Raw genomic sequence first — 125162 nt, 5'->3', positions numbered from 1 at the left:
CTATAAATAAGGATTTACGTTTGAGGTAAATACAGATTCAACTCATACTATAATACGTCCTATTTACATTCTATTAGGACTTCAATATTTAACTGTAACAAACAGTTTATAAAATCGCTCCTAACTTGAGCGTCGGAGTGCTTTTTGCAAGTACCTCCCTGATGAGTCAATATTTTCTACACTTCACTTAGTTTATTGTGCAAGAATTAATCGTGGAATTGTGCTTAATTGTCCAATATTTTCCCATTTTTCTTAATTGTGCTTAATTCGATCATAAATTCTTATTTTAATTAATTTGAATTATCTTAGTTAATTATTTGCATTATAAATTGTAGGGAAAATGTTGGAACATATTTTGGGATTGAAACATTTTAAATCAAAATAAGAAACAAAATGAAACAAATTATTTCCAATTTTGCATACGGAATGGCTCATGCACGGTCCACCCATGCCACATCACATAGAGAAAATTTTTAATTCATCTTAATTGAAAGCAAAGGTCCACGTGATTCTTTCATTTTGTAGAGTGCACATAATGTTGAAAGGGCTTCACGGTTACTAGAAGACATTACCATATTTTGTTGGCTTTAAAATATGTAGTCATGGAAGGAAATGCTTGGAGGGCCCCCCTTGCTCACTTTTGCACGTAGAAAACAAAATTGATTGAAGAAAGTGGAAAAAAAGTTTGCTACAATATTCAAACATATTTTGTTGGACAACATATTGGCCCACCACTCACGTTAGTTAATGGTTTGGCAAAGTTCACATGCTTGGATACAACTAACACGTAGAGATGCAGCAGGAGACCCAAAATGATCAGTAAGTGATGCTTGATTTTGGAAAGAAGTGATACCACAGCCCACATATGAGAGGAAACAACAAAATGCTCCATGAGGAAGGGCCACACGGTTTTTCTTTTACAACGGGTTGGCATAATATTAAATGGAATTGAAGATGCAAGTGCAACTACACACAGCCCCATTACAATTCATCGCACATCAACACATGCCACGGCTATCCAGCGGAGTTGAAGTGAAATGATGGAGGGGCCACGTGAATGAAGCTAACTCACGGCAGCAACACGTCAAGGAGAATGCCATGACAGCAGCTTCAACGTCCAGCACCTTCATCTAGCAGCTTGGAAGAGCACCATTCCAGCAACTTGGTTCCAGTCCATCTTGGAGCTGCTCACGACCACCATGAGTTGAAGAAGAATTACAGCAGCAAAATGAAGAGAAGCAAGCTGGGAGAAGATGACAAATGAAGGTAGGCAGCATCCAGCTGGGAGGCGTCACATTCAGGCTACACACAACGTCCCATTTGGAGCAGCGACCAAGGGGAAGAGAGGAGAGAAAACCCACGTCCAGCAGCTGCAAAGTGTGAAGAAAAGGGCTGGATTGAAGGAGAAGGGTGTGCACAACAAAGAGAAGATGTCTTCCCTTTTCTCCATTAGTTCACGCTTGGAAGAATGAAGGAGAGACTGTTGGATGTGTGAAACCGTGAAGGTTGAATGGAGAAAAGTGGTCCAACAGCTCACTTCCAGGAAGAAACACACTACATGGAAAGCATGTGGCAAGCATGGGAAATAATTGAGAAGCACGGGCAATGGAATTGAAGAAAAGCATTGAGGTGCACCGAGAGAAGTTTGAGAAGATGCACCGAGAATGGAGGGGTCTACCTAAATTATTTTTAGATTAAAGAATATATTAGTGGGAACACTCACGGGCTGGAAGGCCACAAGGATGTCTCTCATTTCCAGAAATGAAAAGGTGATGCCCGTGTATAAAAGGAGGTGTAGGAGTTCCAGAGAGGAGAGTCTCAGTAGGCAGTAGTGAGAGTAGGAGAGTCTCAGTAGGCAGTAGTGAGAGTAGGAGACGGTTTGGAAGAGGCTCTGGCCTCTTTCCATATTTTTTCTAATAGCTCTCGGTTCTCATTGGCATTTTAATTTGTCTCTCTTCCAGTAGCTCTCGGTCCTTATTCCTCATCAGTAAAAAAATTGTAGAATTTCATTTCTGTAATAATTGTTTGTTAATTTTATCCAGGATTTTTATTTGAAGTAGAAGTCTTTAATTAATTTTATTTTCAGTGAAATGTTTTTATCTGTTAAATTTACCATTTATGATTTTCTCCACCATTAAATTATGTCAATGTGATTTTATTGTCTTCTACTGTTCAGTTTTTACCGTGATTAAAATTTATTTCAATGTGTTTTAAATTCAGTTGTCTTATTTAAATTCCAATTTTAATTTTTCGCACAAACACAAAAATCACAAACTCCCCCCCACTTCCTGTGTAAAATCTGAGACTAAACCGATAAAAATTGGTCCTTGAGAGACGACCTAGGAGTCATATCCTAGTCTATACTGCATAATTTTGTGCAATCAAATTTGTATGCGGTGCGACCCGCGTAACACTCCCCTCTTTTAAAAAGAGGGTGACTGAGCGGTCAAGACTGAAGTTCACCTAGCGGCCAATATTAAAGGTGACCGATTGGTCCAAACTGGAAGCAGACAAGCGGAGCGCACCAGTTGAAGGTTAGTGTCTCGGTCTCACAATCCCTACTGAAACATTTTGGCGCCTACCGTGGGGCCGAGAGCAAGCTGAAGAAACTCAATGGTGACCACGAGAAACATGGAGAAGCAGCAAAGGCAGAGCTATAGCCGCAGTCCAAGTCATCATCATGAACAATCGCTCCGTGGAGTTATCAACTGAAGAAAAGAATCCAAAATTCTACTACTGTCATGTTTAAATTCAGTTTTATTTGATTCATGCTTTTGTTATTAACTTACGCTCTTATTATAGAGTAAATAAAGTCCAATTTAAGCCCAACCAATTGCTCCCAAAGTTGCCAAACAAAATCATATTCAACGAAAAAGTCTCTCAGAGAGCTAGAAGATTAAGATCGAGCGGTAAATTCCGCTCGGTCAAGAGGTAAATCCCTCTATAAAGATTTGAAGACCGAGCGGTAAATCCCACTCGGCCAAGAGGTAAATCCCTCTATAAAGATTTGAAGACCGAGCGGTAACCCACTCGTCCAAGAGGTAAATCCCTCTATAAAGATTTGAAGACCGAGCGGTAAATCCCACTCGGCGAAGAGGTAAACTCCTCTATAAGGATTTGAAGACCGAGCGGTAAAACCCACTCATTCAAGAGGTAAATCCCTATATAAAGATTAAAGACCAAGAGGTAAATCCCTCTATAAAGATTTGAAGACCAAGCGGTAAATCCCACTCGGCGAAGAGGTAAATTCCTCTATAAAGATTTAAGACCGAACGATCTTATTTGATTGGCCGACCGGTCTTATAACAACCTATTCTGACATTAATGCATTGGTTTGTTTGGCTACTCTCTTTCTCACCATATCAAATTTCGAGTTGTTATATTTCTTCAGTACAGGTAACAGGATCCTGCAAATCACAACCGAGAGGTAAATCCCTCTCGTCAAAGTTGAAAACAAAGACCGAGCGGTAAATCCCACTTGGCCGAGAGGTAAAACCCTCGTCAAGGTTGAAGCCAAAGACCGAGCAGTAAATCCCACTCGGCCAAGAGGTAAAACCCTCTCGTCAAAGTTGAAGCCAAAGACCGAGAAGAAAATCCCTCTCAACCGAACGGTTCTCACTCTCATCAATCAGGAAACTCTGATAACAAGGACTGTGTCAAGCATGTGGCCAGATTCAATACATGGAACTGTTAAGCACAAATAGGATATAACGACTTGAAGCACACGGAGAGCAAACTCCTTAATACAACGAGAACAACCTCCCTCAAACTCATAAGTCCTATAGTTAACCGTTTGGCTAAAGCCGAACGATTAACTCAGACTTGGGGGGCTTATGTTACTATGGGCTCATAGGCTACCGATCGGTCTCGACCAGCTTCTCATCCGTTCGGTCTCGACAACTATTGAGCAGAGTTAACACATAATGAATGTGAGAACGACTACCGTTAAACAATTAAGGTTTGCATTAATGACCATTAAGAGGTAAATTAATTTGTCAGATTCCTTTAAACTCTATAAATAAGGGTTTAGGTTTGAGGTTAAGACAGATTCAACTCATACTACAATACGCCCTATTTACGTCCTATTAGGACTTCAATATTTAACTGTAACAAATAGTTCATAAAACCGCTCCTAACTTGAGTGTTGGAGTGCCTTTTGCAGGTACCTCCCCTCTTTTACAAAGAGGGTGACTGAGCGGTCAAGACTGAAGTTCACCGAGCGACCAATATTGAAGGTGACCGATTGATCCAAACTAGAAGCAGACAAGCGGAGCGCACCAGTCGAAGATTAGTGTCTCGGTCTCACAATCCCTACCAAAACAAAAACCAAGGAGAAGGTACCTAAGATCAGATATTAAAATATACTTATTATTTGAAATACACTCAACAATTATAAGAAATTAAAATATATAGTATATTTAAAAACTTTTTTTATTCTCATTTTCATTGACTTTGTAAGACTTTGTTTTTTTTTAAATATATAATATAATTTTTATTTTTTTAAATTATGTTTAATTTTATTTTTTTAATCACACCTTCTAACGAAGAATGATCTGGATATGCTACCTATTAGTTTATTATTTTTAATTTTTAATTTATATATATGTATATAAATATTATTTTAATTTTAAAAAAATTGTATATTTGTCAAGTCAACATTTTTTGTGTTATGTATAATGTCAATGTCACGTGTAAGTAGAGATAACAATAGGTCAGCAAAATGAAAACTTTACCCATAGTTACTCGCAACCAAGGCATTTATCCGTTTAAAAAAATTCGTAGATATTTTAAACCATAGAAGTGTGCATAGCCTTTCCCAAGGTTCTTTGTAGCTGCTCCATGCTCCAATTGCGCTTCCCCTTCGCATCTCCATCTCCAATTCGTGATCCATCTTCTTCCTCAACCCAAAAGGGGCAAAATCACTATTGATGAAGCTTGAAGACCCAAGGAGGAAGATGGATTGTTCCCACAACTCCCAGCTCACCTCCAAGTGCTCCAAATGAAAGAAAACACGTCTAGGTACAGAAATATCCAAAGCCCTTCGAGTTTCAGCCCTAAATAGACCAAATTTGCCACATCAGCATCGCCACCGCTCAGCTGCACCCCAGCGACAGCATTCCAGTAACAAACCGCTCAGCTGCACCCTAGCGGCAGCAGTCCAGAGAGTAGGCGCTCAGCTGCACCCCAACTGCACCCCAGCGGCAGCAGTCCAGAGAGCAAGCGCTCAACTGCACTCCAGCTGCACCCCAGCGGCAACAAGTCGAGATGAATGGGGCTCAGCTGCACGCCAGCTGCACCCCAACCACAGAACTTATGTTCATTGTTCTTCTTTTCACACTTCTTCTTGCTTCTGTGGTTCTTTGATTCTTTGGATTGGCGCGTGGGTATTTGCTTCAAATTGATCTTTCATTGTCCAAAAACATGTTCCTTTGATTTATTGCTTGTTTTCCTCCACTAGAATTGCTTCCTATTCATTTATTTCACACACTCAAACAAAGAGATTAGAGGTAAAAACAAACATATACTAAATAAAACACAAGAAAACTAGAAAACACACTAAACTTGAGGATAAAATACGGTAAAAGCTATGAAGGAGTTGATTTATTCACAAAATATATACACAAAAACTCGTAAAATCAACTGTTATCAAGGTGCAGATGTTTTTGTCATCCCTAGTGTAAGTTATTAGTGTCACCTAGCAAATTAGTATTGGTGACATGTGACACTAAAACTATGAAGAAAATAAGATAGAAGTAGACAATGAATTTATGGAATGATGAAGTTAGAACTCATAATAGTATGAGGACTTGCTTGAAAACGGTCTAGGACAAGATTTTGATTATGAAAGTTTTAGTTTTGATAACTCTAATATTAATAGTACTTTTTTTTAACAGATTTAATTTTTATATATACTTTGTATTGATAAATTTTATGTGTTATACTAAAATATTTGTTGCTTTTCAAGTTTGGGTAATTATTGCAAATGTAAACAAAACTTTAAACAAAGACAACCAAAATGATATTGCTAAAACTCCACAACAATATTCATAACAAGAACTATCCACAAACAACATCAACAAGAAATACCAACATTATTCAACCAAGAGTCATCATTTGAAACACTCCAAAGTTAATAACAATCATTTTAACAAAATCAACAAGAGTTATTAGTATCACAAACTGTCAAATATCTTTTCATACTAAATAAACAAATCATAAAAAAATAATGTCAGATTCTCTTACCTTATAAACTTATCAAGCTTTAGAACTGCACACTCGTTGCTTCCGACTTAAGAAACTCTAAAAATACCTACGAAACATCGAAAAGAGATCAGAGAGAGTCCTTAGGACCTTTGATTAACAAGAAATCAAGAGATGTAATTAACACTTGCATGCAACAGAAATTTCTATGCTTGATCTCAACTAAAGAGTGAAAAGCAAAAATAAGTCTAAACTTATTTACCCTATTGCAGAAATGATAGGTAGATGTTAGAGATTACTCAATCGTGATCTCCTAGTGTCAAATAGATGATCGATGAGTAAGATATCTTAGAGAGAAGATAGAGAGAACTTAAGGAAAAATTCTAAAGAGAAGATTTATGTTTTGAATAATGAAACGAATTTAAGAAATCATATTTATATCATTGAATTATTTTAATTTTAAAACACTTAGCCTCATTATTTTAAAATAACTATAAGCTATAATACTCTATTTTCTATGTTGTTACAAATTTTCTACTTAACTATTATATTTTAATTATATTCATGATTTACATTTTATTTCCTTATAAAAATAAATATTAATAAAAGAAAGTAAAATGATAAAAAATATAAAATTATATTAAAATTTTAATTGAAAATTTTGAGAAGTGTGTTTAGAAAGTTTAAAGAGTGAGAAGACTAAACTGTGAAGACTAAGAGAGAAGGAAAAATGAAGTGTGTTTGAGAAGTGTTAGGTTTTTTTTAGCAAAGTTTCTTTCCTTTTCATTTTTTTAATTTTTTCTTCAAAATTTTCTAATTATAACATGTGGCAAAAGTTAGATTATATATATATATATATATATATATATATATATATATATATATTATAAATATATGTATTAATTGAAAGTTAAATAAATAGTAGTATAAATTAAAAATAAAAGATTAATGAATTGGTAGATAAAGAAATTGAATGATTCAACTTTGGAAAAATTATTTTTTTATCTTTTAATATATTCTAAAAAACCCGTGCACATATTGTGAAAACGGTTCTTGTAATGTAGGACTTCTTCTATCATCATGTGTTTGAAAATTTTGTCAAATAGTTAATGTTGACCTCACATTCTAATTTTAGAATAATATCTAACAGAACATTTTATCTTTAAAGTAAATAGTCACAACCTTATATTATTAATTTTAATTTAATGAAATTGTGGATTTAACTCTCCTAATAACAAAATACTAAAACTAACATTTATTGATAAAAAAATATTTATAATCTTATATTATTAATTTAATAAAAAATAATAATCATATTTTGTTTATCTTATATATATTTATATTGGTATATATAAATATAATAATAAATAAGTTTAATAACATATCTGGTAGTTATTTGTTTATTTATATATTAAACTATATGATTATATATTAATAAGGAAATTTATAATTTAATCACCATTAGATTTTACGATATTTTTAATACGTAATAATTAGAAAGTTCACTTTTTTTAAAGTAATCTTTATTTTTAACTTTTATAATTTCGTAATTTTTAGTTGATATAATAGTTTGAAGTAAAACCAGGGAAGTGATGGTAGGTTCTATTAAAATATAAAAAAAGTGCACCGTTTATTAAAACATGGAAAAGTATGAATGTAAATTAAAAACTAAAGGAAATATAATTATTATTTTATTAAAAGTTTGAATCCAGTTTTTATAAGATCAATGGAAGTAAACGTAGTTTTGCCTTATTTTTATCCTACAAAAAATATATATAATTTTATAGTTACTTCAACCTAACACAATATGACATCGCAGGCACATGTCACTTTTCATTTAGATATTAAATAGATTCAATTACATCTTAACATAAATTTTTTATAATATTTTAATATAGTATATATATATTATTTTTTATTAAATTTAGAGTAAGTGAATATAACAATAAATAAATAACAAAATCAGTGAAGAATGGATAGGTGTTCTGTTTTAAAATATTGTCAAAAAAATTATATCAAAATATTTTTTCCATTAAATTAAGGTGTGACTGCACTTCTTCAAATTGTGTATAATTTTGTTTTGTATTATCCATTTTTTTTTTGCGTGAGAGAAGTGGTGACACGTAAATATATGATTCTCTTTTCCTTTTTGAATACGTTAAAATACATTTAAATAATATTTTATTAATATTATAAAGAAAAGAAGTGTATAAATAAAAAATAACTTATAAATGGTTTAATTTTATTCAACTAAAAAAAAGTAACTTCATTATATTTCCCATACAATTATACAGATTTATGCAAAATTTGTACACACATCATGAAATTTCGTAGGCTTTAACGTAAAAAAATAGTCTTATATGAGTTTGAACATTAGAAAGTTCATGGTCAACGTCAACCTCTCGTTCTCTGTGTGCAAATACGCGGTAACAAACATAGTTGCATTTCGTAAGTTGTTTCTTCACTTGTTCATATGCAAAACCTCTTACTTATAGCCCCTTCCACTCTTCCAATCCTTTCATCCCAAACACTACCTACTCAAAACTTTCTTACTAGTTTTCTAACACTAAATAAATTGCTTAGTTGTGTGCAAACCTTGTTAGGTACTGTAAAAGTGTCATAGATATGGAAGCTAGACAGCAAAAACTGACCTTGGAGATAACAGTTATGTCGGGAGAAAACATAAGTGTGGATCGAAATTCAGCTGCGGAGATGTATGTTGTTGTTCGTGCAGAGTCATTGAAATGTTGCACGACCAAAATGAAGAATGGAGATGATGGAGTGCATGCATGGAATGAGAAATTGTTGTTGGAGGTTCCTTCGTATGCAAGGTCTGTGACGTTTGAGGTCCAATGCAAGAAATACAAAGGATTTCGTCCTGTTGGGGTAGCAAGGATTGCTCTTTCGGGTTTAGTTGTTGCAAAAAATGACAATGTTTTATCCGAAAGTGTGTCTCAGATGTTTTGTTATGGTTTGAGAAGCTGGGACGGTGGACGTAACGGGGTTCTTCATTTCTCAGTAAAGGTAGTTGATAATTTATCTGCAGAAACAAAGGCAGAGAAAGACGTAAAGATGGTGAATTGCAGAGGAATTGAGAATGACGTTAAGAAATCAAGTGATGCTGCCATTCCAGTTAATTGGTGCACTAACCAAATTGTTCTTTGAATGTTGTTTTCTTATGTGAAGAAAAATGTGTACCATTTTAACATTTAATACTCAAAAAATGATATTATCTTTATTCTTATAAAATAATAAATAATTAATATTTTATGTTTATTCATTGATTGAGTAGAGATGAGACAAAAATATCATACTTGAGAATAAAATGAATTTTTACTTTGATAGTGAAATCTCATTTCTTATTTTCAAATGTATAGTTTCTTTCAACATAATTCTTCAATAAAAATATATAAAAATAAAAATAATCTCATTCTTTTACTTTATAAGATTAATTTTCTCCAACCTTATATACTATCTAAAACGAAGACATTTAAACACGAGACTAATTTTCGTTTCTCAATTTCTTTCCTTCTCCACGAGCTATTATCAAATGTAGAAAGGTTTTATAAGATGATGGTCATAACTTTTCTTATACTTTTCCAGGGTGAAGTCTTCATAGGATTACGCTGAATTTGACCTAGTAAACATTTCAAAATATGTAAGGCAAGATTAAATAACTCCGGTTTTCGATAAATGAAAACTATTCCTAATATTATAGTTAAAGAGTAGATAAGTAAGTATAAATTTATAATGCTTATGTTAGATAATATAAAAGAGCAATATTAATATAATAAGTTTAGTTCTTTTAATAGTCTCACTAGATTAAATGAAGTCATGTTGAAGAAATTATAACATTATAATGCAGTTGTGGATTAAAATTATTAACCACTAAGAATAACTTATTTTAAAACATTAAATATTTCATAATATCCGAGTCTGTATATTTTAATATAAATTCATTTGGCTAGAATTAAAATGTAAAATTAGAATGTAAAAAAATAATAATATTTAGTTGTAATTTTGAAAAACAGGTTGCAAAAATCAATGCTTCATCTCCACTCTCATAATATACAAAAACAATATTACGTTATTGTTGAGAGGAACTTTTAGAAATGAGTTTATAGAAGAGATAACACGAATAAAATTTGAGTCCATTTTATATAAAAAAAATGACATTATTTTTAACAAAAAGGGTTTTCGACAATAATAATTTAATAATATTTTTTATAAAGTGTTTAATTTTTCTATTTTTATTACATGTAAAACTTAGAATTATCAACATGTTAATATATATATATATATATATATATATATAACTCAGATTCCTTGTAAAAATACATCCTATAATTGTAATTTTCTCAAACTCGAACTCCAAATAAATTTTTGGGCAGAGAAAATTGATGAGACAAACAATCTCATGAAAACTTCCTGTGTGAGAATTTATTTAAAAAAAGAATCATCTTCTTCTTTCTTTTCTGTGTGCTAATCCAAAATGGGTAAGCGTGAGAGTTAAACTTCAGATTTTTAATAACTCAGCTGTCGTGATTTGTAGGTAATCAAATTATTTCAACCTAATAGTTTCTGGGAAAATTATGAGTAATTGTCCTATAATAATTAATTTCAGTTTGATATATATATAGCACCAACTACATAGTTGACTACTTATGAACATAATTTTTTTCTCTCCAAAAACTTAAGTTAAGGAGTCTCGTACACGACAGAACAAAATAAACTGTCACCTTTATTATGTTCATTTAAGTTAATGTTTTATTAATTAGGGTCCTCGATCTTGTCACCTTAATGTTTTGTCGTTGTTGCTGAGCTCTTCAATTTCTGTATAAATCTGTCAAAACGTTACTTGCAAGGAATTGAATGTGGCAGGTAATGGAAATATCTTAATAAATTTGTTTTGTTTAATCTTCGTTCTTTCATAATGACTTTTAAGTACGTGTTGAGCAAGTTGAAGCTCGTTGGATTTTCTAACATCATAATATATAGCATTAATAGTTCAATCTAATTTGTTAAGATGAGTTCTCACCTTTGTACTTTTGAAATATAGAAAATTGTAAATTTCAATTTGCATCACTTAACCTACTTTCTTTTAACCTAGTTTTAAAATATGAGTAATTTCATGTACGTTCCTTCATCAATTAACTTCATGGTTTACTATACATTTGAACTAACGTTTGTTTTGCAATATATATTTTTTTATGGTTTAATAGTATTTTTATTCTTGCATGTATTCGTAGCATCGATTTAATATTTTTTTTAACTCAATATGATCTGTAAATTTTTTAATATGACTTAATGTTATGGTTTTCATTAAATCAGTGTTAATATCATTTTTTTCATTTTGTTTATTAATGTCTAAAAAGAATGGGTGATTGTATTAATAAATATCCACTTATTATCTTTTAAACGATATTAACACTGATCTAAAAAAACCATGTGGGATAGTAGAGAGGTGGTTCAGATTTTTCGGATGAAGTGGACGAGGTTAAAATTTTTGTTAATGATGAACCGGAAGAAAGAGAGAAATTGTGATAATTCAAATTTTTGATAAAAAATTGTAAAATAAATAATGGTTAAAAAATTATAAAATATAAAATTTAAAATTTAAAAATAATTCTAAGTAGTAACAATTAGGCAAAGTGACAAATATAACAGCACTCACATTGACTAGTTGACAAGAAAAAAATCAAACAGACAATAACTTAGTTAAAAAGTGTATATTTTGTTTAGTATTTGAAAATTTTATTAGAAACTCAACTGAGCATGTCCAAATTTATTATAGACAACAATTTAGTAAAAAAATTTCGAAACATATTTTAAAACCACTTAGAATCGATTTTAGTGTGAAGAAGATATAGTTTAATTGCTTTGAAATAACTATTTGTTTTGTCGTATTGTTATAAAAGTGGATTTACATATAATTCTAATTAGAATATACAAGTAGATGATAAATGAATTAGTCTCTAATTATTTATTTTTTACTACAAAAATATATTTGTCAGTAAATTTGTATTATCGACGAATTTTGTTGATAAATTTATTATTAAAAAATTTTTCTATCGTATATTACTGATAGATTTATTAACAGATTTTTTTAACAAATCAAAAATATATCGATAAAATTTATCGATAATATTTTTACCAATGGATTATTTGATAATTTTATTCAATATTTATAGAATTATAATTTTTACTTTATATTATATTTGATATCGAAGGAAAAAAGATATTTATCATTTTGACTATAAATATATAATAATATTATATTTCATTTGTGATTTTTATTTTTTAAAAGAATATTTAACTAATATTTGGTATATTAAAAGAGTGGTAGAGACGGGAATAGAAGTATGCTCATAACAAAAACATTTAATGTGATGGTATTCAAAAAAGATCTAGAGGGTTCAATTTTTATGATCTTATAAGTCAATTTTTGTAAGAAAAACGTATAGTTTGTTGATTTGTAAAAGGAAGTGTAGTTAATGAATTTATATTTAAAGAGTACTATTTTAATACTTCCACAAGAATTTTTACAATGTTCAGATCTTTTATCCAATTTTAATTTATTTAAACTTTAATTTTTTTATGATTTAAGCAGCATCTAAAAGAATTAAGTACCTTAACATTATATTCCATAAAAAATTCATATCACACATCTATATCTTGAGATATTATTTATTTGTATTAATACACATAAGAATTCATGAATTTACTTATGATAAATATATTTGACCTTATATTGATATGATTATTAGATTTAATTGATCAAAATGGGATTTAGTAAATTATATAATTATAAGTTTATATATTTGTGATAGAAAAAACAGATTCATTATTGTTTTAAGTTATGAGTTAGAGTGAAAACGAGGAAACGTGTTCCCGCAGCTTCGTGCATTGTCCGCGCAAATCACCGTTCAATTTCAAAAACCATAATTCCGCATCGTAACAGCGTATTATGTGGCGTCATCATCGCAGTAAAATTTTGCGGTGGCGGAAAGTCAAAGTCCGTAGTCAAAAAGTCAACACACGTTTAAAAAAAAAAAGAAAAAACACCTAAAGAACTTAATAATTTTTCCTATGGCTTCCTCATACTATCAGATGTAACAAGTTCCATTGCTATACAACAAACTTCACCCCGACAACAAATCATAACATAATCATAATTATTAGTTATATAACACTTGTATTAACTCACTATTTTCCTACTAAGGGTTAAGCTCGGATACATGTTAGCGATTACAGTTATATGTTACGAAAAACTTCGTGTTACAGAAGACCCTACATAGTATTTTGTATGGAAAGTCTCACATCGATTAAAAATAAGATTAACTCATAGTTTATAATGGGTGTAAACTTTATTCTATAAGTCAGTTTTGTGTGGTTGAGTTAGACTTAAAGTCCACTTCTAACATGTTATTAGAGTCATGTTTAAAATTTATCATACAAATTTCACCTTACAAGTTGTTGATTTCGTGGGATTGAGTTATACTTAAAATCCACTTATCACTGTTAAAGTGTTTCACTACCAATATGGCCAAAGACAGTGGCGGCATCGAAAGGAGTCTGTTTTCGTGGAACTAGAAATTAATGGTGGACATGCCTCTGCATGCACGCTCCATCACGTTCGAAAGCAACAGATTCAAGGCTCTTCGACCTGTTGGGGTGGCCAGAATCGCACTTTCCGATTTTCTTACGCCGGAAAATTCTGTGCACGTCTTTAGTTACCGGTTGAGGGACTGGGAAGGGAAGAGAAACGGGGTGATCTATTTCGCGGTTAGAGTGGCGGTTCCGGAACCGCTGAAGGGATGGTGGTGAGTAAGAATTCCGGCGATGAGTTCGTGGAAATTGAACATTCTGATGAAGTTGTTGTTGGTGTTTATCAAGAATTGAATGATGAACTCTTACAAAGATTAAGGTCTACATATTACATGCATACAGCTAAACTCATAAAGCTCTATCGGCTGAATATGGTAGTCCTTTTTCTTTATAACCACGTAAATAGAATGGATAATGATATCTTAATAGAGATTTTTTTATAATATTTTAATATAATGTATCTGTTATTTTTATTGAGATTAAAAAATATCAACAAAATAATAAATAAATAATAAACTAATAAAAAAAATAATTGTGTTGTCTCAAATATTTTAAAATGTTTTTGTTAAAATATATTTTTCTTAATAAAATCCATCTAAGGGTCCACGGATTTGAGATTAAACTGAGGAAAACAGGTGGAAATGGATTCATCTTTTCTTTATACTTTCCTTTCTTGTACAAAGAAAAGCAGCGAAACCTGTCACATGAAAATATTAGTTTTACATAATTTGATATATATAATATAATAATAATATTAAATATTACAATTAATATTAATATAATTAAATTTATATTTTAATAATATTAATAATATAAATAATAATGTTATAAACTTTATTTTTATTTCTCTTCATTTTTTATTCTCTTCCTCTTAATTCAAACAATCTCATATAATAACTTCTTTTCTTCTCCAAATTCATTCATCTTCACACCTTTAAAGTGATCCTCCAATATAAACACAGACATGATTTTATGAACTTCAAATAACATGATTTTGACTTAGCTCAGTAGGAAATGTATAACAATGTGTTTGAATACTTTAATATTGGTTTTTCTATTAAATGAAAGTAATAAATTTTTAAAAATTTGTACAAATATATAAACTTTTAGAATATTATACAAATGGATGATTTGAAAACATGACTTATTTTTAATATATGAGTTCTATGTTCAAAAAGAAATCAGATACACTATTTTTACTTTTTATTTTCCTTTTTTAATTAAGTTGTATAAATTTCAGTTTCTTCACTTTTTTTACCTTAAAACTTTATATTTATTTTATTTCAGGATAAAAAAATTTATTTTAATTTTTTTCAATTATTTGATTAATAAATTAAAATTTGAATATGAAAATATTAACATTTTGCTTCAAAATATTGATATATATATATATATATATATATATATATATATATATATATATAATTACATGTAAAATTTAATAAAAAACAGTATTTACAAAAAAAAATTAAAAAAAAAGCAAAGAGTTTAAAACAAATTAAAACAGTATACTAAATAAACATAATTCTTTTTAAATATTAAGATAAAAAATTATAATTTTAAAACATAATGTCTTTATTTCTAAATCGTTTTTTTTTATCAATTTCATTAAAAAAATGCACTAGTTTTATTTTTAAAAATTTGTTTTATTTTGTAACCACATGTTCTCGTATTACTTTTATGTATTTCTTTTACTCGCTTTTGAACAAATTTATTTTCTTCTATAAATAGCCTACAACTTTAGAGTTTGTAAGGTTAAATTCATCGATTACGTAAAAGTACAAGATCATTTCCTATGTTTTCTCTATTTGAAATATAATCATATTTAAAAGTTGATGAGGTCAAAGCTTCTCGTTAACTAAAACTAAATTAGTTTTTTTTTTATTAAGTTTGTATAGCTTGAAGAAGCACTAGTTAAGAAAAAAATAGTTATGAAAAAAATATTCAATACTTATTTTTTAAAATAATTAAATAAATTTAAAATATATGCATTTCTTTGATGTTTATAATTTATAAAATTTACAAAGACAAAGACAATGTCCACTGTTTACCAATTTCTATACCATTTTTAATTATTAAATTGAGACTTAAATTGAAAAATTGTGTTAATAGATTGGTGTTGAAAGCTTTGGATTATCATATGATAGTCTTTTATTAAAGAAATAGATTATACACGGGATAGTATAAATTTTACACTATTATTAAATTCCAAATAATCATGGATTACTTGTATGTTAACTTTTTCAATTAGACCTAGTGGTTCCAGTATTATCCTATCAATTTTCATTACCGATTTTCAAGGTATTTAGTTTAAAAAAATTATTATATAGTAATAATAATAATTTGTGATTGAATAGCAGTATAAAATAATTATCTTAAAAAATAATATTAACCTTTATCTTAAAAGTTATGCAAACTGTATTTTTTTTATTGACTAGACTGAATAGATATTTAAGGTTTTTTTTCCTTCTATTAATTTGTCACAACAAATTGTTATACAAGTTCTTCCATAATTTCTTAGTAAGGAAGCTTTAAAGTATGTTCGTATGATTAAAATAATAGTAAATAGACAAATTGATAAGTATAACAACTCCACTAAATTATTATTATTATTTATTGCTGAAGAAAAGGACAAACATATATAATGCTAAAATCACCATCATCATGATTATATACGGAGTCAGAAATTGGAATAAAACTTGTAATATAGTTTCATTAATATTAATTTTTTTTATCCGTATTGAATTCCAAAAAAAAAAAAATTGCTTCATATATTTTATCTATACTATTATATGAAGGGGATTTTCTTTTGATGTATATATTTTATTTTCAATTTTACCTTTTAAATATTTGTTTAAATTAAAATAATTATTTTACTAATTTTACGCTTAAAGTTACCATTTTTTTAAATGTAAATCAAATATACACACATAATTTCAGGTGAAGGCATGGTCTCTAAATTTCTTTATTGTACAATCTTCAAATTGTTTAACTTCTTTTACATATTATATAACTTAGTCGTTGAAGTTATCTCTCTGGACAAATTTTATTTTCTTAATCCATTTCACATTGGAAACCAAATATAGGTGAAAAGAAAAAACTAACAAAAGAGTTATTTTACTTTATAATATAAACTCAAAGTTTCAATTGCATATATTCCACTACATTACTTACACAAATTATTGAAATTAACTTATTTTAACTTGAGAAAACTTATATAACAAGCAGATATTCCACAAGGACATTTATAAACATTGAAATTTACGTGTGGAAAAGGTCTTCTATAGTACAAAACTCTTCGTGGAAATTAATGACTGGGCAAAGCACGTTTTCACGTAAATTACCACAACAAAATTCAAGGTCTAAGTCAAGGTCAACATCTCTTCTTTATTAAATTGTACACGATTTCAAATAGTTAAGTTTTCACCCATTGTTATATAGGAAAAACTGTGTTCTTTCATTCTTTCTTTCCACATCTTTTCCTATAAAACTCTTCTATTTAAGGTCCTCACGGTTTTCCTACTCTTTCATCTCAAACAATCTTTCCTTAACATACAAACACATACGTACTTACGTAGTCTAAATTTCTCCTAGATATGGAGGCAAACCAGAAAAAACGCACCTTGGAGATCACCCTTGTGTCCGGAGAAAACATAAGACTGGATCGAAATTCAGTTTCCGAGGTCTGTGTTGTTGTTCGTGCTGAGTCTTTGAACTGTTGCACGACCAAAATGGTGAATGGAAATGATGGAGTGCATGCATGGAATGAGAAATTGCTGTTGGAGGTTCCTTCATATGCAAGGTCTGTTACGTTTGAAGTGCAATGCAAGAAATACAAAGAAGTTCGTCCTGTCGGAGTAGCAAGGATTGCTCTTTCGGATTTAGTTACTGTAAAAAATCAGAGTGTTTTGTCTGAAAATGTTCCTCAAAGTTTTTGCTATGGTTTGAGGGGCTGGGATGGTCGACGGAACGGAGTTATTCATTTCTCAGTGAAGATGGTGGATAATTTGTGTTTAGAAACGGAGCAAGAGAAAGACGTAAAGATGGTGAATTGTACAGGAATTGACAGGGAAGTTATAGGGTTTCGTATGAACCCTAACAAATCAAATCGTGTTGTCGTTGGCATTCCAGTTAATTGGTTTGCTAAACTTTTGAAGGTTGAGGGTTGATTTTCTTTAAATAGATTATCTTGAAACATGGATTTTAAGTTTACTTAGTTTATAAAACGAAATTTACTTTCATTTATATATTATAAATTCATCTTGTTATTACTGGATTTTGTGAAGATCTCATCGAGATTTTGTTAAGATAGTACATAGTTTGTTTAAAGTAAGTGAGAGCTACGTCCTTGGTTGCTTGGTGTGCATGAGGTTATCTGAGTTGATACTAAAGCTGCCACAAACCATGCTAATTTTTATGTTTCTAAATTTCCCAAACTCCTTTCCATACTTTATTTTGCTTTTCATTTATTTGTATAAGATGAAAATGTTGGAAATTATTATTATTATTATTATTTTGTTAGATTTAAAATGATCCAGTAAGCAAATGATACAAATGTGTAATCTCCAATAAGTTTATGTTTAATTTTTTTATCTTGGTTTCCATCTAAAAGAAACTGGTTGGTTCATACAATAGTATATGTTGGAAAAAGTGATTTTATGATTAAATATTTTGTTATTATATATTTTCTCTTACCAAACACCATTTACACTCCTAAATATGTTAAATAAATTCTGAGGGCTTGTCCTAAAGTTCTTAGGAAGCTCGAGTGATATAAATGGAGTTGCTATAAACATTTAATGAAAATTAGTCATGTTTCTAATTTGATGTTTAGATATTTGTCATGAACAAGATCTAAAAACTTTTTTTTTGTTTTTCAGCCCTTGAACAAAGGAAAAGGATTAAACTCTACAAAATTCATTAACGAAACTAAAACTGAAAGGTAAAATATTTGCGAAGTTTGAAGAGTCATGTAACTTTAATAAATAAGATATTCAATAGCCTGGGTTATTTTGAAAATAAATTATATTTAATTAAAAACATGTTTATTAGAATTATAAAAATAAATACAAGTTTTTTCATTATTATTTTTAATAAAATTTCTTAGTTTGTTAGAAAAAAGTTTCTGAATGAATTGTAAGATGCTGGTTTAATTATTCATTTGTTCATAATTATATTATAGCCGAAGGAATTATATAATTTTACTGCTCCATAAGTTATGTAAATCCCATCTCATGAAAAATTCTATAGTTTAAATAATACTAAATTTGATGACTGTAATTACGAAAATACTTTGTAATCTACACAAAAAGTAAGCTTGAATAAATATGTTTCTACATTAATATAGAAGTTGGTAGTGGTTGTGTTAGATCGAATTGAATGAGTGGGGTTACAAAGTCTAAGTTCCAAATATGCATAGTAGTGTTTGGAAAATGAACAGAAAGTAGTAAATCATGTCACCATTTTGTTTACTTGAAGATATGGATTGGTTGATCCTGTATATTTGTTTATTAAACAAACAAGTTAGGGTCAACTGATTCCCATTTATGAGTTAATAAGTTTCATTCATCCAATGTAATTATAAATTTGTTGGCCGATTTGTATAAATTTAAGAAATTAAAAAAAATCAATAAATTTTTTGTTTATAGTTTTTTAATTTCAAAGTTAACTATTTTATCTCATAACAATTATAAAAATTTGAAGGTTAATTATTTACTAATTATTACAATTAAATAAGCCAGCATTAATTTAGATTATAAAATAAAATCTATTGTATATATAAATATACCTAATATTAATGAAAATCTATTGTATATATAAATTGACCTGTCTCTTCTTCCTTCTTTCCCTTTTCAAATCTCAAATTGTAAGCAACAATACCTCCTCTCCCATATTTTCCATCTTTTTAATTTTTTTTGTAAGAGAACTTATATTCATGAGTGCAAACAAATATTTCTTGTCTACTTTTTAATTTTTCTTATTCGTTTCAAGGCTTTTTAAATAATAATTTAGTTCAATTTAATTTGTTAGAACAAAAGGTAATTTAGTTTAGTTTAAACGAACTATTTTTGGTTCAGTATAAATTTTAAAGGTTCAATATAATTCAATTAATTTTGTCCACCTTATATATGTGTTTAATTATTTATAATTGTTTCTTAATTTTTTTATTAAGAACTTAATTACATTTAGTGAATGAAGCAATTATAAAAACATTTAAAATAACTAAATTTCAAATTATATAACTTGATTAGGATAAAAATTCAATGAGAGTGAACTCAACCTAATACATTTTTTAATCAATGTTTTTTCTAATATTATTCCTATATTTAGAACAAGTAGTCCTAAATAACAGTTTTAAATGTAAAAGAAAATAAAAAAAAATTATTTTCTTAATTTTTATTAAAAAAGCTTCTTGCAAGAAGATAGATTGTTATGAACCTATGTTTTTAGTAGAGACAAACATTTTCTCTTTATTTAGTTTTATGTTTTTTTATGAGAATCTATATTATGAATAATGAAGGTAAATATTATTTTTTAATTTTTTAATTAAAAGATATTGCAGTTCGGTTTAAAATTAACATAGTACGATTGAAAAATAGTATAGTCCAATTCAAAATTAGTGTTGACAATAATATATATATATATATATATATATATTCACTCAAGAACCAATATTCTATGTAAAGCAAGATAAACATGTCGTGTGATTAATAAATGAGTAGTTCATATGTTCTACCGTTTTCGTCTAATTTTTGTTTTTCAAATTATGAGTAATTATCCTATGATTTTTCATTTTAGTTCACTCTGAATATAACTATTTTCCTCCCAGTTTAAACAAAAAATAAATAAAATAGTCACATGCACTGTTCAAAAAAATTTCAAAAGTCTTTCACGTGTAAAAGTGCTTTTAGTATCTTAAAATAAATTCTCTATTTCATATGGATAATTTCTAATGAGATTAAGTTGTTGACCCGTCATTTTATTCTTGATTAAATATGAAAAGTGTTAGTTACGTATGTAACTAATATCAGTAAACTAATTTTTGTATTCATATATGTAATTAACATATAATAAAGGACGTCCTATTTTAAAGGATCTTTGATTAAAAGTTAAGACTTTATTTATCATAATCAAAGTTTATCTAATCTCTACCAAATTCTCACGTAATTACTTAGCTTTTTAATTTGTACATATAGGGCGAAGTGGTATGGTTTCGTGACGTGCATGCATGCACTGTCAACCTTTCTATATCCTAAATTTCTGATACATTTTTCTGCAATTTCCTTTGAAGTGCATCGTTCAAACTCTATGTATAACAATTACCTTCGTTTATTTATTTTCTTTTAGACTATTAAAATTTCTAGAATATTCAAAGGTCAAATAACAATAGACAGTTAGATAATGGCTGCCTATTATGCAAAAGACAAAATCAATTCGAGTACTTACTCTGTCGCATAGGTATGAGAAATAAGATAATAATATTTTGATAACATTTTAACACGTGTCATTCTGTGATTGGTCCATATTGGTGTTTATGATTATTATTATTGATTCTGGAGTAATTTTGGACCAATAACAAAATGACACATAGATGATGTTAAAATATTGTCAAAATATCATTTTCTAGAAAAATATAATTTACAAGACTACTTTTTCATGAAATGTCATTACATCACTTATTAAAACTTTATAGTTTTCAGCACTGATTAATATTCATGTGTTATATGATATTATGGTTAAATTTTTTCAAATCCAAAAATACAATTATTTATGTTGCAAATCTCCTTTCAACTAAAAATAAGACATATTTACTATACATGAAAATCTTGGATAACAAGTTGATTTTATATAATTAAATTAGATTTAAAATTATTTTTTAAATAATATTAAAATTATATAAAACTTATTCTAATAAAAGTTGTTATTTGTTAGACATATTATGTTATTATTATTGAATTATTTATTAATACATCATATCAATTAAAAATAAGACACATTTATAATATATAAATATTAAAAATTTAAATATAAATCTAAGTTTTATATTAAGTGAAAATAATAAAGTTAAATATCATATAAAGATAAAAATTCATAAATTTATGATCTTAAAATTTGAAGTTAGAAATGATATCAATCTCTTATATATGAGTTAAATTCATATTTGATTAATATTGTGTCTTCTCAATAATTCTTCTTTGAAATACCTGTCAATAAGTAGGTTTTATAAAACTAAACTAAACTTAAAAGTGCCAAAATTTATGAGAAACAATTATGTACATTAATATATATGTTGGATAATATAAGTAAAAGGTGCATTTTGTTTTAGCTTTTGAGTTGAGCATGACTGATTGAGTTTATCAGAATTAAAATGTGATTTTGATTCTTCAAATGTGAACTTCAAAGTGGTCAAAGATATGAAAATCGCAACTAGGTTTGTAAAGGAATGATGATTTGCCATATTTAAAAACTTCACTTATTCTACTTTGTTAGGTAGCATTGAATCTTCTCACATTGTTCAAAATTGTGTTCATAACTGTATCAGTCAAAGTTTTCTATAATCAATTCTGAATAAGAATGTTCAGAGACATCAATCTTCGTATGAAAGAGTCCTTTTTAACTACAAAAATTTATATTTTTTATTTTGGAAATTAATCTTTAAACCAATTGTAAAATTCATCCAGATTCACCAAAATTAAATACCTCCTCATATATAGACACTAAAAATAATGTCACCGACAAAAATATACATATACATATTATTCATATGATATAATAAATTCATGATTAGTATAATATATTAATATTTTTATGTTTCCTCTAAACTTAAATATAACTAAAATCTAAAAAACTTTTATACTAATCATAAATTTGATAATATCATTTATTTATCGTATTTAAAAAATAATTTTTTTCTTTGAACATCTTACTCCAATTCAAAACAAATAAGTCGCATAATATACAATCTTAATTAAATAAATAAGATTGTCTTTCATGATATAAATAAATTAAAATTAAAAAAACTAAAAATAATATTTTTAACTAAATTATTAAAATCTAAATTTAATAAATAACATTTTATAAAAATGAAAACACAAATGAAAGTTTCAATAATTAATCAACATAAGTTACGTAAAATTAAGATAAAAATATCAAAATTATAATGTCAAAAAAATGGTTTTCAAAGTTTATCTTTTTAATATAGTACTTTATCATGTACTCATCATAAAAAATTTAAATATATTACGAAAAGAAATTAAAGTCACATTTATACATAAAGAAATTGTAAACATCAATCTGACAGCATGTGGACACATCAAATTGATTTCCACCGAATAAAAAAAGGAAAAAAATCAAACATAGCAATTGCTAGTTGTCAAGTTGTTCCACCAAAGGGGTAATGCGACACAAAGATGAATCATTCACAGTTGTGTGAAACTATCATTTTCTTTCCAGTTGTTAATCCACATGCATGGTTTTCTTTCCAACTATACCACTTGAATATGCATGTTGCTTGCCTTCTTTTTTTAATGAGTTTTTTTTTTAATTAAAAAATTGAAGAGATTCAATACCAAAAATTATAGGTTATTTTTATATTCATATGTATCATTTTCAATTCAACTCTGTTTTTGAGTTTTTTTCTTTCTTCATTCTAGATAGAGATGATAAAAATGGTCAAATTTGATGATTAGTCCATCAATTCTAAGAAAAAAAAGGTGGATCATAAAATTTGAACTTGATGATCCAAATTAACTCGGCTTGCTAAATGTGACAGCTTGGTAAGCCAACTTCGCAGATTAGTTGAATCAACCTTTCAATTCAACTTTATTAAAAAAATTGGTATCTAACCGTGGAGTCGGCTGTAGTACAATTTGGTCAATGTCTAATATAGTTTAGTCGATATTTGATATGACTTGGTCAAAATCTGAAACAACTTGGACGATCGCCCTTTCAGTTCAAAATTAGTTTGATAGTCGATGATCATCATTTTCATGTAAAAAATGAACAATTTCATTCTATTTCTATGTGATATTAAACTTTCGATGACAAAAAAAAACAGATATATCAGCTGGATAGCATGCCAAACTGAATTGTAAAATTCAATTCATTTTCAATTAATAAGTGAATCCGATCCAACTCATTTTTGACAGAGCACTTAAACTCATCGAATTTGTTTGTTTTATCATCTAATTTTTTAAGTCTTACATTAATTAAATATAAAATAAAAACTCCATTACGATTTTGGTTTTAAAAATCGTTTCGAAAAAAATATTTAAATAATTTTAAATCTTAATTTTTAAACTATGTAATACAAATATTATATTATTTCAAAATCTCTCATTACATATTTATAAAAAAACTACTATACACAACTAAGGAAGGATCATTGTGTAAAAATCTTTGACATCATAAAGATCACATAGAATATAAAAAATATATATCATACAAATACATTTCTTTTATCAAATAATCATCAATAATAATACAATCTTATCATAGTCTCAGTGCATCCTAACTCATAACATCTTGTATAAACCAACACACTCACACCTCACCACTAAAAACACATTGCTTAAATTTGACCGAAAAACTTATTCACTAGAACAATTTGTATAAACAATATCTACTTCAAAAAAGAGAATTGATAAAAATCTGAGAAAAGAAAAAATATGATTATATTTATCCCTCATTGAATCTTAACCTATTATTTAAACATCATCTTAGCCCCTTAAACGATATTACTTATTATAGAATTCAACCAATTCAAAAACATCAATCACACCATATTACATGTTATCGAATCTCAAAACCTTGAACTAACATATTCACACCAAGAAGAGAAAATAGTATCAAATTCTCTCTCTCTCAAGTATCAAGCATAAATAAACTTACATGTTATACTTTGTTGTTGATGTCAGTACTTAATAAAATTATCGTTGGATTAGATTTAAATGTCACATATATCACAAGAATAAATTTTTATATTTTTGAAAAATAAGAAAGAGTAATTTTAAAAAATAAAACTTAGAAAAGTAATAATAACACACATTTATATTCATTGATACATTACAATTTTTTTTAAAAAAAACTTTTATATTTAAAAAAAATGTAAAAAGAATAATATCAAGTGAAAAAAAAATTGTGTAGATGAAATAATCATTTTTAACTTAAAACTAGAAAGTCAGAACACAAGGAGTTAAAAATACATTAAAGGAAAACCTAGAAAGCTCCGACATATTCAAAGTCAAATAAACAGAAACAAAACGACCAACTTGTTTGTTGTCCATCAACTCAAAACCTAAAAGATACCAAACATTTCAACGAATCAAATATTGCTCCTGTTACTTGTCTCTGACTCCTCCAACCAAACGGGAATGCCGGTAACAACTCCACCCAACGACGACTCACAACCATTCTGGTCCGCGGCGGCGTGCGGCTGTGGCGGCGCCACCACTCTGACGGAGAAATTAACGGTCCCGTTTTCTCTCCCATCCCAGTCCCTCAACCTGTAGCACAACTGCAATCTATTGCCGGGCACTGACCTTCCAAGAAAATCCGAAAGCGCGATTCTTGCCACGCCGACGTCTCTCTCTCCCGCTCCCGTCCTGCACTTCACTTCAATCGTCAGGCACCTCGCGTAAGGCCCCACCTTCAACGAAAACGTCTCCTCCCAGGACAGCGACCCGTTGCTCTCCGTGGCCGTCGCCGTCGTGTGGCTGGCAATGGAGTCAGCGCGAACCACCGCGAAGACGTTGGTGTTGGCCGGTTTTCCCCTGACGTGAAGACCTTCCGCTGAGAGAAGGGTGAGCTGGATAGTAGTTGATTGGGTGGCCATGAGAAGTGGTTTTGTTTGTTCGGATAATGTGAGAAAGGGAATAAGAAAAGGATCTTCTTTTTTGAAGCCAAGGTGTTTTACTTCTAATTTCAAACTGCCGACCGTTGCGCCGCATTTTCTCCTTGTTTAAAGCCTATATATATAGGTTTTTTTTTTTTTGTAAGAATGGAGATAGCTAAATTTGCCGGCAAATTAAAAGAAATTGGGTAATTCTTCTGTAAATTATAAAAATGAGATAGTTAATTTAAAATTACACATTAGGAGTACGTCACATTTTTTTAACTGAAGGTGCTAATTATGTTTTTTTTTTATAAAATTATGAAAATGTGAAGTTACTGTAGAATTTCTTTATAAATGTATTAAATAAAAGTTATTATAAATTTGAATTATTTTAGTTTCAATCGAAAGTTGTCACGATATCTTATAAAATAAAAATTCTCATTATTGTTAATGACTTTCATTTATATATTTATAAAATAATTATTATGAGTTGTAATAACTTCATATTTTATAATTGGTTTAATTGCTTGCATTGTCCACAGTTTGGCTGCAACGTGTCAAGTTAGTCCATCTTTTTAAAAAAGTTTCAATTACGTCCAAACTTGGTTTAAAAGTGTCAATTTTGTCCAAACGTATGTAAAATTTGCTTCAATCAAGTCTCTTCCGTTAAATCCACATAAACGGACGTTAATTTTTTTTTCTCTCTCCTCTGCTTCTCTGCTGCTATGCTCTGCTGCTCCTTTAGTAAAATGTTTTTCACTTATATTTAATATTTACATTTTATGATCATGATGTAACTAAATGATTTTATCTAAATTATTATTCCACTTTTTTTTTACCAATATGCTACATATGATTTATTAATAGAGAATTGTGCCTGTTAATTGAAAGAAAAAATTAAAGTTATACGGTATCTATTAATTAAAATATGTGTGTATTTTAAAGTAAAATAATTTTATTAATCTCAAATATAAATATCTATCTTATATTTTATTATCTTAAAACTATTTTAGTAAATAAATTAATTAATAAATTATTTTAAATATATATGATTTATCCTATTATCTTATATATATTTTTAATATACTTTTAATGACGATAAATTATATATATATATAATTAACACAAAACGTATAATTCTTTTTTAAAGAAAATGAAAATATGTAAAAACAGTTCAACCAATATTATACCAAAATAAATAATTTTGTAAATACCTTTTTAGTTAAAGAACAGAAAAATGAATTATTTGATTTTTAGATAATATTTTACTACGAATTATAATATTTTAATTATATTTATTGTTATTATTTTAATATAATATTTTACTACGAAAAGCAATTATCGAATGAAGCAGAAAATGGGTGTGAAAAGAATACTTTTTGTTTAGATTTAGTTTTCATGTTTTTGTAAGATAAACTAAAACCAAGTATAAATATATGAGAAATGAGAGTTTCATCCACAATCATTACTCTGTGCAGAAGTTCTGTATAACTTAGTCCACGTATACTGTTTTTTTCATTTAATATATATGCATAATATTTTCAAATTTTCTAATAATTGCTTAATGTATTATTTTATATTTTATATTATCATTATATTATTTTATAATGTCCAGAGGAGCAGAGCAGAGAAGCAGAGGAGCAGAGGAGAGAGAACTAAAAAATTAACGTCCGTTTTGGTGAATTTAACGGAAGAGACTTGATTGAAGCAAATTTTACATACGTTTGGACGAAATTGACACTTTTAAACCAAGTTTGTACGTAATTGAAATTTTTTTAAAAAGATGGACTACTTTGACACGTTGCAGCCAAACTAGGGACAATGCAAGCAATTAAACCTTTATAATTTTATGAAAAATTTGTCAGATAACTTTAATCGATAAATCGTCAGAATTCATGATAACTTTCATAAATTTTAAGTTAGTTATCTCATTTTCGTAATTTACACATAAATTTTATGAAAATTTTCCTAAAAGATGCCTGAATCTCTTCCAATTCTTTAAAAGTGTATTTATTTATTATCTTTCATTATATCTTTTACAATTTTACATGTCATTTCATTTAATTATTATTTGTTATATATAAGTATCTAATTGTAATTTGATAGCATTAATGTTATACTAACTCGGTCTAAAAAATAAATATCATATTATTAACATAGGGAACAAAATAAGAAAAAAAAAAAAATGTCGGCACAATATTTGTTTTGAATTTTTTAACATTATCTGAACTTTTAACATTTTCTCAGCTTTTGAGTAGGAGATGACTCATTCAGCTAAGTATGAATGAAAAAGAAAAAAGCTTTTACGTCTTCTCTTTAAATTGCTTTCTACATTCCCATTGTGTTTACCATGAATCACAACTAAAATAAGGTTTTGCATCTTCAGTCACTAACAAATATCCAATTTATATACCAAAAGTGTGATAAACATTGTTTCAAACATATTTTCAAATAACTTACATGTTGAATACACTAATGTTATTTTATTATGTGATTAGGGTCAAAGTTTGACTCCTAATAACAATTATTTATTTCCTTTGAAAATAATACTTCCTTGTAAATCAATATAAATCTTTGGGTAAGTAATGATTTTAATATTTATGCATTTACATATGGATTTCTAGATATGTATGCTTAGATATGTATTTCTAAAAATACCCTCTTCTTAAAAAAAGAAAGCAAAACTCTCTTTTATGATGTGTTTATCTCAAAACTAAAAAACAAAAACCACGAATACTATTAAAATATTGACTATAGAAATTAATAAAAGTATTTATTAAAATTAAAATATATTATAAGATAAATTGCTTTGTAAATATAATTATTACTTTCATAACTTTTTAGTATTTAATTATTTACGTACGAATTTTACTGAAGATGAAAACTTTAATATTGGGAGGATGTGATTGTGGTGTTTGGTACTTTATAAAAAAAACATTTAGTTTCCTTAAAATTTGAAAATAAGAATATTTGCTCTTTTATGTTTTTTAATTTAACGTTTAGAAAATGTTCTTAAGAAATATTTATTAATCTTGTTTCCGAATTTTAAAAAAAATTGTATTTAAATTAAAAAAATACCATTTTCTTTTATAAAATCATTTAATGTGATATATATATATATATATATATATATATATATATATATTGTAGTAAAATCACCTTTTTTTTTGTAATAAGAAACTTATGTGAACATTTAAAAATAATTTATGACTAACAAATAAAACTTTTATTATTTTTAATTCATTTTCTAAAAAAGCATATTCTTGAAAACCAAACACTTCTTTTCCAGACGGTCGTATGGCCCTATTTTTATACAACCTTTTTTTTTGTTCTTCATTCACCTACATAACAAGCACTTTTCAAATTACTTTAGGAACTAAACCAAAAAATGTACATCTTTTATTTTCATAAAATAAAAAAATAACAAAGTTAGACTGTTAAAAATGAGAAAAAAAGAACTTGTTAGCATATAAATAGGAGATTGTTCAATTTCTTGCCTTTTTAGTAAATTATAAGGGAAACCAGATTAACCATATGGGAGTGTTCCATATCTTGGTTCGGGATAAGAGAATGAATGAAAATGTGTCATATGTAAATGTTTATAAGAATGATGAGTAAAGAGACAAGAGTCACTATAATTATACTATAAATGTTTTAAGGGGTATGAGCATCCAAAACAAGTGATTAATTGCTTTCAAATGCTACAATATTTCTTGTATAATGATTTATTATGTAATTCTATCTTTTAGATCCTATTAACAAAATTGTGTTCTTTTGTTTGAGAATGAGATTATTGTAAATTTTGTTAATAAAAGTTTTGGTATTTAGTTTGGGATTTGTGTATGTAAGATGTGATTAAATATGGAACCCCAATGGATGATTTAGGATTTACTGATTTATTTTGTAACTAAAATATACCAAAATTTAATATTTAAATTACCATAATAATAATAACTCAATTAAAAATATATAATTTATGACGATCTTGAAACTAAATTACATCTAAAAGAGAATATATATATATATATATATATATATATATATATATATATTCCTTCTTTTCGAAAGAGTTATTATGACACATTTGTTTGTTGGCATGTGCATCCAAATTAAAAGGGAACTTACTAAAGTCAGTACCATTGTGTCATCACAAAAAGTCTTCTTGCAATTGATGCATGATAGAACTTTCCTGGAAAAAATGAAGCAACAACTCAACATCTCAAAGTAAAGCACCCAGCTTTTGGTTCACACAATGCTCTACACAATAAAGTGTTGATTTCAAAAGTCATCGTGAACGTTTCATTGTTCAAAATTGCCAAATATGTTGTGTATTTACGAAACAGCTTTGGAGTTCACGAACAAACGTCAACGAAGCTTAATTAATATAGTTTATTTAAAAAAGCTATGCAAATTTGGGTAACTAAGTTCAAAAATTTGTAGTTAAGCGTGTTATAAATTTCACTAAAGAATATCTACCACCACCAATTGTTGGTTCTCAATAGAGCATCTGTATTTAGCAATGAACATTATTGGAACACCAGGAATCTGTAATACAGAAATCCAAATATCAAAACAAAACAGACATGAAAAGTAAAAAATGACTTTACCTTCCGAATTCTACTCTTAAAGTCCCGATCACATGTTGCAACAATTAGCACTTGTGCCTGTTTCCTAGAAAATAGTTTGCATAAATAAAAGGGGGAACACAATAAATAAGCAGCAAATGTGTTTTAATTAACAAAATGGTTCACTTAAATGATTATTGAATATACATTGCAAAACCAAAGGATTTGGGGGAGTTCCATTACCATAAAGAATGAAGAGAGTAATCCTCACTGATACGTATGTCTTGGTTATGAATTCAATATTGTGATAAAAAAATTGCTACATTTTTCATAGTTCCAAATCACAACACTGGAGAGCAGATATAAAGATATGTTATTACTACCAATTATTCAATTTACATCTCAGTGTAGAAATAATCATTTGTTTACTGATGTAGATGACCATATACTGTTGAGATCTAAAAAGATATCATAATCCCAAATGGTAGGAAATTTACAAGGTTCAGAAAAGTTTACCATCATCTTATTATGAAGGCTCTTGCCTTCACTGTTGAACAAAAAATAAATGAAAATTTGTTTTACCATTCCTCAGGATCCTAATTCAAGTAAAAAGAACAGTAAATAGACTATTTCTCATCCAGCCTGAAGAGCCATTTATCAGTAATCAAATTGCTACCAGGTGCTTCTGGAATTTAGCTCAAAAAAAAAAAAAAGACACCTGAGTAAAACTCTAAACAAGGCCGTTGTCAGCATAGGTACATTTATTAGTATTCTCTCAAATTGAGGATACTTGGCAATTATGTTATGCATAAAAGGGACATATAAAACCATAGTAATATAACTTCTTTCCTCTACTAGATTAAGAGACAACCTTCGTAAATTTGTTTAAAAAGATGTTATTCCCTAGGTGATAGGTTCTTTATTCAAGAACCTATTGGAAACCCAGTTTACGCTCACAGAAAACTCACAATTCTGACTGTATAACCTCTTTGTATTACCAACCAATCAAGAATACGGGATACAAATGAGTAAAAGAGAGCTTAACCTCCCCCTACAGGACCAAAACGTTCCTGTTGACTAAAAGACTCCAAAAAACTCCCCTATACAACTCCTACCCTCCTTTTATACAAACTACTAACAGAACTAACAGAAACCCAACCCCCTGCTTCCTAACTGCCTTGGCAGTTAGGCTATGTGGCTTTTCCCCTCCTCTTATATACAATTAGTTCCCTAACACTAGGTGATTTATTCAAATTTGTACCTGAGCCCCTACTGATCTGATGAGAATTTGATAAAAGGTTGTGTGAGAAACAGACATACACTACAAAAGTCTGCCATACATAACTGAAATGCTTTAGTATTTTTATCCCGTAATAGTGTTAGTGTTAGATCATGAACGTGATATGCATTAGCGCAAGCTATCTACATACAATTGTAAACATATCACAGACTGCAAATTTGAACTGTGTATTCCATGGAAAATTGCGTATGTATAACCAGAATGATCATTTGTTTAATTGAAAGAGAGAAACAAAAGGAATATATTAAGGCAAAACAAAGCACACTCACTCTAATCTGGATTTAGAAATTGGTATCCAGCAAAATCCGGTACGCAAGTTGCCGCAGAATGACTAGGACTAAATAATACAAATTCAAACCAACGGAGAAAGAGAGAAAGCAATAAATTCAGAACCAATTAAAAGGGAAGGCAAGGAGTGAGAATCGAACCTTATTTGTCTCTGGGTAACTTTTCCTTCATAAGATTTTTCTTGAGTTCAAAACCTCTTCTTTGTAGCTGAATTAGATAGGATTTCAAGAATTGATAATAGAACAAAACCAAGAACAATGAAGGAATCAGCATTCGGCGAGAGAAAGAAAAACCTAACCTATAGATTTTCCTGGAAGTGACAACCTTTTTCACAATAGCAAACTTTGGTTCCTTTTTAGCTTTTTACCCATTATCAGCACAGAGAAGGGGATATATTATGCAAGACCCAGGCCAGAACCATATATCAATATCAGATATTGCGTTTAAATTCACAAATGAACCACCTCCCAAATTACCTATTTCATTAAACACCATAAAAATTTAATTGAAATATCAGAATACGAATAAAAACACAGCAGATTCAGTTTCTTAGCATAGCATCGAAATTGAATGTGCCCACTTCATGAAACGGTGTTCATGATCAGGTTTCAATGAATTCACGTGCGTTATTGAAATTGAAAGAATATAATTAAAAGCAACAATAAAGTTCGGAATTTGGTAAGATGGCGCTGCTTCTAGTGCATGGGTAGAGCATCCAACAGAACAGAAAAAAGAAAAAAAAAAAAACAAACAAAATAACATCAACGAAAAAAATTCAGTAGGCAGAAGCTTTACTTGAGAGCTGAAGGAATAGAACCTACATGGGTGAGAGCATTGGCACGTGAGAAAGTGAGAGCGACTGCAGGTTTGCCATCAGGGGTAGAATAGATTGGCAGTCCAACGGTCCATGGAAGAAGGAAAATTGACGGGGAAAATAATACGAAGGACCAATACTAAACCGATTCAATCACTTGTTACAAAACAAGAGAACGTGATAAAATATTGAAGAAAAATATAACAACATAATACAAATACAAAAATGGAGAGATCCAGTTCTTACCTTAGTTGTAATCTAAGCTCATAGTCGCAAAATGAAGCAAATGGAAGAGCCAAGAGAAACAACAATGGTAATGCAGATGAGTGTAGATTTTAGTAGATACGAGTAGGTCATGTTATGAGCATGGCTAGGCATTGTCATTGTGCAAGCCCTCTGACTGTGTCTAACGATAGACTAACATATATTACAATAGATAAAGGACTAAAATAAAACCATTAGTAGGGAGGTGTTAACAAAATAAAGTCGGTTTAGATAGTAATTTTTCTAGGTATTTTGAATAAATGGTGTTAACATGGCAATCTTGAACTCCAAAAACCAACATACTTGCAAATAATTATTTTGGATGATTACATAAAGTTACTAAAAAATCAAATTTATATATCTATTAAATGTTAAGTATAAAAAATACTAAATAATTTTTTATGGTGCCAATTTCAAAACAAATTAATTTTGAAGGTACCCAAAACTAATAAAATCCTATTTTTAATCTCACAAATTTAGACTAGTTTTAGTTTCTGTTCCCTAATTTAAAATTTGCCGATTTTAGTATTTCAAATTCACGAAATACTGTCTTTAGTCATCCCAAATGAGTTTGAAAGACTAAAAAGAACCAAAAATAACATTTTTCCAATAGAGGGTCTAAAAACTACAAAATTTAAATTGAGGGACTGAAATAAAAATTGTCCCAAATTTAAGGTACTAAATATAGTTAAGCAAAAACTTTAAGTCGCTTCTTCCTTTGTTTCTTAATAACCACTCTGAAATAATATTTTTCACTTCTTTTATATTCTTCTTTAACCCAATCAAACTATGGAACTAATTTTACTTAGGCTTAAACGTAAACGAAGTTAAAGGGTTAATTCAAAGCCAATCCTTTCCTCCCATGCTTCAAGCTATAACAAAATTGAAAGTAATGTATGCTTGTGTTCTGGAATTTGGTAGGCACCATTGTGTCATTATGACAACAATTATATGCCCTACCAAGTAAAGAAATAATGGCCTGCTAGAAAATATGTTTAATCATGGAAAATCTCAAGCAACATCCAGACAAAATAAAAGATGGTCTTATGACAGATTTCTGCAATGTTAAAATAGTGTTTGGTAAGGAGAAGTTGCACTCCAGAAACATGGATTATCTTTTGACTGTGACCTGAGATATTGTCAGAGTTGTGTGCGTGAAAAAAAGACAACTCAAGAAAAAAAAAAAAAGAGAGCTCAGAAACATTATCTTCATAGACCTGAGTGCGATGACCAACAATTGACCCACAAATTGGACAGAATTTTTCATCAAAGCTCTTTTGAATGTGCACCAGACAGGAAACGAATCTGAGTCTAAACCGTGTCAGGGTTCTATTCTACCACTGGTACTCTTCTTGATTACATATTCTCGTCTAATATTTAATTATCTCTATAAAATTGCAATGAACACAATGGTCTAGCTATCCTTTGTTGCCAAAGGACTAAATACACGAAATAGATTAATTTGGTAATTGGTAATATTAGGGTCCAAATTACAGGCAATTTTAACTTGAATAGCAAATTGATTAAGAATTGTCAATTGTCAAATTGGATCTTGTGTAATATTACGAAGCAAATTCATTTTGGTGTTTAACTTAGAGACTAGAGTGATTTTAGTGCAAAACAAAATGGGGAGAAATGGAATTTATGCTTTTGAAATGAAATATTTCTAAGAAATATACAACCCCCTTTACTAAAATTTATCAGAGGAGCTTGGTAAAAAATACATATCTGATATCTCCTTACACTTGACAAGCAGCATTGGCTAATCACTTTACCCCAGTCAGAGTAGTTTCGGCGTATCCCTCATCTAGATGATTTTTTAGGATGTTCCTAAGGTACTCTACTTGTTCAAACGCCCCTTGAGTTTCCTCCCACTGCAAGAAAGAACACTATCATCAATAAATTCTTTTGGGACAAATCAATATCCTATGAATAAAAAACACTTAAATTGTCTGGCTGAGGAACAACTCCTACTCTAGAAATGAGCGTTAAAGAGGTAATGTGTTTTTGATACACAAAATGACAATTTAGGGTGCATCTGGGATGAACTTGATTGGTTATTCCTCAACAAAATTTAGAATAATGAAAGGTGTATATAGATGCAAGAGGGTTATGATAAAATGTTTCTGCTGGGTGCAATTTGAAAGATAATCCCTCCAACAGTATGCCAAAAGGCATTTACATTGCCAGGAATAATTTTTTTTCAAACAATACCTTGTTTCGTATCCCGCATGTGTGCTAACTAATAAAGATGTGAGTTAAACTATGACAGCTTCACAGATATATGTGTTTTTTTTCTTAATTTTGTATGAGAAAAATACCAGGGAATTTAAGTAGATGAGATATGTTTGATCTATGAAATAAGAGATCTTACCTCCAGATGGGATACAGAAGCGACTTTCCAACCACAAGCAGTGATGTATCGACGTTTTAACATGGTATGTCCTAATGGAACACCTAATAGGCAGAGATATAAAATAACAAACCCATTAGCTAAGATTCAACTAGATCTTATAGAACAAAAGGTTACAAATTTGACATACACAAACCAAATACACACCAGTATTTCTCGAGAAATGAGTTGGACCATCAATCTCCAAAGCAAGCTTCTTATCAACAAGCACAGCATCCAAAGTGTAACCATCCACAACATATTCTTTGACCCATTCAAGGCCAGTGCTTATGAGTAGGCGTCCAACCTCTTTTTGAAACGATGAAGTTATTTTCTGATTAAACCTTTTAGTTTTTCCAGCAAGGGCAACTTTCTCCTCAAACTCACCACATAAGGACAACTGAAGATGTGGGAATTCAAGCTTCAAGCACTGGTTTACAAGATGAACTTGAGAAGCAAACATGATATCCTCCCTGTAAAACTCGGAAACCCTTTGCTCCTCATAATTGCGGAGAGTTTTCCAGACATGAGAGAAGAAACTCCTGTCCATTTGTCCAAAGACAGCATAGGACCAAGCTATTGTCCCAAGCTGGTCCCTCGTTAAAGTGAGTACAGGAGAGCTCAGAGATCCATTTAGGGCACCAGTTCTGTCAACACTGATTTGTTCATCATTACTTGATGTCTTTTCACTTGTGCAACCTCTCAATTGGCAACTATCTTTGAAGACTATGTCTAAAGAATCAAATACAAGGTCAGCTGGCTCATATAGCGAAGCAAAAGCCCATAAAAGTTGAGCTAGCTCTTGTTCTTGAAAAGTGTGAATTATGATTGAAGCCCTTTTCGACAACTCAGAGAAAAGATCAGGGGCAGAATGCTGCATTGCAGCAAATGCACCTGCTATATTAGCAATGTTTTGGGAGTTGAAATCCCCAACCTTGGTCAGTGCAACCTCTGCAATTCTATCCATTTCTGAAAGATAAAGCAGTTCACCTCCAATTTTGGACAGTGCCCAAGATATGTTCGAGATTCCTTGTGCAGAGCACTCAGGTAAGGCTGTCATCGCAACACTAACAAGCATAGACATCTCCTTTTGTCGAGCAAAAGCCAATCTTCGAGTTCTCGTCATAGTAACCTTCTCCATATTCTTAGCAATGCGATGAAGAGCGGTGGCAATGTTCAAGGGGGACAGAGGAGAAGGGCTTAGGCCTTTTGCAACTGCAACAATTGTTTCATAAGTTATCTCTAAAACATCATCTGCAGTCTGTGCTTCAGTGATTGCTTTGTTCAAATTGACTTCTTTTCTATGATCAGATGGCCCAGAGAATTGAGAAAGCCTATTGACAAATTCTTCCTTTGTTTTTTCCTTCTTTTCTATAAACACTCCATTGGAAAACATACTCACTCTCCTTTTCAGATCGTCAACATCATTCAGAGGATTGATAGGCTGTGGGAACTCGTCCTCTAAGCTAAAGTCAAGATCTTCTATATTCTCAATTTTCTTTACTATTATTTTCTTCTTGCTTTCCAACTTCTTCTTGTCCTTCTTTTTCTTCTTAACAGTAACCAAATCTTCAATCAGATGACTCATGCCCCTTGCTTCAATTGATTTCAGGGCCTTCTTTCTCGCCCTCACACACCAATCCATTTCATCAGTTTCTTCAAGCAACTTTGACCTCTGCACTTTTTCCCTTTTTTTAGAGGGAGCCCGGTAACCCAACGGATCAACTTCCCCAAGAAACTCAGATTCCCACTCCACATTAGATTCCTCTCCATCACCACCATTATCCAGTGCATCAACTCCAACCCTCTGGGAACTAGTGCCAGTGTCTCTACCCAATTGTGTGCAGTTACTTCTCAGGGTGCAGGATTCAGGTTTTCGATTTAAACTCCCAGTTCTAGTTGTAACCACTGGGAAAGTATAACCAAGTCTTGGAGTGAAACCAAAGGGTTTTAAGCAACTTTGGTTAAGCAAGGAATTCCATAACCCTTCCATACCTCACCTGAAGAAAACAAATTCAACTAATTAGGTTTGACCATGCAACTAAACAAAACAAAAAGAACAACACTAAAATTTAAATATCATCCACTACTTTTCAAAGGACAATAACACCAAGTGAAACAGGAAAAACAACAAAAAACAGCCTTCGGTTAGAAATTATTTCCATGAGCAGATTTTGAGATGAAGGGAAGAAAAAAGAAAAGCAAAAAGAGAGGGATAACCCATTCCCTACCTTCGAAGAGAAGGAAAAATTTCAAGTTGGTCTCGCTCTCACTCGCACACACACACACACTCTTTCTCCTTTTGCAACTGACGGGTGGAGTGCAAGACAGTGGCTCCTTCTTTGTTGTTGAAGTTATCCTAAGTGGTTGTTTCTCACGGGTATGGTTTCATTAACCTTAATTAGCAACTCTAATTAGATCGTAATCTAGGTTTTAAATATATTATATTGTTATTGTAAAAAATTTAATTATGGTTCTTAATTCATGTCTTATATTTCAAGATTATGATAACTAAATATAGTTTAGAAGTTTCATATAAAATAGTATACTGTCTTTCCAAATAGCCTCTCAATAGTTCGAAATTGTTTCTCCGAAGAAAGCAGGGTTTCTCCTACTGTGATTAGACCACTAAGGTATGATTTCATAGACTCAAACTAACGTATGGAATCAATATGTAATTACTGTTTTCAGCAATGCATTCAATCTCTCCATTAAAACAAAGGCCTAAAATCACAATCTGGTACATGAAAACATAAAACTCAAATTACCTTGAAGTTTCTTGCAGAAGTTCCAGTGTGCGACAGGTAAGGGTGAACGAAACGAGGTCTTGACGAGGCGAATAGATAACTAGGATTCAGAAGAGCTCTAGGTTTGGCTTCAAAAGAAAAATTCACGAAATGTGTTAAACAAGGGTTACATGACATTCATGGAGAACGCAAGGGGATAAGAAATTTGGGGTAAAATCATGAGATAGTGTGAAGAATTCCAGATAAGTCTTTCTGTTGTGGAAGTCACCAATTTTTAGAGTAAGAGTCAGTGCTGAATGAGCTATAGTTCAGGGCTAAGTGTTCATCCTTAAAAACTTTGAAAATATTCAAAACTTTGTCCTTATAACAAACTAACTAAAATACTTATATAATATAATATGTAATCATTTATTAATTAAACTGAGAAAATTCATATGAAAATATAGAAATTAATTATTTAAAACTAAAATCGCTATTAGAGTAGTATTAATGAAATCAAAATTTATAATAACTACATTAAAGTTTAAATTTTAAGTGTTTGATTGTATTGAATCAAATTATCGATAGTTACTCAAATTATTGATATTTTAAGAGACAAAATCATATAAAATACAAAATAAATAAAAGGTTCAAGGTTTTTTGCTTTTCATAAAACATAATTACGTTTGGTTTGGTTTAAATTAAATATAAAATCTGAAAGAAAAAAATCAATGGTTTGTATTTTGGTTTAAATCAACTTTTTCATCATTATAAAATTTTTAAACATCTTTTATAAAAAAAAAACTTGTAAAATATTAAATTTTGATCATGAAAATACATATACTGGATTGTTTATAATTTCTACATTTTCTTTTATTTGAAAACAAATTAGATGATATCATAACTATATATATAAAATAAAGTTTCCATCAAGTAACAAGCAGCACCAGTGGTCTAGTGGTAGAATAGTACCCTGCCACGGTACAGACCCGGGTTCGATTCCCGGCTGGTGCATTGTTGTGAGAGCTGTGATGAAAAAAGCATATGATCGATGGGTCGATCACTGTTTCATCTAAAAAACATAGATGAAACATATGCACACCTGAGCTCTCTTTTTCTTTTTTTTGAATCCCCCGTTTAGGAAAAATTAGAAATTAAAAAAAACTAATTTAGAGAAAATTAATTACAATTTAAGAAAATCAGATTTGGAGTTTAATTAAAGTATACAACCCTAATCTTACTTAATTCCTAATTATAATTAGGAGAAAATTATATTTCGTAATATAATTCTAGTTATAATTGGATGAAAACCCTACCGCTATTGTTATATTCTCTTCCAATTTTCTTTTTTCAAATTTCCTCTTCCCTTGGGACATCCATGTATACCTTCCTTGTGCCACTTAAACCATACTCTTTTGCCATGTTTTAATTGTCTTCCGTCACATAATCCATCAAACAATTGATAAGTGTGAAAAATACTTGTTTCATACTTATAAATGAGTTCACAGTTGTAATTATTCATGAAATAATGTGTTTTCCACGTTGAAAAGTTATAATAGGAAGTAGGAAAGTTGTTTAGGCAATTGTACATGAACTTATACATTAGTGAAGTGCTATCAGATGTTTCTCGCTAAGCCATCATTAAATCGTTCAGCTAAAAAGATTATTATTCGCTCAGCGTACCAAAACAATTCACTGAGCAAATTATGGATAGTTAAAGGATATGCAGTTGATCATTCGCTCAGCGCATGATAACTGTGCATTGAGCGAATTAATTAAATCAGAATTGGCTTTTATAGAAAGAGGGCTGACAGAAGTTCCAAATAGAGAAAAGAAACGAAAACATCTCAGGATTGTCAGGAGACTATTTCAAGGCATCAAGACATCATTGTTGCAAGGGATTGCTTCAAATGTCTACGTTATAGATGACTAGGAGTAGTTAAATTTCTCTTTCGTTGGAATTGGATGTAAACTCACTATGATGTAATTTTCTTGTTCAATATATCGTTGTTAGTTCATATGCTCTTTCTTGAATTTACTATTATTGTATGGAAATATAATGTTATTTGAATGTCTTTGTTTATTGGGAAGTAACTTTGAACATGGACATAGATAGAGCACCTAAGTGGTTTGGGATCTAGCGATAGACTCAATAACTTGGTCATTCTTAGCATAGACTTAATGCAAATTATATGTTAAATTGACTAAGAGATTAGCATTTTGATATATTATTTTAGAACTAGTTGCTAAGATATTAGGACTAGTATGCCTTGTTGTGAATGTTTGAATGAAATAATGAAATATTGAACAGAATTTTATATTCATATGATTCATGAAACCCAATTACAATGAAGTTTCTTTTAAATATAAATTTCTTGCACACCAACTGTTTGATAAAATACCAAAAATAGTTTCTTGTGTTGTTTTGCGCATTTTGATGTCTAATTGAGTTATAAAATGAAGAATTGTCATGTGTTACACAAGTCCCTTGGGAGAACAATACTATGAACTTACTCTTTATTACTTGGAACGATTTGGTATACTTGCCAATGAACTAACAACACTTAATCCCGTTAGTTTGTATTTAACGAAAGGGACTTGATTGAGACAAATTTTACCACGTTTGGACGAAATTGAAACTTTTAAACCAGATTTTGGACAAAATAAAAACTTTTTTAAAAGGGTGGACGAACTTGACACACTGCAGTCAAACTATGGACAAAGAAAACAATTAAACCTTAATCTTTCTAGTTCTAAATAAGAATTTTGAAAGTTTGGCATTAAACCTTTCTCTTTGTAAGACTTGTAGTACTAGTTTCAAGTGATGCAAGTGAGCATTCGAAAAATTACTCAAAACTAAAATGTCATAAAAAAACACCAAAACAAATTTCCTCAAGAAAGGTTGGAACACATCACTCATTAGGCTTTGAAATGTAGTTGGAGAATTTGTTAAACCAAAGGGCATGACCAACCATTCATAGTGCCCTTGGTGAGTTCTAAGACTTGTCTTATGCCTATCCTCTAGTCTTACAAGGATTTGGTGGTAGCCCGATCGTAAATCCACAGTCATTGCATTTAGTGCTCTATAATGAGTGCAAAATCTCTAAGTGTCATCTTTCTTTATAACTAATAATATTGGGGAAGAGAAAGGACTCTTACTTGGTTGAATTATGTCGTTAACCAATATGTGTTGTATCATGGACTTAATTTGTTCTTTTTGGATGTGTGAATATCTATAAGGTTTTATCTTAATTGGTTGAGCTCCTTCCATCAGAGGAATTGAGTAATCTTGTTCCCTTTGATGGGGCAAACTTGAGGGCTGGTCAAACACACTTGCATATGTGTGTAATAATAGGAGCAATTCAAGTTCCAAGTTTGGAGGCAGCTTCCGTTGTGGTGGTTCATTACATTCAACAACAACACCGGTATTAAAAAACCTTTTAATATGGTTGAATTGAGCTTGTTGGGGGACTAGCTCCCTCATTTCCTCTGATAGTGATAAATTTGACTTCATGTAGAAACCTGATCAACAAAGCATCATAATCTGCAATGTGTGCTTTAAGGGTTTTCAACCAAGTAGCTCCTATAACTAGGTTCCCTCATGCCACATGCAAAACATAAACATATGGGACTTGAATTGAATGTCCTTGCATTGATACCTTTAGAGAAGGTAGACGACCCTCAACCTGTATAACATCAAAATTTCCTATCATGACCCTAAATCCAGGGGTTGGATGCACATGTAGTTTCAGGAACTTAGCAATTCTAGGTTGAATAAAGTTGCTGAGCTACCACCATCAATCAACACCTGTACCTACATACCATGCACAAGAGCTTTTAATCTGATAGTGCCTGATCCTAGTGTTCACTTTATTGCATTTAAAGAGAGATGATGTTCTAACGGTGTTCCAGGTACTGCATATTATTATCCTTTGCTCCTTAATCATATTTTGTTCCTGATTTAGATATGTCCCTTCGTTGCCTTCTTCTAGTTGGTATAGCATGAAATGCTTGTTATGACACTTGTACTGGGGAGTAAATTTCTCATAGCACAAAAAGCAAAGTCCCTTATCCCTCCTAACATGTTGCTTTGGTGTGAGTCTCTTTATTGTCGTTGGGATTAATTTGGATTTTGAGAGGTGGGATAGGAAGGAGTTTAAATATCCAGTTGAGGGCATCCAAATCGTCAAATCTGGGAAGATCAAAGTTTGTCTTTCTTGTTGGAAACGACTTATGATTTGGAATGTGAACGTCATTATGGGAGTTCACACTATGGTTGTGCTCATGGTGGGATGAAGAATCTTGATTTAGAACAATAATGGTTGATTGAGGAATAATATAAAGATATAACTTCGTTTAACCTATCAATCATTTATTCATATTATTGTATGGTCAAATGATTATTTTAATTGTTAAAGTATTATTTACTAACATAAACAAATATAGAAGAATTGTATAACTTATTCGGAAAAATATTTTGGAAGATAAGAATTTTAGAAAACTATTCTTTGTTATTTTCATTATTTTTTTCTTACACCAATCACTGTTCGTATTAGAAAACATGAAATTTTAGGCTCGAAGAATATTGTACTATATGGTGTGGAAGACCGACCGGAAGTGGTCAGCATGCTCAATAGGAAGGAACCGATCGACAGACATTTAGTGGCATTAATGGGTAATAAAGGTGAGTAATTATTACATCACGCGTATTGCATTTGTGCCTCATCATGTTTATGTTGAAATGGGGTCCAAGGTCTCCGCTCCACGCGCTTCCTTTCTACCAAAGTGCGCAACGAATGACTCAACTCTTCTTCTCCGATCGGCTCAGCAAGGTGACCTGCAAGAAAACACTCTTACGCTCAAGTCAGTGAGGTGTCCTCCAAGGTTTTTTATCTATCTCAGAAATCAGACTTTACCTGGTCATTAGTTATGTATTTATAGGTTTTGTAATTGTACAGCCCATTGACCCATTGACTGTCATTGAATGCCATTTAATGTAATATATTTTGTGCCTCATCATTTGCTAATTTCCTTATATCCAGCATAATCTGCCTAATATCACTTGCTGATTAGCCACAAATGCAATATGTGTGATGTAATAATTACTCACCTTTATTATCCATTACTGCCACTGAATGTCTGCCGATCGATTCCTTCCTATTGAACGTGTTGACCACTTGCGGTCGGTCTTCCACACCATATAGTACAAATATCGTCTCTCATCTATTATTATTGATTCATTACTTCAACTATATATCTCTAAACTTGCGATCTACAGTATGTCTGCAGAAATTATGCAGTTGAGATGCAGCATGGCTCATCAATGATCCACCAAACTGTATACTAATTTACAAATTTTCCCATTTATTAAGAAATTTGTTCGAGCTTCATAAGCTTGAACTGGTTCCACCTTCCTCATCTCATATTCCAACTGTGTCATTTGATAGATAAGTAACAAAAAGAAAGGAAAAAAGAGAAAGCTCAGATGTGCATATATTATATATTCTACCACTCGACCACTGGTGCTTCTTGCCAGTTGATAGAAACTGTGCTTTATAACTATAAGATCATCTTATTTGTTTATATAAATAAGAGATAATGTAAAAATTATAAATAAACTAGTATATGTATTTTCTTCCGACAACTTTTCATTATTAAATATTTAATATTTTACAACTTTTTTTTATATAAAAGATGTTTAACAATTATACAATGATTTTAAACCAAAATATTTAATATCAGATTTTATATTTAATTTAAACGAAACCAAACTTAATTACATTTTATACTTTTATCTTTAATTATATTTTATGAAGAAAAAAACTTGAACCTCTTTGTATTTTATATGATTTTGTCTCTTATACGACGGGGCAGGCAGCGCAAGGAGCGAGATTTTAGCGTAGAGAAAAATGGGAGAGGTGCTAGGTTTTCCTGGCTTGAAAGAGGCATTTGGGGAAAAGTTTCCCAAGGTCCAAGCCCAAGAAGGCTTATATGCCTCAGTCAAAACGAGGTCGAAGTACCTTTTGACACCGGGTTTAAGAGGGACCGATGCCGTAAAAGCGTGTTCAATGCGTGTTCAGGGAGTTGCAGGTGTCACAGAGGCTTTATGCCTCGATTCTGCATGCCATCGAGGTAGTATCACCTTTTCAAAAACCTGTCAGCCCAAAAGCCTGGCTGGTAGGTGGGTTTTAGGCACCGGTTCTTCCTGCAACCGAGGTTGTAGCGTTGTTCTACTTCGGTCCTGCATAAAACCGAGGCCTATAAGGTTCCCTTAATTTCACTTCTGCCACCGCGTTTTGTTAGACAACGGTTTAGTGTAAAATGAGGTATATTGTGCAAGTTTAAAAGCAAATATTGTACTAGTGTTACAAGCTCAGCAGGAGAAACGTGAACACAAGCTTAACAAGAAACAATCTCAATAAACACAACAAGAGACAAGCCTGATAGGACAATGTGGAGACAAGTTCGACCCATATATAACAACATAAAGTCGACCCACCAGAAATTCTACTTTTTTTTGGCAAATAGGTTTGTTTAGGGTTTATTTATTCCCAATTTGTTTAAGGTTTTTTTACAACATTTGTGTATGTTAATGGTCATACAAAAAGTTTTTGCATTTTTTTTTGCGAAAGATCTTTAATTCAACCTTCTTGATCAATGCATATTTAAAAGGTTTGCATCTAACATTTAATAAAGTAGTTTTAAAAAAATCCTTTTTGAAGAAACTATTCTGATTGAGACTATTCTGTTTTGTGTGCATTGTTTTGTAGGTGTAGTTAATCATTTATAGTGATATATAAAGGTTCAAAAGGGTTTTTATGCATCGTTTGCATGCTTGCTTTGGTTTTTTTTTTTTGGCAAATTGTTGACCACAATACAGGAATCGTTTAGGAATTCATAAACCAATTCAAATTGAAAATCAAACCACTACTGGTTGTTTGGCGCCTATTATCTATTCTCTTACTCTATATATACATTTGTGGAAATCATTTGCATTGCAAAATTAACGATTTGCATTCACTATTTATTATGTCTATTGTGCAAAAACAATGTCACACCATAGCCAAATTGAATCCTGAAAGGAAAAATTGAAATATCATTGCTCAAGTGATGATTTTCATTAAAGATTATACTAAAATCAAACCTCCCTTTTTAGTGGAGATTGTACTCCAAGACAAAGAGGTATATTGTAATACAAACTCTCAACTTACAAATTTGATCTGAAAATGTGATTGTAGGATGATACATACTATATACAAATTCCAATTTGAAATTAATGAGAAAAATGGTTACTCCATCCAATTAGGATAATGATACTTTGACAACATTTTAACACCATCTACGTGTTATTCTGTGATTGGTCCATGTTGGTGTTTATGATTATTATTATTATTGTGGCGTAATTTTAGACAAATCACATAATAACACGTAGATTATGTTAAAATGTTGTCAAAAAAATGTTGTCAAAGTATATTTTCCATCTAATTATTAGTGTTTTCGATAATAGTGATTCTTATAGAATTATCATACACAACTATAAAATAAACTTTCAATATGGAATGAAAGTTGTTTTAGCCAGCTATAACTTAGTTTCCAAAAATGAAACCTCAATATATATTTTTTTTCTATCATCATTGGTCCTCGATTTGATATTGATTATTTAGTTCGTAAGTATAAATATTATTTTTTAACATTTAGTTTAAGATAAATGATATATAATAATATTATGGATGACAAAAAAATGAGATCTCGCAGACTAGTCCGCCAGCCCGACCAAAAAATTTAGGCTGGAACATCTACAATTTGGAAACCCGTACCTATCAGGCACACCATGCCTGGTTGCCTGGCAAGCTAGCTCGCAAGTCAAGTTTGGCCAGCTTGGCAGCCTGGTTTCTCCATCATTATAATTGTTTAATGTTTGATCCACCAAACTGTATACCAATTTACAATTTAGCTGCAGATTCTGAACCAACACCAAGAAAACACAAAAAAAGAAAAAAAGAGAGCTCAGAACTGCATGTATTTCATCTACGTTTATGAGATGAATTAGAGATTGACCCATCAATCATATGCTTTTATCATCACAGCTCTCACAACAATGCACCAGCCGGGAATCGAACCCAGGTCTGTACCGTGGCAGGGTACTATTCTACCACTAGACCACTGGTGCTTTCGAATGCAATTACCAATAAAACTTTATTTATATTATAAAACAATGTTAATAAAATTTATTTTATTTTAGTCGTATCTAATAAAATTTTATTTGACTAAAAAGATAATTAAATGTCTATTTTTTATGATGATGGAGACATTTTAAATCCCAGATTAAATACGTCACAAAAAAAGAAAAAAAATATTTCAATATTACTTACATTTATCACAAACAAGTTCTTCAACTAAAATGTCTATAGTAATTTTCATAAGGACATATATGATGACTAATGGCGATAATTTGAATAAGGAAAATGATACTTGAACAACCTCTTTTGACAACATTTAAACACGGGACATGTGTCTAAATGTGAGTGGTCCGCGTGGAAAATGAAAAACCAAATGAAATCTAACGTGGAAAGGGTTTTCAAATTGGCGTTTCAAATTTCAAATTCATTTGGAAGATTGTAGATAGAGAAGCGCGAACGTTGAGAGGGAGACTGTGACCAAGAGAGAGTTGGAGAAAGGGAGTTCGAGAGAGAGAGGTCCAACGGAGTGCTTGCCGGAGTGCCGCCGGACAACATTGAAGGCCGTGTCGGAGCTAGTCAACCCCTCCAGCCGGTTCCGATTCACGGCCGCCGCAGCTCCGACGTTGGCCAACGAAGCGAAGACGGCATCGTCTTCCGTCCGGTCTGGCCCAGCGAACTAGGGGCACGTTCAAGGTCTCGCTTCGTCCCACCTCCTTTCGTCCCTGTGCCGGAGTGCCGCCGGAGCATCGCCGGAGAATCGCCGGAGTGTGGACTGTTCGATGGACGAAAAAGAGGGGTTTTCCGGGTTGTTAGTTCCACCCACACATTTTTCTTCGTGTGTGTTCCAACCGGCACACGTTGTGTTCACTCAAGGTTCGTTTTTTTATTTGAGTGGAATGAATGTAGAATATATGTATGATGTTGTTTGTGGATGATTTTGGTTATGTATGAGCTGTTACTGGATACGTAAAAGATAGGAAGGCAGTGATGTGTGATATCTTGTGGCAGGATATCGAGAATTTTGTCGATGACGGGATTCAAATTGAGCCTTTCAACCTAGATAAAGAAAGGGAAGAAGGTTATTTTCATGCAGCAGCCAATTTTGTTGAATATGTAAGGTGAGGGATTTATGTTGTTTTCTTTCTTTATTTATGTTGTTTTCTTTCTTTATTTGTGATATTTCATTTGAATTCTGTTAATAAATTAGGGATCCTTGCAGGATGCATGGCTTGATAATATTGAATTTGATCCAAAATATTCTGCATTAAAATCTGTACCAACTAATGATGTGGATGAGGGCATGCCTGACCTTTCTTCTAAAGATATTGCCGTCATGAAGAGGCGGATTGCAAATGTTCTTGAACCTGGGGAAACGGTATGTATGTATGTATTTTATCATTCTTAATTTTCTGATTTTTTATTTCTTTGTTCTACTAAAGTATCATTGTAAAATACAATATTTATTTTCCAATTCACTCCAGAGTAGTTGTAGATCATCCATTTGTTTAGGCAATCATTGGTTTTTTATGTGGCCAAGGAGTTGTGGAATTTCTTGCTAAGGGTAGTTCATATCCTTAAAAAATATTATCCAGTTAAAAATATTTTACTCTCAAATCTGAACGTGTAAGGAATGTGTAATTTTGACATTGTGCTTTTCAAGTTGGAACAAATAAATACAGAAAATAAGAGAACTCGAATCTGCTGTTGACTCCATAGTTGTGTATGCAAATTTACTTTTAACTTGAGTTGAGTATGGCAACCCTAAACCGTTATCAGAGAAAGCCTGTTAATTGCCATTTTTTTCAAAATAAAGGATTAATGGTGTTCATAAAGATAAAAATATAAGAAACAATATTTAAAGTTATATTTGGCTTGTATCTAACTGCAATTATTAATTTTATATCATATTCATTTACATGTTCTCTTTATATCTTGTAAATCTTTATACTTGACTAGGCTGGAATTATATATCATATATCTACTTCGTTAAGAGTTTTTTGAGGTTCATTAGTTGGGCAGTATTAACCGATATCCTTCCAATAGGTTTTGCAAGCCTTGAGAAGGCTAAAAGGTAACAGTGACAGAAAGGCAAAAATGTCTGCTGAGACTAAGGTTGTATTTGACAAGCTAACTGAGGATACTATGAAGCTGATGGAGAATGGTGAATACAGTTGAGTTAATCCCTCCGGGCTTTGTAGATATTATGCATTGTGTAAACATGTAATCATTTAGATAGGCTGATGAGACTCTATGTCATGCGACTTGTTTTGATTCACTGTTTCTTTAGTTGTTATGCCTACATTATGCTTAACTTTGGCTCCTTGACCTTTTTCGCAGATGTTTATCATGAAAAGCGAGAGGTTTTTGATCGTGAAGCGGGTTAGTGTTATACACTATGCTTTATTCTACTTATATTATGTTTTGTTGTTTCATTATGTTTACATTGTTAACAACATGATGTAATATGCTGTTTGATTTTATAATTTATTTGATTTAACTACTTGGTTTTACTATTATAATACTGTTCAACTTATGTTGTTATTATGGTCATGATGCAAGATAGAACTTATTGTTCTATTATCAATATCATACATGGTGTTTGTTTATTCTTAGTGTTTGGAGAAACTATCTTTGGGCCTCCATATTAGTTAAGTGTTGGATTTTGGGGCAGGTTATTAATTGTCAATTTTTCCTTGGCTCTTCTTTCTTCTTTCTATGATGTTGTCGATATTTAGGTTTATGAGAAGGAGTGAAGGGTGCATGTTTCGTGGTATTAACTGCTTAATGCTTATGCCTTCTACATTCTCCCCTTTTCAGAAGGATATGAGAAGTTAGCCCGGGCAAAAGAAGGCCCATTAAATCAACATTTGGCTAGTGGAGAAGCCTCTAGCACTGGTGAAGGTGATTATGATATGTTTGCTGACGAGGATAATAACAGTTAGCCATCTACAGATGAAAATAATACAGTTAGTCAATCTTCATCGGACGCCATATTGTGTGGAGGAATTAAGTGTTGCAACATTTAGGGTTGTTACAAAATGGATAGTACGAATGTCATTTATGGATTTCTTATCACTATTTGAAATTGTGATGATTAGGTTTGAATGTACATATTTTTTGTTACAAATCATCAAAGAAATGTTCAATAAATGACATAATCAATGGTTGAAGATCATTTGCATGTCCAATAAGTGTTAAAAAAAATTCATTAAAAAATCAATGTCATTTTGAAAGTTGAACTATCTCTGCAAAAACTTTGCTTGAACTCCCCACTTATTTGGTCTTTGCTACCAATGTTGTTTCTGTACAACGATTTTTACAAAGAATGGTTCCTTGGGCATGGAGTTTGATATAAAGGTGATAATCAATGTCTGAACATCACTTGTATGTCCAATAAGTCTTTAAAAAAAATTGGTTCACTTAAAATCATTGCTATTTTCACAGTTGACCCCTATGTGCAAAACCTTTGTCTGAACTCTCTACTTATTTGGCCTTTGCTCCCAATGTTGTTTCTGCACAATGAGTTTTACAGAGAATGGTTCATTGGGCATGAAGTTTGATATATATGTGATAATAAATGCTTGAATATCACTTGTATGTCCAATAAGTCTTAAAAAAATTGGTTCACTTAAAAATCAATGTCATTTTCACAATTGACCCTTGTGTGCAAAACCTTTGCCTGAACTCTCCACTTATTTGGCCTTTGCTCCCGGTGTTGTTTCTGCACAATGAGTTTTACAAAGAATGGTTCCTTGGGCATGGAGTTCGATATAAATGTGATAATCAATGCCTGAATATCACTTGTATGTCTAATAAGTCTTAAAAATTGGTTCACTTAAAAATCAATGTCATTTTCACAATTGACCCGTGTGTGCAAAACCTTTGCTTGAACTCCCCACTTATTTGGCCTTTGCTCCCGGTGCTGTTTCTGCAATGAGTTTTACAAAGAATGGTTTCTTAGGCATGAAGTTCGATATAAATGTGATAATAAATGCCTAAATATCACTTGTATGTCGAATAAGTCTTAAAAAAAATTGGTTCACTTAAAAATCAATGTCATTTTCATAGTTGACCCCTGGGTGCATAACCTTTGTCTGAACTCCCCACTTATTTGCCCTTTGCTCCCGATGCTCTTTATGCACAATGAGTTTTACAAAGAATGATTCCTTAGGCATGGAGTTCAATATAAATGTGATATTAAATGCCTGAACATCACTTATATGTCCAATAAGTCTTATAAAAAATTGGTTCACTTAAAAATCAATGTCATTTTCACAGTTGACCTGTGTGTGCAAAATCTTTGTCTGAACTCCCCACGTATTTGGCCTTTGCTCCCAATGTTGTTTCTTCATAATGAGTTTTACAAAGAGTAGTTCCTTGGACATAGATTTCAATATAAATGTCATAATCATTGCCTAAACATCACTTGTATGTCCAATAACGATTAAAAAAAAATTTGCACTTAAAAATTAACGGCATTTTCTTTGTTGACCTGACTGTGCAAAACCTTTGCCTTAAGTCCCCAGTTATTTAGCCATTGGTACCAATGCAATTTTGCATGAAGAGTTATGCAAAAAATGGTTCCTTGGGTGAACTTCGATATAAATATCATAATCTTTGCCTAATATTTCACATTATCATGCTTATATTTGTGATTCCATTCATCAACTTTGTTTGGGTCATGTGCCCAATGGAGTCTGTTTTACCCAATATTCAACTGTTTGGAAGTTATAATATTATGTTTTCAGTCGATCATCCAAACACCCCTTATAAAGTTTGTGACAATTTTTTCTCTAATATTAATTTTATATTTTCAGGTATAGAAAGTTGAAGGTATAGAAATAATTCAAATCATCAATAACTCATTAAATGGATTTAGAATCTTAAACAAAAGATGAACATTGGGGCACCTATTCCTGCACCAAATTCAATAAACTGGCCGTAAAAGATTATCATATGACACTACAAAGGCGTACATTAACATAATTACAATTTGCTTCTTAGGGGACCACGAAAGTCACTATTGACTCGGTGTTCAAGAATCCATATAACAATTCCAATCACAAATGAGACAGTCGTAGCACACCACATATCTGCTGTAAATGGTTGATAGGACGAGCGTCCTCTGCGCGCTGGACGAGCGTCCCCTCTGGGCGACAAGCGTCTGGACGAGCGTCCTCTGCCAGCTGGGCGAGCGTTCTCCGCTAGCTGGGCAAGCGATCTCTGCTCTCTGGACGAGCGTCCACTTGCTGGACGAGCGTCCTCTGCGCGCTGGACGAGCCTCCTCTGCGCCCTGGACGAGCGTCCTCTGCGCTGCGCGCTGGACGTCCTGGCTTGCTGTTCGATGGGCGTTCGTTCTTCTGTCAACGAGCGTCCGCTCGCTGGGCGATGGGCGTCCACTCGCTGGGCTACGAGCGTCCGCGCAGGTTTATTTCATCCTTCTAAGTCGCGCCCGGCGCCCCTTCTCTCGCGCCCGGGCGCGAGACTCTCTGTAAAATCGCGCCCGGCGCATTCTCTTTCGCGCCTGGGCGTGAAACTCTCGGAAGAACAGCGTCCTCTTCTCGATGCTGACAGCCAAATGATGCGCTCCAAGTCTTTGATAGTATCCAATCCTTATTTTACTTCGAAATAAACAAACAAAAGCATCAAAAAACATTTAAACAGTCAAAATTATACTTATATCAACAATTATATACTTTTCATGAGAATTAACACTAAAACTTACTCAAAAGCACAACAATTTAAGCAACAAAAACAAGTAAAATTTACACCTATCACTCCTCTCTGCCAAAGGTGTTAATTATACAACTAATCACCCTGCATGTTTTTATGCCACCAAAGATCTATAAATTGACGTACACATATCACATCTCTTGATATAGTTTCCAACAAAAAATATCACAAATCAAGATTAAATTTTAACAAACAACTAAAGACACATCCAAATCCACATCTATGTTTGGCACCACTTACTGTAAACAAAGGCTAAAAGATGTCAGCATAAAAATTGACAAACCACACGAAAAGATGATAAAGGAATGTGCTGTACCATTTGTCCTGATGCTGCAGAGCAATAAAGCCCGGTATTTGGATCATAATAATAGCCCAAACTGCTGCTATAATAGTACCTGGACCATCAAATATTGATGTCAGAACAAGCTTATAACAGCTCTTTTTGGTAACAGAATTCATTAGAAGAAGAAGTGGGTACAAACCCTCAACTTTTGCCACCTCCTTAATACCATAATGATTTTTTTTTGGTTTTGAAATTTACAACAAAGATAAATAATGTCATGTATATCAGACTATTTCCCAAAATTTACATGGAAGAGAAGAGCCATACCCAGAAGATTCATCATACACAATCATTTTGCAATGCTCCACCTGAAAGAAAAGTAGAACAATGTTAAGTAAATACTAATCAAATAAAAATCAGTAACAAAGACTTTGAAGGCCAATTTACCTACCCTGAGTGCCAGAATTTATGGCGTCCGATGAAGATTGACTTACTGTATTATTTTCATCTGTAGATGGCTTACTGTTATCATCCTCGTCAGCAAACATATCATAATCACCTTCACCAGTGCTAGAGGCTTCTCCACTAGCCAAATGTTGATTTGATGGACCTTCTTTTGCCCGGGCTAACTTCTCATATCCTTCTGAAAAGGGGAGAATGTAGAAGGCATAAGCATTAAGCAGTTAATACCACGAAACAGGCACCCTTCACTCCTTCTCATAAACCTAAATATCGACAACATCATAGAAAGAAGAAAGAAGAGCCAAGGAAAAATTGACAATTAATAACCTGCCCCAAAATCCAACACTTAACTAATATGGAGGCCCAAAATCCGGATCAAACTTAATACTCAAAGGAAGTTTATAAGAGATTTTGAATCTCATTTTTTCAAGTTCATCACTCAATGCATATTCTCCATTTCTTCCGTAATCAAGCTCAAAAATATGGTTTCTATTTAAATACATAAAAATCCTAAATTTATGAAAATATAATATAACTCAACATACCTTTTTCTTGTCTTAATAAACTTCATCCTCGTGATCAACTTCCTCCATTGCAACAATACCTACACTACCAAATAAGATCCAAAAATATTAGAATAACAATGTATCATACATAACCAAAATCATCCACAAACAACATCATACATATATTATACATTCATTCCACTCAAATAAAAAAACGAACATTGAGTGAACACAACATGTGCCGGTTGGAACACACACGAAGAAAAATGTATGGGTGGGACTAACAACCCGGAAAACCCCTCTTTTTCGTCCACCGAACAGTCCACACTCCGGCGATTCTCCGGCGATGCTCCGGCGGCACTCTGGCACAGGGACGAAAGGAGGTGGGACGATGCGAGACCTTGAACGTGCCCCTAGTTCGCTGGGCCGGACCGGACGGAAGACGATGCCGTCTTCGCTTCGTTGGCCAACATCGGAGCTGCGGCGGCCGTGAATTGGAACCGGCTGGAGGGGTTGACTAGCTCCGTCACGACCTTCAACGTTGTCCGGCGACACTCCGGCAAGCACTCCGTCGGACCTCTCTCTCTCGAACTCCCTTTCTCCAACTCTCTCTAGGTCACAGTCTCCCTCCCAACGTTCGCGCTTCTCTCTCTACAATCTTCCAAATGAATTTGAAATTTGAAACGCCAACTTGAAAACCCTGCCCGCCCCCTTTCCACGTCAGATTTCATTTGGTTTTTCATTTTCCACGCGGACCACTCACATTTAGACACATGTCCCGTGTCTAAATGTTGTCAAAAGAGATTGTTCAAGTATCATTTTCCTTTGAATAATACGTAGATATCGTGCAATTTAATTCCTTTCACAGTTAATAAGAACATTAATCCAAGAGAAAAATTAAAAAAAAAAACTCAAATTATTTTCAAATTAGATGTGTTTCAAATTATTTTCAAAAAATTTGTTTCACTTTTAGACTAAATTATATATTTATTTTGTTTATGTATTTCATGAAAATTATATACAATACTTTCAAGCAAACGGTATGAGATGTTTTTTTATTTGATAAACGAAATTACACAATAAACTATAATATAAACTTTACATATTATTTATTAAACAAATGTTTTATATAAATTTCACAAAATATAAAAACTAAAAAAATACAATTTAACTTAAAATTAACATACAACTTTTTAAAAATAATTTAAGACAAAAATATATATTTAAGTCACAAAATATTATATTTAGAATTTACTATAATGATTACATAAAATCAAGATCAACTTAGTTCACAACCGAATTCAATTCCAAAATAAGTATTCTTCTGTTATAACTTATAAGTTTACTCTTGAAAATTTTCATTCATTTTGATGTCTAAAAGTATCAAAATAAAAAGTCTTGTAATATATATATATATATATATATATATATATATATATATATATATATATATATATATATATATATATATATAATTGTTTTTTTTTCTTCAATGCTCTTAATGATATTACATATAACTTAAAAAACAGTAACAAGCGCAGCCCTCCACTCTCTATTTTTTTTTTCTTTCTTTTTTTCGTTTCTCTCTCTTAAGCTTTTATAACTTTCTCATCTTTCTCTTCACTTACAATTTTTTTTATCTCAAATTCTTTTCTATTTTAAAATCTAATTACACCACAAAAAAGATATGTTGATTTAGACCATTCCAAGTTAGTAATAACAAGACAAGATTAGAAAAACACAATGATTAACAAAATTAACCTAAGCTCTGATTACCAAATGATGGAATAAGCTCTTCCAAGTTATATGACTCAAGCAAGAATACTTCCAAATAGGTTGGTGGTTGTGAAAACTTAATGACAGTGGGAATATTGTGCACATATGGTAGGTTTGATGTAGTGAGATGGTGACTCCTCCTCCAAGCTATATAACTCAAGCAAGGGTATATGGCGGTGTTTAGGTGCTCCTCTCAAAAGAGATTGGGTTGGTCAATTCTTAGGAAGGAAGGGTGATTAGAGAAAACTTAGATGGGGTGCTCTAACATTGGTGACGTAAGTTGAGTAATATGACACAAATTTAGCAGCATAACAATAATAAATTCAAAGGTAAATTTACACGAGGGAAGACACCGCTATTTATAAGCTTAGGTAACCCTAAAGGTGTCTCCAAATTCTAAAAGCAAAACTTTAATACTCTAACTTAAGGACCAAAGTAAAATCCTCTCCATTAGGAGGATGACATATGACCACTACTAAGGAGAGATCCTCTCCATTAGGAGCATGACACACGGTTAGTACTAAGGAGAAATTATTTCCATTAGGAGCATGACACATTACCACTAATAAGGAGAAGTTCTCTCCATTAGGAGCATGCCATGACAAGAGCATGTGTCTCACAAAAAGAAAGCAACTTAGAGACCATTCTAGCCAAGGACTCATAAGCTTCTATAAGGTTTGCTCTCTAAGCTAGAGATTTTAACCTAGATCCATGTGTCTCCATAGGACCATTTCCTTTAGGCCCAAAACCTTACACTACAACCTAAGGCTCAAAAACAAGGTCCAAAAAAACTACTTGAACCATTATACAAGGTCTAAAATAAACCTAATAAACTAATAACTCACTCATGGCCCATGATGATAAGAGTTTGGGCCTACCTTCCACATATGACTCTAACTCTTCTTGAGTATGATTGGTCATGATTATGGGGTATGTCATCAATGAATGAAACATGTTATACCATTGACGTTAAGATCCATTGAGAAATGTCTCAAGGTATGTTGGATTTGTCTCAATACTTATATCAACAAAGTTTTAAAGAGATTTAACATAAGATCTTATTCACCATATGTGACTTTCATTGTGAAAAGTAGATTTGAATCGTGTCTTGAAAGATGACCTTTCGTAGGAACATATGAAAATATTTCATATGATTAAGTTGTTGAAAGTTTTATGTATATTTAGGTTTATGTCAACCTTTCATTTACAATTGGAGTTTTGGAAGAGTAATTATGAGGTTGAAATATCTTCAAGGAGCCAAAGATTACTTGTTTATATATATATATATATATATATATATATATATATATATATATATATATATATATATATGTATATATGTATATGTATATATATGTATATGTATATATATGTGTATATATATATATGTATATGTATATATATGTATATGTATATATGTGTGTATATATATATACATATACATATATATATATACACATATATATACATATACATATATATATATATATATATATATATATATATATATATATATATATATATATATATATATATATATATATATATATACATACATATATATAAAGTAATGACTTGGGGGAGATAAACTATTTTAATCTAGATATCATTGATTGCACTAATAATAGAAAAAATACACTTGGTTATATTTTATGCTAATTTTTGAAATTGAATTTTAGAAGAGTATAAAATAAACCTTAAGTGCTATTTTAATTATGACATAGGATTGGAGAGTTTTATGTCTCGGTCTAGATTTGTCGACTATATTACTATATCATTAAAGTTGAATTTTTATAGCCTTGTGGGAAGATCTATTGCAAAAAAAAATGACAAGGGTAAAAGGTAAAGTATCTACATATAATAATAAGAGAATGTGTTAAAAAAAACAAGGTGTTCATTAAACAAGTTAATTTTAAGTTAATAATTATCAATCATTTAACTATAAACATGCCATCAAATAATTTTAAAATCATGTAATATGAATAGAACTTAATTTTATGATGTGACAATAATTATAAATATTTTTGTTCAAAACTATCTTATTTAATTTTATATTTTTTCATTTTCTTTACACATGTATTTGTTAATTTATTTTGAGGTATATTATCTAATTTTAATCTATGATAAATATGTGGTCTATTTATTATTTAAGAGTTAGAACACAAAAATATTAACTCATGTGTGAAGAATAAAGCAATTTCATTTGCATGTCCATGACAAAGTGATCTCTAGATGATTGATCTATGTCTGGTGTTGTTCATTCTTTTGCTTCAAATGCAAATATGGAATAAAATGACTCAGAACAAAGTCTTGAAATTAGTCAGTTTTGCCCAGGAGTGCAAAAGGATAAGTGTGGTGGTGTGGTGAGTGCATATTTATGCCCACATTTATGTTTTAAAATTCAAATTTTTGAAGAGATTCTTGTGCTTAAATGATTGATTTAAAGTGAATTTGTGACGATTGAATTTATTGGGTTTGAGAATTAAAGATGCTTAAAATGTGATTCTTAGTTGCATAAATTATTTTGGATATTCTAATGTTTATTTGTGTAACTGAAGTTAAAATTTTATTCATTTAAAGCAAGAATTTGAATGGTCAAAGCCGGTTCAATCTGGTCAACTCAGGGCTTCTATGCAATTTTGAAAAGAAAGAAATGACTAAAGTGTAATTAGAGGAAAATTCTAGACTTCTGTGTAATTTTAAATAAAATAAAAAGGATTGAAATGTAATTTTGAGAAAATTTATTTTAAAAGATAATTTGGAGAAAATATATCTTAAGATATTTTATTTGATATTGTTAAATAATTACCTTATTTAACTATATCAATAAAAAATCAAAAGATAATATTTGCCAAATCTTTTTGAACCTAGAAAAGATATTATCAAAATATTCTCAAAAACTGATTAAATTTGTTGAATATTTAAAAGATATTAGATAAAAGATAAAAGATCTTATCAATAAAAGATTCAGAGTGCAAGTCCAAACAAGCCTATATAAAGAGACTCAGGGGATGCACAATTCATTCTCAGACTTCTCCACTTGGAAGCATTCATCCACCACTCCTCTCACTTTTATTTGATCATGTATTTTACTCCATTCATGGAGGGCTAAGCTCCTAGGGCTATTCCACCATAATTTCATTATGGATTCTGAGGTTAAGTTGAATTAATGCAATTGTTTGTTTTGATTATTGAATTGACTTACTATCTTTCTATGTCTTTCATCTCTCAATCATATTAAAAGCAATAATTTTTGAATCATAAGGTGTTTGAATCTACCTGCATATTAATCATATGAGTTCAAGGGTTTCTAGGTTTGATCGGAATTTACTTTGATTGAACTTAGGAACTTTCATATGATTAAACGAGTTTTTGCTATCAATTGATAATGTACTTTGATTGGTGGTAATAATTTTATCTATAATTAATTGAGAATTTATTTTGATTAATTAACTTTTAATTTGGTTAGGAGATTTAAGAATAGACATGATTAATTTAATTCATAATGTATTCATTCTGAATAGTCTAGAAAGGTTTTGCATTTGATTGATAATCTAATTTGGTTAAGTGCATGATCGTCCTCAAATTACTTAAGAATGTACTTTAATTAATTTGAAACTTGAATAATAATCAATTGAACAATTATATGTGTATAACCGATGATGAACCTATCTTGCAAAAACAGTGGAATTAGCCTATTTCATCATAATTGTTTCTAAGTTTCCTCTTTGTTCTTCAAAACATTCTTCAAACATTAATTCCATTAGCATAGTTTCTCACTTCCATTCTTGAGCATTGTATAACATTCATAAGATTTTAACCCTATCTACTTTTTTGAATACTGACTTGACAATACTGAAATTACCTTGAAAAGTGGTATTAATTTGATACCTTCAATGCGTACCACATGACCTATTTGTTACCTATATTTAATTCATTATTATATAATATAAGATTCTTTCAGCCAAATATGTAAAACAGAAAACAGAAACATGAGTAAGGGCACTGTTCTACCACTAGACCACTGGTGCAGATTTTGAAGCAACACCAAGTAAATAGAAAAAAAAAAGAAAAAAAAGAGAAAAAAAAAAGAGAAAGCTCAGGTTGCATGAGATATTAATTGTTTGGAATTGTCATAAAAGAGAAAAACAAAAAGAGAGTTATGATCTAAACAAACCATGGTGAAGAATATTAATACTTAAATGATTTTGAATTTTTTTTTAAGAATATGACATGCTATAAAATATGAATTGAAAGTCTGTATGACATCCCTTAATACAGAATATGACATCCTTAATCTCTGTCAGAACTGAAAAGAAGAAAGAACTGAACATCCTTAATCTCTGTCAGAACAGAGATAAAAGAAAGAGCTCAGGTGTGCGCATATGTTTCATCTATGTTTTTGAGATGAAACAGTGATCGACCCATCGATCATAAGCTTTTATCATCACAGCTCTCAGAACAATGCACCAGCCGGGAATCGAACCCGGGTCTGTACCGTGGCAGGGTACTATTCTACCACTAGACCACTGGTGCTTCTTGGAACCGGTTACTCATTTTCATATAATGCTTATAAGGTTCTTATCTCATCCTATTAATTGAATTGAACTTGGTTTAAATTAGGTTTAATTGCTTCCTTTGTCCCCAGTTTGGTTGAATTGTGTCAAATTCATCCTCATTTTTAAAAAAGTTTCATTGTCGTCCTCACGTGGTGTAAAAGTTTCATTGTCGTCCTCACGTGGTGTAAAAGTGTCAATTGAATCCAAACATAGAAAAAATTTGTGTCAAAGTAGTCATTTTTCCTATATCTCTGTGTCTTCCTTTCATACAATCAAGTACAAATATTCATTTTACCTTATCCAATTTAAGGCTTTTCATAGCTCCAGAGAAGTGACATATGAAAGGAAGACACAGAGATATAGGAAAAATGACTACTTTGACACAAATTTTTTCTATGTTTGGATTCAATTGACACTTTTATACCACGTGAGGACAACAATGAAATTTTTTTAAAAATGAGGATGAATTTGACACAATTCAACCAAACTGGGGACAAAGGAAGCAATTAAACCTTTAAATTACTATGGTCTCTGTAGTTTTTTAATTCGTATTAAATTTATTTTGTTTTAGTCATTTTTGTAATGCTGGAGGCATTTGATATTCCATAATAAATGCACACTTTAAAAAGATATTATTTGTTTCAAAATTACTCATTTTTTATACAAATAATTAAACTTACATTTATCACAAACAAGTTCTTCATGTAAAATATCTATGTTAATTTCATAATTATTATGTTCCAAACAAAGAGAAATGAAAAAGAAATTGTTGATAAAACTATTATATTCATCTAAATTTTAACATATATTTAAATTTATATGGACAATAATTTTTGAGAGTTAGTTTCTCAAATAATACATTATGATAAACATATTTACTACTCAATATCTCACTAAATACTAATAATAATATTAATACTAATAATAAAAGGTTTAGATATTAAAAATTAAATAACAAAAAAATTAAATTAAATAAAAAAATTAAGGAGATTAAGGGATTTCAAAACTGTTAAAACCGTTTTCGAAAGTCAATAAATTTTTAACCGATTTTTGAAATTTGGTTAAGAGTTCGTCGACTTTCGAAAATTATTTAACAATTTTCAAAATTTATTAAACTCTTAACCAACTTTTGAAATTTGGTTTAAAACTCGTCGACTTTTGAAAACTAGTTAAAGATTCAATGGTTTTCGAAATTCGTTAAACTTTAAATCGACTTTCACCATTCGATAGAGCTTATGAGCTTTTGAAAACCGATTAAGGATTCAACGATTTTCGAAATTCGTTGATTTCTTAATTGACTTTCAAAATCCAATAATTTCTTAATCGAATTTCGAAAACTAGTTAAGAGTTTTACGATTTTCAGAATCTATAAAGGTTTTTGGTTATGTGTGTTACCTAAACCTCCCACACACCTCACGAACACAAAGACCATCACAAAGGTCACACCAACAAGAACTATCATAGATAACAAGATCGCACCATGAAGAAACAGAACCACCACCAAAGCAGCAACACATAACCATCAAAGCAATCACGAAGAGAAGAAAAACGTGAAAACAATGAAGAAGAGTAGATGAATGATAAGAAGTACAAATAAATATAGTAAGTTCATTTAATTTAGTTGGTCAAAATTTACTACATTAAGTAACATTTAATTTTGGAAGGTGTAAGAAGAAGAGAGAAAGATGCATGGAGAAGCTAGACATTATTTTTCAAAATATTAGTAAAATTCTTCCAATATTATTTGCCTATTATAATGTATACAACCACAACCATCGTCCATTGTTCAAAATAAGCAACCATTACAACCATGGGTGGTGTGGTAGTAACCATTTCCATTTTCCAATCAATAAAATCAACCAATTCAATTTTTAAAATAATAAAAAATTTAAAACTACTTTACAACCAAACCCACTTAAAACTCCATGTCATACCAATATGATATTAGTGTTTCTAATACACCACAATGAGAGGGATTCATACAAAGAAAATGAACTTTCAAATATTCAAATGTATGATTTTTTTATTTATTCAAATGTTATTAAATTAAAAATATGCTAAATTTAAGAGATAAAGATATTTGAATAAAAATAGTTTTTAGTCTCATATTAAAAAAAATCAAGCTAAAATAATAGATTTTTAAATTATAGAGAACAAATAATTTATTAAAAGATTAGATTAAAATGCTATTTATGTCAAAATATAAGACATAAGAAAGAAACTTTATGTAACAAGGACGTTTATAAAAGATTTCAAAACGGCGTCGCTTTGGCTCACTTTATCTTCTTCTGGTTCAGCGCGCAGAACTCAGCAGTTGCAGAAATGGCTACCATTTCTTCTTCCCTCGCTCGCTTCCCCGTTATCTCGCAACCTTCCTCCAATTCACAATATATCCTCTTCAACGTCGCTCCTCGAACCGGAGCCCCCAATTTTAGAACCGGCTCGGCTCGGTTCAGGTGTTCAGCGGGACAGACCGGGTTCTTCACGAAACTGGGGCGTTTGATTAAGGAGAAGGCGAAGAGTGACGTGGAAAAGGTGTTTACGGGATTCTCCAAGACCCGCAACAACCTCGCCGTCATCGACGAGCTTCTGCTCTACTGGAACCTCGCCGACACGGACCGAGTCCTTGACGAACTCGAAGAGGTTCCTCTTATTCATTTCTAAACATTTTTTTTTTAGTTTTATATATTTTATTTAGAATTTAATTTTCATGCATTCACGTTATCCTAAATACTGTGTGTGTGCAACGCTGAACGGAACATGTTTGTATTTTTAAGAATTTCTTTATAAATTGATATTAATTTATGTGTATAAATTCTCTCGACTAAATTCTTTTATGAATTTATTTTTAGTTCTTATGCATAAGTTAATTTTGGATCATAGTAAACCTTGTTTTATTTTTTTTATATGTAGTTTATGGAAAAAATTATCCAACCTTATGAATTAACTAGCATGTAATTCCTAGCTCAATTAATGGTTTCGAGTTCAGTTGCAAGTTTCTGAGTGTGCAGTTGCATTGATCACTCTTATGGAGAATTTAAACTTTGTTGTTTAAAGTAGTCTTACTTCGGTTGATCCAAATTGATTCTCATGCAACATTAATTGATATCATAGTAAAAAGATTATCCTAATTATAAGAATTTTCACAAAAGCTATCATAAAACTCGACAATCTTAAAATTCATGTAAACACGCATTGCATGCTAATTATTTGAGTATAGTTTTCATAAACTACAGAGTTAGGATTTTACCAAAAATTTTGCATTTTAACTAAATTATTTATTTGTTTATTGCAGGCTCTTTTAGTGTCTGATTTTGGCCCGAGAATCACTATTAAGATTGTAGAGAATTTGCGCGAGGATATATTTTCAGGGAAGCTTAAATCAGGGAATGAGATAAAGGTATAAATTGAACAGAGTTGATTGAAGAGAGTCAGTCTTTGAATTTTATTAATTGCTAACACGCCTCAAATGTGCTTCAAATGCCTTAAAGGACTCAAGGTTATGTTATTGTTTTCAGCACGTGCTTAAGAGTTTGTTGGTTGTGTGTATGAATTGGATTCTATGGAGGGAAAGAGTTTTTGAAAATAAATTAGATTTTGAGAAAAAGGGCTGAAATGGTTGATGAACATTTAATATATTAGAGGATAATTCTTTATAAATGTTTATTATTATTGGAAGGGCATTTTTGTGTGCTCCTAATGTACTTAATGCTTTACTTTTTATTTAGTTCTTCCTATTTTACCTTATATTATGAGTTTGTAATTTTGATTTATTTCTGTCTCGGAGTTTAACAATGCTTGATATGCTGTTTTTGCTGGGTTGTGGTTGGGCCTTAACATGGTCAGAACTAGTTACTGAAATCTCCCTTCCCCTATTTTATCAGGTTAGTTGATAATATATCACGCATTTTCTAATTTTATGAAATGGAATGTGTTGTGCATTAATTTGAATGGCATTAGGAAGCATTGAAGAGGAATGTTTTGGAACTGTTAACCTCCAAGGGAAGTAAAACCGAACTTCAACTTGGATTCAGGTGTGAGCATTTTCTACTTTTGCTATGAGACTAAATTTTATTGTCTTCACTTTTGTGCTTTATATTGGGTTAATTTTTTTTCGTGTTTAGGAAGCCAGCTGTAATAATGATTGTTGGTGTTAATGGTGGAGGGAAAACAACATCTTTAGGTAAGAAAAATTCTTAAGTTGTTGATTCCATTCCGTGATAATTGAAATAAATAATTGGGACATTAGACAACATGCAGTTTTTTTCTTTCTTTATGTTCCACGTCAGATTTATTTCTCCAGAGTTAATGAATATGCCTACAAAGGTTATATTGTGTCAATTGGATGTAAAATTATAAAAGAATAAAACTATGGATCACCGTGACTATTGTTAGTGTTATTATGCATACATTATAAATTCATAAAATCATTTGATGAAACTCTTCCTCCCTCTTCCAATAATCAATCAAATTCTCTTTGGCTGTTTAGATATCCAAAACCATGCCAACTTGTTCAGCTTTTATTTGCAGGAAAGCTGGCCTATAGATTGAAGAATGAAGGGGCTAAGGTTAGATTATGTATTATATTATCTGAGTGTTGCTTTGGTCTTTGTTTTGATCTCCAACTGAAAGTTTGTTGGTCAACAGGACCTGCTGGGATTTCTCTTCTCTGAATTTTAAGAGCTTGTATAGTGATGTCATTGGGGAGTCAATGAGTACCTATCAACTATTCAGATAAATATCATAAACAATGACTTGACCAAGAACCTTTTACACCTCTCTTTGATCTTCTGCCCACTATTTTTTTGAGGTTTCCACTTCTGACTTGCAGAGAGATTAGCCCATCCTTCATTAATATTAATTTTCTCTTTCCTTCCATTTCTTCAATTATATTTTGTTTGATTGTAGACAATACCTTGCCCTTATCCAGAATGACTATTTCTTTTATTAATTCAGGAGTCAGGAGTAAAACTTTCTCTTTGGATTCTTGAAAGATGCCGAGTATCTCAAATAAGAAAAATGGATCATAAGGAAGAGAATGCAATCACAAGGGGATAATGAAGAACTAAGAAAATATTTGTAGAAACCATTAAAAAAAATACTCTTCTTAATTACTTTCCTGAAATTTGGTTTTTAACAGAAACCACTGGAATTAGTTTATCAGACACTATCTTACGGGATAATGTTTGGTTGTGATCATACTTCCAAATTCCCCAGGGAAGTCCTTGAAGACTGTTAGTTGCTTATATTTAGTCCTCCGTGGTTTGATATTATCAAAATATATGAAGTTGGTCTTAGTTGGTGCATGAAGATTAATCCATGATCTCCTGGTCACAAGGAAGCAACTCTACTGTTGCCCCAGGGATCAACCTCTTTTTATTCAGAGAAGAGAATGCATTAAAACTCCTTGGTCTGCATTTTTTAAATATAGAAAATGTTGTTTATGTTCCTATGTACCTGTTATAATTTTAAAATCAATTTATCGTTTCAAGATTGTGTTACGACCTAAGGTAGGGGTAATAATAAGGGTTAGAAAGTATATGAGCAGAGAGAATATTTAGTATAAGTTAATTAGAGTAAATAAATATAATATAAGTTAATTAGAGTAAATAAATATAGTATAAGTTAATTAGAGTAAATAAATATATATTTAGGGAAATATTCAATATAAGATATTTATAATTAAGGATATGTGCTAAGATAATATACGGAGAGATATTTATATTAAATATAGAGATATTTATATTAAATATAGAGATATTTATATTAAATATAGAGATATTTATATTAAATATAGAGATTTTTATATAAATTATTGAATATTAAATATAGGGATATTTATATCAAATGCAGATATATTCTAGAGGAATATTTAATAAGAGATGGGCGGGAAATAATTAATATAAATAAGGTTAGAGTCCAGGGTTAAAGACAGACTTTTGATTATTGAGTTTTGTGACAGACATTATTGTCTTGTGAGGGAGGTTATGCTCTCAAAGTAATTGAAGGAGGTTATGCTCCCAATTATTGTTTATCCTTGTTTATTCAGATATTACCATCAATAAAAGAGATTCATTCATCCAATATTATTCGTTTATTGTTCTATTCCGTGTGAGAGAGAGTGAAAGGTTGTATTTGGCTAGTTTACGTACTCAGGTACGTAACAATTGGTCCGACCTGCCGGATCCTAATAGAGACGAGTGAAAGACATCATGGAGGGAAGAATAAATGCAGTTGAAGGGAAACTGGAGAGCATGGAGCAGAGAATAAAGAACATGGAGTTCTCCCTAAGGAGGTTGAAGGCAGAGTTGAGTGGAATACGCCATGAAGTCCAAGCTCCAAATGGGAAGGGACTGCTGGAACCAAACGATAGTGGACTAACGGATCCGAACGTGAGCGAACGGCCAGAACCGAACGATAGCAGACTGCTGGATCCGAACGTGAAAGAACGGACGGAACCTATAGAGAGAGGACTTACCGAGCCAAACGGGAGGAGACGGCCAGAACCGAGCGTGAGAAAACTACCTGAACCAAACGGTCTAGTATTGGAAGGAAGGATGAAGGCTTTGGAAGGAAGGGCAAATGGAAGAATCAATACCCTGGAGAGAACAATGGAGTCTGTGAAGAGATGGGCCGACAAAAAGAACAGGGGGCTTGCAGTGTTTGGTACACTGGCAGAAGGAAGAGCGCGACGTGAAGTACTGAAAGACATTGAAAACCATTCCCTCAGGGCTTATGATTTAGGAGAAGTGGTAACCAGAATGCTGGATGAAGAATGGAAGACATTAGAGAAGGTTTTACCACCACCCGAACCTCCAGACATGAATTGATGAGGAGCCATGAGGTCCAGCTCCCTGTTTCCAACCTTGAGGACAAGGTTGTTTTGCAGCGGGGTGTAATGTTACGACCTAAGGTAGGGGTAATAATAAGGGTTAGAAAGTATATGAGCAGAGAGAATATTTAGTATAAGTTAATTAGAGTAAATAAATATAATATAAGTTAATTAGAGTAAATAAATATAGTATAAGTTAATTAGAGTAAATAAATATATATTTAGGGAAATATTCAATATAAGATATTTATAATTAAGGATATGTGCTAAGATAATATACGGAGAGATATTTATATTAAATATAGAGATATTTATATTAAATATAGAGATATTTATATTAAATATAGAGATATTTATATAAATTATTGAATATTAAATATAGGGATATTTATATCAAATGCAGATATATTCTAGAGGAATATTTAATAAGAGATGGGCGGGAAATAATTAATATAAATAAGGTTAGAGTCCAGGGTTAAAGACAGGCTTTTGATTATTGAGTTTTGTGACAGACATTATTGTCTTGTGAGGGAGGTTATGCTCTCAAAGTAATTGAAGGAGGTTATGCTCCCAATTATTGTTTATCCTTGTTTATTCAGATATTACCATCAATAAAAGAGATTCATTCATCCAATATTATTCGTTTATTGTTCTATTCCGTGTGAGAGAGAGTGAAAGGTTGTATTTGGCTAGTTTACGTACTCAGGTACGTAACAGATTGAAAGGAATTGATGGATTTTGGTGTTCTCTTGTTTGAGCTTTAATATCTTTTGTTGTATCATATTACCTTTTGTCACATATTTATGCTTCACAATTTAGGATTTAGAATTCCATGGTGGTCTTCCTTTCTTACTTTTAAAAATCTTCCAGATATTGATGGCGGCTGGTGATACATTTAGAGCTGCTGCTAGTGATCAGTTGGAAATATGGGCAGAAAGGACTGGATGTGAGATTGTTGTGGCTGAATCACAGAAAGCAAAAGCATCATCAGGTACAAAAGGAGTTAAATTTGGATCTTGGATCTGCTGTTGATCACTTTTAAATTTTATAGCATCTTTATTTGGATATATTTTGCGTTGGCTTTGATACTAAATTTTCTTCCTACTGTATTACTTGCAGTGCTTTCACAGGCTGTAAAAAAGGGAAAAGAGCTCGGTTTTGATATAGTTTTATGTGATACGTCTGGTCGTAAGTACAAGTTTTACACTTGCTCTTTGTGTTTAATGAACTATCTAGATATATTAGCAATGGGGATCATGTTATGTTCTCAGGTTTACACACTAATTACAGCTTAATGGAAGAGTTGATTTCCTGTAAAAAATCTGTTGCTAAAGTCATTCCCGGTGCACCCAATGTAAGCCAAGTTTTTTACACTTTTTCCCCCAACTTAATCTTGCTGCTGGTAAATGTTTGGGAACTGCTGAGCACTCGATCATCTATGCTTGTTTTTTGTATATACTTATGGTTAAATATCTTAAAAACGTTTTATCTTCTTTTATTTTCTGGCAACTTTTTGGAGTAAGCTTTTAGACCTTTAGGTGGAAGTTGATGAATAATTATAACGTGGATGGTATTTTTCTTTTGTCTGTTTTGGTGAGATGGTGTCAAAGGATTTATACTAATACACCTACTTCGTTTTCTGTTAAATTTATTCTTCGTTCGATTGTTGAACAGCATTATTAAACCTGACATAAACTAAAACCTTTTTTTCTTTATTATTATTATTATTATATTATCTTTGTAGCATCCTTTGCTACATCTCTTAATATAACTACTGTGTATGTTTTATGTAGTACTTATTTATTTGTCCTTAGTTCTCTTAGTTTAGTAAATCATGATGTGTGTGAATAAAATCGTCTTTCCTTGAACGTGTTTTCCATTTCTCTTTTTCACTCTTGCCGAACAAACTCAGAAGTATATCATAAAACGAGGGTTTTGACAATGATTGCAGGAGGTCCTACTGGTTCTGGATGGGACCACTGGTCTGAATATGTTGCCACAAGCAAGAGAATTCAATGATGTAAATTCTACTTCTGCCTTTTAAATTTTATATTTGTTGAGTTTGGGGAAAATTTTCTTTAATCCCTCCTATCAGTATATGAGAATACCATTTGATATTTAGATTGTTTCTTTGGGAGAGTTATTGGATCTTTGACATTCAAACTAAAGATTGCATTTCAATATTGTAATTGAAACAGAAAATGGGAAGAGATTGTAGAACAAATCTAGATCAAATCTTGCAACCGGTAGTCAATGAGTTGTGCTTTCTTTGTACCTAGAGTTAAATATATACAAATTCCTCGGTAGTTTCACTGGATCATTTGATGCTGGGGGAACATTTATGTAGTAATGGAATTCAATTTCTTAATTTATTTCTAAATGCCAACTTTTAACTTTTTTCCCTCTTAAAACTAGGGAATATAAAATATGTATACTATGATACCTTCTGGTCCTTCTTGTGCAATGCTTTCTGAGGCCAAATCACGGTTATGGTTTAAACATGCAATTCTGATATTAGAGTTAATAGATGTAGTGCACAATTCAATCTGGAAAGAAAAAGTATAAACACACCCTGAAATGGGGACAAAAGGAATACATTAGAATATAAAGCATAATACATCTTTGAAAAAAAATATCAGTAAGGGAATGAAGATTTAGAGGTTTATTTATTTAGCAAACATACTACGGCCAAACGAGTGGTGGTCAGTCACTAATATGTTGTAGTTTTCAGGTATACGAGTTCCTCACTCAGTCTTATTATTCATTGACTTACATATTTTTAGATATTCTCGCTCATAGTATCTCAACATTTAGTATTATATTTGCCTCATGGTTCCGTATTAACTTGCTGTGAGCTTTATTCAAAAAATTTCTCTGAATCCTTTGACCTTGAGACAGGTTGTGGGTGTCACTGGTTTAATTTTGACCAAATTGGATGGCTCTGCAAGAGGTGGCTGTGTGGTATTCTCTTCATTTTATTTTTCTCTTAATGGATATTTAATAGTTTTTGGAATGATTTTTCACTATTGGTAGTACTATTCGTTTCTGGGGTGGGGTGATCATGCTAAGGACTAATTTATGTTGGCAGGTCAGCGTGGTTGATGAGCTTGGAATCCCTGTAAAATTTGTAGGTGTTGGTGAAGGTGTTGAAGACCTTCAACCCTTTGATGCGGATGCCTTTGTCAATGCCATTTTTATGTAAACCAATATTGTGGCTTTGGTATGTGCATCACGACTTGTCCTTTTCATTCTTTTCAGAATCGAGTTTGAATTGTTTTCGAACTTTTTTGCAGTTGAATGTCATCCATACAATCTTCTTCCATAGCAACACCAGTTCATAGCAAAAAATGCCACTTTCTTATGGAACACTTCTTGGGAGTGGCCAGGCATTGCAAATTTGTTGACATGATTTTGAAGTGCCAGAGCTATTTGGCTCTGGAGACACGCTGAGTGTATATAATCTTCCTTTTGCATGCTGTGGCTGGAAGCAGTTTCTGACAGTGCAATTGGGACACGAGGTTTATATTCACTCCTTTTATGAACCAAAGCATTTCATTGTGGTGTGCATGTATAGATTATGCTTGAAGGCAAATGTAAACAGTAAACATCCTCCATTGTCTGTCAACACAAGCATCAACCAGGTAACTAATAAATAGAATTGAATATTTGTTATTTTGTTTTACATTTCAAAATCTTAACATGTTCTCACTCTTTGATCGTGCTTAGCATCTGTCATTTAGGCGATTGTCCATACAAATACATCCTTGAGAAACGTGCATGTTTGGTTTTACATTAAATAATAGTAAACCTGAATCTGAGATCTGCATTTAAGTTAAAGCTATTTTGAGTAGTTTATGACTCTAATTGTTAAATCAAATATGCACTATTTTGTGTACTTTTTCTGTAAATTTTTTATTTTGAAATGTACAATTTAAAATACAAATTATATTTTAGATTATGTTTTGAAATATAAAATAGAAAATACATGTTGGACTGTATGTATAAAATAAATAAAAAATGTAATTTGATTTTTATAGTTTTGAGAATATAAAACTTAGATTTTGAACTGCATAATCTGAAATATAAGAATTTATGGGGTGCATGAAAAAAAGTTATAGAGAAACAGAAAGAAGCTGTCCTTTTATATTTTACTAATAATGTCACGTGGGCTAGGATAAATATGGGCAACAGAAAAAGTATCTCAGTATTTAATAAGATGTATTTAATTAAGTAAAAGAATTTGATGTAAGTTTATTCACTCAGTAACAATTTTATTTGATTTCTTATTGTATATATAAATTTTACTTCATGTCTACTGAATGGTGGACTAGGAATTTTCATATCATAAAATTGATAATACAATAAAAATGACTAGAATATTATACATTAAGGTAAAATATTAAATAATATTAATATAAAAAGGTTTAAATGAAAAAAATAGTATTAATGAATAGACATATTTTAAGTCAATTAGACTCAACGAATTACTTGGTTTTTAATTAAGATTGAATGAATTTTCAACACTTAACAAATTTAGAATGTTATTTTAATTTTAGTGTCTTGAATGTTATATTGATCTAAATAGTCACTAAATTTGTTCATTACCCCAAGTTGAATAGCTTGTGTATAGAGATCACATACTTCTTTATTAACGGTAATTCTATAATTCATTGACTGGATTGATTTGCATTTACCATAAAACCAATTGTTTTGAAGAATTTTTTATGGTATTCCAAACGAAATTCATCCAAATACATTTAAATTAATTTGAATCATATAGTATTGTTATCAATTTCTTAATTTTATATCTAATATTAGAGTTAAATATGTTTTTAATTTTTAAATTATAAAACATTTTATTTTTACTTTTGTTTAAAATTTTATTTTTATCAGGTTTTCATACATGACCTTTAAATTACTGATACATGTATCCTCCTTTCCTCTTCTTCTTTTTCTTCCATATCCGTTCCGTCTCCTCTCCCACTCTCCCTCTCATTGTTTTCCCAACGCAGTATTTGTTGCTCTCTCTTTCCCTCTCAATAATACTTAATTTAAGGATAATTATTTTTATTAGTGTTTAGTGTGAATATAATATTCTTTTTTAGTTTTCATTTAGAAAATAATAACATTCTTTCCTTTTTCTTTTCATATTCTTTTTGTGAAGATAATTTTGTTCTTCTATTCTGTAAATAAAATCTGGGAATTTTTCTTTTTAACTTTAATACTTTTTCTTATAATTAGTTATGGCTATTTGAGAATAATATTATAATTTATTAGCTTGTGCTTTATCGTATTTTTTTTTATTATAATTTATTTAAAATTGCAGACTAATTATTAGCTCTTACCATGTGAACATATTTAGTAATGTTATAGAAGAGATTGACAACTTGAAATGAATTATGATACATTTTCAAGTACATGAATTCAAATATGTTCCATATAAACTTGGGAGAACCAATCCTATCAGATGGACAAGAACTTTGATAAAAATCGCTTTCAAGGCCATCATAATATTTCCCCCCCTTCTTTTTAACCATCTAAAAGTAATTTATTCTTAAATAGTATTTGGTTATCAATGTAAAATAAATAATATTATTATATGTAATATACTTTGGTATACTTTTATTCGGTTTAAACTGAATACAAATTATTCATAAACTGGAAAGAGGCATGTTGTAGAAGGTAGCACGAGTGCTATATGCCATATTCCCAGATTTCTTCAATTTGAACCAACTGCGACTACAGTCAAATTTATTCCGGACTTCACTACGGAGGCATTTGCTAACACTTCTTCCTGTATAAACGAAAAGTGAAAAACAAATTTATCAAAGGATTTAAGCATGAAGATGGCATATAAACATGAAAATGGAACATTAGAATTAGATGACAAAGTTGGCAAGAGAAGCATCATGTAACATGAGATATTGAAGGATTTGGATGCTTTAAAGTGAAAAGTGCACTCGAAAGTAAAGAGCAGGTGGCAATTACTATTCAAAACAACCACGGCGTATAAGTTATAACAAAAGTAAAGTTTGTTATCCAAGCACATTTTATCTTTTCAATCAAGATTTAAATTTGATTTTTAATCTGTTCTCGTCTAAGCCGAACCGTGCACAATAAAGGATCTTCATCCAAAAATAATATCACAAACTCAAGGGCAATCCAAGAACCTTAAATGTAATAGTCATCCACCAAAAATGTCAATGCAACTCACCAAAAGTATTGTAGGGTGGACAAAAGATCCAAATTTTTAAATCCAACCCATAATTTTCCAAATTCATTTTATTTTAAGTCTATTTTAATATATTTATTTGAAATCCAAATCCATATTACTGGATTTTAAGTCCAATCCATTTAATTGGACTTGGATTAGATATTATAGATTAAATAACTTTTTGAATTTTGAAAATCCAAAATTATGAGTCTAGGTTAGTTTAAGTTATGAAAAGTTAGGTCAAGGAAGACAAGACCATATCAAGTTAGATCCAGTTCATGCAAGGTAAAGTCGACTTGAGCTTAAGTAATGCAAGGTTAGGTTGTATTGAGCCCAAGTAATGCAAGGTTGGGTTGGATCAGCTCCAAGACAAGTCAAACTAGATCATGCTAAAGTTAAGTCAGGCTAGACCAAATTCAAGTTAGGCTAAGTTAAGATAGACCCGAGTCTAGCTGGCACAAGATAGGACAAGCTTTACCTCAAATCAGGTTAGCTTGGGCCTAAGGCAAAATTATGGATGGACCAATGTCATGTTGGGTTGAGTTGGACCTAAGTCAGGATGGATCTTGGTCAAGTTGATCGAGTTAAGTCTAGGTCTACATTTGATCGAGTCAATATGAGCCAAGGTCAGAATAAGTCAGCTAGGATCTACATTAGGTGAAATCGGCCTAGACCTAATTTGTTCTGATTCAACACAAGTGCAAGTTGGATTGAGCAGACCGAGTCGGCCTAGGTTCATATAAATCCAAGTCAATGTGAGTCCATGTCATACCAAGTAAAGTGGACCCTTGTCGAGCTGAGATGACCCAAATTTAGATGGGTTCAAATTGGCCTAAGTCCATGTCGGGCTAAGCCTACTTGGGTCTTGGTCAAGCCGAATCAATATAAATTCACATCTGGTTGGATCCAAGTTAGTAAAAGTCAAATTGGACCAATATCATCCAAGTTTCAGGTTGAGTCGATAAGTCAAAGGGAGTTGCTCCCTCCACCCCCACACATCTCTTCCTCCACCTCCCCTTTACTTTTTTGCCCCTTCCTCCACCTTTCCTTTACTATTTTGCCCCTCAGTAAAATTTTATTTTTAAAATTATTGTTTTTTAATTTTATTCATTTATAACATATTTCACTGATAACCTACGTAGTTCCTTGTATGAGTAAAATATTTTTCTGCAAAGCTTGGTGATCGTGAAAAGAATTATCAAGCAATCTTCCTCTTGTTCTCGGTGCAATACGTGGTGTAGTGCGTTTATGGTGTAGTGTCCTGGTCGTGGTTTCTCTCCAGGTACGTAGTCATAATCCTTCCTATAATTCTAAACCCTAAACCCTTCCCATACTTCCAATAATCCTTTGAATATCCAAGCCTATAATCCTTGCATGAGCCGCAAAACGTAGTAAAATAAAAACGAAACCTAAAAGGAACACTGCCTCTGGACGGATGACATCCTTCAACAGATGTCAACATCCGTTTAAGGCGAAACGGATGTCGACATCCGTTTTGCCTTAAACGGATGTTGACATCCGTTGAAGGATGTCATCCGTCCAGAGGCAGTGTTCCTTTTAACTTTTGAGGATATAATTGTCATTTTAGAAGGATATAATTGGCATTTTAGAAAATTGGGGAGGTGGAGGAAGAGACGTGTGGGGGTGGAGGGAGCAACTCCCTAAGTCAAATTTGTTCGTAGACAAGTTAGGTTAGGTTAAGGTTAGGGCCCAAGGTTATGACTTAGTTGGGTTGAGCCCAAATTAATTTTTTTGTAATGTCGTCAAGCTTTGCTATGCTGTTTCAAAATACAATTCAAGATAAAGCACCGCATTTCCTCATGCAGCACACAACCGAACCATTCTACTGGTCGGATTCTATCATTTATACAGCATCTAATTGTTTGTAGGAAAAACGTTGTATCGCAATAGACAGCCATGGAAAGCATAAAGACTGATTATATATACTCACATTTACTGGAGTGGCAGACATGTAAGAAATGCTAATTTCCCCAAGAAAAAGTTCCTTGTCTTCAGCAACGACCGTTCTAACACAAGCAGTTGACAGAATCTCAGTCAAAGTCCCAACAGAACCCCCATGCAGAGTTCCATAGCCATTCTGCAATTCCGGTAAAGAAAATGGGAAAAAAAAAACACATACTAATGTGTTAGTTTCTACCGAACAAATTACGAGGTAAAGAAAATGAAAAAAAAAATCCACATACTATCACTTAATACTTTTCTGTTAGTTTCCACAGAACAAAATGTTAACTTTGAATAGAGAAAAGTGAATTTATTTGCTCTCATATAAAATGAAACTATAACAAACCCAAATGACAGCCCTTGACTGTAATTTGCAACAAACCAAAAATATTTCGTACAAACAAAATCATGCTTGATCAATATATATATATAAAAAAAGGGGGAGGGGGATTCTGTTTTTTATATCTTGTTTTCACTTTTAATTACAAAACTGTCACCTCATTTTGAATTTGTTTCTGATCTTCAAGAGTCTGTTCACGAAACCTTGTCAGACATGTTTTTTTGTGCAAACTTTTGAGTTCTAGAAACAAAGTAAACAAACGTAGTGTTTTCTGCAATTCAAAATCAACAGAAAACCCTTCCTAAAATGAAAGAGCCACTAGAACTCCAGATGAGTGATATTTAGTAAACACTCATTCCATCACTCTACTATATATTGCTAATTGGAATTTATAAGAAACTATAGAATTATGAATGTGAGACTCACAACTTTTTTATTTCCAGTAAATGTTAATCAGCAGTTGACAGTGTATTTAGAAGAGTGTATTACTAACTCTTCCATTCAAAGGGCAAGGAACTCATCAGCAAATGCAATCATCCAACCAACAAAACATTCAAAGCATAGATACATAGATCTTCTTAATTTCCTAGGCTAAAAAAGAAAAGATCACCCTAAGCAACAAAACCTTTTCATTTTCAGCCTCCAGAGAGCAACATAATCAAATAACTCGATTTCTAATAACTAACATGCAAAATTATCACAATGTTCGTTGCCCCACATTGAATAATGAAACACTTCAAATAAAAAAAAAAAAACACAACCACCTCACATCACTGTTGAAGAAGATATCCAATGAGAATAAAGTAAGATTATAATATAAGAATATGTTTTTTTCCCTGAAAATTAGAAAATAATTTCTCCTTAAATTTTTTTTACAAAATTTAGTATTCTAACTTTAGACGTATCTCAATGTTAATTTAGAAAAGTCTTTTTAAAACATTAAATAAATTTAACAAAATTTAGTTAAAAAAATTAAATTCATATAATTTGAAAAATGAAAAATGAAAGTTCAAAATTTAAAAAATATTAGAAACATGTTTAGTTATATAATATATAATTGGATGCAATCTTTAATACTCCTCAAATCCCCCATTTCCAATTTTCTCATCTTCTCATAACAATGGTAGAAGCAATCACTACCAAATCACAACACTTAGAGATGTAGTTCCATAAGAAAATAAACATTGAAATATTCTCCAATCATATGAATAGAATCTTTCATGAATGTTGAATCTAAATTTTGTGCTTACATAACGTTTTACATACGCAGATGGGTGGTTTGGCGTGAACGGAGATAGAAATTCGTCCTTGTTGGATATGAAGGATTTTGATGAAGTTCCGAAAGAAGGGGTCGTAGGTGCCACGCGCGTTCCACTTAGGGGGAACGGCGGTGGAAGCTCCCATACGATCAACTAAGCGCAAGGCCTCGGAGGCACCTGCAGGATCAACCTCCTCCGAGATTTTCAGCCATGGCGACGCGCACGAGCCTTCTCCATTCTCACTTCCCATTTCTCAGCCTTTTTCCTACAACCGATTTTTTCTTTGACAAACACTATGTATTCAAATGGCATTCATTCCTTTTTAATAATAAAATATTAAATTAAGATATTATAAACATGTCATTTAATTTGTTAATTATTTTGTATTAAATGCATATTTATATCATTTAATTTATTTTACTTTTTTATTAAATTTGTATGTATATTATTTAATTTATTATTAATTACATATTAATCTTTTTATTTGGACCATATTTTATTTCTCACTTCAATGATGAGACCAGACGAATTGGTAAAATTCATTCAATTTATACATTTGCACAGAACAATATATTAAGAAAAGTTTAATAATAAATTTCCTGGAGTTGATGAAGTTGACTGATTAAATGTGTAATTAAACCAACTACTTATTACATTTCAATGCGATTATTTATGACATTAAACATTATTTACATTGAGGGGTTAAGTTCATTAAGTTAAAAACAATTTCTAATTTTTATTTTTTTTTGTATTCTTCACCGTTTTCCCCTTTCAATAGCACATTAAAATAGTTGGCAAGTGAGACACTTATCTTCAATATCTCTTATTTCTAATCGTAACTATTAAACCATGTGAACATACTTAGGAATGTAATAAAACCATGAAATATGATACATTCTCAAGTACATGAATTCAAATATGTCCCATATAAACTATGGAGAAGAAATCCAATTAGATGTATAAGAACTTTGATAAAAATTGCTTTCAAGGCCATTATAATATTTTTACCCTACTTTTTAAACATCTAAAAGCAAATTATTCTTAAATAATTGTTGGCTATCAATGTAAAACAAATAATATTATAAGTAAAATAATATATTATTCTTTAGTATACATTTATTCCGTTTAAACTGAATCCAAATTATTCATAAACTGGAAAGAGGCATGTTATAGAAGGTAGCGCGAGTGCTATATGCCATATTCCCAGATTTCTTCAATTTGAACTGAACTGCGACTACAGTTAAATTTCTGCCGGACTTCACCACGGAGGCATTTGCTAACACTTCTTCCTGGATAAACGTAAAGTGCAAAATACATTTACCAAATTCAAGCATGAAGATAGCTTATGAACATGAAAATGGCACAGTATAAATAGATGACCAAGTTGGCAAAAGAAAAATCATGTAACATGAGTATTAGAATATTTGGATGCTATAAAATGCAAAGTGCACTCGAAACTAAAGTGAAGGAAGTAATTACTCTTGAAAGCAACCGAGGGATTATTGATTTATTACAAATGTAAAGTTTGTTATCCATGCACTTTTGTCTATTCAATCAAAATTTAAATTTGATTTTTAATTGGTTCACGTCTAAACTGAACCGTGCACTTTACAGAATCTTCATCCAAAAATAATATCTCAAACTCAAGGGCAATTCAGGAAACCTTAATATGAAATGTAATAGTCATCCACCAAAAATGTCAATGCAACTCACCAACATCACACATTATAGTGTGGGTAAAAAATTCAAATTTTCAAACACAATCCATATTACTTTAAGTCTATTTTAGTATATTTATTTATCTCAAATCCAAATCCATATTTTTCGATTTTAAGTCCAATCCGTTTAATTGGATTTGAATTAGATATTATACATTAAATAACTTTTTGAATTTTAAATATCCAAGGTGAATCTAGGTTAGTTCAAGTTATGAAAAGTTAAATAGGATAAGGCAAGACCGGGTCAGGTTGACTGCTACTCATGCAAGGTAGAGCCGACTTGACCTCAAGTAATGCAAGGTTGGGTTGGACTTAGTACAGGACAACCAAAGTGGGTCAAGCTAAAGTTAAGCTAGTCTAGACCAAACCCAAGTTAGCACAAGCCAAAACCAAGTTAGGCTAGCCAAGCCAAACCCGAGTCAAGCTAGCCCAGGACAAGACAAGTTGTGCCTCAAATCGGATCAGGTTGGGCCCAAGTCATGTTGGGCCAGATATTTGTCAAGTTGGTAGAATTGAGCCCATGTCATGTTGGATTGAGTTAGACCCAAGTCAGGCTAAGTCAAGGTCAAGTTGACCGGGTTGAGCCCACTTCAAGCATCTAGTCCATATACATAAGGTTAAGACAGGATGGGTTCATATCAGGCCAAGTTGAGACAAGTTCACATCATGTTTAATCGAGTTGTGGCCAAGTTGGCCTAAGTTGAGCTTAGAAAAGTCCAAGTCTGAATTGAGTCAAGCAAGGCCCAAATCAAGCTAAGTAAGCCATGCCCATGTCTAGTCGAGTCAATATGAGCCTAAGTTAGAATGAATCAGCCTGGGTCTACATCAAGCCAAATCAACCTGAACCCACATCGGACTAATTCAACATAGGCCCAGATCAAATTGAGTCGAACCGGGTTGGCCTAGGTTCACATCAAGTCACATTAATGCGAGCCCACATCATGCCTAGTAAAGTGGGGGCCTTATTGAGCCAAGATGGCCTCGAGCCTAGTTGGGACCCAATTCACCCCAATCTATGTTGACCCAAGTCAACCTAGGCCCTAGTCAAGCAAAGTCGACCTAGGCCCACATTGGGTTGGATCCAAGTTAATAAAAGTTGACAAATCGAGCAAAAGTCAAGTTGGCTCAAGCTAGGCCTAGGCAAGCTAGGTCAGGCCCAGGTCTAATTGAAATGAGTTAGGTCTAGCTAGGTCAGGTTGGGACTTAGTTAGGTCGAGCCAAATTAATTTGAGTCAAGTCTAGCCAGGTTTTGTTAGGTCGAGCGTATGCTAGGCTTCGTCCGATTAAGCTTGGTCTAGCGGAGCTGAGTCCATGTTAGGTTAGGTATGGCCTAATTGAGTCCAAGTCATGCCAATTCAAATTTAAATTTAAATTCAAATCTAATTTGGAAAAACTAAACAAACTGGAATTAATCTAATTTAAATTGGATTGGAAAAGTCCAATTCAATTCCATTAAGTTAAAATGGATATGAATTTTGAAAAATCCAATTCATGATCACCCCAACACATTGAATGACTAGGAAACTTGTTCCTGATGTGCCAGAAGTCCTAAACTTATTGCCTTTTTGCTTCTTGTTGGGGAATGGGGATAATAATCTAAATTGTAGGAGCAGTTCTTTCAAGGTTAATTTTAAAAGTTCTCAAGAGTTCAAAGAAAGACAATAATAACAAGAAATTCCAGAAATTTGGATCAGGCTTTCATGGTTGTCTTATTAAAATTCTGTTATCCTTTTGCAAGCATAGTTATCTTTGAAGTATTATCAACGATGTCCTAATCACACCGATCCAAAGCAATCTCCTAAGCGAATGATAAGAAACTGAGCAACAGAAGTTGAATGATGCGAGCAACATTGTTTATAATTATAAGAGTCCAAACATCTCAAACTAATTACTTAAAGTTCTAAGTCGTTTGCTTTCTTTTCTTATGTCCTCAAGCTTTGCTATGCTGTTTCAAAATACAATCAAATAAAGCACTGCATTTCCTCATGGAGCACACCACCGAACCATTCTACTGGTCGGACTCTATGATTTATATACGTTGTACCTCAATAGACAACCATGGAAAGCATAAAGACTGATTATATACTCACATTTGCTGGAGTGGCAGACATGTAAGACATGCTAATTTCCCCAAGAAAAAGTTCTTTGTCCTCAGCAACTACCGTTCTAGCACAAGCAGTTGACAGAATCTCAGTCAAAGTCCCAACAGAACCCCCATGCAGAGTTCCAAAGGTATTCTGCAATTCCAGTAAAGAAAATGAAATTAAAAAAACGTACATACTAACACATAATACTTATGTGTTAGTTTCCACCGAACAAATTACGAGGTATAGCCCCAGCTCCAAGTAGTAATTGGAGAACAGTGCTAACAAAATCGAATCTTGAATCCAAATTTTGTGCTTACATAACGGTTTACATACACAGATGGGGGGTTTGGCGTGAACGGAGATCGAAATTCGTCCTGGTTGGATGTGAAGGATTTTGATGAAGTTCCGAAAGAAGGGGTCGTAGGAGCCACGCGCGTCCCACTTAGGGGGAACGGCGGTGGAAGCTCCCAAGCGATCAACGAAGCGCAACGCCGCAGAGGCAACTGCAGGGTCAACTTCCTTCGAGATTTTCAGCCATGGCGACGCGCACGAACTTTCTGCTTTCTCACTTCCCATCTCTGAGCTTTTTCCCTGCAACAGAAGTTTTCTTTGACAACACCATGTATTCAAATGGCTTTTATTTCCTTTTAATAATAAAATATTAAATTAATATCTTTAATATAATATATATTAAATTATTTTAAAAAATATATGGTAAATAAATTATAAAGAATCGTATGATTGTAAATATATCATTCTAATTACACATTATTTTTATGTACTAACTAATATTTATGTCATTTAGTCTATTAATTATTTTTTATTAATTGTATATTTATATAATTTATTTATTTAATTTTTATCAAATTTATATTTGTATTATTTAATTTATTTTTAATACTTTTTCTATTAAATTTAAATTTATGTCATCTGATCTATTTCGATTTAAATAATATCAATTACATATTAATCTTTTTATCTGAACCATATTTTATTTATTACTTCGTTGATGAGAATAGACGAAAAAATTATTTAATTTGTACATTTGCGACATACAATGTATTAAAAAAATTAAATATCGGTAGTATTTTTTTTAAGAAAATTTCAAATCGATCTCTTTATCTTTATTAGTATTAGTTTCTATTTTAAAAATATTGATACAACATGTCTTTCTTTTTTTAATATAGCATAAGGTGTCACATGTTACTTTCTAAGACTATGTTATTTTAATACTATGTTAAGGAGTGTTAACGAGTCTCATTAGTTAAAACACATTCCATTTATATAAAACTCATTATCTGAGTATTCTTTCCTTTTTCTATTAGAATTCTAACTCTTAGGTCATATATTTGAAGATCAAGGAGTGTCTACGAGACCACAGCGACAAGATCTTCCATTCTAACTGATCAATTCTTGTAAAAGAGTAAGTTAATTTTTACTTTTTTTCTTTGTTTTCTGTGTTTTTCCATTGCATGTGATATGACTTTATCGCATGTATAGTTTGAGTCTTATATTAGGTTCTTTGTAGATCAATGGTTCTAACTACGTACCATGATCATGATTTCGTTGTGTGTAGGTTCAGATAGAGTCATTTGAGTTGAAAAAGCGGTTTAAGCCCTTTCGAGTTGTTTAAGCTTCTAATAGATAAGGAAAGCTAAATATTGTTTCTAAAGTTTTAGTAGTTTGATGAGCTGAGTTAGTATGTTGAAATTGTATGAATTCCTTATGGAAACTTGTTTCAATTTGTTAGATATATTATCTTTATTTTATATTTATCTTTCATCTTTAGTTAATTTGTTATTATTTCTTAATTGTATTTTGGACTTAGTCCATATTTCTTCTATTATAAATAAAGAACTCTATGTATATATTCAACACAAGGGAGATTAATCTCATACCTAGTTTTTATTATATTCAACATGGTATCTAGAGCCTAAGGTTCTTTTGAGGAAAAAGTTTTCGGTGCCTCTACCACTACATCCGTCGTTGCCAGTGGTGGCGCCATCTATTGTCGCCGCCGCCGCCATCGTCTATCGCTATTGTCTATCGCTGCCACTATCGGAGTTCATGTTTCGACCGACGATCACATGGTTTTGATCGTCAACGACGCCTTCCTCGAAGCTCCTACGCGCTCTTAGTGCCTTTTGAAGTTATGGAGTTGCTTCCTTTTTTGTCGTCCATGGTGGCATGTCTAGTTGCAATTCAGAGCGTTGAGGTCGCTCGTTTTCCTTTCTCAGGTTCATCATGCATTGTAGCACATCACGTCTCCTCTCAAGCAGCTATTCAGAGCATCGAGGTTGCTTTTTTTCCTTTTTCAGGTGCCTTGATTGGAGAATCTTGGATTTTTATGGTTTCTCTCTCTTGTTCATCCATGGCTTCTTCCGCTGGTGTCTCTTCTGACCTCTTTTTTTGTTACCATTGCGTTTGACCCGTCCATATATGTTTTTCCTCCCATTGAAAAGATAAATTTTGTTAGTTTATTAATAGTCGTGGTGGTTCTTCAACAATGACCTCTTTATCCACTAGATGTCAACGACGATTTGCAAGAAGAGATTTACATGAAGCAACCTCCCAAATTTTTTACTCAGGGGAAGTCTTTTAGGTTGATATTTTGTCTTCTATGTCATCTTGCAAATCATTAGCAATTTGGTGTCACTCGAATGCAGAAGCAAATATTTTCACAAGTCTTTATGGATTATATTAGTAACAAGCTTGGTACATACGATTTGTATGCACTAGCTTGACGGTGAGTGTTAGATATATTATTTTTATCTTTAGTAGTTTGTTATTATTTCTTATTTGTGTTTTGGGCTTAGCCCATATTTCTTCATTATAAATAAAGGACCCTATGTGTATATTCAACTCAAGGGAGACTAATCTCACACATAGTTTTTACTATATTCAACACAATTCTATGATAGTGTATTGTGTGAAATGTTGAAATTGGTAGTTGGTATGGTGAATTTTAGTTGTAGAGAAGTTGTTGAATTGTATTTGGTTTTTGATGGATCTGTAATGTTTGATTTATGCTTTGATTGGTCACTTTTGCATAACTTTGGTTTGATAATAGGTTAGAGTAATAGTTAGTTATTTTTTGTCTAAAATTGGGGTTTGATAGGTGAAATTTTAGAGGGATGGTTCTTTGAGTAAGTCTGACATTTTGAGTATGTAATTGTGTCAATTAAGGCTTGGTTAGTCACTAAGTTATTTGGCCTACATTATGTGTGTTAAAAGTGAACTTTAAGTCTAACTCAACTCCACAAAACCGGCTTGTAGGGTTGAGTTAGGTTTAAAAACCCACTTTCTAATATGGTATCAGAGTCATGGTTAGAGCCTATCCTAGCGAGTTTTAGGTGGACATTTCTGTTTCCACCCGTCATGCCGCTATCGGACCACCCATTAATTTCTACTCTCATGCACAAGATGTCTATACCTCGGCGTGAAGGGGGTGTGTTGGAAGTCTCACATCGACTAGAGATATGGCCAATTTATAATATATAAGTGAGGTGTAAACCTCACCCTACAAGCCGGTTTTGTGGGGTTGAGTTAGACTTAAAGTCCACTTTTAACATGGTATCAGAGCCAGGTTAGAGCCTATCCTAGCGATATTTGTTGTTTGTTGGGCATATTGTTCCACCTGCTATCGGGCTGCTATCGAACCACCCATTAAAAATGTCTAATCCCACGCTTGAGATGTATATACCTCGGCGTGAGGGGGTGTGTTGGAAGTCCCACATCGACTAGAGATAAGGTCAATTCATAGTTTATAAGTGAGTGCAAACCTCACCCTACAAGCCGGTTTTGTAGGGTTGATTTAGGCTTAAAGTCCACTTTTAACAATGTGAGATCTACTGTTTGTGTTTTTCAGTAGTTGGTTTGATCAAGTAAACTAAATTCCTAGCCAATTGAGCAAATTGATATTCAATGAGTTATAAACATGTTTTCAAATTAATTATTGTGCTAAGAGTACCAATTTGGTCATTTGGATAGGTCTTGAGTGCATCCAGATCAAGTTTCAAAGTCATTGTCTTCTTGTATAACGTTAAGCAGTCATGTGTGGTGCTAAACACTACTAAACTCGAGAGCCACTAAGCTTCGGGACGCTGAGCGACCATTTGGGCGCTAAGCGCTGCGAAGTCAGTGAGTTCTCTAACTTATGAGTGTTGCACAGTGGTTTAGGGCATTCATTTCTCCTAACAGTTCTGGATCTTGTTTTTCTCAGTAATTTGTTGGATGAGGGATCTTGCTCGTTGAGCGACCCCTGTTTTGACAATATTGTGAATGTTTTCTCTAATCATTTATTCATGTTTGTTTAAAATATGTTGTATAAAATTTCACCCTTGTTTATATTGGAAATTTTGTTTATGTGTAATGGATGATACATGTGGATATGATTTAAAGTGATATGTGATGGGTTTATGACTGTGAATTATATATGATATTATAAGGATTTCAAGTAGAAGTCCTTAAGATGGTTATGTATAGTGTATTTATTAATATAGACCCTCTGTATTAAGGGTTATTCTGACACTATTAATAACTTTCAATCTCAAGTAGAGAAGGATGATTATATAGTGAAAAGTAATAGGAGATTCTTAGTCTAGTAGTCATTTATTGGTCATAGATGTTTGATGGATTAACCTAGAGTGTGGTAACTGGTGTGGGTGAATTCAAATATGTTCCATATAAACTTTGGAGAAGCAATCCTATTAGATGTACAAGAACTTTGATAAAATCTGCTTTCAAGGCTATCATAATATTTTTCCCTACTTTTTAAAAATCTAAAAGCAAATTATTCTTATATAATTGTTGACTGTCAATGTAAAACAAATAATATTATAAGTAAAATAATATATTATTCTTTAGTATACTTTTACTCGGTTTAAACCGAATCCAAATTATTCATAAACTGGAAAGAGGCATGTTATAGAAGGTAGCACGAGTGCTATATGCCATATTCCCAGATTTCTTCAATTTAAACTCAGCTGCAATTACAGTCAAATTTCTGCCGGACTTCACTACGGAGGCATTTGCTAACACTTCTTCCTGGATAAACGTAAAGTGCAAAAATATATTTATCAAAGGATTCAAGCATGAAGATGGCTTATGAACATGAAAATGGCACAGTATAAATAGATGACAAAGTTGGCAAGAGAAGCATCATGTGATATGAGTATTAATATATATGGAGGCTATAAAATGCAAAGTGCACTCGAAAGTAAACTGAAGGAAGTAATTACTATTGAAAGCAACCAAGGGCTTATTGATTTATTACAAATGTAAAGTTTGTTATCCGTGCACTTTTGTCTATTCAATCAAAATTTAAATTTGATTTTTAATTGGTTCACGTCTAAGCTGAACCGTCAACTCTAGAGGATCTTCATCCAAAAATAATATCACAAACTCAAGGGCAATTCAGGAAACCTTAATATGAAATGTAATAGTCATCCACCAAAAGTGTTAATGCAACTCACCAACATCACATATTATAGTGTGGGCAAAAAATTCAAATTTTCAAACCCAATCCATATTACTTTAAGTCTATTTTAATATATTTATCTCAAATCCAAATTCCTATTCTTGGATTTTAAGTCGAATCTGTTTAATTGGATTTGGATTAGAGATTATACATTAAATAACTTTTCAAATTTTAAAAATTCAAAATCAAGATGAATCTAGGTTAGTTCAAGTTATGAAAAGGCAAGATCGGGTCAAGTTGGCTCCAACTCAAGAAAGGTAGAGCCAACTAGCCCAAGTAATGCAAGGTTAGGTTGGGCTCGGTCCAGGACAATCGAAGTGGGTCACACTAAAGTTAAGCTAGTCTGGATCAAACCCAAGTAAGCACAAGCTAAACCCAAGTTAGGCTAGGCCAAGCCAAACCCAAGCTATGCTAGGCCAAGCCAAACTCGAGTCAAGCTAGCCTAGGACAAGACAAGCTTTGTCTGAAATGGGATCAGGTTCGGCCCAAGTCATGTCAGGCTAGTTATATGTCAAGTTAGTAGAATTGAACCCATGTCATGTTTGATTGAGTTAGACCCAAGTCAGGCTAGGTCAAGGTCAAGTTGACCGGGTTGAGCACTTCAAGCACCTAGTCCATATAGATAAGCTTGAGACAGGTTGGGTCATATCAGGCTAATTTGAGGCAAGTTCACTTCATGTTCAATCGAGTTGAGGCCAAGGTGGCCTAAGTTGAGCTTAGACAAGCCCAGTTCTAAGTTGAGTCAAGTAAGGCCCATATCAAACGAAGTAAGTCAGGTCCATGTCTAGTCGAGTCAATATGAGCCTAGGTCAAAATGAATCAGCCTGGGTCTACATCAGGCCAAATTTGCCTGAACACACAAACACAGGCTCAAATCGAATTGAGTCGACTCGGGTTGGCCTAGGTTCACATCAAGCCATATCAATGCAGCCCACATCATGCCTAGTAAAGTGGGGCCCCTGTTGAGCCAAGACGGCCCCGAGCCTAGTTGGGATCCAATTGGCCCCAGTCCATGTTGAGCCAACTCAACCTAGGCCCTAGTCAAGCAGAGTCGACCTAAGCCAACATTGGGTTGGATCCAAGTTAATAAAGGTTCAGTCAGATTGAGCCAAAGTCAAGTTGGCTCAAGCTAGGCCTATGCAGGTTAGGTCAGGCTTAGGCCCTAAGTCTAATTGAAATGGATTGGGTCTGGCCAAATCAGGTTGGGACTTAGTTAGGTTGAGCCCAAATTAGTTTGAGTCAAGTCTAGCCAGGTTGGGTTAGGTTGAGCCCATGCTAGGCTTCGTCCGGTCAAGGTAGGTTTAGCGGAGCTGAGTCCATGTTAGGTTAGGTATGGCCTAGTTGAGTCCAAGTCATGCCAATTAAAATTTAAATTTAAATTTAAATCTAATTTGGAAAAACTAAACAAACTGGAATTGATCTAATTTAAATTGGATTGGAAAAGTCCAATTCAATTCCATTAAGTTAAAATGGATCTGAATTTTGAAAAATCCAATTCATGATCACCTGTAAAACACATTGAATGACTAGGAAACTTGTTCCTGATGTGCCAGAAGTCCTAAACTTATTGCCTTTCAGCTTCTTGTTTGGGAATGGGGATAATAATCGAAATTGTGGGAGCAGTTCTTTTAAGGTCAGTTTTACAAGTTCTCAAGAGTTCAAATAAAGACAATAATAACAAGAAATTCCAGAATTTTGGATCAGGCTTTCATGGTTGTCTGTAGTTGTCTTATTAAAATTCTGTTATCCTATTGCAGGCATAGTTATCTTTGAAGTATTCTCAATGAGGTCCTAATCACACTGATCCAAAGTAATCCCCTAAGCGAATGATAAGAAACCGAGCAACAGAAGTTGAATGATGCTGAGCAACATTCTTTATAACTATAAGAGTCCAAACTTCTCAAACTAATTACTTAAAGTTTTAAGTGGTTTGCTTTCTTTTCTAATGTCCTCAAGCTTTGCTATGCTGTTTCAAAATACAATTCAAGATAAAGAACTGCATTTCCTCATGCAGCACACCACCGAACTATTCTACTGGCGGACTCTATCATTTATCCAGCATCTAATTGTTTGAAGTAAAAACGATGTATCGCAATAGACAACCATGGAAAGCATAAAGACAGATTATATACTCACATTTACTGGAGTGGCAGACATGTAAGAAATGCTAATTTCCCCAAGAAAAAGTTCCTTGTCTTCAGCAACTACCGTTCTAGCACAAGCAATTGACAGAATCTCAGCCAAAGTCCCAACAGAACCCCCATGCAGAGTTCCATAGCCATTCTGCAATTCCAGTAAAGAAAAAAAAAACACATACTAATGTGTTAGTTTCTACTGAACAAATTACGAGGTACAACCCGAGTTCCAAGTTATAATTGGAGAACAGTGGTAACAACATCGAATCTTGAATCTAAATTTTGTGATACATAACGGTTTACATACACAGATGGGGGGTTTGGCGTGAACGGAGATCGAAATTCGTCCTGGTTGGATGTGAAGGACTTTGATGAAGTTCCGATAGAGGTGGCCGTAGGTGCCACGCGCTTCCCACTTAGGGGGAACGGCGATGGAAGCTCCCATGCGATCAACGAAGCGCAAGGTCTGGGAGGCAGCTGCAGGGTCAACTTCCTTCGAGATTTTCAGCCATGGCGACGCGCACGAGCTTTCTCCTTTCTCACTTCCCATTTCTCAGCTTTTTTCCTACAACCAAATTTTTCTTTGAATTCAAATGGCTTTCTTTTCCTTTTAATAATAAAATATTAAATTAATATATTTAATAAAAGAATTAAATTATTTTAAAAATATAAAATATGGTAAATAAATTATAAAGAATCGTATGATTGTAAATTTATCATTCTAATTACACATTATTTTTATTTACTAACTAATAATAATGTCATTTAGTTTATTATTTATTTTTTATTATTTGTATATTTATAGTATTTAATTTATTTTTTATAAAATATATATTTGTAAATTATTTAATTTATTTTAATACTTTTTTATTAAATTTAAATTTTTTAGTACTATTTATAAATTCTTTTATTCATATAACTAATTACTCTAGTGACACAATCAATTAAAGTCCAATGTATTCAATTTGATTATTAATTAATAATAGAGTAAATGCGGATAAAAATATAAAGTATATTTGATTGGTTGATATTAGAAAACTGTTTATCACAAGATATTTGTATAATTGATTCTCAAGATTGTTTCGCTTTTTAGATTTTAAAAAATTAAAAAAAAATTGTTGTTATTATTATTTTTAATTTATGTGAGAGTTTAAAAAAAATGGTATGAGAAGAAGTAAGTTGGTTTTCATGTAAAAGACGAAAGATGAAGTGATGCATGATAATGTCATTCATTAGTGGATGAATAATTAGATGATGAGTTGGTTGTTGAAGATTCGTTTCTTGCAAGTTGATAGAAATGTTTCTCTGTGAAATTGTAAGATATTGTTACGTCAAAAAAAGAATGACCTTTGAGTGGGATAAAACTCGAAGGAGTAAAATAAGTTGGCAAGCACTTTTGATGGCTTCAATAAATAATTCTAAATCAACAACGTTGTCTTCTATTAAGACAAGATAAATGGTCAAAAAGAATTAAATAACGAAAATTATTTAAAAAAAAAAAACTGTGAAAGCTATCATAGCATTTTTTTGGTAAAATGAGAGAAAAATATTGCATTAAAATAATCAATTATATTCATTTTCTTCGTGGTTTTATCCATAAGATAAATAAATTGCATACTCAGTTTTTAGTTATCACAATACATTATATTATTTCTACTTGCCTTTGTTCTTTTCCTTTTTACACAGTGTCTCAATTAATGTATGCTTAAACTTTATTTAATTTGTTTTTGTATTTAAAGTATATATATAATATTTATGAATTAGGTTTAGAAATTGTATTAGAAGATAAAAGATTTATTAATTGAGGGGTGGAGATAGTGATTTTGAAGTGTATATATTAAAAACAGTTTGGTCGCGAGGTTTGGGCTGCAATAAAAAATAACAAAAAAAAATGGGTGAGATTATGAAGGTAAGGGTGCATATAGCATTTCAATGAAATAATTTGATTTTTCTAGAACAAAAACAAAAGAATCCCTTTTTCTCCAATTCTTTTTCACTTCTTTTCATTTTTCCTCTCTCCATGCCCTAATATGGAACACTAGGAAAGAAATCATTTACTAAGTTTCTTCAGCTTACAATGGTTTCTCTTCAATCTTGGTGGGTTGTAGAGATGTTTTGAGTTGGTGTTTGATGAATCATGGTTTGAATTTTTTTAGTTAACCAATAAACTCTTATGTATGTTGTTGTAATTTAATATTTTATTGAAATTTTATTTTTTAAAAATTGAAGGGAAGGAAAACTAATTTTATTTTTACTTTTAATTTAAATATATGTAGGTTTTGAGATTTTAGACTTGTATTTGAAAAAAAAAATCAAAATTTGATGATTTTGTTAATTAATATAAAATAAGGTATTCAATTTTTTTTTATTTAAATAAGGTTTGATTATGAAGTTAGATAAGTGATGATTTGTTGAAATTGATATTGATTTTTCAAAATTATTTTATGTTTCTATTTTGATATGTTATGTTATTGATATAATGAATTTTAGCTAAATTGATTATCATTATTATATAGATTTTGGTAATTAAAGTTTTTTTTTTTTCAGATAGGATGTGGTTAAAGAGACATAGGTATAATAGCTTAGTTTAGACATTCATTTTTCTTTAGTTGAAACCTTCATAAATAATGTTAGAGATTAATTTAGATTTTAATTTATTAATTAATTATAATTATTATAATATAAAAACTTTTATCACCTATTTGGAGATTAGTGTGCAAAGAGCCACGTAATTATGTTTTATAACTAAAGTATTGTCTTTGCAGATTATGAAAATCATATAAAATATTTTTTTCAACACTATATGAAAGTTAGATAAAACATTTCTTTGACAAATGATGAATAATGTTACATTATAATTCAAAGTAGAACTTGTTTGTCACATTAGAAGCCATTCACTTGTCTTTTGTTGGTGTTAACACTATTTTAAAAGGTGATTAAATATCATTTTTTTAACTTTTGCAAGATTTAATGAAATATTAGAAGGTTAAATGAAATATCGAATGGTACGTAACACTATAAAACAAGAAATAAAAGAAGAGAAAAACAATAAAAGAAATACTTCCACAGTTCAAATTTATCCTTAAAAAATCACGACTCTCTCTAAATTATCTTAATGGTAAAACCATATTGAATTTTTTAAAAGAAACAAAGTAAAAAATAAATATAAAAAAAATTGAATAATTAACCTAAACACCAAGTTACATAAATTTACAAGTTAATTTAAGAACAAAACATAAATTTTATAATGATTTAGAGATAAAAACATATTTAATCTTAAATAGATTAGTTGGCAAACAAAAGTAACCGTAATATTGCCACAACATGACAAAATTAATCAACAATACTTAGAAAAATTCAATATCTTTTATTATTTTGTTAAGATGTATTCAACTATCTAAGAAAACAATTAATGACATTTATATTAATATTAACTGGAAGCTGGCGTTTAGTCCAAGTCGTGTAATAATTTCTTGGGTTAACGGCAACCTTTTGAAATAAAGGAGAGAAACGTTTTGAGGAAAGTTGGATCCAGGAAAAATCCATCTCCAATTGGCACTATTCGGTTCAGGCACTTTCTGGTACAGTGATTTTCACCATTTTTTCAACTATATTAAGACTTCACAGAAGAAGCATCTTGAGTCAAATAGAATCTGTCAAGTGTTGTGTGTCCAAACTTCAATTTCAAAGATGCCTCGTGGAACGCTTGAAGTTATTTTGATCAGCGCAAAAGGCCTTGATGACAATGATTTTCTCTGTAAGCTAACTCTAAGTTTATGCTCAGCTGATAAGAAACTGTTTGTAGCAATGATTTCCTCTTCATAGATATTTCATGAATTATGAAACTGTGATCAGAAAGTTTTTTTTTTTTTACTTTTAGCTGCATCAGAATTCTCTCACTATATGAGGGTTTGGTTTAGATCTTTGTTATTGTATAAATCTCTCTTATTTGGAGATTAAATTGCAAAACGGGCATATTGTGGTCTGATCTTGGTATGTTCTGTTTGGATCCAGCTTCTATAAAGTCAACAAATCACTTTAGAGGGTAAAGTAAGTAATTTTAGCTGTTGATGAGAAAATCAATGTTCAGTGTCACATCTATATACATAATTAGGTATGAATGTGTTTGAATACCAACAATTGATTTTCTCATCAAATTTGTTTGGTTCATGTAGCTATGTTAATTGAGTCTCTCTTGTATTCAAATTGAACATTGGAATCATATAAGTTGACCTTTTTCTTTGATCTGGTTTTTGGGTGTTAACAGTTCATATTGATCAAGATATAACACTCTCTAACTGCTTGATTTTGTTCTTCAATGAGCAGCCAGCATAGATCCTTATGTGATTCTCACATACAGGACACAGGAGCACAAGAGCACTGTGCAAGAAGGTGCATCTCTGGCCAACTTAACTCAATATATGCTAATTTATGTACCATTTTATGTTTTGTGACTTGAATTGATTAGTGTTCTATATGAATACCAGATTCTGGATCCAAACCTCAATGGAACGAGAGCTTTCTTTTCACTGTTTCTGACAGTACTTCTGAACTGAATCTCAAGATCATGGATAAAGATAACTTTACTCAGGATGATTCTCTTGGCGAGACAAAGTGAGTTAAATTCTCCTTTAACTTTTACATTTTGCTTACCTTGTCAGTGAAACTTCACTGAAGATAGGACCGAATTCAATAGAGAGACTAAAGAGTAATAGACCAAACATATTGTACCTTTCAGCATAAAGTAAATGTTCTTTCTAGTATTCCATAAGCTCTGTCTATCATCACTTATCCGTAGAATTTAAGAAAAAATTCACATGACACCATCTGATAGAAGAACTAGAAGGTAAAGATATATTAGAAACTTGATCATAGCTGCATGTAATGTTGTATGGTGTAAAGGGAAATGTTAGTAGCACTTTTATTAATTGAAGTTTATTGGTCATCACAAAACTTAGTGGACATGTTACTCATGATTTTGTAATTTTTAATGAACTTTAGCCAACAACAGAAAGTTTTGTTAGCATAACTTTGGTCTAAATTCTGCATTTCTGGTGAACTAACAGATGTTACAAATTTTCTGCCTAGCCATGGTCTTCAGTGTTTTTTTTTTGTGTTTTCCAATTCAATATTTTATTTTGCAATTTCATGGCATGAGTAATTGTCTCTGATGAAAAAGGGAGGATCATTTTCACTTTTTTCGTACTGATGCATTCACTTTTATCTGCATTCTGCAGCATTGATTTAGGTCCACTGTTTGAAGTGGGTAGCCTTCCAGAAACTGTTCACAAGGTTGTGAAGGACGAAGAATATTGTGGAGAGATTAAGGTGGCTCTCACTTTCACTCCTGAGGTAATACTGGAATCTTTTTTCCTATTATTTTTCTTTTCTCTCCATTCAAATAATATATACCATATAGCCAATTCTGAAGAAAAAAGTATTATGCTACAATCATGAAATGTAAAACATTATAAATGGCTGCAAAGATATTTGTTATCTATTGCAAATTTCATCAGACTTACATATAAATGCTGATCTTTTATTTGATGAGATTGTAGCATAATACTTTTTTCTTCAGAACTGAATAAATAATGTACCATTTTGATATCTGGTTGCAGAGAAACGAAGAGCAGGAATACAGTGTAGGAGATGAGAGCTATGGTGGATGGAAAGAATCAAGTGGGGAATTCTAGAGTGAAAGAAATGCTTACATACTTCTTTGGTTTGGCGCATAATTAATTTTACAATGAGAAACAAAGCATTTTTGGGTCACATTTTGGAAATTTTAATTATTGTGCTTTCTGGTGTGAAAATCCAATGGTGTTTTGCTGTTTGCTTGCCTTTCTGCCATACAAAAATACATTTTGCTTGACATGTTTTCTTTTATGCAGTTAACATTTTAAGAGCAATGTTATTTTCATTATAATGATTATTATTAAGATTATTATTATTATTATTATTAAGGAGTAACTTAATTGAGGAAAATGTAATTCTAAAGTTATTCCATTAAAACTCAGAATGAGACGGGAAGATCAACTTGATTTATTGACCTATTATGTTAATCTTAATATTATATATAATTAATTATAGAAATAAAAATATCAATATGAATATGTTATAATATATCTTAAAATCAATAATATTAATATTGATACAGTACTATGTTAAACAAAACATATTGTATTATTAATACATAATTATTTAAAAAGATAGTTTTATTAAGAGCGTGACGTTGAACCAGATTGAAAGAAATAAAATAATCCACCCAGTTGGTTATAATTAGCTTGGATTTGCAATGAGAATTTAATAATTTTTAATATATTTAAATACATAAAACTGGAATTCATTTACTTTTAAATTGTTTCCTTTAAAACGATTTTATTTAAATCATATATTTGAATTAAGTATTTTAATTATTATAAATACAAAAAATATATTTTAATTTCACGTAATTGTTAATAACTTCAAATTAATTTTTTTAGTTGATATTTATTTATTCTATTTTTATTAAAATTTATTAAGATTTTTTCAAATGAGGTTTTGTCCAAATTTATATTAATTGGAATTCTTTTAATTGAAGTTATTCATAATTATTTAACTACAATCAACTCATATCAATTTTAAAACATGATTGGTTACCGTTTTTCTTGTCAATATGGGTTGAAAATGTTTTCACTAGACATTAAAAAAAAATAATTAATAATAATTTAAACTTTTTCAAATAAAAATATCCTAGCAAACATAAATACTAATATTGGTGTCAATTATATAAAAATAGAGTTAAATATGTTTTTGTGACTTTAAATATAAAAATTAAAATTAGTTTATTTTTAAAATTTTAATCAAATTTAATTTTTTTAATTTTAAAAATACATAAATTTAATCATTTAAAAAAATTGTTAAGGATAAAGTTCTAAACGTATTTTTTAATTAATATTAAAGAAAAAAATGTTTCAAACAGTATTAATAACTTTAATACTATTATGAAACATATATAACTTTAATAAAATTTGAAATCTACAATTTTTTAAATTAGAAAACTAAATTAAGTTAAAATTTTGAAAAAAAAATAATTTGAATTTTTATTAAAAATTAAGGGATAAAAATATATCTAATCCAAAAAAATATTATAGACATAAAAAATTTAAAAAACTATATTCTATATCTGAAGAAAAAAGTAACCTCTTTAGCATTAAGTGAAAAAAATCATAGTTTGGAATGAAAATAAAAGTAATTTATCAAATAAATTCTCCTAACAATTTAAATAAAATTACCTTTTGGTCAAAAGCAGACATTACAGTGTTAAATCGAGATCGTGTTAACAAAAATCAAACTAAGAAGAAAATACAAAGAAAAAACATTTAAAATTATAACTATATATAAAAATTATTTTCCTATTTTTTAATAAAAAGTTAAAATCTACATTTAAGTATTCTAATGATTTTCATATAATTTTATAAATTATTTAAAAATTCTTTGCCTAAATAATTATATATATGGTTATGCAGATGTTTATGTAAAATACAATTTCTCACGTGAAACCAAAGTTTTAGAAGAAAAAAACGAAATCAAACAAAGTTTAGAATAAAAATTGGTTATAATTATTTGTTAATTAATTAAAAGATCAAAATTATATTTAATGCTTTATTATATTATAAACCATTTGAATTATTTTATAAAAATAATTATACTCATAAAATTTTACATCCAAATACATTAATAAGTTTTAAATAATACAAGCATGACATTATGACAATTTTATGTTTCATCTTGTAAAAGACGACGCACTTCAAATAAATTCCATAGATGTAAGAGATAGACTTATTCATGGTTATAAAAAATTGGTTCAAGAAAAAGCTATGTTGTTTGAGATGATAAATAATATCAAGATCTTGTGTTTCTACTCATATTTATTAAAGAAACAAGTGATTTTTTTTATATCTATTATAGCATTTATTATCATTAAAAAAAGGTATTGTTTAACTTTTTACGGTAACAAGTATAGATATTTATGAAATAATTTAGAAGAAATAATTTGTAACTCATTGAAAAATTATAATAAAATTGCCCTTTATTTGCATATCTTATCTTTAATTTCTTAGCTAGAATTCTAAAAGTACTGGTAAACATCTGATTCTTATTGTTTTAGTGTGGTTGATTTTACAATTTCTTGCCACAGAAAAGATGAAGAAGGTGAAGGTTTTGGTGGTGGGAGGAACAGGGTACTTGGGTCAGCATTTGCTACAAGCCTATGCTCATGTCATTCCAAATGCCAATGGAAATCCTTATGCTTTCGATCTCGCTTTCACCCACCACTCCTCTCCTCCTCCCCACCTTCTCGTCGATGCCATTCCTTCCTCCATTTATTTCCAAGTAGATTTGAAAACTGGAGTTGGATTTGAAGCCATTTCCAACACTTTTGGTCAGGTTCTGTTATCACCCTCTTGGCTGAACTTGGTTATGTTAATGTTGTTGTTTTTAATTTGCATTGGGTGAGGAAAGAAACATGATTTTGATTAATGGGTCATTTTGTGAACTTCCGTTTTGGAATAAAGTTTGGGCCTTTTTTTTTGTATGTTTTTTATTTGTTGCTTCATTGTTAAACTCTGTAGTGCATCTTTCATGAACAAATGTTCGAGATTGTCATAAAAGGATTTAGATTGCAATTTGGCAACTTGTTTTTGGCCAATGTTTTCTCTTAGTTTGATGAATACCCATGTCAATGTATGAGTCTTTCATCCATTAGTGTATCTTAAGGGTATAGCCTTATACAAATAGAAAATTATTGGAAGAAAACATGAGGATGAAGCATCACATGTTAGCATTTCATAGTGAATAAAACAATACTGTGATCTGTTTCATTATTGACAGTTCTGTTTGTTTATTAATGGCAGCCTGATGTGGTTGTCAACTGTGCTGCCATCTCAGTTCCTCGTGCATGTGAAATTGATCCTGCTACTGCACATGCTATTAACGTGCCATCATCTCTTGTAAAATGGTTGCAAAGCTTTGAAAAGAGAAGTACTCTTCTCATTCATCTTTCCACAGATCAAGGTAACCCAATCGTACAATGATAAATGAAGGTAAATGAATGGGCACTATGAAAAAGGAAAATATTTTCATAACCTTCTTCAACCCGTACTCACTTCTTCCTTCTTTATGTTTCCCTCTTTTTAATGTCTGTCATTCTTAAGTAAAATCTAACATTATCATCGTTTAAATTTTAGAACATTTTGTTTATAGCACTACCAAGGGATGAGTCATGTTTGGGGTAAAAAAAAAAATTCTCCATATATCGTGTTTACTGTCCATGTCCATATATCCATATCCATATCCATATACACTTTCTTTTAGTATAATTGTAATTTTTGTTTCTTCTCATCAGTTTATGAAGGGGAGAAGTCCTTTTACAAGGAGGAAGACATTACTGTTCCGGTAAATGTTTATGGAAAAACTAAAGTGACAGCAGAGCAGTTCATTTCAGAAAATTTTCCAAACTTTGCAATTTTGAGAAGCAGTATCATCTATGGGCCACAAACAATCTCTCCAGTTCCCAAATCTCTCCCTATTCAGGTGCTTGTGTAATGTATGTAATTTGTATCATAGACTTCAATGCAAAATCAATGCTTAAGCATTTAGGTCGATCAAACTCTAGAGGTGGATGTCTTGTGAATTTTGCTTCTTATCGCATGATGTACATGGTATTTCTTTCTTAAAAGATGCTGGTAGTGCTGTGCTAACCTTTTTTAATCTATAGTATTAAAAAAAAAAATCCATCTTACATGATTTCTTGTGTGTTGTTCCTTTTAGTGCCTGATTCCCTTCTTTGAATGTGAAAACCTCACAATACTTGGGATTTTCATTATTTTTTGCTTTGACTTTGTTTACAAAGGTTATAATTTTCCTTTGTCACTTGTTAGGTTCTTCTTCTATTCTCCTAGAATCCACTTAAATACAGGAGTTCATTAATGGGAAAGATGTGTCTATGGGGAGTTTGCTTGCTGTTTTATTCATTCATATTATGTTAAGTGTTGAAAGTCGCATAGTGATAAGACTAGTTTAGAGTATATAAGTGAATGTAAACATTGTTAGGAAAGGAAGAGAACGAGAGTTTGAACCTAGTGCGCCTAACCGAACGGTTTGTGAAGCCTATACCGGATGCCTATGAATGTCCTACCAAATGCCAGAGAATGCCTTCATCGAACACCAGTGAAGCAGAGCGCTACAACACCGAACGCTAATGAACATCTGCAACAGACACCTGGGAACAAACCAACAGAGCATGAATAGCACCGAACAGCCAAGTACCGTTGCACCGCACGGTCAATGAAGTGACCAGAGAAAGAAAAGAACAAAACTCACAATGCATTGAAAACTGTGTATTATTCTCTAATCTCACTTACTCTCTAACTCTTCAAAATGTACAGGAGTTGGGTTCTTTTATACTAGAAAAAATACAACTGCTAAGACAGTTAAGCAACAGCTGTCTAGGCTAACAAACTAACTGACTCGACTTACAGTCTAACACTCCCCTCTAAGCCGAGCACCTAGGAAGGTAGCACCCATCCTTATCTTCGAGAAACGCCAATCTATCTCGCGCAGCATCTAGACCGAATGGTGTGAGACCGAAGGGTGTGTTCGCTGACATGTAGAATTGCACTTGCCAGTCCACTGAGCAACTGTCCCTGCCAATCACGTGGCAAAGGCAAATGCCAATTTGAGCGAGCTATGCGACTGAGACCGATCGGTGCGAAAGAGCGACCGAGTGACGTGACGTGAGTGCATGAACTCAGTGCGCAAATGCCAGTTTGGCGCTCCTGTGTGACTCCCTGCCTATTTGGCAGCACTCCCTTCAACGCTTTTCTTCCCAGCTGGAAGATCAACTAACTTCCAGGTTCCATTTTTCCCAATAGAATCAACTTCTTCTTTCATTGTCTCCCTCCACACGAATTTCTTCAAGGCTTCTGTTTGACCGATCGATTATGCACCTGCAAACATAGCTATGTGCACCAGATCTTCCTCATCACAGTCTGTGTATCAGTATTCACCTCACATTCAGGAAGTCTCTGTGCCAGCTTGTGTCTCCTTCGTGGTTTAGCAGCTTTAGAGTGATGCTCATTGTTTTGCACATCTCTACTGCTTCCAGATTACACACCCTTACTACTTCCAAAATTTAATTTTGGCTCTGCTGTATTGCCAGATTCTCCACACATTGTAGACTTCACTAGGCTGATCTGAAATGTTCTATTCTTTGAGATCTTGCTCCTCAAGATTAGGTTTTTGCTTTTATCAAACAACTCAACCTTATTGAAGCCTCCCATTACTATTGTAAAGCCCTTTTGAATTAACTGGCCAATACTCAGAAGATTGCACCTCATTGCAGGCACAAACAACACATTAGTTATAATGGCACGCGCGCCATTCTTCCGTCTGATAACAACATCACCAATTCCCTCTACCTTTGAAGTGTTGTCATCAGCAAATTTCACCCTACTCTTCTTGGTTTCATCAAAATTCACCAACCATTCTCTGTGGCACGTCATATGATTTGAACATCCCGAATCCAAATACCACAATTGATCTTGAGAGTATGAGCTTACTATAGATGTAGTTGCCATCAATGTGAGGGGTTATGAATCAGACTCTTCTTGAGCTACGTAGGCCTCCTTTCCTTCACCCTTATTTTGCTCTTCCTTTTCAGCATGGCACTCATAAGAGTAGTGTTTGTACTTATGACATTTGAAACATTCAATGTTCCTTCTGTCTTTCTTGCAGAAGTTCTTATCTGGTTTGCCTTCTTCCTCTGTTGAAGACTCATCTTGATCTTCACTGCTCTTATCATTTCTCCACTTCCCTTTACCACGTTTCTTTTTCCATTTCTTGAATGTCTTCTTCTCTTCATTCTTGGAATGATGCACCTTCAATGCTTGATCATCCCTTCTGATTGGATTTCTGCCAAGCAGCCTCATCTCGTGTGCCTCCAGGGAACTTTGCAATTCTTCTATCTTCATCTTATCTAGCTCTCTTGACTCTTCTATAGCCACAACTATGTAGTCGAATTTCTGAGACAAAGACCTCATGATCTTTTCAATGATCATTAAGTCCGAGATGACTTCTCCGCATCCCTTCATTTGATTGGTGATGGCAATCACTTGGTCAAAGTACTCTCTAACTCTATCTCCTTCCATCATCTCCATCAACTCATACTGCCTCCTTAGCGTCTGCAACTTGACCTTCTTGATCTTTTCACCTCCAGTATGACACCATATCAAGATACTCCAAGCTTCCCTTGCAGTCTTTGCATGCTGGATCTTCTCAAAGTGAGCATCGTCTACACATTGGTGAATAATGAACAGTGCTTTATTGTCTTTCTTTCTCTCCTCGGCCCTCTGATCATCAGTTGCACCCGCAGGAGACTCTTGATGATTGCCTTCAACCACTTCAAGCACATCTTGGTATCTGAATAGGACCCGCATTTGTGTACTCCATCTACTCCAATTTTTCTTCGTGAGAATTGGTAGATTAGCGGACGACATATCACTGTTGGCCATTCTTTACACCCTCGATCTTTCACCAAGAAACACAGTCTTGATCTTCTTCACGCTTCAACCATCCTTTCGCCAAGCCTTGATGATTTTTGAAGCTCCCAAATCTCGAACCTGGCTCTGGATACCACTGTTAGAAAATGAAGAGAACGAGAGTTTGAACCCAGTGCGCCTAACCGAACGGTTTGTGAATCCTGTACCGGATGCCTGTGAATGTCCCACCAAATGCCAGAGAATGCCTTCACCGAAAGCCAGTGAAGCAGAGCGCTACAGCACCAACGCTAATGAACGTCTGCACCAGACGCCTGGGAACAAACCAACAGAGCACGAACAACCGAACAGCCAAGTACCGTTGCACCGCATGGTCAATGAAGTGACCAGAGAAAGAAAAGAACAAAACTCACAATGCACTGAAAACTGTGTATTATTCACTAATCTCACTTACTCTCTAACTCTTCAAAATGTACAGGAGTTGGGTTCTTTTATACTAGAAAAAATACAATTGCTAAGACAGTTAACCAATAGCTGTCTAGGCTAACAAACTAACTAACTCGGCTTACAATCTAACAAACCTCACTTTATAAGTTTGTTTTGTGGAATTGAATTAGGTCTAAAGTACACTTTTAACATTAAGAAACCATCTAAATAGACCGTCATGGTGAACTGGAAAGCCTAATGTAACAGATTCCAGGATAAGCAATTAGTGGGAATTGAGTAGCTTGTGATATTTCTAGAGAGTCAATCAATGGAATTAGGTGGTGGAAGTTTACGTGTATAGTCGTAAGACTATGCAAAAGGGGGATAAGGAAAAGAGTGAGCAGGTAAGAATTAGATATTAAGGATCAATGAGGGGAGTGCAGGGTCTGTAGATACCCTGTGCTATCTTTTGTTTATTAAGTCCGTCCACTTGTATCAGTATTTTCAGAATAATATTACAGTACAGCACATTTATCCTCATTTATGTGTGTTCTGTTCTCATTACTAAAATACTATCTGATTGTTTCAGTGGATTGATGGTGCCCTTGCTAAAAGAGAAGAAGTTCAGTTCTTTCATGACGAGTTCCGCTGCCCAATTTATGTTAAGGATCTTGTAGCTATCGTACTAGCTTTAACAAGTCAATGGATTTCAGGTATAGGACTTTTACTACAGATGCTCAGGTATAAGTTAGATAATGGTAAGCTGCAACAAGAATTCCATATATTAATGAGGCTGATTTTCATAGACTCGTTTTAAGGTTGCAAAATAAGATCAGAAAAATCTATGGAATTGTTTCTATACCAAAACTGAATATGGCCTTACATAAAAATTGTCCCCTCTTGTTCATTAATTATAATTTCATTTGGCTGTTCCAAATCTTTTCATTGTAATGCCCGTATTATACTTTCATGTATAACATAAAGCTGCTGTATCCCAAATTTGCTATTATGAATTCAACTTTCTGATTCTTGTAATAGAGGGCAAGCAAATGCAATTGTTACTTAATGTTGGTGGAGCTGATAGGGTTTCCCGTGTTCAAATGGCCGAGGCCGTTGCACAAGTTAGAGGGCATGATACCTCATTAATCAAACCAGTGTCTGCCTCTTCGGTACGTGTTGTGACATTCAATTAGTAACTGTCTTTCTTTGTTTATCTGCATTATCATTGTATACAAAATTAACATGCTACTCCATGATAAAAAATTTCAAGATTTTGTTTCTTCCAAGCCCAGGCTATCAAAGGTTTTTATCACTTTTTTGATGGCCGTTTCTTAGCCTCATATAGTTTATCTTCTTTCCCAGATTGTTTTTTATTGGCATGTCCTTTTGTCTTCTGTTTCAGGTTGATCGAGGTGTGAAGTCCCCAGCTGACATATCTATGGACATCTCTAGATTGGTTCAAACCCTAAAAATTCATCCTGTTTCATTTAAAGATGGCGTGAGATCAACATTTGCAACCGAAGCTAGGCAATGAGGCAACAAAGATATCAAACAAGGCATCCTTGTTAGCATTTGAGTCTTTTTTTCTTAGCATTAAGACTGAAATGTGTTCTCAATAGCTCTTCCTATATTTGGATTGTTGTAAAATAAATATAAGTAGAAATCTCAAAAAGGTCCAGTGAATCGAATGTGTTGGACCAAAAGGGGATTATAAAAAGGGCAAGTTGCAACCCAAGTCACAAAAACAATCACCAATTGTCATTCATCCCTTTCCCCAGACTCCAACAAGTTGGTTTTGACTTTCCATCCCTGTCGTTCTCCCAATCATTTTCAAGATACACATTTACACTCGTGTAAGTATTATTAAAAGTCAGTGTAATAACATACTGAACGTTTTTATGCATGTTCAATGATGGGAAAAATACTCGTGTCATTACTATAGGAATTGCCTTCTGATTGCAAGTTGTGTTTGTATCAGTTATCCCACTTTCTAATGTAAATGAAGGTGAAAGAAAGAAAATGTTGTGATGTTCAACCAGTTTTGAAATGGAAAAACAAACACTTGTATGAAAGCACCGTGTTAATCCATTTGGCTTGAAAATTTTATGACTGGTTTAATTTATGCTAATCTTAAATAGTGGTAAAGCATACGTTTGGACTAGGTACACAGAAGTTGGCTCAATGGTTAAACACACGAGTTTGGCCTACTAAATAAATTGTGGTCAGAATTAAACGGCAGGAAGCCACTTCTTCTGATGGTTATTGTTCATTAAAAACAAAATAGATAGGGCTATCCAATAGCCTTTGTGGTCAGCATTATTCCAGGATTGTGTTTTTTCCAAACATCAATCAGTCCCTCTTCTCTCACTAATGCTGCAGGTGACAACTTTACAAAACAGTTAACGATGTCTTCTTTTATTGCTCTTCATGGCCTGCATGGCTCTCTTCTTAAATCACAGTTCCTAGGCCAAGAAAACCTCACTCATCTTTACCCTCGCAGAAAGGCTTCCAATATTCACACCAAACCAGTAACAACACAACCATGTGCTAAACTTGACCTGCTGCAAAGCCTGGGAGGAAGAGGACTGTGCAATGGAGAAGAAGGCCTTAAGCAAGAGCTGAATAAGCAAGTCGGTGCTGATGAGAAGACACCATCATCAACAGCAAGTGAGAAGGAACAAGAGGAGAACTTGGCAAGTGTTGCTGTGGAAGATGGTTTTGAGAAGGAACTGATGGGGTTGACTGGGGGATTTCCAGGGGGTGAGAAGGGGTTGAAAAAGTTCATTCAGGAAAACCCTCCTCCAAAACCAGTTCAAAGGAGCAAAAGTCTGAAAGTGGCACTGTCAGAGAAGCCAAAACCACCAGAACTGCCTCTGTTGTTGCCAGGAATGATTGCCATTGTGAAGAACCCAAATAACCCTTTTTACATGTACTGTGGGATTGTACAAAGAATCACAGATGGGAAAGCAGGAGTTCTCTTTGAAGGAGGGAACTGGGACAAGTTGATCACTTTCAGATTGGAAGAACTTGAGCGCAGAGAAAAAGGCCCTCCAATGAAGAACCCTAAGTCTGCTGTGCTTGAACCGTTTCTAGGAAAGAAATCATAGTTCAGCACTTTGTTTCAACTTGCCAATGATGTTCACTTTTGTGTCACATATGTATGTATCTGCCTTTCTGACAAATCTAGCACAGCTGAGAATTGAAGCTACTGCTTAAATGTTCTTTCTTTGTTGAAATTCTAAGAAGAAAAGAACCTCCTTACGCTGAACATGTATATTTGTGTAAACTCATGTAAAAGAAAAAAAACGGTTGTATAATTTAGTGAGTTTTAGTCTTCTCTGTCTGCTTAATGATCTTTGGCTTATCCTTCTCAATAATCAGCTGTAGAAAGAACTGTTATCTATCTCCAGAAAAAAGATTAATCATGACTTTCAACATGAAACTATATAATACATAGATATTATTGTTTTTATTGATTGCATTATGTTTTCAATAGTGTCTGTCCCCTTCCAACTTCAATATTATCCCTATGAAAATTGTTTATTATTTTTTGTGGTTTCTGTTTTTCAGGAAAAGATGTGATAGGACTCTCAGAAGCACCACGTTCAAAAGATTTATTTGCTTTATTCCTTTTGATTTTTATGATTTTTTTACCATACATAAGTTAAATTTAAGTTGAAAATTATTCACAGGTTAGAAACTATATATAAATGAAATAGAATGAAGAAATAATTGACTGAAGCTTGCAAAGTTAATTTTTTTTTTCATTTCTTTAAATGAATTAGCATATTTTAAGGTTTAATATATTTTTTTTATCTCTTCTAAATATTTTGATTTTCTCGTTTTTTAAAAAAATATATATAATTAGTTCTTTTAATTCTTTTTCGATCAGTTATTCTAATATTTTTTATTTGTTTTGTACCGATAGAACTTCACTGTTTATAAATAACTATGATACTAATTTTGAAATTATTATTTTTTTCAAAATCAATTTCAAATAAAAATAATTTAAAATTATTTTATATTTTCGAATAATATATTTTAGAATGAAAATATTCTTAAAGTGTGTAATTAATTAATAATTTTAAAAAATCATTTTGTAATATTTGATGCGTATTTTATGTAAAAAGAAAATGTTTGATATGCATATTTGATTCTTTAATGTAAGTGCATGAATCACTTCTTAACAAGGGTAAATAGTATATTTATTGAGAGTTTAGAGTTTAAATGTCAGTAGAAATAAACATTAATTTGATTTTTTTTAAATTCAATCTAAATATAATCTAAATCCAAATAATTGAATTGAAATTAATTTATATTTTTTAAAATCAATTTGGATTTTTATAAACACATCTCCAAATAATTGAATTAAACTTTTGAAAATAAAATAGTTTGAAAGTTTATAAATATTTAAAAATAGTTTGAAATTTTAAATCTAAAATAATATATGTTTTCTACGAATATCTTATAAAATGAAAACTAGTTTCAATTTTTCATAATTCATAAAATATGAAATTAGTTAACAATCTAAAAATAAATTATTTTTTATATACATGCTAATAAGAGTTATGAACATATTGATTATAAAGTTAGTTATAATAATAAAAATATATCAATTAATATGTCAATAAAAATTTTATAAACAAATTAAACAATCATATTACTTTTTAGATATCAATATACTTTTAGATAAGTTCAGCGGAAAATTTTCATTTTGAAAAAAGTTGTTACGCATTTGTTGAGAGTTGAAAAAACATAAAAATAAAATATTTTCATCACTAATAATATTTACTTTAAAATAGATGAATAATATTTATCTATAAATCTTAAGACTTTTTTAGTTGATATATATACCATTGTTAACCTCGGATAGAAATTAAACAAAAATATCAGTTGTTTTCCCTAATTTAGTGTAGGGATCAACTATCTGAAATGTGTTTAGAACAATGGGAGAATGCAATATAATTCTCTAAACTAAACTAAAATGCCAATGAAATGATGAATGAACTACGTCTAAAGTTAAACTAAGACATGGACATCATATGCATGGTTCTACAATTCTAAATGCAATAGTTTAATCTTCTAAAATAAGTTCTAATGCATGGAAATGAGATATATATGCATGGAATGAGTCAACAAATGATATTAAACCTATTCTAAACTTTAAAACTAGCTAAATTGATGCAGAGATATGAAAATGAAAACTGTTTGTTAAAATGCCTAGAGAAAATAGTATGTATGCTAGGTGTTTGAAAAATACACATCGTGATTTTTGCTCAGCGTGATGGCAGACTTTGACAGCAAGGTTATTATGCAATCTATTTATGTACAATTGATTATATACTATGCTATGAATGTGAACATGATATGAATACGCAAACAAGTGTAAACCAATGCTAATTGGACATTAAAACTGAGAGTTTACAGAAAGAACAAGTACAAACCAAACTTCCTAAAATTACCAACTACAAAACCTAAGTGGTAGGAACTGGAAACAGAGAATTAAAACTGAAATTGAATGCACAAACATGAATCAAAGGTGGAAACAATCATGAACTAGTAATTAAAACTGGAAAAAGATAGCAAAATTAAGAAAACAATGTTAAAACCCAAAGTTAGAACTAATGCACGGAAGCAATAACAAAATAAACTGTCAAAATGGAAAATATGATTGAATCATGCAAAACTTGAATCAAAGGAAGAGAATATGTCTCGAGCAAGTTTCTAAAGCTAGAACAATGAAGAAATTGTACTAAAATTTCAGAAATCACAACTGAAATGAAAAATTGCATTGTAGACCTATGACTGATAGCATTAACAGTAAAAACAGAATTAACAGAACTGAAATGGAATGTGAGTGGTGTATTAAGATGTGAATCTGAATTAAAACAATAATAAACTCAATCATTGCCTTTATTTCCCCAAAGTTGACTACTAAAAACTCAATTCATAAGTTCTTAGAAGATAGCAGATCAATCAGCCCACTAAAACACAATTTCTATCTTAAAATGTGAGTAAAACTTGCAAGGTTTGAAAACAGCCAGCATACGATTGCGGTAATATCATTTTAGGTTCAGAATTACATTCAAGAATATGAAACATGGATGCTAAACTAAATTGGAACAGAAATAGTAGTTATAAGGCAGGAAATGAATCAAACAATGAAATAACTATGAAGAACAAGATGATGGGAGAAGAGAATCCAAATCTGTATTGAAGCATTTGCACATCTTGAAACTTGAGAAAAACTTGAACGTGGAACAGGAGTTGTCCAGAGAAAGCAAAGAGAAAAGTGCATCTGATTCCTAAACTAACCTACTACTAAGAAAGTCAATATTGTAAACAAGTTTCTATAAAGCTGGAGTACTCTATTTATAGGCTATGAACAGAACTGTGAAACTGGAAACAGAAGGGACAGAACTGGTTATTCCAGGTTACATTGTCTATTAACTAACTAAACTAACTACAACAAACCTAGTCTGACAGGTAAAACAGTTAAGTGACTCTTCCCGCTCTTGAAATCCTTGTGCAATAGTAACTGGTAGCAACAGGCTGCATTTACTGGTTCAGCAAGTTTTAAATCACATATCCAGCCTGCTCCAAGTTCAGTTGAGCTACTAGATTGGCAGCTTCAGTCCAAACTTTAATCCACTGGCAGGAGCAGGTTACTCTGAGCATTGATCCAGTGTTTATAACTTCCAAAACAGCCAGCACCAAGTTGCTTGTCAGGTCCAGTAAGGTTCAAGCAGGTAGCACCAATAATGAGTGATTCAACTCAGCTCTTCAACGTTGCACCTAGAAATCAAGAAATGAAATGTGCACTGGAATTCACAGCTGTATTTTATTATTGACCAAAGATAAAAATCTAAAAAATTACAACTAACAAGAAAAACTATCTAAAAACAGTATATTAACGCATTTTCATAAAAACTAACATTTTTACAAGAAAAACTGAAAATGAATTAAAATCAAAGAATTAAAGCCAAAGAATGCCCAAAAGAAGTGTTTTTAACAATGAAAAATATGACAAAATAGGACTCAACATCATTATATAAACCCATTAACATTCATAATTTATAATACAATCATTTAACGTTTTTCTCAATATATACATACTTAATTATCGTCATATAACACTAGAAATTAAAAACAACTTGTGCAGCTTGAAAAAGTTTGGAAGATGTAAATGTTACATAAGATGACGATTAGCACAAAGGGAAAAAAGAACCCGTGTACATGAGTAAATTTGCCATTGATACTCCATTAACTGTAAATGAATGTTATTATACCTTCTATCATAGCCTTGGTTCCAATCACCAAGGGCTGCATGGTTTGAAACTTCAACAGAACTTTTTTGCAGAGTCCTCTGATCATGCTGATGAATCAACAGAAGGGCATTTCATCTTAATGTCAGATTCATGCTCTGCTGCAAATGCTAAAGTTGACAAGAGTGCCTTTTGACTTGAGTTTGATGCATGCTTATGATAATCAGATTTTAGGTGTTCAGAAGACTGGATTGAATCAAAAGGACTTGGAGTTACAGAGGTTTTATCTGGAAACTTGGATTTTACTCCCTCTGACACAGATTGATTTTTTCCTAAAATCTCATTTAAGAATATGTCAGACAGTGATACACTTTGTTGTGTCCTGTCACTAGGTTTGTCATGGACATCCTTCTTTATCTGCTCAGGCAAACCAAAATTGAGTAACCGAGGCAAATTGAAACCATTTTCTGTACTCAAATTAGGATGAATATGAGTTTTAGAGCCAGAGACAGAGCCTTTGCCAAAAGAAAGAAAGTTTACTCCTTTAGGTGTCACAGATGGCAGTTTCTTTGCAATCTCCACCTTGTTTTGACTTTTGTTAAATGCACGTTGTTCTTCATGCATCCCTGTTTGTAAAGGACTTTCCTTGATTGTTACTGTGCCTTGTTTTAGTGCAGAAGGGCTGGGCGTGAATTTTGCAAGATTGATGAAACTGATTCCTTTAGGTGGTGTAGGCTGTTTTTGTGCAGTGTTTGTTGCCTTATGTTCAACATTCACCCGAGAATGAATTCCAGAAGAATGAGTTAAGAGATTTTGCTGCATAGTACCAGAGCCATGATTATTGCTAACTGGTGTACTGGAATTTGCATTTCCTGACTGAAGAGTAGACAACACTGGTCTGCGCATATTTGAAGGGGTAGGGATATTTGAAGGGATATCTTCTTTGGATACCTGCATCAGAAAGTTCCCATTTTAATTTGAGAAAAGTTATAGTTCAGATGCACTCATGCCTATAAAAATTAAGATTGATATCAAGTTTATATCAAGTCCATCGACACAGTCATTTACAACAAGTAAAATGAAGTGACATAGGATGTGGTGTACCTGGTGTGAAAACAAGCAAGATTCACCTCTTCTACAAAAGCCTTGGGATAGAATATTGTTACAAGGATACTTTGAGAGTTCGTGATCAAATGGGCAATCATTCCCTTTCATGCAAGAGTTATGAGCAAAGTGACCACATGGCTGCAATTTCAAAATCAATACAAGATCTTGTGAATTTCTCCTGGTTCTGGGGAAAAAATATGAAAGCTTTAGCAAATTTAAAAATGGTCAATACCTTGGATTTTGTTCGAGGCACCACATCATGTGAAAACTGACATTTGTCACCCTGCCAAATTTGTTTGGGAATCGGAGGGAGAAAAGGAAGTAAATTATTTGATATTTTTCTCATACGGGTATCATATACACAACTATATTGCAGAAACTGCAAAAACACACTAGTAGTACAATAATGACGTGGATGAACTACTTTGACATAAACGTAACAAACATTATCACGGGCTCATGGCAATTCAAATATCACATAACATAAACATTGAAAATGAAGAACTTGAACAAGAGTTTTAATGTAATATTCAAAATGGAATTTTTTTTTTCATAACTAACAAATATTACATTTTACCTAATAGGAGAGAATTTTATAAAAGTGAAATTAAACGGAGTTGATGAAAATGTAACAAAAGTCATTTTAGTCACCGACTTAAATCCCAACATATACTCTCAGCAATCACCAAAAGAGTCAGTATAAGTAGCATGGACAACAGAAAGAAATAGAGAGAGTGATATATAAGAGAAAACAAAGAAAAATACATCAGATCAATACTCGAGACGATTATTCTCTTACATTACCTCATATATATTATAAATGAACTTCGTGCAAGTTAAAAGAAGTTAAATATATCAATTAGCTCTTAAATCAAAGTTAAATAAAGCTTCAACACCAGAAAAACAAACAGTAGTATGTATTGTGCAATTAATCACAACAATAAAAATCAACAAGAATAAAGATGGTATTTTTCATATATGTATGAAGTAAAACATATTTCATAGTTTAATATAATTTGGGTAAAAAATACCTCATAGCATCTTCCCATAATATAATGCCGACAATGTGAGACAGCTTTTGGTTTCTGTACAAACTTCTGAAATTGCAAACTTTTAACACCTAGCTCTCTGTTCTTTTCTGCTCTCTTCATTCTATAAGCCTTCTACAAAATAAAGTTTTATCAAATAAATAAATTAGTGACTTGCTGAAAACATACAGATTTATTCTTAACAAATAATAGAATATTAATTAACTTCACCAACTTCAAATTCATTTAAGAAGTTAACAATTATATAGCACCAAGAAAGAAAATGAATAACAAAATATCAGTAGAATACCTTTTTTTTGTCTTTCTTTCCACCACGCTTATTCCTTTTACTGGCATTCATCAACTGCAATATCCAATCAAAAATTAGCAAAAGGAAATTCCATGCAACTAGTCATAAAATCATTAGATAGTCACTACAAGGCTGGTTGAACATTTAATTCTCATCATATTTCTAAATTAGTTAATTTGCCCAGCTCAAATATGAAAAATAACAGAGATACAATTCAAAACAATCAGTAGAGGATCTGGACTAAAGAATACCTTCATTTTATCTTCCTTCTTACATTCAAAAGTTTTTTCAGAAATTGCTACTTCAACTCTGCATGCAATTCTTTTGTTGTCACCAGTTATAGGCTCCACTTGTCCACTACCATTGCCATCTTGAAGAGAATTTACCGCAGAGGAAGTAGGCTCACAATCTTTCTCCTTTTCTTGGTTCACAATCGTAGAAGGATACATCATATTTCTAGTAACATTTACAGGCTCCTGAAGGTCATCTACCTGCTTCTGCGGTAAAATTAAAGCATCTGCAGACGGAACATCACATGAATTGCCATCCTTTCCCAAGTCTCCAGAAATTTCTCCCTCTTCCATGTCTACTTGAGAGTCCATCAACCCAACTTCACGGCCATCATTATGTTTCTCATCAAATTCAGTGTTCATGGGAATTAAATCACTATCACAAATAAGATCTTCAGTTCCTTTCATAACAAGTTCAAACTCATTCATCAGCTCATGCTCCTTATCAAACCCATTTACTTGGGTAGGCATGTCCTCTATTTCCAGCATATGTTCTATATCATCTAGGACAATCTTGTTGGAAGGAAAATCCGTATCCTTGTCTCCAACCCCCTCAATGATCTCCTGAACCTCCACCATATCATTCTGGCTAATAGGATCCGTAGGACTCAAAAAATCAGAATCAACAACTTCAGAGCACTTGGGCCTCTTTTCTTGGTTTACTCTATCCATTCTACCAATGCCATCATCTTTAAAAAGGGAAATCTTTTTTTCAGCGAGTGGTAAAAAAATGTGAGCACAAATTAAATTGAAACCAACAGCAATTTCATCCATAGCCAAAAGTCTTTCTTAAACTCAAATTCTTAACCAAAGTGGAAACTTAAAAAAAAAAAAAACATCTTTTCGATTTATATTTACCGAAATTTTAAAAATATTGAATTGATACAACATAAAATAAATAGATATCAGAAAAACGCATTATCATTGAAACTACGAACAGATCGATCCATAACCCCAGCCTAACCTTAAAAACCTTCAAATTTAAATTTCTAAACCAAATAGGAACTTAAATCCAAAAGGAAAAACATTTTTCTAAAAGTTCCCTTATGATATTAGTTCACCAAAAACTCATATAAACTGATTATTTTATCAGGATTCACATAATTGAGAAATGGAGAATTAAATTGAAAAAACAAAAAATTAGTTTATAACCACAGAGTCAAAGCTCAAAGTCTCGAACAACAACTCATAGAGGCGTATAATAATGACAAAAACTGTTATAAATTAAAAGAAAGAAAAATGGGCTTTTGAAATTGAAACACGTACCCGGAATGTTGAAGGGTTGGATTGAAGTTTCATGTGAAGAGTTGTACTCAGCAAAGTGAGAGAGTAGGTGAACAAGAGCATGGTAAGTGTTGCTACGCAAATGGGATCTTCGGTAAGGAGGGAAAGCCATTGCAAATGGAGAGGGCTCAGATTCCCTCACTGCACAAAATACCAGAGCACAAGATTCAAATTATGAACTAGGGCGTGATGTTTATTTATTTGTTTTGCCAAATTCATGTAAAGGTAAAAATAAAGTAAAAGAGATTGAAAAAGTTTATTAAACCTAATTCTAATAATAATAATCATAATAATAATAATAAATGATATTATAATAAGTGGCATGAATAAAAATGGTACCTTGAAAATGTGAAGCATCATATTTTGAGGGAGAATAGAGGGAGATTGGAAGTGGAGACCAGGAGCAGAGAGAAATAAATGATTGATAAAGAGAGAAAACAAAAAAATAGGTAGATTTATCAGTCACCTTAACCCTAATCTATTTCATATTTACATTAGGTGTAATAAAAAAGAAAATTTATATTTTAAAATAATAATATTAAAATAAAAATAATATAAAATATTTAAAAATTAAACAATATATTTAAATAATAATATTAAGAAAAAATATTTTATAGAACACTCAATTGTTTAACGTAATTTAGTATTTAAATAATTTTATTGTATTATAATAGAAATATAAATATCAATAATAGTTAATCATACAACAAATAAATAATTGATTATCTCTTTGTGATATTTACAGTTTTAACCTTTTCCTTATAAATTTTTACTAAATTCTATTTTAGCCTTATTTTTGTACTAAAATTTTAAAGGTGAGTGTATTATTTCTTATTTCAATTATGTTCTTATTTATGTAGTTTCGGAAAAAATTATTTTCACACTTATAAAAAATCACTTAAAATAACATCATGACATCAAAAGAAAATCTAACTAAAAAATATTTTTTAAAATATTTTTATTCCAATAATCCTAATTACACAAATTTTTATTAAATCAATTTTTTAGTCACAAAAATTCAATTAAAAATTTAAAATTAAATATTTAATGAGAATATATATATATATATATATATATATATATATATATATATATATATATATATATATATATATATATATATATTCATCAATTTCAATCTTCATACGAAAATTAATTGATCTTTGTATTTTTATTTAAACATTTATTATTATTATTCTAAAAAATTTGGCACATGTTGATCAACTTGTATTATGTGATTGTAACACCTGATTTATAGGATGACACGATTTTAGAAAAGTCGAAAATTTCAAACTTTAGCGTAGGTTAGAAATATATTTTTCAAACACATTAACCTTTTAATATACATAATTTATTCAAAAAAACATAATAGTTATAAAAACATTTTTCAATTATATTATTCTAAAATAATTAAAATAACTAAGGGAATAAAACAACTACAATTACATAGTTTCAAAAATCTATACCAAAAGAATCTTTTAAAAAAAACTCAAATTTTTCTTTCGTCATTTCACGAATATATCATGTCTTTGAAACATCTTCAAATTACTCTAATAATGTCCTACTAATCTGACCAATTCCATTAAAACAAAGTGAAACATGATGGTCTACATTATTTGGCCTATTCTTCATAGAGGAAGTGAGCTCAATAACCCAACACTTACAACATATATTTGCATTGAAATCCCCAAACATCACAAATTTGTTCTCTTAGCATTAAACTATTTATTGACATAACCCAACAAAACATACATAATACATTCATAAGAAAAACTCATCACAAATATTACCAAAAACATAATATTATGCACACAGAAACTCTTGTCCAATAATAGCAATAGATAATCATAATCATATAACACGTATCAAAAATATTTCATGCAAGTAAATCGAGAATGCATAGCATACAACAAACAATGATAAGTTTTCTCATACCTTGGCCAATACTAGTGTTTTAATCTAACTTCAAAAATACCACAAATCCTTCTTTGCACTACGGTTTTTTTGCAGTTCTTCCTCTTTTTTCTTATAAAACGTCTTTTCTCTCCTTATAATTCTAATTTTCATTTATTTATTTTAGGGTAACAAAATGTAGATCCCTTTTTACTCTTCTCACATTTATCTTCTTTCATTATATTTGTATGTTTTTAGTTTTAATAAAATCTCTCAGTCTATCTCTAAAACTACTAAAATTTTATCTCTTATTCTCTCTTAACTACTTTTTAAAATATCATCAACCACCAAATTCTTTTTAAAATCCACGTAATCTTTTAAAATATCTAACAATGTTTAATAAGGTTTAAACCCTCGGATGGTCCTCATATTTCTATGAGAATCTCAAGTGAGTCATCGTATTTGCAACTATCTCAATTGGGTCCTAATATTTGTAAAATTGACCCAATTTTGTCATATATGTTAAGTTGTCACAGACGGCGTTAATTTTTGACGATGTGTTTATGCTTATGTGCATGGTTTGATTAGGTGGAATTTTTATTTAAATTAAAGAATTATGACATGGCAAAATTGAATTGGTTTAACCACCATGCGTTCTTCATTCAGTCAGGCCATGGGCCTCGCCACTGACTGCCGGTCGCGGTCGGAGCTTCGCCGGCGACAGTCACTCCTCAACTCTTCGTGTTCTTCATCTTTATTGTAAGAGGGTTTACACTTGTAGTTGGAGGAATAAATGCAGTTTATAGTGAGATTGAAAATAGATTAAAGAATCTTAAATTTAAACAATCTCTAAAGTCTTGTTCACTTGAATAAATTTGGGGGAGAGTGATTGAAGCGATTTGAAAGTAAATTTTGTTGTTGTTTATTTTAGTGGATTTAAAGGTAAGTGAGAGTGAATTTGGAAGTAAAGTTTGTGAGAATTAGTGTAGGATTTGATTGACGTGACAGATTAAAAAAAATTACTTCCAAATTCACTCTCATTTACCTCCAAATTCACTCAAATAAACAACAAAAAAATTTACCTTCAAATCCCCTCAATCACTCTCCCCTAAATCCATTCAAGTTAGCAAAGCTTAAGGGATCTTAAAGCACTCAAACGGATATTAAAAACAATGCAATTAAAGGTTTGTTTGAGACCAAAAAAGAAGAACAAGCTTCAACACTCTTCGGAGGTAGGAAATAGTATGGGAATTTGATTCCTTTTCATCCCAAGGCTTCAATTTTGAGCCCACCTTTTTCTCCAACGTGGCCAAAATGCAGAAAATAGAGTTGAGATTTGCGAAAAGTTAAAGAAAAAAATGTATGTGAGGCCACAATTGATTTCTTCAAAGCGGCTGAATAGGATTATCCCAGGATTTTCTCCCTTCGCTCCTTTGGTTTTATATGTAATTGTATTCCTTCACTTCAAACTCCCTCATCTTCATTTCTAGGGTTTCTTCTTCTTCTTCTTCACCAAAAACCCTTCTACATCTCACACTACTGTGCAGTTAACAATGGAAAACTTCACCTTTTGTTCTTCTCTGTCACCCATTCCATCCATATAAGCTCCATCTTCTTCAGCACCTTTCGACGACTCTCTCGAAGACTCCTACAGTATATGCCTAAACTCCTTCACCATTCACGAACCATCCACTGTATGTTGTGGGCCATCACTTTTCTCTGTTTTCTACAATTGGGTTGTGAAAAGGAATCAACTGCAACAACGATGCCAACAACATTAATCAGCCTGCAGTAAATCAAAACATAAACACATATACCTACAGAAAATCATAACAGAGAAACCCCCAATAACCAACCAAATCGCAACGTTCCTTCGCACTTCACCGTTATCGCAAGAGACCATCGTGAACAGATAGTCACCCCGACACGAGTTCAGTTTCACCGTCATGCAAGCAATGCCATCGCGAGAACATTCCACCTTAAAATCAATATCCTTCACGACTCCACTACGTGTGACAGCACAACCTTTTCCTAATCAAACCATGCACATTAGCATAAACACGTCATAAAAATTAACGCCGTATGTGACAATTTAACGGATATGGCAAAATTGACTCAATTTTACAAATATTTGGATCTAATTAAGACAGTTGCAAATACGATGATCCGTTTGAGATTTCCATATAAATATGAGAACCATCCGAGAGTTTAAACCATTTAATAGTGATTTTTTCTAATAATAATATCTCTTTTAATTTTTAAACCCAACAAGATCATATCTCATGTTTTCATTTAACTAATTTTTAAAATAACAACAACTAAATCTCTTAAAAGATTTACATAATATCCTTTTATTAAATATCCAGATTATTTAATTTGCATATTTCTCCTTTCTACACCCTTCTTAATTAATTTATATACCAATTAAATAAAGGTAAAATACTCTTTTACCCTTGAACAAAAGATATAAAAATAAAAAAAATAACATAACAATTATGTTATAACAAAAATATACCCTGAAGATTAATTTCTAAATAAAAACTCAAAGTCTCACAACTATTTTATTTTCAAAACTCTTATTTCCCCTAATCTTATAGTCATAATAAAAATATGATATGACCGTGCGTGAGAGTGTGGGACATCAACACCAGACTACGTCGTGTTTGTTTATATATTTATTATTTTTATTTAATTTTATCTTAATTTTATTTTAAATTAAACAATTTTATATTTATTTAAATTGAGATTACATTTAATTTTTATATAAATATTATATAAATATTTTTATTAAAATTTACATTTTTATTAAATATTTTTAACAATATTTAATTAATTTAAATTTATATTTTACACTAAAATTTATTTAAAATTATTTTAAAATTTTAAATTTATTTGTTTTAAATTATTATACAATTATTTAAAAAATTTATAGTTGAGTTTATAAAATATTTTTTTAAGTAAACTGATTATATATAAATGATTAAATTTTAAACATTTTAAAAATATATCATTATTTGAAATATAAATTCAATTAAAAAACAACATTAAAATATTACGAAATAAAATATTAATATAAATAAAGTTCAATGTTAATTTAAAATTTTAAAACAATTTTAAATAAAATTCAATCTAAATTATAAATTTAAGTAAACTTAATTTTTCTAAATACATTTAATAAAAATATAAATTTTAATAAAAATATAAATATACCATTTATATAAAAATTAAATTTGATCTAAAGTTAGAAATAGATAAAATTATTATTTTCCTGAAAAATGAGACCTAATCGAATTAAAACGAACAATATAAAGATTAAATTCTAAGAAAAAACATAACACATTATCTATCTTTAATATGATTAGTAAAGTACTAAAAAAAACCAAATCATATCACATTTTAAAAAATAGAACTTATTGAGAAACCAAATCAATTTATTGATGAAAATAAAATCTACTTATATATATATATATATATATATATATATATATATATATATATATTATTTTTTTAAAACGGGTTAAGATTGTCTAAACCCCTAATTATCGTAAAAACCCTAATTCCACCCAAATTCTAAATTGCTACCTTCTCAAGTTCCTCGCCATCTCTACAATTACGACTCCAACAAGCTTCATTGTTCTCTGCTGATGTTATTCTTCGAAGCTCTGTTATAAATTTTCTCCTTTTGCACCGAGACATACTCTGTTACGCTTCCTTTCTCAACAACCCTAAATTTCATTGTTCGACACCTCCCGAACTCAACTCAAGGTACACAAGCAAATGACCATAAAAGGAAATATATGTTTTCAATTGAATCCCCTTTCAGTTCCCTTCAGATTTCTTCTTTTAAATTAAATTAACTACCATCTTGTGCAGTCCTCCGTCCGCTGCCCCTTGTCGTCACCGACCTGTGCGATTTCAGGTTTCCAATCTTACTTCTTCTGAGGGTCTATGTTTTTTTCTTTGTGCTTATGCCTCAATTTTACTCTAAACCTTTTCACTTTTCACTCTGTTTCTGTTTTAGCTTTCCAGAGAATGTTTCAGTGTAGAATATGTTCTTTCACCGAAACCCCACCCCTAACAGTTATGGAAAACTGTGTTTGATTTTGGAGCCAGTTGGTGCCACTTTAGACATGTTAACATTTACTTTTTAGGGTTTTCTCATTGAGATACACTTAAACCCAATAATTACGAAATACGTGTGGGTATATGGAGCAGCTAATGTGTATCTCAACAAGGAGATATCCTGTGATCATTGTCCATGAAGGACGTGTTTATATAAGGTAGGGGAGAGAATAAGAAAGGGGAGAGTACCAAAAGGGGAGGGCGGAAATTGGGTGAGGAATTGACTAGGCAATTGCTTTGGGGACAGAGTTTCCGTCTTGCAACTATAGTTGTTGTCTTCTTTTCTTAATTGCCATTATCTGTTTTTTTTTTCCTTCTAAGCTGGAGTTATATTGCTGCTGTAAATGAGTTGTTTTCCTAGAAGATCATCTATTTCCTTTCAATACTACCAGTTTCCATTAGGTTTTGTTAGTTCATATGATTTTAGATTTTTTATTTATTTAAGAACCATAAAAATATGCTTGAGGACTGTGAATCCTGTTAATGTGTGACAAAGAAAACCGAGTGTGCTTAATGTGAGATATATGGATTTATCTTCCTCTTCAATGCTTTCCTTTGTAAAAACCAAGGTGTTCAGAAAAAACAGTTGGATTGGAAGGATTGATGATCTAATCCTTTATTTGTGCCTTAGTAAATTGGATTTTCTACATTCATGGGAAAATTTTAATACATATATTGGATACACCACTTGTGAAACATGCATAAAGCCTGCCTCAACTGAAACATGGTAGCTAGAGTTGCATCTTCTCCAGAATCTCGCTCTCACAGACTCAATGGGGGACTTACAAAATGAGAGTAGTTTTATGTAATTCGGAATGAAAATATGAGAATGGGTCCAGCGGTTTCTTTGCTAACACGAAAATAAGCTGTTCACATCAACAATTCAAGCCTTATCATATTTATACTACACAATCTTTGATTTCTTGTACTCTATTATAAAAGAATTACAAATTTCAACAATCTCCCATCTATCACTGTCAATCGTTCCTGTATAGCTGGATTTTGGTAGTTGTTGGATGAGTTCTGATTTGATATTTATTCTTCTATTATTTCTTCTTATTCTTTTATGGCCTCGGTAGTTATTTTGTTTGTTTGCTTTTGATGTTTTTGATTTTTGACCATGTGGTGTTATTTAAGTTTTAAGTTCAAAATTATAAACAGGTGAGAAACTACCAATGGCAGAAGAAAATGAAGAAATAAAAACATTTAAGGATTTGGGCTTATCTGAATCACTGGTTGAAGCTTGTGAAAAATTGGGTTGGAAAACTCCACTGAAGATACAGACAGAAGCTATTCCTCTTGCATTAGAAGGTTGTCATTTAATTGAGTTTTGTAATTCAATCTGATATTTGCATATTTTATTTCTATTGTAAAATAGGAAGGCAAAAAAATGATAGTACTTAGATTTTCAACATGAAACTTTTAATATATAATATATAAAAATCATTGCTTTTACTAATTGCATTATTCTTTTAAGTAGTTTCCCATTTTAACTTCAATATATTCTACAACGGTATTGCTTATTATTTTTTCGGGGTTGTCTCTTTTAGGTAAAGATGTGATAGGGCTTGCCCAAACTGGTTCTGGGAAGACAGGAGCTTTTGCTCTTCCTATATTGCATGCCCTCTTAGACGCACCTCGTCCAAAAGATTTCTTTGCTTGCGTGCTGTCTCCCACTAGGTTTGAAACTTCATACCTAATTATGGGTTTCATCATCATATAATTCAAATTTTGTTTATTGTAATAGTCCTGACTGATATCTTAGCAAGTCTATTTTCTTTATTCATCATTTTATAAATTCAGAGAACTTGCTATTCAAATTGCTGAGCAGTTTGAAGCTCTAGGTTCAGAAATTGGTGTCAAGTGCGCTGTGGTGAGTTTCTATCTATTTTTCTAAAATGATTCATTATTTGAGTTTGATTGCTTCCTTTTTACTGCATAACTTTGATTTTGTCCCGTCGGACCCGAATCAGCTTGATACATAGTGTTATAGGATGGTTAGGCACTGTGTTAATATTATATTTAGTACATGAATATTATACAATCTTTTTGATGAACATCTTTTCCTTTTTCTCTAGCTTGTTGGAGGAATTGACATGGTGCAACAATCCATCAAGATAGCAAAGCAACCTCATATTATTGTAAGTTTCGCCATTCCTGTAAGCATCCTTTGATAATATTTGTTTGTTAAGAGAGTTAGGTAATAGTTGAATGAGAACCGAATATCAATAATAATATATCATTAATGTTTCACTAAAGAAATGCATTTTTCTATGTTATTGTTTGTCGGTTTCTAAATCAATTACTGACTTATCTTACTAATTATTGGTCAGAATATTTCATAAACATTGTGTTAATTATATGATTTCTCTTGCCAGATATAGGATTGGTTTTGTTCTTACTTTCTTAATCTACTACCTTCAATATAAATACACCTGGTGAGATATGTATAATGTTTGTAGTTGGTAGGCTATCAAATTCCAATTATGTTAGAGTATTGGCCTAAAAAGATATATTTTATTGCTGGAACGAATTCCAATTGTTGGTTTTTCCTTCTTTTGGTTTTAGCATGTTTGCTGTTAGAATTATTGTTCAAGTGTGTTCCAACTAAGAGTGAGTTGGAAAGGAGTGTTAGTGTGTATGAGTTGTGTTTAAGTGTATGTGTTGTATCTGAGTGTGTGAGGTGTGTTCCATTCACTTAATCCTATAAGTATAGGATTAAGGAGAAGGGTGTAAACCAAAAGAAGTAATATACATTTCATATTCCATTTCACATGGTATCAGAGCAAATTCTCTGATCTACTTCTGGGGTCTCTGCTGTCTGCCGGCGGCCGGCAGCTCCTAAAATTTCAGTGGGCAGCCCTTTCTTCTTCTTAAATCTGTGCCACAGTCAGTAAGTGCAGCCAGTCGCCTCTACCGTCGACCATCGCCAACCACTGTCCGCCGCCAACCTCTGTCCGCGGCCAGCTACCGTCGCCGTCGCCGGCCACCGCCGGCCACCACTGCAGTTTTAGCTGGTAACCTGCGGATCTGGACCGTCTCTTCGAGCGACGGCCAACCATGCCGGTTTCGAGAGCCACTTCTCAGTCACGCGCCGCCACGCAACGCTTCTTTCCGGCCAGTCCCCCATCGTCGTCGGCCGTCGTCACAGTTTCCACCGGTGACCAGCAGATCTGAAGCGTCTCCTCGAGCAACGGCCAACCCCGCCGGAGACAAGACCAGACTCCTCCCCACGCTCCTCCACGCGCCGCTTCTTTGTACGCTGTGAACAGGCGCGTACAGCCCACGCGCCGCCCTCTGGCCGCCGGAAAGTCACCGCGACACCTCCATAGCCGTCGCCTGGAGCTTCCTCTCTCTGTGCCGACAAAAAAAAAATTTTTTTTGCGTCTTTTCAAATTAAATACTGGACAGGACGATCATGCCGTGATGTTTTTGGATGACTACCTTAACCAGATAGATCGTGTTGTGAAAAGAATGGAAGGAAAGAAAGTAGAGGAATATGAAGTTTTTGGGTGGTTGAAGACTCAGGTTCTAGATTCAAAGCTAGAAACGGGTATTGAACATTAGGAGCTTTGCTCACTCTTGTCACTCGGGGGAAAGGTGAAGGACAATCACATCTCTGTTCTAATTAGTGCTGGCGTCCTTACTAGGCAACTTATTGATCCAAACATGTATTGGTTTTCAATTCCAAACATTGGCTCTCATCTCAAGGGTATTGTTCAGGGAAGAAAGGAAATTATTTCTCTTCTCAGCCGTCGTAGATATAAAGAGATGATGTTGTCCTCTTTGGAAAAGAAGCGTCTTCGAACGTCTCCACTTGATGTGAGATTTCATCTTCATGATTTGATTGGTTCAGGTCATCTCCGAACTGTCCAGGCACTGTTTTTTACTGTCCAGGCGCCGTTTGCCGATGACCAGGCGCCGTTTGCCGCTGTCCAGGCGCTGTTTGCCGATGTTTAGGCACCGTTTTTCGCTGTTTATGCGCCGTTTGCCACTGTCCGACACCGTTTGCCGCTGTCCAGGCGTCGTTTGTTGCTGTTTGACATTGTTTGTCATTGTCTGGTGCCATTTGTCGTTGTCCATCTAACACTGTTTTGTGAGGAGTTGTAGAAGTTTGTCACCATCAACTTATGTTCCCGACGTCGTTCGTCATTGTCTGCCGCTATCCGCTGCCTCTGCTGCCGACCATCGCTCGCTACCAACCACCGTCTATTGTCCTCCGTTGCCATCTGCTGCCACAGTTTAGTCCGACGACTAGTGCGACCCATCCCTAGTCGTTGCCTCATTCTCATCTTGTCACGCACGACTTCTCTTCGGCGTCACTGTTGTTTGATGAATACAAGAGACCATTAAAGATCTTCCACCTTCACGATTTGTCATCGGCAGCGTCATCATTTCCGTCGTTTGTCGTGAGGGGGAGTATGCTTCCAACCACTGTAGGCCCCCATCACCTCATCAGTTAGTGATGACAATTTAGTCTCTGCAGGCCCCATCAGTCAGTGCTAGATGGCAGTCCCTATAGGCCCCATCACCTCGTCAGTTAGTGATAGCAGTCCCTGTAGTTTTGTCAGCTTCTAGCCACTACAGGCCCCATCAGTCAGTGATGGCAATTTAGTCCCTGCAGGTCCCATCAGTCAGTGCTAGATGGCAGTCCCTGTAGGCCCCCATCACCTCGTCAGTTAGTGATGGCAGTCCCTGTAGTTTTGTCGCTTCCAGCCACTACAGGCCCCATCAGTCAGTGATGGCAATTTAGTCCCTACAGTGAGGGGGAGTATCGTTCCAAGACAACACTGCAAAGGAAATGTTAGTCCACCATGGGTGTAGTCCCTGCAGTTTGGTTGCTTTTAGCCTTTGAAGGCCTCTCATGTTACCGATGGAAATCTCTTATGTTTGAAGACTTTCCAAGTTGAAGTTTCATGGTGCTAGTTTGCTCTTGTCCATTGCTGTCCAAGTTGAAGTTTCTTAGTGCTTGTCCATTGATTGGCCATTATTCTCCATATGATGATGAGGAGTCTCTTGGGCTACACTTGTTTGTGTTTGCAATTTGGTTTATTGATGTTCTTTCCATTTGAGTGTGTTTACTCCAAGCTTGGCTCATACAATATGTATGATCCAGCTTGAGGGAGAGTGTTAAAATTATTGTTCATGTGTGTTCCAACTAAGAGTGAGTTGGAAAGGAGTGTTAGTGTGTATGAGTTGTGTTTAAGTGTATGTGTTGTATCTGAGTGTGTGTGAGGTGTGTTCCATTCACTTAATCCTATAAGTATAGGATTAAGGTGAAGGGTGTAAACCAAAAGAAGTAATATACATTTCATATTCCATTTCACATTTGCTTTCAAATATTATTGTTAAGGTGCTCACAGGTTCCTTTAACACTCACTTTAATTTAGTTATGGTCCTTGGTAAAATTTGACTCTTAGTCCATGCAAGGGAAATGATTGATCAAATACCATGTTTTGGATGTTTTGGAAACTTAAAAATATTTTTAGTTACTTGGGAAATTTTTAAGAGGATTGTACTATTATAGACTCCAACTTTGTTAAGCTGATCGTGTAGTTTTTTACTTCATCCATTAATTGTCTTCCTTACAGCCAAGGTGTGGTTAACCTTCTCAGTCTGTAATGTCATATGGTTGGTTAACTTAAAAGAACAAGCCTCTTCACGGCAAATGGGATAATATTATTTATATTTTGATAGGTATCCAGAATTCACTAAATAGATGTAAAAATAGATTACACAGAAGAACTTAATTCGAAACCACAAACTGTTATACCAAGGTGGTAAAAACCGAAGAACATTAACATACAATGCTCCAGGTCTTTCGAGAGGACCGGTCTCTCCATAATTTCCCTTTTACAACCAACTAAAAACTGCCTACCATAATCTAACATAAACAAAATATAAAAAATAATTACACAACACAACTGTAGGAGGTTATAACTACCTACTAGGAAGTTATAACTACCTGCCTCCTCTATTTCTTCTCACATAAACCTTGCCACTAAACCTATCATATTTCATCTCTAGAGGTGTACCATCTATATATGAGGAGATTCATTGGACTATAATATTCTAAAATGAATATTGATCCAACTGATTTGGAATTCCAAATTCTTGATCAATGTGTCTTGGTAACGATTTATCTTTCTTTTTTTGTTTTTTCCGAGTTTTTTTACTTCTGGCTGTATATGCTCCAAAGTTCTAAATACGATTTCCCCCTTGCAATTGGCAACTCAAACAACATAAGGGAAACTTAGGAGTGTACCTATCAGCACCCGTAACAGTTCTAAATCTTTTTTGGATCATGCTTTTATACTTCTTTGAATGATGACTTCCATTCCTTTTTTGCTTCATAACTTGATTTTTCATCATCCTATATTGATAAATTGATCAGTAACTTTATATTTACCCCCCTCCACAATTTAATTGCATGAATGAACTCTAGTTACAACTCTGGTCATTTTTGTTAAGAAGTGGACTTTAAGCCTAACTTAATCTCACAAAATTGGCTTGTAAGGTAAGGTTTGCACCCACTTATATACTAAAAATTGGTCTGATCTCTAATCTATGTGGGATTTCCAACATACCCTCCTCTGGTCCGATAGCAGGTGGAACAATATGTTCAACAAACACAAATCTCGCTAGAATAGACTTTAACCTATAGCTCTAATACCATGTTAAGAAGCGAATTTTAAGTCTAACTCAACTCCACAAAACCGGCTTGTAAGGTGAGGTTTGCACCCACTTATATACTATAAATTGGTCTTATCTCTAGTTGATATGGAACTTCTAACAATTTTCATCCCACAAAGACTTAAGTTGAAGTTTGTGTTCCTCTTAACTCTTGTATCTTGTACAAGTCCTATGTTTACTAGGACTGATTTTGTTTTTTCAGTCAATATCTTGGAATTTAACTAGGTCTTTATCATGAGGAAGAACGTATTTAATCATTGCATTCATTGTTAAAAAGCATTACAGTGGCTGAGTGAGACTCTTTATGGGTTGAAACTTTGCTCTTGAATGATAGAATATTATTCATTTAACCAGAGAAAGATGAATTTATGCACACTCTGCTTGTACAAGATTGATAGTGTGCTTTTAATTAAGTGTGGTCTTTAGTTTTCTGTTAATTTTTGGTCGTCACAATTTAGCAGTGTTGTATTTTTTTGTTATTTATTTATGTTGAATTTGATATGCATGCAGGTTGGGACCCCTGGACGAGTTTTGGATCACCTAAAACACACAAAAGGATTTTCTCTTATTAGATTAAAATACCTGGTACAGTTTCTACATTTTTTTATATACTGAGTTATTGATGTTACTTTCTGCATCATAAGTGTTCATATGCTTCCTTCCTAGATTCCATTTTTTTACCTTGATTAATA

The 125162-nt window shown here is 32.0% G+C and overlaps 13 protein-coding genes, 3 non-coding genes and 2 pseudogenes across 20 annotated transcripts in view; 10 read left to right on the top strand and 8 right to left on the bottom strand.

The window, feature by feature from the left end:
- Positions 1-8726: 8726 nt before the first annotated feature.
- On the top strand, positions 8727-9477 carry LOC108346464 (uncharacterized). The gene has a single exon (XM_017585542.2). It carries the CDS (start codon positions 8827-8829, stop codon positions 9364-9366), a length of 540 nt encoding a protein of 179 aa, XP_017441031.1. The 5' UTR covers positions 8727-8826; the 3' UTR covers positions 9367-9477.
- Positions 9478-17300: 7823 nt separating this feature from the next.
- On the top strand, positions 17301-18236 carry LOC108347310 (uncharacterized). Its single transcript, XM_017586476.2, has one exon. It carries the CDS (start codon positions 17406-17408, stop codon positions 17976-17978), a length of 573 nt encoding a protein of 190 aa, XP_017441965.1. The 5' UTR covers positions 17301-17405; the 3' UTR covers positions 17979-18236.
- Positions 18237-24932: 6696 nt separating this feature from the next.
- LOC108347737 (RAP domain-containing protein, chloroplastic) lies at positions 24933-38346 on the bottom strand. 3 transcript variants are annotated; one of them, XR_008245293.1, is made up of 9 exons: positions 38034-38346; positions 35434-37265; positions 35248-35330; positions 32617-34747; positions 32094-32271; positions 31936-32002; positions 30250-30313; positions 29768-29831; positions 24933-25775 (listed from the first exon to the last, which is right to left on the bottom strand). XR_008245293.1 is itself a non-coding variant. In XM_017587169.2 (4 exons), the coding sequence occupies exons 2-4, from the start codon at positions 37256-37258 to the stop codon at positions 34640-34642; spliced, it is 2016 nt and encodes a 671-aa protein (XP_017442658.2). In that variant the 5' UTR covers positions 37259-37265; positions 37497-37637; the 3' UTR covers positions 34500-34639. The 3 variants fall into 3 exon arrangements, 1 of the variants encoding a protein (XP_017442658.2); XR_008245294.1 differs by having other exon boundaries at positions 30250-30306; XM_017587169.2 differs by lacking the exons at positions 24933-25775; positions 29768-29831; positions 30250-30313; ... (1 more) ...; positions 32094-32271; positions 38034-38346 and adding an exon at positions 37497-37637 and having other exon boundaries at positions 34500-34747.
- Positions 25133-25642, bottom strand: LOC108346377 (BON1-associated protein 1). The gene has a single exon (XM_017585459.2). The coding sequence runs from the start codon at positions 25640-25642 to the stop codon at positions 25133-25135; it is 510 nt and encodes a 169-aa protein (XP_017440948.1).
- A 588-nt stretch (positions 38347-38934) lies between the features above and the next one.
- On the top strand, positions 38935-39005 carry TRNAG-GCC (transfer RNA glycine (anticodon GCC)). The gene has a single exon. It is a non-coding gene; the product is annotated as a tRNA-Gly (tRNA).
- A 7085-nt stretch (positions 39006-46090) lies between these two features.
- TRNAG-GCC (transfer RNA glycine (anticodon GCC)) lies at positions 46091-46161 on the bottom strand. The gene has a single exon. It is a non-coding gene; the product is annotated as a tRNA-Gly (tRNA).
- A 1197-nt stretch (positions 46162-47358) lies between these two features.
- LOC128193868 (uncharacterized) lies at positions 47359-49113 on the top strand. The gene is made up of 4 exons (XM_052868057.1): positions 47359-47546; positions 48215-48341; positions 48509-48550; positions 48989-49113. Exons 1-4 carry the CDS (start codon positions 47472-47474, stop codon positions 49111-49113), a joined length of 369 nt encoding a protein of 122 aa, XP_052724017.1. The 5' UTR covers positions 47359-47471.
- A 10283-nt stretch (positions 49114-59396) lies between these two features.
- TRNAG-GCC (transfer RNA glycine (anticodon GCC)) lies at positions 59397-59467 on the bottom strand. Its single transcript has one exon. It is a non-coding gene; the product is annotated as a tRNA-Gly (tRNA).
- A 2286-nt stretch (positions 59468-61753) lies between these two features.
- LOC108346328 (cell division protein FtsY homolog, chloroplastic) lies at positions 61754-70004 on the top strand. Of its 2 annotated transcripts, none has more exons than XR_008245353.1 (12): positions 61754-62133; positions 62786-62890; positions 63451-63524; positions 63615-63673; positions 64021-64058; positions 67193-67313; positions 67442-67510; positions 67594-67676; positions 68274-68342; positions 69221-69272; positions 69411-69542; positions 69616-70004. XR_008245353.1 is itself a non-coding variant. In XM_017585384.2 (12 exons), exons 1-11 carry the CDS (start codon positions 61813-61815, stop codon positions 69522-69524), a joined length of 1116 nt encoding a protein of 371 aa, XP_017440873.1. In that variant the 5' UTR covers positions 61760-61812; the 3' UTR covers positions 69525-69542; positions 69616-70004. The 2 variants fall into 2 exon arrangements, 1 of the variants encoding a protein (XP_017440873.1); XM_017585384.2 differs by having other exon boundaries at positions 61760-62133; positions 69221-69283.
- A 1894-nt stretch (positions 70005-71898) lies between these two features.
- LOC108346267 (uncharacterized) lies at positions 71899-76415 on the bottom strand (annotated as a pseudogene).
- Positions 76416-77154: 739 nt separating this feature from the next.
- On the bottom strand, positions 77155-80550 carry LOC108346266 (uncharacterized). The gene is made up of 3 exons (XM_017585298.2): positions 80236-80550; positions 79906-80052; positions 77155-77386 (listed from the first exon to the last, which is right to left on the bottom strand). Exons 1-3 carry the CDS (start codon positions 80476-80478, stop codon positions 77243-77245), a joined length of 534 nt encoding a protein of 177 aa, XP_017440787.1. The 5' UTR covers positions 80479-80550; the 3' UTR covers positions 77155-77242.
- A 4092-nt stretch (positions 80551-84642) lies between these two features.
- LOC108347087 (uncharacterized) lies at positions 84643-88095 on the bottom strand. Its single transcript, XM_017586204.2, has 3 exons — positions 87824-88095; positions 87518-87664; positions 84643-84948 (listed from the first exon to the last, which is right to left on the bottom strand). Exons 1-3 carry the CDS (start codon positions 88064-88066, stop codon positions 84805-84807), a joined length of 534 nt encoding a protein of 177 aa, XP_017441693.1. The 5' UTR covers positions 88067-88095; the 3' UTR covers positions 84643-84804.
- Positions 88096-90979: 2884 nt separating this feature from the next.
- LOC108346987 (16 kDa phloem protein 2) lies at positions 90980-93388 on the top strand. The gene is made up of 5 exons (XM_017586068.2): positions 90980-91273; positions 91843-91908; positions 92004-92130; positions 92754-92868; positions 93135-93388. The coding sequence occupies exons 1-5, from the start codon at positions 91207-91209 to the stop codon at positions 93207-93209; spliced, it is 450 nt and encodes a 149-aa protein (XP_017441557.1). The 5' UTR covers positions 90980-91206; the 3' UTR covers positions 93210-93388.
- A 2228-nt stretch (positions 93389-95616) lies between these two features.
- Positions 95617-102423, top strand: LOC108347571 (uncharacterized). Of its 2 annotated transcripts, XM_017586902.2 has the most exons (6): positions 95620-95943; positions 96411-96570; positions 96902-97089; positions 101068-101191; positions 101517-101647; positions 101881-102423. In XM_017586902.2, exons 1-6 carry the CDS (start codon positions 95701-95703, stop codon positions 102010-102012), a joined length of 978 nt encoding a protein of 325 aa, XP_017442391.1. In that variant the 5' UTR covers positions 95620-95700; the 3' UTR covers positions 102013-102423. The 2 variants fall into 2 exon arrangements, with proteins under 2 accessions (XP_017442392.1, XP_017442391.1); XM_017586903.2 differs by lacking the exons at positions 101517-101647; positions 101881-102423 and having other exon boundaries at positions 95617-95943; positions 96902-97102; positions 101068-101197.
- A 321-nt stretch (positions 102424-102744) lies between these two features.
- LOC108347573 (NAD(P)H-quinone oxidoreductase subunit S, chloroplastic) lies at positions 102745-103815 on the top strand. The gene has a single exon (XM_017586904.2). It carries the CDS (start codon positions 102884-102886, stop codon positions 103583-103585), a length of 702 nt encoding a protein of 233 aa, XP_017442393.1. The 5' UTR covers positions 102745-102883; the 3' UTR covers positions 103586-103815.
- Positions 103816-106663: 2848 nt separating this feature from the next.
- Positions 106664-112229, bottom strand: LOC108347744 (zinc finger CCCH domain-containing protein 65). The gene is made up of 9 exons (XM_017587177.2): positions 112102-112229; positions 111745-111903; positions 110440-111167; positions 110189-110242; positions 109882-110013; positions 109083-109133; positions 108848-108988; positions 107768-108694; positions 106664-107273 (listed from the first exon to the last, which is right to left on the bottom strand). The coding sequence occupies exons 2-8, from the start codon at positions 111872-111874 to the stop codon at positions 107849-107851; spliced, it is 2082 nt and encodes a 693-aa protein (XP_017442666.1). The 5' UTR covers positions 111875-111903; positions 112102-112229; the 3' UTR covers positions 106664-107273; positions 107768-107848.
- A 4957-nt stretch (positions 112230-117186) lies between these two features.
- The window catches only part of LOC108347526 (DEAD-box ATP-dependent RNA helicase 10), a 12201-nt gene continuing 4225 nt past the window's right edge, over positions 117187-125162 (top strand). Inside the window, exons 1-7 of the mRNA XM_017586821.2 lie at positions 117187-117420; positions 117529-117574; positions 118939-119088; positions 119328-119457; positions 119581-119650; positions 119856-119918; positions 124981-125055. Coding sequence (XP_017442310.1) covers positions 118953-119088; positions 119328-119457; positions 119581-119650; positions 119856-119918; positions 124981-125055 — 474 coding nt within the window. The 5' untranslated portion in view covers positions 117187-117420; positions 117529-117574; positions 118939-118952. The remainder of the gene's footprint in view (positions 117421-117528; positions 117575-118938; positions 119089-119327; positions 119458-119580; positions 119651-119855; positions 119919-124980; positions 125056-125162) is intronic.
- On the top strand, positions 120838-123103 carry LOC108346395 (uncharacterized; annotated as a pseudogene).

Source organism: Vigna angularis, chromosome 9 (assembly GCF_016808095.1).
Source record: "Vigna angularis cultivar LongXiaoDou No.4 chromosome 9, ASM1680809v1, whole genome shotgun sequence".
Classification (NCBI taxonomy): Eukaryota; Viridiplantae; Streptophyta; class Magnoliopsida; order Fabales; family Fabaceae; genus Vigna; species Vigna angularis.
Note: the sequence above shows the minus strand (reverse complement) of the source record. Positions and strands in the feature narration are given on the sequence as shown.

What these genes read in the sequence shown, in the direction of transcription:
- LOC108346464 (XM_017585542.2), top strand. Translation starts at nt 8,827, where the DNA reads ATGGAAGCTAGACAGCAAAAACTGACCTTGGAGATAACAGTTATGTCG.
- LOC108347310 (XM_017586476.2), top strand. Translation starts at nt 17,406, where the DNA reads ATGGAGGCAAACCAGAAAAAACGCACCTTGGAGATCACCCTTGTGTCC.
- LOC108346377 (XM_017585459.2), bottom strand. Translation starts at nt 25,642, where the DNA reads ATGGCCACCCAATCAACTACTATCCAGCTCACCCTTCTCTCAGCGGAA.
- LOC108347737 (XM_017587169.2), bottom strand. Translation starts at nt 37,258, where the DNA reads ATGGAAGGGTTATGGAATTCCTTGCTTAACCAAAGTTGCTTAAAACCC. An exon ending in TCATTTCTCGAGAAATACTG is followed by an intron (nt 35,331 to 35,433) that starts GTGTGTATTTGG and finishes TCTGCCTATTAG; the next exon opens with GTGTTCCATTAGGACATACC. An exon ending in CTTCTGTATCCCATCTGGAG is followed by an intron (nt 34,748 to 35,247) that starts GTAAGATCTCTT and finishes TCTTTCTTGCAG; the next exon opens with TGGGAGGAAACTCAAGGGGC.
- LOC128193868 (XM_052868057.1), top strand. Translation starts at nt 47,472, where the DNA reads ATGCCTGACCTTTCTTCTAAAGATATTGCCGTCATGAAGAGGCGGATT. An exon ending in TTCTTGAACCTGGGGAAACG is followed by an intron (nt 47,547 to 48,214) that starts GTATGTATGTAT and finishes TCCTTCCAATAG; the next exon opens with GTTTTGCAAGCCTTGAGAAG. An exon ending in GATGGAGAATGGTGAATACA is followed by an intron (nt 48,342 to 48,508) that starts GTTGAGTTAATC and finishes CCTTTTTCGCAG; the next exon opens with ATGTTTATCATGAAAAGCGA.
- LOC108346328 (XM_017585384.2), top strand. Translation starts at nt 61,813, where the DNA reads ATGGCTACCATTTCTTCTTCCCTCGCTCGCTTCCCCGTTATCTCGCAA. An exon ending in AATCAGGGAATGAGATAAAG is followed by an intron (nt 62,891 to 63,450) that starts GTATAAATTGAA and finishes GAATGGCATTAG; the next exon opens with GAAGCATTGAAGAGGAATGT. An exon ending in TTTATGTGATACGTCTGGTC is followed by an intron (nt 67,511 to 67,593) that starts GTAAGTACAAGT and finishes TTATGTTCTCAG; the next exon opens with GTTTACACACTAATTACAGC.
- LOC108346266 (XM_017585298.2), bottom strand. Translation starts at nt 80,478, where the DNA reads ATGGGAAGTGAGAAAGCAGAAAGTTCGTGCGCGTCGCCATGGCTGAAA. An exon ending in ACGCCAAACCCCCCATCTGT is followed by an intron (nt 80,053 to 80,235) that starts GTATGTAAACCG and finishes CTGGAATTGCAG; the next exon opens with AATACCTTTGGAACTCTGCA. An exon ending in TGTCTGCCACTCCAGCAAAT is followed by an intron (nt 77,387 to 79,905) that starts GTGAGTATATAA and finishes ACGTTTATCCAG; the next exon opens with GAAGAAGTGTTAGCAAATGC.
- LOC108347087 (XM_017586204.2), bottom strand. Translation starts at nt 88,066, where the DNA reads ATGGGAAGTGAGAAAGGAGAAAGCTCGTGCGCGTCGCCATGGCTGAAA. An exon ending in ACGCCAAACCCCCCATCTGT is followed by an intron (nt 87,665 to 87,823) that starts GTATGTAAACCG and finishes CTGGAATTGCAG; the next exon opens with AATGGCTATGGAACTCTGCA. An exon ending in TGTCTGCCACTCCAGTAAAT is followed by an intron (nt 84,949 to 87,517) that starts GTGAGTATATAA and finishes ACGTTTATCCAG; the next exon opens with GAAGAAGTGTTAGCAAATGC.
- LOC108346987 (XM_017586068.2), top strand. Translation starts at nt 91,207, where the DNA reads ATGCCTCGTGGAACGCTTGAAGTTATTTTGATCAGCGCAAAAGGCCTT. An exon ending in TGATGACAATGATTTTCTCT is followed by an intron (nt 91,274 to 91,842) that starts GTAAGCTAACTC and finishes TTCAATGAGCAG; the next exon opens with CCAGCATAGATCCTTATGTG. An exon ending in CAAGAGCACTGTGCAAGAAG is followed by an intron (nt 91,909 to 92,003) that starts GTGCATCTCTGG and finishes TATGAATACCAG; the next exon opens with ATTCTGGATCCAAACCTCAA.
- LOC108347571 (XM_017586902.2), top strand. Translation starts at nt 95,701, where the DNA reads ATGAAGAAGGTGAAGGTTTTGGTGGTGGGAGGAACAGGGTACTTGGGT. An exon ending in AACAAGTCAATGGATTTCAG is followed by an intron (nt 101,192 to 101,516) that starts GTATAGGACTTT and finishes TTCTTGTAATAG; the next exon opens with AGGGCAAGCAAATGCAATTG. An exon ending in AACCAGTGTCTGCCTCTTCG is followed by an intron (nt 101,648 to 101,880) that starts GTACGTGTTGTG and finishes CTTCTGTTTCAG; the next exon opens with GTTGATCGAGGTGTGAAGTC.
- LOC108347573 (XM_017586904.2), top strand. Translation starts at nt 102,884, where the DNA reads ATGTCTTCTTTTATTGCTCTTCATGGCCTGCATGGCTCTCTTCTTAAA.
- LOC108347744 (XM_017587177.2), bottom strand. Translation starts at nt 111,874, where the DNA reads ATGGCTTTCCCTCCTTACCGAAGATCCCATTTGCGTAGCAACACTTAC. An exon ending in TGCCTCGAACAAAATCCAAG is followed by an intron (nt 108,989 to 109,082) that starts GTATTGACCATT and finishes TTGAAATTGCAG; the next exon opens with CCATGTGGTCACTTTGCTCA. An exon ending in CTTGCTTGTTTTCACACCAG is followed by an intron (nt 108,695 to 108,847) that starts GTACACCACATC and finishes TTTCTGATGCAG; the next exon opens with GTATCCAAAGAAGATATCCC.